Raw genomic sequence first — 105,827 nt, 5'->3', positions numbered from 1 at the left:
ACTTGGGAAACTGTAACAGAGGCAGCATTTGGACTGCAGAATAGCTTGGATAGCAGGGACTGAGTCTGCAGCACAGAGGATGACAGCAGCTGGAGGAGCTATGGGGCAGCTACACTACAATGCAAAACATGTAATGGGATCTTTAATTTTGGTGATAACTTATCATCCCTAAAGATAAGTGAGAGAGGGAGCCAGACCAACTAGAGAGTGCACCTGGAAGCACAGCAAGCCTTCAGGATCTCTGTTTTTCCCCCCCAAAGAACAGTGACCCACATTGATGTCACCTTAACCAGAGCCAAGTGTTTAATTGAGTGCAAGGGAGTGACAATGGCACAGTGGTTGTGCTGGGAGGGTGATTCCCACAGTGCAGGGGGACAGAATCTTCAGAACAGAAGTAAAGAAGTGAAGGCAGCTCCATCTTACAGTGGACAATGAAAACCAATTTATGCATCTGGGGGCAGCATTGGAAATAATGATGCCTCCTAAGGACTTGCAAACACCCAGGCCTGAGGCATCTCAGCATGACTGAGATGAGAGATTTGTCAGCACAACCAACTCCCCAGCATCAGTACTGAACATCAGGCAATGCAGCTAAGGTTTGCTTTTCAGATATATATATATACACACACATATACATATATATATATATATATATATATATATCACCTGTCACCATATTGATAAACATTCTTTGGAACCTCTCTGAGGGCAGAGGTAAGAACAGCAGTCAGCCTGTTGGCACCTCAGCACTTCTGTTTCCAGCCAATTAAAAAAAATTAGCAACCTTAACAAAAAAAAAAGCCACAAGACTGCTGCCAGCATGCCTGGCTGGTGTTTAATACTGCTACTCCATCAGGGTTGGAGGGAGACCTATTGTGAATGGCAACACTTTGCACTGTGACTCCTCCAGCTGTGCTGCAGAGAAGTGCAGGAGTCACAGGAGGGCAGTGGGATGAAAGGCTCAGACCTGTTACCAGTCAAAGTGTGTCAGCAGCAGGGAGCTCCCACGAGGAGAGAGTGAGCTAACTGTGCACAAAGCTCCCTCTCTCTTTCTCTCTCTCTGTGCTTAAGGCTGAGTCAGGGACCCTTTGGACTGTTCCCAGCCCACCAGACAGAAATATGTGTCAGTTATAAATACATCACATCAGCTGGGGGGGTGTGGAGTGTGCTTGGGATGGGAGAATTTAGAATGGGTGCAGGGAAGAGAGAAAGAAAAAAGACATCTTACATTTCCAGCACTGGAAAGAACAGTTTTGACCTCACGCAATAAGTCACTGGACCTTTTCAATAGTCTTATCTGGCTTATGCCCCATCATCCTTAACACATCAGAGGGAATGTTGGCTGGCCAAGGGTTAAACAATCCCACACAGTGGAGAGCAAATCTGCAGTCTGCTGAGAAGATCCCAGCCACATCACTGATGATCTCAGAGTCCAGCTTGGAGGAAGGAAGCAGCTCAGGGTCTCACACATCACTCAGGGCCTGCAGAGAGCCAAAGACAAATGTCAGGATGGACCTGCCCCAGCTCTGCCAGGCTGCAGGGGAAACATGAATCACCACCTCTGCAACACAGTTATGGCATTTGCCTTCATCCCTACCACACTCTAATTCTAATTCTAATGACTAAAATTCTAAGGAATTTTTTTCTGGAAGCTGCAGTTGCAGCCCAGTGGGCATATGATGGAATAATGTGGAAATACAGACCATCCTTCAAGAAGCAAGACTGATCTATGCTGCAGCATCCCTTCTTCACCCTCTCATTTGTGCTAGAAATCAAGCACATTTTATCTAGACTTTTGGAGCTTTCCAGTGGGAAACACCAGCTCTGCCTCTAATGCCAATCAGAAGAGCACAGAATAGTTGGGGTTGGAAACATCATCTTAAACCTTAAACATTATCTTAAACATCATCTAAAAACCATCTTAAAACACTGGACAGTTTCCTTGTCTAGCATGAAGCTGCATAAATCTGTCCTGTGGTCCCTGGCTTGTCCAGCTCCATCTTAGATATTATTTTCTTTGGCACTTGTTCCTTTCATGCAGCAGAATTATGATGCCAGGAGCATAGTGGTGACTTTGGTACTTTTATTTTCCCCTCTGTGAGCAGAGAAGAGAGTTCAGGGGAGGCATGGGCTTCCCTTCAGCGTGTCTGGGACTTTACAAGTGAGCAAGCCTCGTGCAGTCCACAGACCTGGCAGAGGCTGCTGGAAAGAGTTTGTGGCCCCAGACTGAAAGGTTCTGGTAAGCTTGCATGGACTATTCCCAGCTCTCTTTCAAAGGGGGATGTGAATAAGTGCCTGCCTCTGAATTGCTGGTAAAAACCATCTTGGACCTGGCTTTGGTAGGTGAAGTAGGAGTGATCTGTCATCAAGGCATGGCACATGAGCCCAAAGAACAGCTCCTAAATGAACTCTAGTCTTCCCTGACTGACTCATACTCTGCTCTGTCATACAAAATGCTGTCCTGCTCTGACTTGCCCACAGAAACCTTTGGGACTGCAAGAAATCCTCAGTCCTGTGTACTCCCACTCCTATCTCACCCTGGAGGGAGCAGTTGTGGCAGAGTCTGGCTTACCTTCCGTGCAAACTCTGGCAGGATGAATGCTGCCCTGTGAATGTCAGAGTTGTAGTACTTGAGACTCCTCTCCTCCACCTGCTGCTGTGAGAGCTGCTGCACAGGCTCCCGGAAATTTGTGTTCTGCAAAAAAAACAAACAAAAGTCAGTAGCTCTGACTATTTGGATAATGTAATATATGTTGTAAAATAATTAGCGCTAAAGGAAATTAAAACCGCAGCATTTTGTGAACAAAGGCGGTGTTGGGCAACAAGCAGTAATAGGCTACAAGATAAGGATGGAGATTCAAACACCAGGAAGATGATGTCTCCAGAGATGATATTTCAAGGGATTTTTTCATCTGACAAGACCCCAGCAGGAGGCATTTGATAGGCATTGTCAGAAGTCAATGCCAGGAAGTTTTCACCTGACGGGATTCCAGGAATTATCCACTGGTTCTGGGAAACGTGGCAGCAAGAAAGAAAAGCTACAATAATATGCTAAAATATGCTGAAGAAGGGCCCCTTCCAGAGCCCAAAAGACTGTATAAAACAAACCCCTTAGAAATGACATTTGGAGATCCACAGGGACTTTGGTGCAATAGAGACCAAATCCTGGGTTTCCCAACTCTGATGGCCTGGCTCAGAGTCAAATCGCTTGTGGCTTTTTCCAAATTTATATTTTTATTATTTAATAATATCCTTAATTATGAAATTAGAATATTCATTTATAACAAATAAGGAGCCAAAGGCTGTGTGACAGGCATCCTGATGCATGGCAGAGAACTGAGATGACTCACAGGAGAACAAATAACATTTTGTTCTAGTATGAGGTCAAAGGTTCTGCACAGCCCCAGTACCAAGGGCTGGGGTTTGTGCTCTGTAAACTCCTGTGACCAGCACTTGTGCACAGATGCCAGTGCATGAGGTCAGACTGCATGAGCCATGGGCCAGATGTGTGAGAGTGCCTGAGCATCCATGCAACAAGGCTTTGCTCTTCAAAGGAGAATCCATGGTGGGCACAGTGCATGCTGCCAGCAGCCCGGGTTAACCATGTGCAGCAGCAGCAATGCTGGCACCCCAAACCCATCTTAAACCTTAAACATTATCTTAAACATCATCTAAAAACCATCTTAAAACACTGGACAGTTTCCTTGTCTAGCATGATGCTGCATAAATCTGTCCTGTGGTCCCTGGCTTGTCCAGCTCCATCTCAGATATTATTTTCTTTGACACTTGTTCCTTTCAGCAGCAGAATTATGATGCCAGGTGCATAGTGGTGACTTTGGTACTTTTATTTTCCCCTCTGTGAGCAGAGAAGAGAGTTCTGGGGAGGCATGGGCTTCCCTTCAGCCACGTTGAAGAAGAATAGGAAAAGAGTAAACTTCAGTGGTGTGACAGAGTTACCAGCCCACATCCTAACACCAACTCTCACTTGGAGGCCTCTGTGAGGGTCTGTGTTTTTTTGGGGGGGGGAAAACAGAGATCCTGAAGGTTTGCTGTGCTTCCAGGTGCACTCTCTAGCTGGTCTGGCTTCCTCTCTCACTTATCTTTAGGGATGATAAGTTATCATCAAATCAGTCACAGGCTGATTCTCAGAAGGTGCCTGCTTTGTAACAGTCACTATCAAATAAACCAAAACCTTAAAAAAATTGGTAGTGACTTCCTCCATTCCAAGTTTGTTGTACTAGACAGAAAGTTATGACCATTTTTAAAGCAACTGGTCAATTCTGTACTTCATTCAGCACCGAGCAGGCTGCCCTGCAGCTCTGGAGCTCTGGGCTGGCAGAGCCAGGCCCCATCAAGAACCTTGAGGCCCCACAGCTGGGAGAATTCAATGCCATAGCTCAAGTTCTGCAAGGGACAGCCTCAGGCAGGTTTGTAGGGAAAGGAAAAGAGCCCTTGAGTGCCTGGAACTCACAGGGTTCAAGAATCAAGAATTCAAGAACCTTGAGGCCCCACAGCTGGGAGAACTCAGTGCCATAGCTCAAGTTCTGCAAGGGACAGCCTCAGGCTGGCTGGTAGGGAAAGGAAAAGAGCCCTTGAGGTGTGTGGAACTCACGGGGTTCAAGAATCGAGAATTAAAGAATCTTGAGGCCCCAGAGCTGGGAGAATTCAATGCCATAGCTCAAGTTCTGCAAGGGACAGCCTCAGGCAGGTTTGTAGGGAAAGGAAAAGGGCCCTTGAGGTGTGTGGAACTCACGGGGTTCTTGCTGCAGAGCATGAAGCCGATCTGGCCGCTGGGGTAGGTGGGGATGGTGCAGTAGGCGTACTCCACCACCGGGAACAGGGACTTGCAGAACTGCCGCATCTCCTTGATGAGATCCAGGTGCAGCCACTGGCACTCACCTGCAGGGAGAAAGGCAGGCAGTGGGTGAGAGCTGCCCCTCTTCTCTGCACAGAACTGTGCCAGGTTAGCAGTGTTTCCAAGTCTCAACCTGTCCAGCTCATGTAATTTCACAGACCCTGATGCCAGTTTTGCTAAGCACAGTCCAATAACCAGTGAGCTGACATGGATCAAAACCACTGCTTTACCTGACATGTTTCACTCCCTGCATCACATCTGCCCAAGAAGAGTCCCCTCTGTGCCTCACTCTTGGTATGTAAAGGTCTGGCATCAGCCTCTGCCCAGGGGCAGCATCCTCACCTTGGCAGCAGAGAATCCCATCTTCCCTCAGGGCTGTCTTCATCAGCTGGTAATAAGATTCTTTGAACAAACTTTCTGCAGGACCTGGGAGAAAGGTAAATAAAGAGAAGGTTTGAGCCTAGGTGAACCCCACACTGCACCTAGCAGGGCAAAACAGTCAGGATTTTAGCTTTGCTAAATAGCAGGCCCAGGTCCCCTATTAAACAAAGTCTTAGCAGCTGCCTCTTGCTTCACTGAGCATTTTTAAAGCAGAACTCCTGCTCCAAACTGCCTTTTAGAGATACCTCTCTCTGTCTTGACTAGGGCAAGATTGAAGGTGACTCAGACTTGTTGATAGGTTCCTAAAATGAGGTGCCATATCTACATTTGGTCCTTGTCTACCTCAGTTTCCCCCCTCAGAAATACAGCAGCCTCACCCCAGCTATCTTCAGGGCAGGGGCTGCACCAGCAGTGAGTGAGCCACTGCTTTATCAGCAGGCACATGTGCAAAGCTGCCCTTCCAGCATGGGATTGCTGCACTCAGGGAACAACTCTGCCAGAAGAAATAGTTGCTGGAGCTGAATTTTGAGGAGAGAAATGTAACAGCTGGCTTGAAGGCCTGCTGATACAATTTTATGGTTTCCATCCTTCCCTTTCCCTACTAAAAGAACCAAGTTGGCAACAGTCTTTTCACTTGAAAGGATCTCAGCAGGCTGGCAGAACTTCCAAGAGGTAGGCAGAATAAAAAAAAAATGAAGCAGGTGTGTGGAAAACAGTGCCCTTTTATGGCTGGAATTCTTACCCATGGGGTCAGACGAGTCCGTGATAATCACATCAAAGGCTTCTTGATTCTGCTTCATGAACTCAAAACCATCTCCCACGTGCAATGTCAGCTTAGCACTGGAATAGCCCACTGCCATCCCTGGGAGGTATTTTTTAGATACCTGGATCACATCCTGCAACACAGAGAGCACAAGTGGGTCAGAGGCTTACAAGAAGCTGCTTCTCAGGCTGCTGTGCAGCTGTGACTGGAAGAACAGCACAATGAGTCATTTCCTTCAGTACCTTCAGCTCAAGTCTGATTTGCCAGTGAAAGCCACAAAAGCTGCCAGCATCTTCAGCCAGCAAAGCTACTCTCAGCCTTTTCCTACAGCCTCAGGGTTCAGTGACACTGTTGTTCTGTCTATGCCAAACTCAACAAAAACCTGCAGCTTCAAAAGCTCCCTGAGGAACTGAGCAAATATGATTACAGGTCAGACTGCTCTGTGCTCCTTCTTCCTACAGAACATCACTTGCATAGGTGATCTCAGCTAAATCAAATTTTTCTTCCTAAGTAAAACCATGCCAGCAGGTTTCTGAATGCAAGATGAGAAATATCCCCATCTCTGCACTGTAGCCATGATATCAATCCTCTTGTAAGATAAAAGTTTTCTCTCTAAAATTGTTAGGCAGCCACTGCCCTGGGCCCAGCAGTTGTACTGAACACTAGCAGCTTCTCACAGCTGGCAAAACCAAAAAAAAATGCTGGTGTCAGGCAGTGTTTGTTAAAATCAGGGACGTTTGCCTACTTAGCTGGCAGGCAGAGCACACAATCTCATATAGCAGTATTTCCTGTTCTTAATAGAGCTTTACTCCGAGCAAAACTTTCTGAGAAAAGGCTGAGTAAAGTAAAATAAAACTGGCTGAGAGGAGGACTGGGAAAAGAGTAAACTTCAGGGGTGTGACAGAGTTAGCAGCCCACATCCTAACACCAACTGTGACTTGGAGGCCTCTGTGAGCAGACAGGTTACCAGGCACAGGCTGATTCTCAGCAGATACCCACTTCCTGACAGTCACTATCAATAAGGCAAAGCCTCAACATGCTCTAATTGGTAGTGACTTCCTCCCTTCCAAGTTTGTTGTACTAGACAGAAAATTACGACCATTTCTAAAGCAACTGGCCCATCTCTCACGGAAGCAAATCCCTGCTGCTTATTTCCTGATTTTGGTTGCAAGAGACTGCCTAACCAAGCAACCATCCTCCTCTGCCAGGAGCACTCTGTTCGGCAGTGAAGGAGAGGGAAAAGCAGCACCTCCACAGAGCCAGGGCACTCCTCCAGATCCCGTGCTTGGCCCACGTCTGCCTGGAAGGGCCTCAATCGTATGTGTGTGAAAGAAATCACACAGAAGAGGCAGCCAGCTGCCACGTAGATGACTCGTAAGGCAAAGAGAGGTGGCGCTGTCATTGTCACGCCAGCAGAACCGGCAGCAAACGCGCCTGGTGCTGACGAGAGACAGCAGGTGAAGGCGCAGCTCCCGTGGATGATGTGAAGCCGGGCTGGCTTTGCCGGGCAGCCCGCCCAGGAGCCCCGAGCTGCCGGGAGCCCAACGCACCTCATCGATCTCGCACTGCACCACGGACTCCACGGTCGGGTGTTTGACCACCTCTCGCAGCACTCCCCCGTCGCCGCCGCCGATGATCAGCACCTGGCAGGGAAGAGGGCACAGCGTGGGCTGTCAGCGGGCTCGGCCCGCGGCAACTTCGGCTCTACGGCCCAAGGAGAACGGCGTGCAAGCCGTGTGGGCCCGTGCCGCCCGGACACGAACCGCGGGGCCCAGAGCCCGCCGGCCCCTCCGGCCCAGGACAGGCCCCGGCAGCCCTGCAGGGGCTGGGGGAGCCCTGAGGTGCGGGCTGGGGAGCGCTCACCTTGCGGGGGTCGGGGTGGCTGCAGAGGGGCAGGTTGGCGATCATTTCCTGGTAGGAGAACTCGTCCCGCTCCGTGCACTGGATCACCCCATCCAGGACCAGGACGTTGCCGTAGGTGGTGCTGGGCAGAGCGGGGAAGCGGGGTTGGAGCCGGCCCGGGGCCGCGCTCCCCCGCCCCCTCTCCGCGCCGCCAGGCCCCACCGCGTGGCGCTGACCGGCCCCGCCATCCCCCCACCGCCCCGGGCGGCCCTCCCGCACCTGCGGAAGACGAGGATCTCCTGGTAACGGGAGCGCTGGTGGTGCAGGAGCTCCTCCACCTGCAGCGACATGGCCTGGCCGGGCCACAGCCGGCACGTCTCGCGGAACCAGCCCTCACGGATCAGCGCCGCCGCGCCGCGCTCCATCCCGCACCGCAGCGGAGCGGAGCGGCCGCCGCCGGGCCGGGCCACCTGCGCTCGGCTGCCGCCGCCGCCGCCCGACCGCACCGGCGCGGGAGCCGCGCGCAGGGCCCCGCGCCGCCCCCGCCTGCGCGGGCCGCCATTGGCGGGGCCGCCGTGACGGCCGGGCCGCGTCAGCGCCGGGCGGGCGGAGCGGGGCCGCCCCCGCCGCCACGGGGAAAGGGCGCGCCCGAGCCGCGCCGCGCCCCCACAGTCCCCTGCTCCGAGCCCTCGGCCACCGCATTGCTCCGCCACAGCCCCTGCTCCGAGCGCGCCGAGCTCTCAGCACCGCTCCGCCACAGCCCCTGCTCCGAGCGCGCCGAGCTCTCAGCACCGCTCCGAGCCCTCGGCACCGCTCCGCCACAGCCCCTGCTCCGAGCGCGCCGAGCTCTCAGCACCGCTCCGCCACAGCCCCTACTCCTGCTCCGAGCTTTCAGCACCGCTCCGAGCCCTCGGCACCGCTCCGCCCCAGCCCCTGCTCCGAGCTCTCAGCACCGCTCCGCCCCGCCTGCGGAATCGCCAGCGAAGAGTTTTCGGGAAGACGAAAAGTCTGTTTGGGGTGGTTGAAGTAATGAGCATGCATAGTGTTGGATTGCACGAGGACGGCTGGTGAAAGCATCTCTCAAGGAGAAAGGCTGAGGCAGTTGGGCCTGTTGAGCATCGAGAAGAGACGGTGAGAGGGCACTCGTGAATGTGTAAACGTCTAAAGGGAAATGCCAAGAAGGGGGAACTAAGGCTCTGCTTAGTGGTGCCAACCACTGGGACACAAGGCAACAGGCAGAAAGTGATGTACATGAAGTCCCAGCTGAACATTAGGCAGAACTTTCCTATGTGGGTGACCAAGGACATGAATGGATTGCCCACAGAGGGCGTGGAGACTTTTTCACTGGACATTTTCCATCTGGGCACAATCCTGTGCCCACAGAGGGCGTGGAGACTTTTTCACTGGACATTTTCCATCTGGGCACAATCCTGTGCCACGTGCTTGAGCAGGGAGATTGGAGCAGATGATTTGCTGTGGTGCCTACCAACTTCACCCATCCTATGGTTCTGTGGGTATTGCAAAAGCAGCTTCAGTTCTAGTGCTGGTGGGCCCAGCTGAGGGCTCAGGGGCCTTACAGAACGTGGTGTGTTCTATGAGAAGCAGATTTTGGGAGAAATGCACCAAGGTTCTACTGAGAGTAGTTCTCCAACTAGGTTACACACAGACCTCCAACAACTGCTGCACAAGAGTAAAACAACCTCATAGTAGGGGAGACTCCAGTGCTCCAGCTGCACAGGCACAACCAAGTGAATAAAGCATGGATGTAGTTGCTAGTCACTTCCATTAAAGACATTTTTAAAACCTTTTGCAATTCATAAAGGGAAAACAGAAAAAGACTAAAATTAGGATCATCCTTGAAATGACACTTTCCTTGGAATTTAAAGTAGAGGATTTAAACCACAGAGATGTTAATATCCCCTGGGCCAATGGGGCTTTTGCTGACACTTGTTCTTCAAGTTAAAGAAATAACAAGAACTGGTAAAGCTGACAAGGAGGGAATTGGCAGCCCTTGCAAATGCACTTGGAGACAATTTCTACTTAACTGCCTCTTTACAAAAACATTCTCCAATATTCAGCCCTGCAAGCAGATTTTACAAGAAAGAGACTCAGTTCTACCATTACAATGCTTAGTCAGCACTGTTCACACTAAGATACCTAAGGAGGAAAACCCCTCCTGTGCTCCTTCCACTCCCTATTATTTCCCAGAAACAGGGAAAAAGATTGAAAACAAACTAAATCTCAAGTCTCCTCATAGTCTTTGTAAAATAAAGCCCTGTTAAAATGTCAGGTCTTCATCAGAATAAACTCTCACTGACCCATCCAGTACTGATGATACTGTTTCTGATAGTCTTTCTACAAAGAATTAAAGATAACTCACTGTGGGTATTTAAAACTTGGCCATGTTAGTTTAGCTGTAGAGATTCAGCTGAAGCACAGAACCCTCCACCTTTTCCCTGCCACCACACTGCCAACCCCATGTTCTTCCCTTCTGCCTAATGCTCTTTGCTCTTACTTTCATTCTGGAACTTCATGGTGAAACCATTGGTCTCCTATACCTCTTTTTTTTCCTTAAAATACAATCTTTCCATTAAAATACACCAGCACTGTGAGATAAACAAGCTCTTTTTCTGTATTTTTACTGTATTTTTCTGTATTACCTTGTATTGTAAGAAATGAGCTGTGCAGTTCAATTTGTAAGCAAGGTCTATCATGAAAGACACTCTGGCCTCATTTCCTTCTCTGAACTGCTGGGGTTTGAGCTCCAAGAAGTGACAAGTTTAGCCTAATTGTGTTTGAGGACACAGGATAAATTTTCAAAATTATAAACAAAGCAACACTGTGAGTATAATTAGGGGAAAAAAAAAAGCAATGTGAATATAACAAAAGTGACATCAATTCAGATGTTTTTCCTTTTGGAAATAAAAGGATTTTAATGGTTTTAAAAACTTTCCTGTACAAAAACTGATCAATGACTGGCATTTGCTTTCCCATGGTGGCAACACTTTTAACGACTGTTTCATTCAGCAGCAACTCCCACAGGTCCTGTAACCAAGATTATCTCTTTGGCCAGTGGTGTGTCGAACCCCTGCAAAAGAGTTTTAAAAAAACCACTTTAACTTCACTCAAGATTGAAAACCAACCATGTTACAAGGATTCTATCAAGAAAGAGAGGGTCCTGAGGCAGAGAGCACCCTTCTCCCTCCAGTGCTGCCCTTATGACTAAGTAACACACAATAATCAAACCTGTATCTAAACACTAAGTATCTATTCAGAATAAGAATGTTCATACTTGGCAGTACTCTTATTCCTCCCAAGCTAGGCAGATGTTTTCCACTTCCACCTATCTCTGATGAAAGAAAGCAACTCCCACATCCTTTAACACAAACTTTTACCTCAGCATTTCAAACCTTCCACCCAGTCATCGCACTAATCTAAATTTTTCCATTAATTGTCTTGCATTAATCCTAAATTGTTGGAGTTTTTTTCTTTTTTTTGTCCTTTAAACTGATGTCAGGGTGTGATGCAAGCTCTTCCATTGAACATGCTAAAGCTCCCACAGCAGCAGAGGGCAATAGCTGTGGTCTGCCCATGGTTCTGGGGCAGGGGTGTGCAAACACCCCAGCTGGATGAGAGCAGGATAAATAAAACCACACCTTTCAGCTTTCCCCACCAGGTAGGACATGCTCCGGTTTCCAGACTGTTGAAGTTTGTTAGCTCCAGCAAATTTCTGCACACAGAAACAAACAAATAAAACATCACTACAGTGAGGTTCCTCCCAAGCATATTCCAGATCTTTCCAATTTCACAGAACTCTGCTCATTGACTTCCCTGTGCTGACTTCCCTAAATATGCATAAAAGGCAGCATAAAACATTGTGTCAGTTCATCATTAAGCCATGGTTTGATTGTTTATGGGGTTTTTTCTTCTTTTCAATCTCAATTAACAATAAGTTAAGTAAAAAGATCTCTGAGCTGAGACTGTTTCTAATAACAGTACTTGGAGGGGTACATGAGCAGCATGCAAAGCTGACATGTCCTGGAACCACTGGGATGCCTGTGATTTTTGAGAATTTAATTTAGAACTGGAATTCCTGGTGGTTTGCTGTGATCCAAATGTCATACTTGTGATGTACAGAGGCACAGGTGTGTGAGCAATGTATGAATAGGTGGGAAACAACAAGAGAGTCTGAGGGACTCCAAGCAATCTCCTAGTGAATGGAAAGAAATAAAGAATAATGAACCTGGGATTGGAAGCTGCCTCTCAGCAGCTCTAGGGAACATTCTGCAGATGCACAAAATATCATGTGCCCTCCCAGAGAGCCCCTGGCTGGGTACATACAGTCACCCCCATTTCTGTTCCTCCTTCCATGACAGGTCCATACCTTGCCTGTGTAAGCTTGCTTGGCAGGATCAAATTGAGGTGACTGTTTTGATTTGCTGCCTCCTAAGAGAGAGAGGAGAGAAGCTGTTACTAAAATTTCTATAAAGAACAATGCATTCCACAGTGCTCCTTTGATGATATGGAGGTTTCACTACAGTCTCCCACACAGTAAAATCCAGAACAATCTTTTAAGGGCAGATGTTTTTGAATAGTTCCTTTATTACAAAGGAGTCAAATCCCCTTTGCCTCTTAGTTCCTGGCTCCAATTAAACAGATAAGAAAAGAAACAAAATCCAAATCCACAACCCACTTGGCCAATTATTGCAGGATGTTGTTTCCAAATCAGAAAAGGAATACTAAAGTGTACATTCCTCAAGTCCATTTCTTGAACTATTTCCCCACTATAAGGTAAGCACATTGTAACAGTCTGGATCCACACTCACACAGCCCTCTCAAATCTCAGCTGGTGACATTTTCACAGTGTGCAGCACTCCAGCAAGGGATCAGATCTTACCTGCAAACACTTTGAAGCTGGAATTGCTGTAATCAAAGGGGGTAAACTGCCTCAGTGTTTCCAGCTCCTCTGGTTGCTGGGCTTTTTTCTGCCGTTTCTTTTCCTGTGTTGGCAGCTCTGCTCCTGTTTCTGCTCCTATTTCACTTGTGTCTCTCTCCTTCTTCCTATTAGCTTGCTCCTGCTATGAAAGCAACCCACAGAATAGAAAAAAGGATAAGTTGAAGAAAGGAGAATGAAACAACTCATTGTGCAAATGGACTGCCCCATGGAGCCAGGCTTCAGTGCCTGCTCTTGCCTTTGGCCATAATAGCATGGGGAGAAATCTCTGTGCTCTTCCTGGGGCCTAAACTGCTATTTTTTTTTTTTTACCTCACAGTAGGGACTTCTATAAAAAGCTAAATTGTCATTTTAGAGGATATGGGAAGCTGAGATCTGCTGTGGCCTCACTGGCATATTTGGGGGAACCTGTGCAGAACAACTGAAGAGCCTTAAGGGAAGTGAGGAGCAGTGGTGCAGCAGTGGAAAACATCCCCTACTGCACACATGGAGGGATAAGGGATGATGTGCACAGCACAATTAACAGGAGCCTGCTGTTACACCTGGGGCAGCACCACACAAAGATTACTATCAAAACACTCTCATTCAGGTATTTCAGCTACAGGGCTCAGAGTTTCATTCTGAATTATGTTATAGCAGTCCAGAGGAGCAATGGCTGGAAGGAGGAATTCTATGACATACCATGGCTTGCTGGCGAACAGACACAACATTCTGGGCTGGCTTTTTATTCAACTTCTGTGTCTGGACATGGGCAGCTAAGGAGGCAAACAAGCATTACTGTAAAAAGCAGGAGTGAGTTAGCCAGGGCTTAGAAAAAGCAAGCAGAGCAGCTTGTGTCAAGTCTCAAGACACACCAAGGAAGGGAAGAATGGCTGTACCTGACTGCTGGGCTGCTTTCTTATTGGTTTCATTCTTGGGCTTCTTCTGTCCTGGTGCCTGACTCATCAACTTCCATCGATTGCTGATCTGCAATGAAGAAAATATTACCTGGAAACACTTTCTTTAAGGTTTCATGGCAAGAAGTTGTTGATAAACTTGCTAACACATGCTGGTGCATGTAGAGTACAAGAGTACTCATTAGGAGTACAAAAGATCATTAAGAGTACAAAAGATCAAATTCATTAAGAGTACAAAAGATCAAATTCAGCTGTAAAAGAGATTAAGATCTGCTGCACCACGTGAAGTAAAACCAAATGCTTTAAAAGTTCAAAGCTACAAACAAGCCTCAAGAACAAATGCACATACTTTCAGTAGAGTTTTCAGCTTTGACAGACAGGGACTATACAGGAGAATGTCTCCAGTCCCTGGTTCTTCAAAGTATACAAATGTCACAGAAACATGCTAAGTTTCTCAAGAAGTATCCAAGGAGAAAAAAAAATATCTGTATTGCTGAGGCTTGCAATGGAAAATAAACTCCTTATTTGTTTCTTTTGTACTACTTGGCAGGAAATTTTAGCACTAGTCTTACTTCATAAATTTTTGATGATGGGTCAAACTTTGCAGATTGTGAGACATAGGCAGAATTCTCCTCTGGAGGTAGATACTGTAGAAAGGAAAAAAAAATTTGCTTTAAACAGCATGGAACATTTAGCTCATTGCTGAAATGCTACTTTGTTGTAAATCAGTGAGTTCATCTGAAGAAATATTCTACAGATAGAACACCTTGTGGGAAAAAAGAAGTCACCACAGCTACTGCCAAGAGAAATACTAAAGAAAAAGAACAACTAAAAACCCCTCCACACAAAACCAAAACACCTCAACAGACCAACCATCAACTGCACACCAGAAAAAAATTTGGTATTATTTTCTGGTAATTTATTACTCCAGATGTGTAACAGTATTCTATTGTTCTTCTGATTCATTACAAGAATAGAATCAGCTTACTAATCCTAGCCATAAAGGACAGATGAAAAACCTGAAAAACCTAAAACTAGCTTAAAAAAACCAATAGTGAATGGTCTGTTTACTATGTAGAAAGACTTGTATCCAAGAGGTATTTAAATGTCTTTTGAAAACAAGTCCACACAGGTGTCTTTGCAAGGACAATCCCTTAATTCCAGTCAGAGAGCAGCAGCTGATGCTCTGTCAAGCCCTTCTGATATGCCTGAAAAACAAGCTCAGGGCATCCTCTGCATTGGGGAATTTGAATCCCACTACTGGGCTCTTTTACCATTTTAAATGGATTTTCAAAGGACTCCATTATTAGCTGAGCTTTCCTCTGTGCAGTGGTCAAAGTCCTCTTATTTCCTTTGTTTTCATCACATTCCTTAAAAGAAAAGAAAAAAAAAGGAAGAAATATTAACACAAATATTCCTTTTGTTTGGCTCCTGCCATTTCATGCCATGCTGCTTCTCACTCTGAAATTCTACTGACAGCAGTGACCCTCCAGAGACATGGACCAACCTTGCTGGCTTCCTAAGCCAGGCCTGATGCTGTCAAAAGTCAGTACCACTGCCATGCATTCCCACCTTATTTCTTTCAACACTTCCACACACTTTTATCAGGTTATTAAATCTGTTTTCTAGTATTTCAATACTGACACTGTCACAAACATACTGCTTACACTGAATATGCTGACAGTGGTAGTAGCAACAAGACATGTTGACTCTGGTTGATTATCTTGAATATCCACCGTCCTCTCACTGTCTGAAAAGAGACAAACATCTTCCAAAACCAGTGCAGGGTCTGCATGAAAAGGAAAGAAAATTTTTATTAGAGTCTTTTTATTAGTGTATTTTACTGCTCTTTTGTGTCATGAGGTTTCCCTGAAGGTTTTTTCAGGACTGCTTATTTTCCCCATGTCAAAGCTCCATCATTGCATTATTAGCACAGCTTTTAGGTTAACTCTAAATTACCCAAGGCAGAGTTATTCTGAAAACCATCCATAGGAATCCGTGAGCTGTCATGTGGTCCAAAGAGGGCATTCTCCAGCTTCTGCAGAGAGATTCAAATTACAAACACCATTGATACACTACAAATGTATTATTTTCACATATTGCAGAGACACTTTAATGAAAATTCAAACAAAAGGGATGAATTTCAGAGATGGAATATTCTTAGTGTAGCTCATGTGCCAGAGCACACTGCACCTGGAATCAAATGCCACCTGTGCAAACACCATGAGCTCATGAGATGCTGTACTTGATGTACATGACAAGAGAGAAGAGTCAGCCTTAGAAACTTATCTGAAAGCTCTCTTCTTACAGCTCAGTCCATATATTCCAACACACATGAAACTGTCCAGCAGCCAGAGTGTTTGCTGATGAAACCTTAAGTGCTGCTTTATGGTGGTTTGTAAAATATCAGTTAACAACTGGTAATATTATGAATCTGGCACAGATAAGTACCATGAAGCTAAAGCAGATAAACTTGTAAAATGGATGGGAGAAGCAATTCACTAGCAGGTAGAATTTGGATACACTTGTTTCCAAGTTTAAGGCTTAAGACACTAGGTAAAAACACAATGCAAACAATACCTCAGGGTTGGGTAGAGGTGCTCTCTTCCTGACTGCTGAAGTCATCTCAGACTAGAATGGGAGAGAAAGCTCAGTCACTTAAAAGCCCTCTTTCTTCTAGGCTGGCCACCTTATCAATGTTTTCATCACATTTATCACAAGCTAGCAGGATAATAAAATGACTTTCTTCTTCTCCTGCAGTGTTTGCACTTGGCTATACATTCAAACACCTCACACAGAGAGGGCTCGTTCTTGCTCACATGTTCTTTTCACTGAGGATGAAAGCTGCATGAATATCAACATGCTGCTGATATATTTTAACTGATTAACTTCTTACACCTAGGTTGGTTCTTTTGCCTCACCAGAGCTGTACAATATTTATGAGTCCATTTACATGGCCAGCAAACTCCACAAGATGCAGTTCTTCCTCACACAGGCAAATGTGATGTACAGTATAAGACAAACTGCATTCTGTTCAAGAACTCTCTGCTCATTTACTGCTCCAGTTTTCCAGGAAACTACACCGTGTGTAAGCCACCACACAGCAGACAGGCAAGAAGTTACAACATATCTTTCTGTTCTACTACAAAATTCAGTGTTCAAAAAGTAAACTTCAGCATACACATCATCACAGGTCCCCATTCAGCTCCAGGGCCTGGCTTAGGGATGCCAGTGATTCATCTCCTGTGTGGTACAAGCTACCCCTACCTTGAGGAGAGGCATCTCTCGGGCCTGCTGAACGAGCAGGTGCAATTCATTAATCTGCTGGCGAACAAGTGGTGGGACAGGGTTACAGCAAGCAATGATCCCCTGGGATTCTCTGCAGAGAGAGCAGGAAAATTCAGTGGGCTGGATTTATGGCTGGTATGTTGGGCATTTGCATGCACAGGATGTACAATTCAAAGGATATAACCACTGTCCTGAGTGTGACAGAGCAAGGTAAGTCAGATTAATCTCTGTGATGAAATTCTGCACCAGGTTTGTGCAGATGAGGAGAAGCCATAGTCAGCTCTCCTCATCATCATTTCATTCAGTATTCACCTATGAAAGCTGAGCCAGGCAGCAGACCTGCCTTTAAAGATGTATTTTTTTTTATTCTCAAGTATGGTTGTTAGGTGATGAGTGCCAAATGTTTGAGGAAAATATTGCATAAATTGGGTGTTTTAAGGGATATGTCCCTTGCCCTCCCCACTCCTTTAGGAATTGCAATAAAAATCCAAATAAGTTTTGGGGGCACTCACCCCTCTCTTGCTCTGTAAAAGTGAAGGAATCTCAGAGGGAATGTGTAACACAGAGCAATGCAAAGGAAAGTGGTTTATTAGTGCAATACAATCCAAGTGATGTATCCCAGACATCTGAAGCCTTCTGAAGGAGTACTGCTATTTATTTCTCTTCCAAACTGAACAACTATAGAGAAAAGCAGTGCTGACAGCTGGAAAGAAGGGACCAACTGCAGAGATAATTACACACTTGGATGTGACTTGCTGGATATTAAGATCAAGTAAGACTCCTTCAGTGTGAACAAAACTTACTTGGGCAGCTCCTCTGCAATCTTCAACAGCATATGGTTTGGTAGCACATACCTACAACACAAAGAGGTGGCATAAATGTAACAGAATGCTCAAAACAATTAAAAACACCTTCAAAGTATACAACTCTGCCCCCATTACAAGGTCTGAGACGATGAAACAACTTAAAAATAAAAGAAACATAACAACCTCTGTGTAACAAGCAGCAGCCTGATGTAGCACAGTAATTTCTAGAGGTAACAAAGTTGTCCCATCTCAGGGGTGGAAGGGGAATAATCCAAAAGATTTACTAAAGCATTAAGTCAGTGTCCATAACAAAAGACTTCCTACCCTGTGCTCTCATCCTCTTGACGTGCTATCTTGTCTCTCCATGCAAACAGCAGCCTAAATGCTGCCAGCTGCTGGGTATCAAGGTGTTTTTTCTGCCTCCTGTAGAGATCAAGGTAGGATTCATCTGTAAAGAGGGGCTTGATGTATTTCTGGATAGGAAAAGAAGAAGCACTCATGAGCTTTCTGTTTTGCCTCTCTCAGACATAGAATCTCACACGGACATCAGGGGACTAAATTCACTCTGGTACAATGTGTCCTTGAGCTTTTTATCCTAAACTATTGGTAGGAGCCTATTCCTGAAAAACACACATCTCATCCATTGTTAGGGGAAATCCACCCTCATCAAATCCAGGAGCAGCTTTACTATCACCAAGCTTTACTCCATCCCACAAAGCCTACTTTCATAGACAGTGTTTTCCACAAGCACAATATATTGAATGCAACCCCAGTGAGGCTTTGAACTTCTAGGAACATCCAGCAGAACCAGAAATGTAACAACTCTCTTACAAAAAACACAAGCTGACTGCATTGTGAGGCCATGGAATACTAGCATTCAAAAAAGAGCAGGAAGGCATCTGAACCCAGGGACCATGGGTAGTGAAAGTGTCTGCACACGACTGAGTCAGAGTATCTACAGATGTTTTCAGACACACAAAAAGACATAGAAGAGGTCCAGGTAATCAAAGCAGGTGAAGCTTTACCTTCAGGCAGATGTCCCTGCTGCGCTGCCACACAACCTGCAGCTGTGTGGGCTGCTCCTTCCCTCTCTCCCACAGCAACTCCCTCACTTTATCATAGATGTAGAGCAAGTAGTGAGTGTCCTCACGGGCATACCGGACCATTTCTTCTGGCAAAGGGCTACAAAAAGAGCCAGAATTACACCAACATATTTCAGCTGCCCTGCCAAACTGTTACTTTTCTCTTAAAACTGTTACTTTTCTCTTAAAACTGTTACTTTTCTCTTAAAAGGCATATTAGGGCAAAATGCATATGAGACATACCAAGAACTAACATAGAAAATCCGTTTTTGCACTGAAGGATTGGTCAGGGAGCAGCAGTAAAATGCTGTGCACTCTCCAGTTCACATCCTTGTTTGTGTGCTGGAGAGCAGGACTGCTGTGTAGCTAAGTCATGTGGTAGAACTGCCTGCCATGGTATTTGTCAAGCCCTCCTCTCTCTGCAGAGCCTACAAAAGTAGACTTGAGATCTCTGTGGTGGGCAGGGTGCACCTGCATAGTCAAGATCACTGCTCCAACACCATCTGCTCTGCCTGGCACAGGTGATTAAATGTTTTTGTGGGGGCACTAGAGGAGCAAATACTGTCTCTGTAACACTGTAGTGATTAAGAACTGCTCCTAAGAAGTGGGCTTCCAGATTTTCATTACTTCATCTTTGCAGATCTTTCCAAAAAGAACTCATTTTCTAAAAAAAATGAGGGAAAAATGTAACACTCAAAAGCTTTGAGCACAGCCAGGTAAATGCTGTGCTCATTCACTTTGAGACTAAGCCATAACTATGGGTCCTGCAAGCAGAAGCTCTAGCAATGCAAACAAGGAGAAGTGCTACCTTGCAGCCCATTTGAGGGTCAGTTTTTACCGTATTCTCCAGTCAGCCAGCTGGTATTTCTTGTCAGCATCTACATTGCAATACAGCTTCAGCAGGTGATCCAAAGAATGTCTGCCAAGACTGAGGAGACGAGCAGCTTGGTGAGTATCAAACACATTCACCAAGTACAGACCAAAGTCTCTTTGCAGCCATTCCACGTCTGAATCAGCTCCATGAAGGACCTTGAAATGCATAAAAATTTGGGAATGATGCAAAGAACATTTCTACTCCAGGCTGGTAGTGCTGTGCTTTCCTACTCATGTGTCTAGATTTCTTTTCTCTGCTTTTTACTGTTAAGTACAGAACTACTAAATAAGTGCATCTGTACAAGTAATTCACTACTAACATCAAGGAAACAGCTCCTGAACAAATTATACTGAAAGCAGAATCAAGTGATCAAGACTGAGCACACAGTGTGATTTTAATGATAAGAGAGCTTAAACTAAAACAACAATAATATTAATTTTAAAAGAAATCTGGTGAATTTTGCAGCTGACCTTCACAATTGCAGGGTCTGTGAAGGTCTCATTGAGGATGTTCATGTCACTGCGCAGCTCCAGGGTATCAATGATGAAATCTTCTGTTCTGGTGGAAATCTGCATCAGACACGTCAAGCCAAGGAAGGTCCTGTAGGAGTGGTGCTGGAAACAGGGAAGAGAGATGTAAGCTAGGATTCATTACAGAAACAATGCTATAAAACAAATGGCATTCTAAGTGAGGGAAGAAAGAGCAACAAGGACTTATTTGAGACAAAGAGACACTGGATGAGCAAACTTTCTCTTTGCAGTGACTAAGATGACATTAAAACCACAGGATTAATTGAAAGAAGGATCAAATTCACTAAGAAGTGCACAGCCAGCCCTGCCATTGGAAAACTTCTAATACTGACACAGTTAATTCAACCTTATAGAGAATATCAGACAGATCAGGGGTCAGGAACTGTCTTTTCATGTCAGAGAGTACAGAAACCAGGAGAAAACCACCCCCCACCACCCCCATGAGAAGAATATAATTTTCTCCTATCTCCTAAAATACACATGTAACTTCTAAATATAAAATGCAACTGGATTACCTCTAAGTCCAAGGCAAATTCTTTACAAGTCATAAGCTTTTCATTTAGTTCTACCAGCTCATCCAGTGTGGTGATAAAATGACAGGGTGTTTCCTGAATGGGCCTGTACATCTGGCAGAGCAAATGAATTAGGCATGGTAAAATCACTGTCAACTCCCAATCCCAACCTCCACCCTCCAACCTGCAATTTGTCAAGTATGGCTTTAAATGTACTAAATCTGTAGTTTAAAATTAAAGTGGGCACCAACCTGGAGTTCAGGTTTCTTGAGAACTTCATCTGGTGGAGAAAAATGCTCCAGTTCATACTGGTAAGGGTGAGCAAACCTGTGGAAATCAGGAAGAGACAAGCACAGACTAAATTCCAGTCCTCTTTATGAGGACAGAGCACAGAGGCTTTGAGAGCTATGGTAGTTTCCCTATTCTGTCTCTTTTTAAGCAGAGGTTTAATGCAAATCACGTACAATGTAGTGTGGACACAAACACATGCAGAACTGTTTGTTATACATGATGAGCATCAGCACAATCTGAGCACACAGGTTCACCCAGGGGACTCCAAGCACCTTGCTGGCAGGTTAGTTTCTTACATGTCTTGCTCAGTTTTCTGCGTCCTCTGCTGATGTATGAAGTCTGCCAAAGCAGCTGGCACATCCAAGTCCTCAGGGCGCTCCTTTCTCTGCCGTCCACTTTTTGTGAGGGCTGAACAACCAATATGGAATAACTGGACTAGGTCCCCCACATAACATGTTCTCAGCCTACCACTATCTCCCCCTCCACCCACCACAAGAGTTTACAAAGTATCAAAAAGCTTAATTTAGTGCTGCTGCTTTTGCTGTCATTTTGTACCTGAAATAACGACTCAGTTACTTGGCTGTTTTTAGGAAGACACGAGGTGGTTTTGGCTCAAAAGCTTGGATGGAAATTGAAAAATCTTCAGAAAAACTTTTCAATCCTTCCCAGTTACTGAAAGTACAACTGCATCAGTGCAGAATACAGATGAACTGGGAGCAGCAGAATGTGTTCCTGAGACAGGGTGTTACCAGCAGCTTTGACAAAGCACCAAAACCAAAGGTAGGTCTCCCCATACACATACTGCAGCTGACCCATCTGAAAGAATATCTGTAAAGCCAACTAGACTAGGCAAGACTTCTCATGCAAACGTGACTCTCATGTATGTTCAAGGTGGTAAAAAGCAGCAGCAGATTATCTGTTTGGAACAGATTATTTGCTGTAGACCAGCAAGAAGATGCTGTTTGCTGACCTAGCCTGACATCACAGATATGGAAACAACAGTGTCACCAAGATCACTACACCCAAACGTTCAACATCTCCTGCTATTTGTTTTTACAGTCCGTGATTCCTCCTCTAGACTGTGAGGACAAGCTTGTGTCAAATACTTGCAACAAATTACACCCCCAAGAAATAAACCCCTTACCTTCAGGCAGAGGCTTCAAAGCATTTGGTTTGATAAAAATTTTAGGTACAAAGGGAGTGTTGGAATTGTCAATCTTTTCACGAAACTTCAGCTGTGGTCGAGAAATATTCTTGGCATGAAGCAGTCGGAATGTTTCAGACTGAGATCTTTTGTGGAATTCCCCTGCCTATTAAAAAAAAACAGAGATAAAACCAACATGATTTACCAGACACTGTTTTCCTCAGTCTGATCCAACATTCAGAGGAAGAGTTATACCCCACATTTAAAATTGAGTAACTTTTTTTCAGTAAGGAAAAAAGTTAGGACTCAAGATCCTGAATTCATAAGCACAGGAAAGGCTGTTGAGCATGTGAAACTGAAATGGCAATTGAAAGCACAAAGTTTCAGAACCAAGTTTGAATGAACAGGAAAAAGAGAAAAAGGAAGAGGTACTCAGAATGTGTGAAAAAACATGAGGGAACATTTAACTGCTCAACTCCACTGGAGAACTGGTAGTGCAGTGGCTGGGAGAACAGCTGAGCCAACACAGCCAAACTGAGCATGGGGGCCTCACCTTACGGTTCCAGCTGGAAACAATCATCTGTGGGGGCTGTGACCCAGCTGGCAGGACTGGCTGCTGGTTTCTGTTCACTCCTGATGCTTCATCCAATAAAATACTCTAAAATCCAGAAAAACAATGTGAAACACCTGTTAAATCACCACTCTCAGACACCCTAGTCAGACTGAGTAAAGAAAGTCATGTAGGTAGGTACCTCCATAGCCATCTCCCCCAGATTCTGTGCAACACAAGACAAACATGGGAGGACTATGTTGAAGATCAGGGGGAAGAGTTTCTTCAGAGAAGCACTCTCAAATGTACAGACATGTTCTCAGGCTGTGAGGATTTTATGTCAAGCTGCATTTCACTTCCTCACACATCCCATATTACCTTCCCTCCCCTTGGCCTACCTACTTTAGCTGCTGTGGTCTCTGACCTAGCATTTGGAAGGGGTTTTAAAATAAAAAGGGAATACATACAATTGAGGAAATAGTGACTAACTGTGGAAGCTGTGCCACTAATGTTCTTGCAACAAAAAAAAGAAAGCTTGTGGCAACAGAACACTTTTTAAGAACCACATGCAGAAATAATTTGCTTACCACTCTTTCAAGAATGACATCATTGGAGTCAACCAGCATATCGAATTTATCTTCCAGCCCTGTCACTTTGCTGGAATCTTTCATGAGGCTCCGGCAGCCATGGTACTGCATCACCTGGCTCATGCTTGCAAGAGAACAGCACAGCTGTCAGCAGTCTGAAAGCAGGCTATCTAAACACTAAAACATCCAATTCTCTTACACTTACTACACTTCAAAGTCTGAAATCAAATTATAGATATCATCACATGAGCAATAAATAGAAAAAGCATCTATACAGTATTAAAGTGCTAGAATTAGTTTCTCACAAACATGACTTTTAAAATGGACAGTATCAGGTGCTCCTCTCTGCACAGCTCCTCACGGCAATATAATGAAATGCCCTCTTCAAGCTTTGCCACTTCAGCTGCCAAGTGCTAGAGAAGCAGCTAAAACCAGCTGTGTGAAATAAAGCACCTTTTTACCTATGGCAAGTCTGAAGTTGCCAAAGAAGGGGCTAGGCTCTGGTTTGGAGTGCCAGGTGCAGAAGGGCCCTTACCAGCGGAGCAGGCGGTCGCTCTGCGTGCTGCAGTAGGCGCGGAAGCCGGGGAAGCTGCAGTAGAAATCGTACTCGTCTCCAGGCTGGGGGAGCCCATTGGATGCCTTTGTTGCAGCCACCACTGTGCCGAGAGCATACTGTGCAAGAAACAACGTTATCAGCTTTTTGTCAGTCTTTTGTTTCTGTTTACTCAGGATACTCTTTGATTGAAATGCACTTTGCCTGGCTGGTTGGAACCGCGTGGTTCTAATGAGTGGTAATGGTGGGGTTTTGCCACATAGTTATTTAGTGTGAAAAATGCATGTGTTTTATGAGTGGCTTTTTGCAAATATTCAAATGAATATTATATGTGTTGTGTTAGAAAGTTATGCTGTATTAATTCTCTTAAGTACTGTGTTAAATATAGTTTTAGGTTATAAAAAATGTTAAAATAGGAACGATGCTATGTAGGATATTTTTTTTAAAGAAAGGACTCGCAGTGAGATAGCAGCCACAGGACACCTGAATCTTTCAGAGAAAAAGAATTTATTGCTCCATTATCAGGAGAAACGAACTTCTTCCCACCTTGAAGGCACTGTCAGGATTCAGAGGAAGAAGCTGACACTGCCCAGACAGAATCCTGTGTTTGGATGGAGTTTATGCATCATGGATGAGGTGTATGAATATGCAACAGGCTGTTGCTTTTAAGGGTTAATTCTCTGTTAACGTGGGTCCTTTTTCGGGCTCGTGCTACCCAAAAAAAGGTACCCAGATGTCCATAACTCTTTGTTTTTATTGTCTCATATTGTCCTAATTCAAATTGTCCAAATTATTATTACTCTAATCGTATTACTATTTTTATAACCATTTTATTACTATGAAACTTTTAAAATTTTAAAACCAAGCGATTGGCGTTTTTCACATTTAGACAGCTTTAAATAATGAAAGTCCAAAAACTTCACTAAAGAGCTACTAAATGATTATAGAACTACTAGTGCTCATCCTCCAGCGATCAGGCACTGAACGGACTCCCCAGAGAATGGTCACGGCCACAAGGCTGCCAGAGCTCCAGGAGCTTTAGGACAATTCTCTCAGGCACAAGGTGGGATTGTAGGGCTGTCTGTGCAGGGCCAGGAGCTGGACTCCTGGATGATCCTTGTGGGAGCCTTACAACTCAGAATATTTTACAGTTCTAAATCAACAGGAACGCAGATAATTACTTTATTACTCTAACAAAACACCCCAAATCCCTGCAACGCTTCCTATTTGGGATCTGGCAGCCATTCCCTCTCGGGAATCAGCATCGTGCACGGGTAAAACACACAGGGGCTGCGATTTATAAGGCCGAGGACAATTCTCATCGCGACAAGCCCTCACGAGGGTCCCCATTCCTTGGCATTTCCAGGAATCCCCGGTGGCTGACAAGGCCAGGGCCCGACCCATGCCGGTAACAGGTCCCGATACACCTCTCTGGCCCCCGCACCCGCCGGCCGGGCCCACACCCTCCTTCTGGCACTGGGGACACCCTACGGGCGCCTCCCGCTCCGGCTGGGATCCCCACGCGGCCCCCGCGGGACAGGACTACAGCTCCCGGCATGGCCCGAGCGCACACGGCACGCCGGGAGCGGTAGTGCCCCGCCCGCCCTCCCTGTCCCTCTCCCACCGCACCTTGACGAAGGCGTCGGGGCTGTCGAGCCCGGGCAAGGCTGACATCGTGCTGCTTCCCTCCATGCCCGGGGGCGTCTTGGAGCTGCCCGGCTGCGCCTCCGGGCTCCCCTCACGGGCGGCTGCCGCCATGTTGACGCGCGGCGCTGTCGCGAGAATCGGGCGCTGTCGCGAGAGCGCAGCGCTGGCGGCCGGAAGGGGGGAGCGGAGAAGAGCGGGGAGCGCAGGCGCCTCCAGCGGCAGGACGGGGCAGGACAGGCCCGTGTGGGATGGGAGGAAGGCCCTGAGGGGAACCCTGAGGGGAGCCCTGAGGACCGCCCGGACCGGCCGGGCTGCTCTGCGGCACATTCGGCCTTTCCCCCCACAAACACCCACCGGTGGGACCCAGCAGCAGAAGGGACGCAGAGGGATCATCAGCTCTTGGACACCCCAACAATCCCACCTTGTACCTGAGAACGTTGTCCAAACGCTCCTGGAGCTCTGGCAGCCTTGGGCAGTGCCCATGCCCTGGGAAGCCTGGGCAGTGCCCCACCACCCTCCTTTTCCCGATATCCAGCCTAAAAGTCCCCTGACACAGCTCCAGCCGTTCCCTGGTCCTGTCCTGTCACCACAGAGCAAAGATCAGTGCATGCCCATCCTCTTCCCCTCACGAGGAAGATGTAGACTGCCATCAGTCTCCCCTCAGTCTCCTCCAGGCTGAACAGACCAAGGACCCTCCGTGGCTCCTTTTCCCCTCCAGGCTCTTCACATCCCTTCTTTGTACACTCTAGGGGCTTAATAATCTTTCTTATCTCGTGGTGCCCAGTGCCCTTGATAGCCACACTAATGCCCAGAAAGGAGCAAGGGCCAATACCCAAAAGGCAATACGCAAATTCGTGACTGCCACCTCCCCGTTTCCCATTTCTGGAGTGCAACATTTGCACAAGCAGCTGGGGAAGCCCAGGGAATCCTGTCCAACACTCCATGCTGTGCCCCTGAGCCCAATGAAGCTGATGTTCTTATCACACAGATAACAAAAATATAGGGGTGGCATGGTCACAGTTTGTTTATACAACTGACAGACTTCATTCAGCTGCTATCAGAAGGGAAATAAAGCCAATGACCCGAAGTGATGTACAAAAAGACAAATCAATGGCAACAGGAACCTTAAAAAAATTGTAATCTGCTTCCCTGTTCCCGCCTAAAACTGACTTAGGAATAAACAAGAACACAGCCAAAGTGTTTACATTTTGATGTAATTTATTGGCACAAAAATATGCAAATACAACATGGCATCTAAACATGGCTACTCTGTTGTATTTTGTGCATTGTTTTTAATATTTTTAATTCATAAATCATAACTTCACCTTCAACCTCATGTTTAATAACCATTATTTTCTGTTTCAAATTACAACCAGTTCTCCCCCATCTGCCTCCTGTGCCAAACCCTAACTTTCCCTAGTTATTTCCCAACACTGCTTTTTAACCCAGACACTGCAGGAGGCTCCTAAGTGGTATTTATTTGTACCCTGCATCCAATGTGCCACCGATCACTCCGCACAGAGGCACCCCGACTTTGCTCAGGCTCAAGGTTTTCAAATCTTGGATGTGCTCAAAACCCTGATCTAGTCAGAAACACAAATCCTGAACTAGTGTAATGAGCAGATAGACAATTTCCAATTTTGGGGCAAGAATCAAGTTTGAAAACAAGGTACAGGAGGAAACAATGGTAAAATTCTACTTAAAATTCTTTCTTTCCAGTTATGCAGCTGCCCCCAAACCTAAACGAAGCCTCCTGCACAAGCGCATTTAGCTCACTGCACCCACATCAACAGGAATGACCAGGGCAATAATTAATCTGCAAGTTACTTAGTTACATTGCAAAGTGAGTGAAAACCCGTATAGTTATTTTCAATGGATCTCCAGGTCCCCAAAGACAAAGTGGAACCATGGACATCTGTGGTACAATCAGTCTTCACTGTCCTGGAAACCCAAATCAAGTGTTTTGTTTCAGACAGCTTGTTTTTCCAACAGCAGCTATACATTGGCTTACACCAACTTTTAATATACAATAACTCTTTTCATTTACATTTAAAAATATTTGACAAAGGCTGTATTTCAGTCCAACGTTCAATTTGTGTTTGTAGAAGAGCAAGTTTGGAGTGAAAAAGCCTCCAGAATAAAAGGCTGTGCATACTCTGGAATCTCCTGTTACCAGAAAGGACACCTAAAGAAAATAAAGATATTGTAATAATGTTGACTTGCACGTGGTTTCACAAAGACAACACTGAGAAGGACTGAGGTTCCATACAAACTAGGCATCATTTGAGCACAGGCAAAGTTGCCAGGTGATCTTTATCACTTTTAAACATTAGCAGGAAAGAGACCTATTTCCTTAAGCATAGTTCTAAGTTATCTACCTCTCAAAATGACACTAAATCATCTTTGTTTTATCCTTCACTGTAGCTGAAAGCACTGACCACCACATTCCTTATTTCAAACATTTAAAATGTAAAATCCTTGTCACTATTTACAACAGCAAATTTCCTAGAGACTGTCTATGTCTATTGCCATGGGCTTGCAGAATCTACCAGATCAGGTGCAATATGTGCTGTGGCTCCTACAAATAAACTGCTCAAGTGAGGTTCTCTTTAGCAGTTCCCTGCTCAGACTATTCCAGAGGAGTTTTGCCAGGTTAGCTGAGTGACAAACTCACCATCCAATGTAGCACTGGCACAGGTTCTCATGGGAAGTTGCTTGTTTAATGAGCAGTTCTACTTGTGTGGGTACATCGAGAGTTTCGTCATGAGAGAAGTCTCGACCTTTGAAATTAAAGGGTGAAAAAAACCATGAAAGGAGTCACAAATCCTGGTCCTAATCCCTTCAAGTACATTACTTGGCAGGTGGGGTGTAGTTTCTTATAAACTTTAAAAGTGTAAAGTTTTGCAACTAAATGTTGCTAACTATGAAGCCAGGACAGTAGAAATTCAACTTCCACTAACAAGCTAATACATGTAGAATATTAAGTCTTTGTAGTTACAAACACCTCTGTACTTTTCAAATCAGAGTTATTTGTATCTAAATGCAGGCACAGTACTTGGGTTTTGGACAAAACCAGGAAAATGGCCTCATCCACTTAATCAGAATAGGTTAAATTAAAGGTTTAATACAAAATACAAACACTAAGGATAGTGCTGATCCATCAGATTTTAAGTTTCTTTTCTATAAACAAAACTAAACACTCACCAGTGAGCTTATCTCGAACCCTGTTGATGATCTGAATTGCCTTCTTATTTAGAGCTTCTGGCTTCACCAGACCATCTCCTACTAAAAGAGAGAGATAGGACACAGAATAAGCACTTCATCTGAACAATAAAAACATTTGTACTGCTGTTAGATGTGTCCTTTCCAAACAGTATTTTGAGAGCAAACCTAGATGCATTTTCTACAGATACAACTCTTTGTGGGAGTTGAGAACACGGATCATTTTTATGCTGACAAGAGACTTTATCCATCCCATCTCATATAATTGCATTTGGATCATGATAAAATTTTCTGATCTAAGAACAGTTTCTGGATCAGTATAGAAACAACAATGAAACTCACTGAAGGAATGGATGGATTCAGGCACTGTGGTTCCAGTTTTTTTATGGGATGTCTCGCCCAATTCCACACTGTCCAACATTTCTATTGAAAACAACATGAAAACACAAAAGCAGAAATATGAAGCTTAAAAGCAGCTGCAATATTCTTCTGGAAACATTAGCAAGACTGCTAATCAGCTAATTTGAAGAGCATATTTGTGACATCTTCCATCTTTTCTACTCACCTACTGACTGACTGGTTGAGTAGGAGTCTGTCCTTGTTCGTGAGCGCTTATTGCCTTTTGTATTTGCTGCAAGAAAACAAGGAGTTGGAAAGGATGAACTGCAGTTTCAGTGTTTCACAGCAAATTTGTCCACAAACAATACAGATTTGGTTGCCTTTCTCCTTCTCCAGATTTGATGTCACCTGAAAATAATTTCCATCTCCTAATCACTGCTGTAATTTCATATTAAAATCCCTAAAACTGTGTGCACGCAGAAATAGCACATGCAAACTAACAGTTAATCAGATTGTTTAAAAACACTCTGGATTTCAGGCTTCTGGATTTCTTGGATGCATATTCTCTTGCTGTCACTATTTTATCAGAATCACTTACTGTCCATCAATCTCCAGTTCAATAAGGGATCATACACAAAGGCTTCCAGCACAGCCATGACGCTGTCCTTGTGCTCACGCAGCACTTCCATCACTGTGTGACAGGTGATTCTATAGTTCCCATCGAGGCCTGTCACCTTTGGAAGAAAAAGAAGTGAATCAACACCTTTGTTCACTCTACAAGTACAACCCCAACACTCAGGGAGCGGGAAGTAGCTTGGAACTGGAGTTCTCTATGCTTTGTTCATTAAGAGAACAAGACATAGGTTAATTACAAACTAAGAAGCTCTCTTCTCCATGAGGATGATCTTTGTAAAGTACCATGCAACTGACTGTGTCTGCTTGATAGAAACAGCTATTTGAAATGGGGAAAAACTAAGGAAGGGCTAAGAAATTGGAGGAATTTCAGGGTAGTTTATTTTCTAACTAAAAAGTTGCTTTCCACTGTAATGTGCTGCAGATATCACAGGTGATGTTTTAACTCACAGAAAACCAAGCTGAAGTATTGACACCTCAGGTTCTTAAGGAGTGATAAAGTTTAGCCACAACAAAAAAAATACAGGAGAAACTGAGAAATGGTTGCCATTTTCCCTAGGAACAGTCCCCTCCAAGTCAGAGGGAATGCTTACCTCCATAGCATTTGTCAGCATCCTTGTTAATCTAAATGGAATCTTCTCAGGGAACTTCTCTCTTGTCATTGCCACCTAAACACATGATGATGGAGAACAAGTAAATTAATAGTTTACTTACTTTTTAAAAGGTATTAAGTACTGGGATCTTTTTGCTACAATCTTGAAGGTTTTATTCCAAATAGGAAATAAAGTCACAGCTTTATGTTCCTCAGTTTTCACAAATTGCTCGAGAAGCTGGATGATAAACTTGATAACCAAGGGAAAACTCAAGCATGTGCCCAGCAGCACAGACTGCCTATCAGCAGCTTAAATTGCTCCAAGAAATTTCATGGAAGTGAAATTTCGTGGACACTTCCATGAAACTTCCATTAACACTTCTTTGCTTGTTCCAGTGATCAGCTAATCCCCACGACATGCTTCTGAGATAAAGTGTCTATTATTTTATAGACAGATAAAGGCAGGCTCAAAAGAGAGCCAAAGGGTCTGCCAGGATCAGACTCAGGTAGTTGTCCTGGCTTATAGATTAATTTCTGCTCCACCAGAAAATGCGAAATGTTACTGAAAATGTCATGTCCAAATACAAGGACTTACCTCAAAACAGTCCCCAAAGTCGATATGCAGGATTTTTCCACTCAGTCTGTCTAACATCAGATTGGAAGGGTGTCTTTGGTGAAGGAGTGGAAGAAAAAACAGACCATCAGTGACAGACCATTAAAAAACCCAAAGTAAATCACAGCAGCCTCAATATATTTATCTCATGAACAAGAACAGCCAGTGGTAGCTTGCTTGTCTGAGATCTTCAATCTCAGCATGAACAGGAAACCTTCCTGACTGTATTTTGTAATTACCTCTCACAAGTAAGAGATCTTCTCACCTTGGAAGATAAATAACCTCCTGGACAAGAATGATCAGTGCATGTCTTGGATATGGATGTTTATGAATGTTTATTTTTCAGTTAGGATAAATTTTTCCACTTGTTTTATGATTTTTCTTTTTTTTTTAGTGTAGAAAAATGTAATACATTATGCTGCACTTGAAGTAACACAAACTGTTTTACTACCAACAGAGAAGAAAATCAATCCAGACTAGCAAAACTACAGTGCTGAATTCATGCTTACATCTTCCAATTTTGTCTTAATTCAATTTTCAAAGGTTTAAAACTTCATGTTAGAGACTTTAAAGTTCAGAAATAAGAGCTCCTGCTATTAAAACATTTAAGGGTTTAGCTGGTTTTGCATTACAGATTTTAAATCAAATATACATTGTCTTCCAAAAGTATTTTGGAAGCTACATTGTTAATAAAATGGATGGAGAAAGATTTCCCATTCTGTGAAATGGCAAAATTAGAACTTGTGGTCCATAATGTAGTTCCATGTGTATTCATTTCAAAAAGGAAGAAGTTCTTACTTGTACTCAAGATACACAAACTGAATCTCATACCTGTAGTGCTGAAAATAACAGCATATATATATATATATATAAAATACAGACCTAAAAGATGGCATCACTACAACTCAGCAGTAACCACAATGGAAGACATTATCACAAGAACAGATTCAGGAATGAACTGACAGGCTTTCACAATCTGTGCTTTTAAAGAAAAGAAACCTTTACAGCTTTACTTACCTGTCCCCAAGGCCCAGAATGTACCCAACCATTGACATCACAGCCAGTGACCGGGTGTAATTTGTTCTTCTGTCAAACCATACCTACAAGTGGGCACAAAATAAACAAAGCCAGGCAGGAATGTTGCATGCTTCAGTTTGGATTATAATTGATGCATTAACCATTTGTGTTTGGCACAAAGCAGAACTGTGATATGCTTGGATACTCTGTAATTTCAGGGGGTTCAAACACTCTGTGCCCTTGAATTAGATGTCTGAGTTATTAAGAGAATATATTCTGGGGCTTCTGCTTTGCTCTCCCCTGCAGAGTATATGGAGACTAAAATCTCCAGCCTTGTGCTTTGCACTTCACTTGTGCTCTGAGCCTTGTAAGGCCCCTGGTGTGGGGATACATGTGTGGATCCATGTTCTGCAGTGATTCTGCTGGGCTTTAGGAGAAATAATCTCCATCTCTCACTCATTCTGCAGAGAAGATAATTACACACTCTGCTGTTTGCCAGTTCTTGTGTGTTGCACTCACCTCTGAGCTTGGACTTTTCAACCACAGCAGTTTGGCAAGGTCATCCCCAGCTGTGTTATTGACAGCATGCTCAAATACTTCTACTTTCTGCATCAGAGTCAGGTGGTCATAGTCTGGAGCCATCTATAATTCAGAAGTGACATTCAGCAAATTAAAAAGCCACTTCCAGTAGCTTCTGGTTGTACTGTGAGAAACACAGTAATCATAAATAATTTCATATCAAGTTTATACTTCAATTATTTGTAGACTGACCAGTATGTTTCAAACACAGTGAGATAATCACACAACAGTGAAGAATTGTTTTTAAATGAGATAGCAATGATTTAGTATCCACAAAGTCAGTAGCCCACAGCCCCATTTAACTAAAAATCTGCACAGGTAAGTATTTTTCAAAAAACCATTATCCAAATAAGTCTTCAGGGCTGGCAAACGCTTTCCTTTCTGGCAGGAAATTTCAAATTTTCTGGTCCTGTTCAGTTTCTCCAATCTGTCCAAATTTGGTCCTGCTGCTTAGCCACAATGTTTGGAATGCCAGCAGCACAGCACCTTGTATGAGCACTTCACAGCCGTGCAAATTTCCAAACACACCTCACTTACCAAATGGCAACAACTTGTGATCGCGAACTCTTATCTAAACATTTCTTATTTATTGTCACAACCAGAAAAGAGGCAGAGGAAGAAGCCTTGCACCATTTTCCTTCACTAAAACACTGGTGTGCTAAAAGAATGGACCAAACCCTGTGCCAGCTTTGCCCCTTACCCTGAGCATGATGCGATGCTCGATGTTGAGCAGGATCTTTTTCTTCTCTCTGTAGTCTCGGATGAGTGCGTGCAGGGTGTCACAGTGGGGCACCCAGCCAATTAAGCCTGAATTTGTAGACAGTGGAATAACAGCATATCTCTGGATGCTATGGGAAAAATGGAGAATCACAGCTCAGATTGTTGTATATTGTGACTTAATATTTGAGATGCTTAAAACAACTACTGTTAAATCTGATTCTGGTCCAAATTGTCAATAGTTGCTCTGCTTGTCTTATCAAACAGACTTCAAACATCCATTTTGCACAGATTGTTGCCAGGTAATCTGCAGACAAGCTCAAAGTTTATGTGGTTTTCACTGAAAGGCTGCTTTCAGAAGTACATGTTATGTCACCCACAATGATCTGTTATTTGAACATGATATTTGATGTGTTCTTGCTTGAAAGACACTGCAGAATTGCACTCAGTGACTCTTCACCAAGCTATTTAGTGACTATAATAAAAATCTTTGGCAAAACCCCATTCTCAGGCTCCTAAGGCAGTGCTCAAGGTGTCTCGAAATAGGCATTGCTTCAAAGACCATAACAATTTACAAGATAGCACTTCAATTAAATAAAACAAACAACCCCCTCTGATACATTTCCTCCATGTTTGAATTCTATGAGCGCTGGTTTTCTTTTTAATTAGCTTAGTTCCAAGATTTGCCATCTCTTCCCAAAACCACTGCTTGTGCCAAGGTTTACTTGCAAAGCTGCACCTGTGTAAGGAGTCACATATGCACAAGCATTTTCAGTGATTATGCAGAGCACACACCTGAGGTTTTTACGAAGAGAAGTTGGGTCATTTGCTAACAGAGTGTTGACCAACCCAAAAAGCTGCATCACTCTTTCATCTTGGCGAAGGTCTTCGTGGCCTTTCAGAAGGAATACAAACTCATGCCCATTGCTTCCTGCAAAAGAATTAGGGCACAAAAGTTTATTCTCATTGAATAAACTGACAGGAATAAACATATATGCACCCAAAACTGGAAAATCATGGCAGTCAGAATGTGACAGTGTTCACAGGGGTCTTAGGATGAGGCAAGAGATGAGGATCTGACTCCATGTTTCAGAAGGCTTGATTTATTATTTTATGATATATATTCTATTAAAACTATACTAAAAGACTAGAAGAAAGGATTTCGTCAGAAGGCTGGCTAAGGATAGAAAAAGAAAGAATGAATAACAAAGGCTTGTGACTGACTGAGACAGTCCAGACAGCTGGACTGTGATTGGCCATTAATTAGAAACAACCAACATGGGCTAATCCCAGATGCACCTGTTGCATTCCACAGCAGCAGATAACCATTGGTTACATTTTGTTCCTGAGGCCTCTCAGCTTCTCAGGAAAAAGAAATCCTAAGGAAAGGATTTTTCAGAAAATATCACGGCTACATCAGACAGATTAAGAAAAACTTCATCTGAAAGGAAAGGTTGTACAGGTTTTACCAGGTAAATATATAATTGGACCTAAGAGCAACAACTGTTGAAATACTGGAATAACAAAGTGGAACCTGCTCTCTCTTACCCATTAGTGTCAGCTTCCTGGGTCGCTGCTTGGAGGTGATGACCTGCAGTGAAGGAGCGATGGACTGGATCCGTATGATGGGCTGGTTGGGGTCGTACGTTCCTGGCACTGCCAATTCCAGATCCCGGCACATTAAGAGTTTTGGTGACACGTACTGTAGCTCCAAAGAAGTGAGCTACCAAAACCAAAAGAAATACAACCCCTTTGAATTTCAGTTCAAATTTCACAGAAGCACCTGAAGAGCTCATGCTGTCAAGAGACCTAAAACAGTTCAGGTCGTGACCAAAATACTTCAGGTACTTGCAGGAAGTGCTACATAAACACCAAATTTGCAGCAAACCCTATGCAGTTATTTCCAGAATACCTAATTAGAATGTTTTGAATAACCAGCAAACATAAAGCAAAGGTTGGTATTGACAGCTTGCACTGTATGACCCACAAAAGATCTGAATCTGCCCCCTCACCTGCGGCAGCTGCTTTGAGATACGTCGGAACACGTGGTAATAGAGATCCCAAGCCTGAGTTAGGTCTTTGACATTTCCTGATTTCATATACTTCCTGCACCACTCCTGAGCTTCCATGAGATCTCTGCCATAGGCCTAGGGATTCAAACAACAGAAAAATGAATTTCAACAGACTGTAGTGTAACAGGTGGGGACCACTTAACACCTACAAAGATCATCAGAGTCTCTTTTCAAATTGCACTACAAATACTTGATCTCACATTTTTATAGCAGATCAGAAATTTATAGCATTTTTTATAGCAGAAGTGAAATTCCTGATCCAAGATCTGCATTGAATTTATCAAACAACATTGCTCACAAGTAGACTTCATTATAGGAGAATTGAATGCTCAGAATCACCCTTTAACAGCAGGCTTACAAGCTCAGTGAATTCTGTTATCTGTGCTAGTGCTTACTGTGATCAAAGCAGAATAATTAACAGCAGAGCAGTCATCCTTTTTTAGTCCCTATCAGACACCCTGCCAATACAAGACTCCAGGGCAATCTGGCATCTTATAGTCACCAGAAGTGACACAGATCTGAAGACAAACATCAATAATGAAATCTGCAGCTAACATAATGAGTCCCAAGAGATTCACTTTTTGTGTTAAATGGCAAAGGTTCTTGTAACACATCTGGGGCAGGTGGCTGTCCTGAAGAACAGCTCTGGGCCATTTGCTGATACCTGATTGAAGGATGTCTCCTTTAAAGTCTGAGGCCCTCGCTCCATCATTGCATGAAGTGGTTCCAGCACCTCAAACATTCCCTTTACATTTCTTTCTCCAAAATACAGACGAGATGCTTCTTCCAACCCTTCATGCCACATCTCATGCCATAGGATGGCCACACGAATTAGCTCTTCACTCACCTGTTTTAGACAGAAAAAAAGATTAAATGTCCAAAGAAATCCCTGGGACTGGCTGCTGACTTAAAATTGCAAAACTCCTCTCTTCTCTAATGTTATGAAATATTTGTTCCTGAAAGCCAGAGGGAGCCACAAGAACTAACATAGTGATGGCACATTTTTTCTGTAAGAAGCTGACCAGGCTTTTCTGACCTTATTTGTTACCTTTGAAATTTTCTATAACCATAATGATGGCACATTTTTTCAGTAAGAAGCTGACCAGGCTTTTCTCACCTTATTTGTTACCTTTGAAATTTTCTACATGCTTATGCAGCTTGGCCTGAAAGCATTATTTTTCATTTATTCATAAAAATCTTTATCAAATTAATTATAATACTCTTTCTATGCTATGCTCAGTAAGTTTTGTTTCTACTTCCCATTAAGCAAAACCACCTCTTTATGGAGCAAAGGTTTTTCATGTATTTCTTCTCTAAATTTATTCATAAGGGAACACAAAAACTCAGTGTGTGAATTATTGTAAAATGGAAGCATTCTCTGGAAATTACACTAATACTGTAATTTCTACCAGTTGCAAATACCTCAAATTAATTACACTTGAAGAGAATTGACAATGAATAGTCATTTTGTGTTACTAGAACTGACATCCATCCATCCAACATAACACACTTAATGCTACACTGAGCACTCACCATCATTGCCTGCTGCACCAGGGTGTTGCTATGCTCACACATGTTTTTCAGATCTTATTTGCAGCATTGTGTCGAGCAGTGGTGGTAGATTTAGAAGCCACAGTCAAAGGATAGATCAAAGCCTGCAAGGGACAGCAACCAATAATACTTTAGAACCCCAAGAAGAGCTACATAAACTTAAATAATTAGCAAAGCATTAACAAACAGCAGCCTTAGGAATCAACAGGAGGAAGCAAGCTTGCTTGTGAAAAGCAGTGATAGGAATTTACTACTGAAAGTCTTGTGATCCAACAACAGGCTGTCAAGACTTTAATTCACTGAATAGCAGAACGACATTGAGAGCCTCTTTCAAACTGGAAGAACAAAAACAGGTCATAGGATTTTGTGATATTCCACACTATGGAAAGAAATTTCCATAAAACCTGTGAGGAAGGTTCTTAGACATTTAAGGTGATTTGCACTGCCCAGCAGACATTAAATCACATTAGACAAAGAGTTCTTCCCAGGCTGCATGGCTCATTCACCTCCCTCCCTTTTTATAAGAAGTGCTGAGGTGGCAGCAGCAATGGAAACTGTCCCCACCCTCGCTGCCATCACTGCTGTGACTCCTGTGCGGGCACTGAGAGCTCCTGCTCTGAGCCCAGGCTCACCTGCGGGTGGTAGCGCCCGATGTCCGTGAGCAGCTGGTGGATGAGGCGCCCCACCAGCGGCCGAGGGGTGTCAATCCTGGCGATCAGCTGGGGGATGACCTGCAGCAGGGAGAGGGACAATAAACACTCCTGATACTCCTGCCTGGAGCACCTGCAGGCAGCCCCAGCGAGGGGGAGAGAATGATGAGGAGATGACTCCACTGATAGCAGAAGGCTAATTAATTACTTTATTCTACTATATTATTCTATACTATATTACACTGTATACTTTATTCTACTATATTATTCTATATTACACTATATACTGTATTCTACTATATTATTCTATACAATACACAGTATAGAATAATGTAGTATAATAAAGGAATTATATATTATATAAATATAATATATAATATTATATTTATTATAAAAATAATATAAATATATTATATATATAATATATAAATATTATATATTTATATACATAATATATATATAAATATATCACTATATATATAAATACATAAAAATATATAAATATATATAAATATATAAATATATTATGTGTTATTTACCTGCAGCCAAGTGTCTATTTGGATTGCCTTGACTCCTTCTACCAAAGCCTCATTCACATCAGGCCAATGACCATAGTCAAACCACAGAGTAAGGACTCTGAAAAGGAGAAATTCTTTTGTTAGGAACAAGCAAACAAACACACCACCAAAACAAAACAAAAACCACCAACTAACCAACAAATAAAACCCCACCACAAAACCCCCAAACAAATAAAAAAAACCCCAAACCTATTTACAAGGAACTTTTCTTCCCAGAACCCTCAGAAAAAAGGGATAATCCATCCAACAAAAATTAGCCTGGACCAAAGCATTCACTTAATTCAACCATAACAAAAAAGAGCAGAAATAATGTTCTACCTAATCTAAAATCATGTGCTCTTATCAGCTGGATTTCATTTACTGTGTGCTTTATTATGTACCTTAGAGTGTCTTGGAGGTTGTTTCCTCGAGACAGAGAAATGGATCGGAAGAAACCTTGGACAGCAGGGACTGTGTACATCAAGAGGGTCTTGGATAAATCCTTTGGGAATGAAATTGCTGCATTAGTTCTATGCAAGAACATCAGCCCACATGAATCCTTAACTCAAGAAGGGGAAAGAGGAAAAAATATGTGGAAATATAGACCTAATCCCCACTGTAGCTGACTTCTGCTCCTACTCTTCACAGGACATGGTGCTCCTAGGATTTTATGTTTTGCTTGACTACAGAAAGGTCTTTCAGCATGGCAGGGAAAATGCTGTGAAGGGGTTTTACACTTCAGTTTGTTCAGCCTAAAAACTACCTTACTATAACTGGTAAATGAAAGAGATTCCTCAGAGTCTTCCATGAAGGGCCTAACCAGAAGAATTTGTTAATGCCCTGTACCCTATGACAGCCCCTTCAGGTCACAGCTAATAATAATTTGCGTTAATTTAGCCAATGATTTTTTTTTCCTGTGTCTAAGCAGAAAGTACCAATGTCTCAAGAAGAAGGGGGAGGAAGGAGGGTACCTCAGTGACTTTTTTCTGCACTGGGGATGGGATGGGACTGTTCTCAGTGCTCTCTGCATCACTCTCACTGTTGCTGCCCTCCGTGTTGGCGCTGGTGATGCTGGCTCCGCTCGCGTGACGGAGTTTCTTCTTCTCATCTCTGGCCTGGTTTTGATGTTTATAGTGAAGCACTGCTTCAAAGTTCATCACTGCCCAGGCATGCCAGGCCTGCCAACAGGACAGAACACAAGTCAGACTCCTTTCTGCAACTGGCACTTCCTAATTGTTAGATATAATCCAACCTTTCTGTGTCTGCAAAGTAAGTAATGTTCTGCAGACAACACAATGCTTTGATTTCTCTAACTGCTTGTAATTTGAACTGTCTTATTATCTTAAATAATATCATGTTATGTTCTTGACCTGGAGCTGCCTATTGAATATTAAAGTGAATGAGCTCTGTACCAAAAATTTAATTATATTTGCATATAGCTTAATTTTTCAAAGGCTAAAAGGAAAATTAGTATGTTAAGACTAGGGGATGTGTAATGAGAAAAATACAGGAGATGGCTGCCCCAGAGAAGATCTGGCACCAAATATTAATTGAAATATCACAACCACAAAATCAAAGGCTCTTTGGAGAATTAACAACAGGGCTACTTTCCTTGTTCAAGTATACTGACTGAGAACAAGTTAAATTTTTCCATTTTCTTTCTCCTTCATTGCTAACTAACAACAGGAGAGAGTCTCAAAAGCAAGAAGAGAAACTGAATTGTGGCCTAGTTTTACCAACCAGATAAAATTCTAAACAAAAATCTCATGTTTACCTTGAGCCACTTTCTCTGTTTTTTTGATTCTGTTTTGGTTTTTTTTTTTTTTAAATCCTATTGGCAGTAACAAGGCAGACAGTTATGGGAGGTCTTCCAATGAACACCTTCCTTTCCTGTACTGTGGGATTTGATAAAATTGATCTGGAAATTTTCTGTAATGACCTTGTACCAGTTGCGATCGTGCTCCGTTGCAGCACTGTAGTATTGCAAGACTTTGGGGATGGTGCTCTCATTGATGCCTTGCAGGTTCAGCTGCCACTCACCCAGTTTCAGGAAACACCTAGGTAAGCAAAGGGATTATTGATTCAAAACCTAAAATGAAAACAAATCCTCTGGATTAAAAGGCGAACTTGGTGTCTGGAGTCTAAAAGACATTCCATGTGGTGAATTCAGTCAGGTAGCCTCTCCTACAGGGTGGATGCAAGATTCAAAATATCTCCATCTTGCTTGTAGTGTGGAACTAACTAGCTGAAGGTTTAATTTAAGAGGAAAAGTGGGGATCAAACATTTTTTCCTCATCTGTATAAGTTATAAAATAAATGTAAGAAGTAAGTAGCAGCCACATTGAAAGACTTCATCAGTGTGTGGTGATAAAATCATCCACATGAGCTGCTGAGCTGTCCTGAGCACCATATGAATGAGCCTTCTGGGGAGAACACTGACAAACAAACAATGCAAACACAGAGGAACTGTTCTTCCCCCAGCCAGAACCCCATGAAGTCATTCCCTCCTAGAGGAAAGGAAAAACAACATATTTTTACTGCAGCAGGGTGGGGATGTCAAGGTTTGCCCAAAACTTAATACTTTGCTCCCTCAGCAGGCTTTAAATGCCACAGTTAGGACACGGCTGTCCTTTCTGTATTTTGAGTTTTCCAGAAAGCATTGTGCAAGACAAATACTGTATGCAAATCATTACAAATTTGTTTTTCATTATAGTCACTGAAAAAAATAAGAGAATGGTTTTACCAAGGGTTCCCATCCTCATAAAAGCAAATTGAGTGCATACCTCCCTTCAAAAAAAAGCAAACCTTCAATAGAAAGCACTATGCAATCTTCAATTTAAACTGAAAAAAAATAGATCTGGCACCTACAGATCCACAGAGAAAAATGAAGAAAGGGTTTTTATGCAACAGGATTGTAAGAGACCATCACATGCTAGGCACCTACTGCCCAAAGCACTGCTGTTGTGCTTGGCAGCCTGTGCATTAACACAGATGTGCCAGGCTTGTGTGGGGAGTGTTTCTTTCCTAGTGACCAAATCTCCTGAAAAGCAGAGAAACAGACATGCTGAGAGCTCTGCTTCTGCCAACGAGCCCAGGGCTGGAAAAATACAACCAGGCACCAGCAAGAAATATAAGCTTGTTCAGGCTGATGTGTTCCAGTAACATTTACTGAACATTACACGGTAGATAAGAATGTAATACTGTCACAGGATTTTATGGAAAATCCTTTCTTTAGGATTTACATTCCTGAGAAGCTGAGAGGCCTCAGAAACAAAATGTAAACAATGATTATCTGCTGCTGTGGAATGCAACAGGTGGCATCTGTGATTGGTCTCATGTGGTTGTTTCTAATCAATGGCCAATCACAGCCCAGCTGTTTCAGACTGGTCAGTCACAAGATTTTGTTATTCCATTCTTTCCTTTCAAGCCTTCTGATGAAATCCTTTCTTCTATTCTTTTAGTATAGTTTTAATATAATATATATCATAAAATAATAAACCAGCCTTCTGAAACATGGAGTCAGATCCTCGTCTCTTCCCTCTTCCTGGGACCCCTGTGAACACCACCACATAACACCAAAGCAGCTAAATGAGAAACCCTTTCTTTTAATCAAAGCATCAGCTTTGTCTGAAATGTGTCACCCCCAGGGACCCTGCACTTCAGGAGAGGCTTCAGTTTGAGTTTAGAGCTAAAGGGTGCCCCGTGCTGACCGTGCCATGAGTTTGTGGAGCTCCTGTTTGTGCTGCTGGTCCTCAGTGGCGATGGCGTGCTGGGCCTGCTGCTGCATGGTCTGCACAAAGTGCTGCATGTGCTGGAACGCATCAATCTGCAAAGGGATGGAGGCAGTCAGCACCACAGGCCTTAAACACCATTTCTCAAGGGAGAAAAACAATGTAGAAGTGATTTTCACAGAAATAAAAATATATGGTTTTGTTTTCTTTCAAAGCTTTTCAGCCGTTAATATCCCTCTAAAGTCACTTTATATTTTAAATATGTCTAAATGAATTAAGAGGTTAGAGATTCTTATTGTCTCTGAAACTGCTAAAGTGAGGAACAAATAACTGCATCCTTGCAATGCCAGGCACACCTTCACTGTCATACAGAGAACCAAAGGGATGACTGACCATAACACACGATGTGCAAGAACTGCACTCTGCCAAAGCAACAAGGTCACCTGCACAGGGAGAAGCTTCAACAGCACAGAATGTCCTGTTACTGCCCACACAGTGTGAGATACAGAGATACCTCCTTTTCAGCTGAGCATGCACTTAGCCTGGCAATTGTGACAATCAAATGTTTACAGCTTACAAACTGTATCTGAGCAGGACAGTCCTGAACAGACAGGATCACAAATCCAGAGAAGCCTACCTATAATATGCTATGGGCAGACAAAAAACCCCCAAAAAACAACAAAAAAACCCCAAAAATCCAACCCTAAACTACAATAGAAAAACTCCCCAAACAACCCCCCACAAACAAAAAAAAACCAAATCAAATAACAAAAAACCAAACAAAAAATCAAACCCATGACAATTTGAGAAAATAATGCCTGAAGGAAAACTTGCAGCTTTCTGATCTTCTCTCTCCTAACCTTTCAGCTTTGTCTGGGCTTGAAGTACACACCATGAGTTGTTTCAACAAATTAAAGTCTGGATTTCTCCTCAAGTTATTGAAGAAGTTCAAATGTGTATTACGCCTTGACAGAATATTATACAGGGCAGTCGTGGTAAAGCAACTTTCACTACCAAATTCTGAGGGAAAATATATTTTTAAAATTCCTTGGAAAGTATTCTGGGGTAGGAGAACCCAAGAATAAAGATTTCAGAAAAACACATGCACGCTTCACTGGAAAGAATTAAGAGTAAAGCTCCTGCAATCTGCAAGGTCATTTCAGGTTAGGAACTGCAGAATGTGCAGTTAGAAACCTAATTTACCTCTGTGTATCTATAGGAATGAGCTATGTTAGAGACAAAAACCACTTGAGCTCAAATGCCTCATCTATCCTGTTCAAATATCAGCATGCACAACTCAGTGGTGAGGAAAAAGAGTATTACCCAGGGTGAAATAAAAGAAAAGAAAGGATCATACTCATAACATTAATATGGTGCATTCAGCCCAGGGTGAAATAAAAGAAAGGATCATACTCATAACATGAATATTGTGCATTCCATAGCTGTAACCCAGACAGAAGGGACTGGGGTGTGGTGTAAATAATGGTCTTACAAATAGTTATGCTAGACATCCATTAAAAATAGACAAAATATATTGCCAAACAGAATTATTACAGAATCTTTTTATGTGCCCCTTTCCTATCTAGATACACCCAACATTCTGGTCTTCAGTTTCCATTAATATTGAAAACTGATGGCCATAAACTGACAGATGGAGCACTTAAGACTGAAAGCTGCAAGTTTTCCAGAACAACCAAATTCCTAAGTTTGTATGCATCCTTTCTGTGGGATATGGCTTAGAATGCAGCTGCTGGCAAAGATCTGTGTTGGAAGAAATGTAATAGGGTTGACATATAAATTTTGATCTGTTGTTTAAGAAGACTGTTGTGGAGCTCTGCAAGTGCCATGTGGCTGGTTTCCTTCTAGATGCCAGCTTTTTTCCTGCTGGATTTGACAAGTACTGAAAACTGCCATTTTAGGCCAACAAAGGAACCCTGAACTGCTGAGTAGAAAAAATGGTCATTTCCCACCATCCCAGCCTACATCAGCAGCTTCTTACTTAGGATACCAAATGAAGTGAACACACACAGTTACATAAAACTACACACATCACCAGGTGTAACTATGTATTATTTATCATCTATTTTGGTATCAGTTTTCCCTCATCTTCAAGGGGTCCATTTATTCTCCCAACCGTTAATTTTAGACACGTTCTCCTACCCCCTTAATCTTTGTGCCTTGTCTCATTCTGCTTTCCACCACTGCACCAGGTCCATCAACTTCCTGAGCACAAGTCAAACACCACAAAACACAGTTCCCCTCACAGAGACAGGCAGAGACCCCACATACTTCTGGGGTCATTTACTGAAGAGGGTAAGAGGAATTTCACTGTTTTATAGAGCCAACAGAACAGGGCCTTAGCAGCAGCTCCTTTTGCCTTTTTAATTCAAATAAAGAATAGTTAGTTGTGGCAACGTTCCCACAGCAATGGCTCTGCTCCAGTGCTGGCAATCCCAAGGCAGAAAAAATAAAGATGTGGCAGAATATGAGGATAAATGGAGGCTTTAATGTATATTAAAAAAAAAAGATAACTTATCCAGTCTGAAGCTTACTGGATTTGATTACGTAAATTCTCTCTGTGTTGCAATGTCAAAAACATTCACCCTGGGCTCTCTGGTGCCAAAGTGCTCCCATGACAAACTCTATGTGCTTTTCAGCTGTCTTTCAGTTAGAAATTTCCAATAATCTCTTTAGTAACAATCAGTTCTGCTCAGCAAACTGTTCAGGACACTTCTAAAACTGGTTATAAACCCCCCTTTACTTCCCTCTTTCTGCATGTGACCCTGAGCACAGGTACAGTGTAGAGACCCAGCAATCAAAACAGTGGATGAAAAGTCAAGCAGAAAACCTACACAGCACCAAAGAGCTGCTACTGACCATTAATCCTGGCTGCAATCCTGTTTGGGTACCAGCTACTGGCTTAGCAAAAAGAATCTTTCCATAGATGAAAGAAAATTAGGGCCAGGTTTTCTGTGCATTACAGAGTTTTAGTGGAAATAAAAAGCTTATGATCTGAGTAACAATAAGGAAAAGAATTAGTTCCTCTATTTCAGGGGAACAAAAGGACAACATCCAGCTTTGCCTTTGTTCTGTTGGGAACATGAAGAGCTACCAGTGCACAAAGCCTGAGCAAAAACAAAGCAGTGTGCTCTGTACCTTCCGGGCACTCTTCCACATGTGCTTCATGTATGCATAGGTCACTTGGGGATGCACTGTGGGCAGGGGGTGATCCAGCTGCCGAGAGGGATCCACTCCCAGGAGCAGGACAAGGGTCTTGTGGGCCAAAGCCTGGAGAAGTGGCAAAGACAAAAAGCAGGTTATAACATAATTGTCATTGTTACCTCTGGCTCATATTGCCTCAGAATTGTCCTACACTGAAAAAGTACATCTGACCCTCCAGATACAACACAGACACAGCAGACTCCCTGGACTCACAGAATACCACGTGATAAACCATGTCTTCCTTTGGATCAGAGCATTAGATTCTCATTTCAGAAGACAGTAGAAAGTCTCTGTTTCAAGTATTTGGTGATAAATTTTGTGATGAATGTTAAAATAGGACTGTAATGTTCAACAGTAACAGCACATTCTAGATTTGACTCTCTGCTCTAGCAGAGAGAGCTATTATTAATAATCTCCAGTAGTGCATAAAAACTTCCAGTTACAGCATGCAATGAAAAATTGGCCCAGGGGCTCTCAGGTACAATATCAATCCCACAAAAATAACCTTGGCTACAAGCATGAACTTTATGCTGGTTACAATTTCAGCATTTCAACAATTTCTGACTAGTTTCTTCCTCACAGGAGAGCCCATCCCACCTGGGCAATGGAAGCATTTAGGAATGCTCAAGGCTGAAGCAGCACAGCAAAGCCAATCATCCCAAAACCTGCAGAAGAGGACAGAGCCTGACAATGCTCACCAGCCTCCCACTCTTGCCACACAAGCTGGCATACTTGAGCCAAGTTCTCATGTCCTCATGAGGATTCACAACCAGAGATCGGACCATCAATATTCTTTGCCAGTCTTCCACGATTCGCTGACAGCCCTGAGAGGAAAAAAAGAGAATTTGTTATTGTTTGGTCTCCAGTGTACTGCACAGAACCTTGGTTTAGAATCTGAAGGGACTTCCATCAAGATAGAGACTTCTCTGCCATAATTCACAGCAGACTGACATTAGGAACTGCCTATTGTGGCATTCACATTCCCTGAACATGATTCCTTCACACAGGGTTCTTCTCCTGGGAAGCTGAAAGGCAGGGAGAGGCCTCAGAGAAAGGAAAACAATTCTTATCTCATTTGCTTCTCCTGTGTTGTGCTCATGTGGGATGTGTTTGGAGATTGTTTACCCACAGGTGATTGTTCCATTGCATTCTGCTGGGAGTTGTTTGCACTCTTTGGCCAATTGGGGCCAAGCTGTGTCAGGACTCTAGAAAGAGTCAAGAGTTTTCATTATTATCTTTCTAGCATTCTGTAAGTATCCTTTCTGTATTCTTTAGTCTAGTATAGTATTCTTTAATAAAGTAATAAATTAGCCTTCTGACAACCTGGAGTCAGATGCATCTTTCTTCCCTGCCACAGGGCTCACCATGGATTTACAGGAGTCTATTTCTTTAACACTGCAGTGTGTGAGGAAGGTTCAGTCCCTGACTCTCACAATCTGCAGGCAGCTCAGTGCTTGCAGTCTAATGATATCCTCTAATGGAAAGAGGAGGAAAGTTCCTGAAGCTGAAACACATCCAAGAATCAGACAAACTCTTCAAAACACAATTCCAAAGTGAGTCAAAGCGCCTTCCAAAGCGCCTTCTCCACCTATTCTTGGTTTAAATCTCAACGTGGAGATGGTAGAAAACCAAATGGTTGCAAAGATATTTTTGTCATTGCCCTTTTTCTTTGCCTTGCATGCATTCCTTTTGGAGGCTGGCACCTCTGAACTGGTTTTTTGCCAGAAACTGCAGCTCCAACTGCTGTGCTGCTTGTGCAAGCATTGTCTGGTTCTTGTCTGTCTGATGGGAGAGGCACAACACTGAGAGAGGAGGATGAGTCTGTATTTCAAACATTCAAGGATATTACAGAGAAGTAGAACTGTGGAAGGGATGTAACAACTAAATCCATGGTGCTTGATGTAGTGGCCAAGTACAGGGTAACAGTGTATCAAAGTTTCTATTCAGCCAGAAACTTTGAAACTTTTTGATTTTGAGGTAAACAAAAGATTTTGCCAATGACAAGAAGGACCTTAGCACCAAAGAAGTTATTCTTTCCCTTTTTCTTTTCTCCCAAATTAAGGACTGGGAAGTTAGGCAAAGCTTGTTCCCTAACACCCAAATAAACTTCTTCCAATAGGCATTTAAAAACTATTAAAAAACATCTATAAACCATTCAAGAACTGTTTGTACTGCTTTCAGGACTATAAAAAGCTATATTCAGACATTACACTTCCTGCCACTCCAGCTTCTCTACCCCAGTGGAATGGCCCTGAGCTTTTCCAGACTGGAATGCAGATGGGAGACTAAAAGCTTTGTCACAGTTTCCCAAACAGCTAAAAAATATACAGCAGGCTTTCACAAGGTGGCAGATTATAGCACTGCCAGTGAAGAACTCTGCTCAGGGATCAGTTCCTCCTTCAGGCAGCATTTTACCTTAGTTATACCCTTTTTTTCTTTTATCCCCTTCTCTAGCAGGAATCACCCACCTCTGTTTAAACAGTAATCTTGGATGTCCTACTGCATCTGAGGATATTCACTTTCACTGTAGGGATGCCTCTTGGAGGAAATAAGTGTCAAATATTTCTCTGATTTAAATTTTCAGAGGTACTTTGGATTTTTGATGTTTAGAAAGGCACAAAGAAAGGCACAAACTTTTCTTTCAATACTGGAAAAATCAACATTGCTAAAAGTCTCTTCTGAAAGGTCAAGGTTAATCACAGCATCATTTAGGTTGGAAAAGACCTTTATGATTATCAAGACCAACCATAAACCTAACACTGCCAATTCCACCACTAAGTAATGACCCTAAATATTACCAATCAGCTGGAAATGTTCTTGTAAGAGGTCCAAAAGGAACAGGATAATCTTTTATTTTATGAGCATGTGAATTCTCTGACCAGTTTTCCAACATTTGGAGAGAATTCACTTCTTAAAATCCAGCCAGCCAGGTAAGAAGTTCAAACTAGCTTGATCTAAACCAGTACTTCCAGATATCATCCAATATTGAGATAAGCAGCCTTGGGGATGTTACTGGTGTCTCTCCTCTGTACACATCTATCTCAAGGCTTAGTTCACCCTTTTAAAGTATCATATGAGGAACATTAATTTGGAAAAAAAAAAGAAGCCCAAATGAACAACCCAGGCAATGAGGAGAAGCAGAAAGGAGATGGAGCACACAGCCATGTGAGCATGGATGGAAAGAGCCATGCAAAGATTTGCTGAGCCACCACCCTGACTCAGAAGGAAGCTGCTCATGCCAGCCCATCAGCATCTCCATCCTGGACCTTTCAGGGATGTACCTGCAGCCTTTCCCACCAGATCTGGCGGATGATCTCACGGCGCTCCGGGACAAGTTTGTACTGGATAACCTCTTCCAGCTCTGACAGCATCTGGCAGGATACCATGGCCTGAAGGAAAAAAATCACATTCCATCCCAATCACTGCAGAACAAATCTATCATTAAGGAGCAGTATTTTGGCATCAAAATTTTAAGTACATTGGCTACCCAACAGATAAAGGGCCAACTGTGATATACTGGTACCTAGATGAGCTGCTGATTCAAACTCACACTACATGTCAATTCTTACTGACATTCCTAAGTGTCAATTCTTATTTCTTTGGAGGTGGTGGACCTCACTTCACTCACTTTTAGTTTGTCCCAAAGCTGCTCCTGCACAGCTGTATTTTTTATCTGACAAAAGCCATTTAGCTTGTGGGCCTACATAGGTCTTATGTTGGAGACAAGCATTGCTCTGAAGTTTCATGCAACTTTTAGAGATAGTCTGAGGCAGCAATGAAGGAAGGGAATGAAGGCTGAGTCTTGTGTTTTGTGTTGCTGAAATGGCTCCTGAGGTATTAGAAAGTCTCTTTTTTCCCAGCCCTGCAACTGAAGAAGAAGTCAAGATTTGTTGGTTCTGCTTTTCAAGGTTGTTTATTTTCTCTTATCTGTTCCATTCTTTCTCTGACCTGCTGAGATCTGTCCAGCAGGTCAGTTTGTGGCACAGTCCCTGCCCTTGGGGTGGTGTCAGCTTTTTATACTCAGAACTACCTGTACTTTATTTACAATAATTTTCCAATACCTATCACCTATGTTAGACAGTCTGTCTCTATCCTAAACCAATCAAACAGTGCCACCATCACAGCAGAAGATGGACGACAAGAAGAAGAGGAAAGACAGGACACACTCAGATTCCTCCATCTTGCCTCTTGAACCCCCATTCTAAATCCCAAAATTCTACTTTTCCACCCTGTGACAAATTAACTCTCATCCTACTCAAACTCTTGTGGCTTGTACATCCTCACACAAAGTTGCTAGTTGTTTCCAAGGGCTAAAATCCAAGGCACAGGGGTCTTTGACTCCATGCCAAGGTCTCTGAGCCCCTTGCAGGGTCCCAAGTCCCCCAGGGCAGCCAGAGCAATGTCCTGGGTTCTGACAGCTGGGAGCTCCACTCACCCCATAGGCTCGACTGTAGCTCTCTCCTGCCATGGCAGTCAGCTCAGCATCCAGCAGGTCTCTGGCTTTGTCAATGCACTGAAAGAGAAGAAGATATTGCTCAAAGGTGGGGGGCTTTATCTAGAGTCAACTGCTGAAGCTGCTGTTCAGCTGCTCCATCTCATGAACAAAGCTGGCATTGTTGTCACTTTGCTCTCTCTGAGAAAAGGATCCTATTAATAGAAAGATTGGACAGGAAAACAGTGGCCAGGGCATATATAAGGAAAGTCAAGGACCTTCATTCATCACCTGCACAGTTTGAAATTTGTCTTCCTAGAAAATCAAAGTTTGCAGTATTTCTAATCCTACTGTGATTGTAGAGACCATCATTAACAACATTTGTAGAGGAAAGGTTCACATTTTAGTGCAGAAGAGTTGGTTACAAAAAAGAGCCTAAAGAAATGTCTCTTGATACCACACAATGAAAGAAAATAGCTTTACTGTTTTACATAACCCAACAGGATTTTATGAATTTTACAGGACAGCAAATTTCATTTCTCATCCTCAAACTAAGACAGACTCTTCAAGCATGAAATAAATCCTGCTCTAGTTCTAGTCATTATATAATCTCTCACCTATAGCTTTTCCTGTTCAAAATGTTAAAGGTTAATCACAAACTTTACCTTTTTGAATGCCTGGTTAAGTTTACTGTGCACATCATCCAAAAATCTATTTATGGATTTTGACAGCACAGATTGAATTACTCCTTTATCTAAGCTGGCAAGCCAGCACAGAATTTTGAGAAATGGGACCTGAGCTTCCTTGGAAAGTAAACAACACATTTCACATCTACAGAGTCACTCTGCAAATCTCCTCTGTGACAAACAAGCATTACAAATACAATCATTACAAATACAAATTACTCTGTTTAATAGACTCATTCCTTGCCTTGGTACCTCGATTTAAGATTTGAGATTTATCAGTGCTAGCAGAAAAATGAAGATTATTGTACATGATATATCTGAGCACTTGACTGAAAAAGCTGTAAGAGACAGAAGTGCACAAAAATCCATTAGGAATCTTACAGGTGTCTCAGGCATTCCTGGAAATTTACAGTCAGTGCCTTGTAGAACAGAACCTCTGCTGAGATAATCCTTGTGTCCTGCCTGTCTAGAAAAGAGGCACAGAAGTAAAAGAAGCCAAAAAATGGCAGAGGAATTCTAATGTTCTACAGCACTGGACCACTCCTATTTGTCAATACATTCACTGCTATGTTTCTGGAAATACAAGGTCTAAGATATCCATGGAAAACACATTATTGGGAATTCATAGGTTACAGCCAACTGCTTTACTACAGCCTGTTTTTCCATGAAACTCTGTAGCCTAGAACATCTTCAACCAAATGTTGGGATACCAATGAAGAGGATAATTACTTGCTGAGCCAGTGAGAAAAGGTCTTGATGCAGTGCCAGTACAGCCCTGTAGAAAGCACCATCATGGGTGTCCCTGGGGATCATGCAGGTGTATTCTTCCATGCTGTCCCACTGACCTGCAGAGACACAGATATCCTCAGCAACACAACATCCTTCTCTGCCATGGGGGAACAGAACATGAGTGGCCTTTTGCATTTAAATGTGGTACTTTTGCATTTAAGTCAGCTCTCCAACAGCTTGTCTTTGGTAGGGACACTGTTATATACATAAACATAGCTACAGACAAGAAAAAAAACAATTTTTATTTTTCTTCTAGACAAATTGTTATCCTGGTGGAAAAGGTTCTTTCATTCTTTGTGATGAAACAATTAAAATTCTGACACTTCCAGAACATTTGAATGGATGAATGCCCTGCAAAGCAAAAGATGAATTTTTCTCAGCAAAGGCTGGCAGAGAGCAAGTGATCCATCAGCCTCTCTAGAAAATATCTTGCTAACAACACAAATGGACATTTGGACCACTATAGATTTATTCACTTAAGATTGTCTACTCTGCAGACACAACCTCTAAAATGTTCAGCAGATGCTGTTCTTGTTCTAAATAAGAGTCTGCCACAAATATGAGAAAGTCCTTTTATCTTATTTCCAGCCTGAGTTCAGTGTAAAGCCAAGCAAAAACAAGCATTTAAGCAACCACTCATCTGCTCAGATCACTGTTACTGGAGACCACAATGGGAGACTTGATGTAAATGCAGGTTTTCCAAAGGACTTCAATATGGAATGACACTTGTCACATTCATATTTTCTGAAAAATCTCTACACACAGGATTTTTCTCCTGGCAAGCTGAGAAGCCTCAGTGAAAAGGAAAACAATAATTATCTCATTGCTCCTGCTGTGTTTTGCTCCTTTGGAATGTGTTTGGAGATTGTTTGATTGGATTCTGCTGTGAGCTGTTTTCACTCTTTGGCCAATCATTGCCAAGCTGTGTTGGGACTCAGGAGAAAGAGTTTTTATTATTGTCCTTTTAGCCTGCTGTAAGTATCCCTTCTGTATTCTTTAGTATAGTATAGTTTAGCATTCTTTAACATAATATAGTATCTTAAAATAATAAATTAGCCTTCTGAGAACATGGAGTCAGACTCATCATTCCTTCCTGCCACGAGAGTCCCTGCACATACAACAGACACTCACTTCATTTCCCAATGTAAATAATGGGGTTACTTGATGTAGCTGTTTCTTGTGCTCTGTAGTTCTGGAATAAGTTAAAACTATCTGGGCCTGCACCTCATGGGCTGCTGCAGGCCAGCACAGGAGGATACATTACCTAAGCCCCAAGCAGCAGCAGCAGCCATCCTGGCCATCTTAGCTTGAGTCTCATCATTCACCTGGGTCCACTTTTCACAGCATTGCTGGTGGAGTTGCCCCCTAAGAAGAATCCACAATTTCTGATCAGGAAAAAAGCTTCTTTCAAGAATTCTGCCTCATTGAACAATCATTTCCCACTGATAAGACAACAACCAGCCTCACTGTTCTTTTTATACTTTATATTTGACTCCTCTGGCCAACTCAACCATGCTCGTTTGATGACAAATATCCTAGCATCAGAAAATAATTTTAAGGTACACCTATGTTTTGAAAATACACATCCAAAGAGAAGTTTGCATTTGTTCCTCAGGGGCTGTTAATGCCTGCTTTAAAATTGGACTGAAAATGCCAATTTATAAATACAGAAAAAAAAATTCTCAAGAAAACGAACAAACCACCACCAAAAAAAGGATGCTTAAAATTTTTGCAAGTGTCAGTAGAAGAAACATAGATCTGGATAGCCTGGGCATGGCTCCTACTAGCAAACATTCTGAATGAACACATCAAGTCTGACGACAAAGACTGAAGAATGAATGTTGCTGTAACCTCAAATGAAGACTTGTCATGGCAGGATCTCAGAGGGCATCTGAGTCTTTCATCTCCAGTGGAGAGGAAGCATCAGGATTTTTTATATTATTTCTTTCAAATCAACTGTGAATGCTGCACTAATAGAACCAATTACCCTGGGTGTTGCAGTTCCAGGATTTCTCAGGCTGGATACTCTGTAGCAGTGAAACAGCTGCCAACTGTGAGGGAGCACAACTTGCTCTCCCTGGTGTTATCCTCTCCCCTCCCAAAAAGAAAGGTGACTTAGTCAAACAGAACCAATGGGCTGCCACAGGCAAGACAGTAATTCTGACAGCTTAATGGCCCAGGAGGGGAAAAAAACCCAAAGCAAATGTAAAGCCAAGCCAAACCTAGCAACAGCAGTAAATCAGGACCTCCTAGATGCTGATAAACACTATGGGTCCTACAGGAATAACTGTATGAGGCTAAGAATGTTTTGGCTGTACTCTAAAAATATCCCAGCAGAGGACTGAAATGGTGATGCTGCACAAAATAATTCTAGATTATCTGCCTTATCCTGTGAAGCAGACTCCAGCAGCACAGTCAGTCAAGCTGAATGCTACTGAAGAGTATCAGCAGCCAAACTGTGGAATCCTCAGGCTCAGGATGACATCTCTGGAGTCAGCTGCAGGGCAGCAGACAGCACTTTGCAAAAGCATTTCTGAATTGCAAAAACACCTGCACAGAGTTGGAGTCCAGTCCCACAAGAGAACTTGGAGACTCTGATTGCTCTCATCACTACAGATTACCAATATATTCATGATATCTAGCTCCAACAGAAGAAAATTGTCCTTTTGTTGTTCCACAGATTTGTTGCTGATACATGAATAAGTAGGAGGTTCAGAAAGGACACTTAACACAAATAAACATCCTGCAGGGGGGAAAAATTCTTCAAATCCCTGGTGAGAACAGCCCAGTTGTATAAAAGCTGACTGAGGAATGCCCAGTTAAGAGGACCTATTTTCCCTCCTAGAAAAGCTACACCCTCTATGTCTCACCCTTGTTTAGAAACAAAAAGAGCAGAAAAATTCTGCCAGAATCAGGTTTCTCAAGCAGTTCTGTTTCCAGCAGTAAAATGACTTTAGTGAAGAGGAATCTCCTCACTGTGGTGCCATCCCCTGGGTTCATGTCAGGACCCATCAGGAGACAGCTTGTCATATGCAAAGTTCAGGAGAAAGGCGGAACCTGGATGAACCCACACCTGCCCCTGGCTAGAACTGCATGCCACAGTGAGCAGGGTGCCTTCTCCAATTATCTTCTTTTAATTAAATAGCCAGAAAAACCAGAAGCCCCCAGTTAAGTAGTAAGCTGTAAGTCACCAGCAGCTACCCCTGTCACAAACACTGACTGGAATCAGTTATGTGTTGACAACAGATGTTGGACACAAAACTTGAAATACTAAATGTCCACAAAGACAAGGCTTAAGAAATGCTAGAAAGAACAAGACTAGTAAGGAAAACCTCATCCTTCTACAAGGCATAGGTCTGACACTGAATAAACACAGAAATCTCTCATGTTTTAATCAGAGTTTAAAAAGAAGGGTCACAATGAGCTCCTTTTATGATTCTTTCTGACAAGTTCTGCTCAGTTAATGTTTCCTCTATCTACAATGACTTTCTCTGTTATAAATGGGGTTGACCTGATGATAAGACTGCAGATTCTCTTCCAGAGAGACCTTAACTCACCAGATGACCAATCCCAAAAGGCTTAGAGATGTCATTACCAGTTCTGACTTCAATGAACAAAGTGAGAGGCTACACAAATACTCAAAGTAAGTGGGAGTAAATAGGAATTCAGGCAAGAATTTTGTACCTGAATGACAGCATCCAGAGAACACAAAGACACCATTTTCCTTAGTCCTCAGGCATTCCCCTCTTACCATTCACCAAGTGCTTCCAAGCAACGCATCCGTCCCAGCATCAGCTCAGGATCATCTTTGTTTGTGTCCATCTTCTTGTCATAGGCCACCAGAGCATCTTCCCATTCATGAAGCTTTTCATACCAGGTAGCTTGAATTTCCTAAGGGAAGGGAAAAAAAAAAAAAGTAAAAATAAACAGCAGGATTAATGTTGATCATTCTGTATTAACTACCACAGCTTTTCCTAGGAAATTCTGTGTCTGTGCTGGTCCCTTCACCCTTTTATCATTAGAAATAACCTCATGGACTTCTGTGACACAGAGAAGAGCCTTGAGCTAATGTGGAAACTGGAATCCTGGCACTGCTCCACCTGCCCAGAAATGAACTCAGGTTTACCAGAGGGATTAATCCAACATCACCCCCTGACTCAGTGCCACTGAAACACCACATCAGCAGCTGGTGCTTTTCTTTTTGGAGAGGTAGAGTGAGTGGAACAGGAGAAAGGGTAAATCTGTAACATATTCCACTTCCTATTGTTGCACATACCTGCATTCAAACAAGAAAAACAGCCTTGTGTTCAGGAATGGAATGACCAACTAGAAAAAAAGGCCAAACTTTGCATCTGGCTACTGCTAGGCAATTAGTTCATATAGCAGGCACAGTATTGAAGTTATCACATCCTTCACAAGGGAAGGCAATGGTTTGTAACAAAGCCATTAAAAGTTAGCCAAGCAGTGATCCATACCAGCTAAACCCTTCTCTTCAGTCTTTCTTTCTGGGTTTTGTTTCTCATTTTCAAGAAATAAAATGCCTTAATATATTTCCACATTTTTCTCTGCCAGTGTTTTTCTGCTCAGTCTTTGGCAGCTCATGTCTTGACATAGGCTGCAGAGCAGATTATTTTCCCAGACCTGTGGGCAGGGTCACTATAAACCACAATTTGCATGCCAGGTCTTCCACTTAGCTCTTTAACTTCTCAGCTAAGTCATATTTCAATTACATCCCTGAAAGTAGAGCTCACAGCTCCTCTTAATTGCTTTTCATTTAATTTCAATTCTGGCAAGCTCTGTGCTTTGAACTACATTCACTGCTAGACTGTTGCTGCTAAAGAGTGAAGTCAGAATTAGGTAATGCAGAACTTTGCTCAATCCACCCAAGAATTATAAGAAGTTGCAAAGATGTTTTGAAGTCTGTACTTGTCCCAGAAAGGACTTATTTTCCAGTCTAGGTCAAAACCACACATAATCCTACACCAGAGCATTTCCACCATTTTGTGCTTACACCTGGTTCCCACTTTCTAGTGGTTACTGCTTAGAGAGGCTGGTCTACTGTGCTTCCAGGGCTGCCTTCCTTTTCCAAATTATCCTAAACCAATTACCACTGAAAAATTATCTTTTTTACCAGTAGAACTATCAGGAGAGCATAAGTGGTTTGGTCTTTGAACACAAATTCAATGACTCATAAAATGAGAAGAAATAATAAAAGGTACATCATTCTGAGAAAGACACAACAAATATAAAAAGGGGTTATTTGATTTTGGTGAGGGACTGGTTAACTTGCTATTCTAAATAATACTTGAACACTTTTGACAGAGACTAGAGGTTAACTTCCATTAAATCCTTATCTTGAGGGTGTTGATGCAGTTTCTCAAATCCTTTAAGCTTAGAACAAGAACCACTCTCTCCTTCCCAGCTTTTCCTAACTAAAAGTACTTAGATCTTCAATAAAAGGACTTAGATCTTCAATAAAAGGACTTAGATCTTCAATGAAAGGACTTATATCTTCAATAAAAGGACTCATATCTTCAAGTTGCTGGTTGCTCACAGCTGCATTTAGCACCAACAGCAGCTGCAAAATTCTCCTCCAAATCAGCTTCTTGCAGCCCTCCCTGCACCCAGCATTTACTGCAGTGCCCACTGACCATCCCTGTAAGCAGCTTTCTTTAGAACAGAAAAGAACTAAAAAAAAAAGAAGAAAGACTAAAAAGAAAGACTTAAAAAAACCTATAAAGGCCTTTCTTTATGAACAATGAAATATTATAAGAAGGGATAGAACCTCAATGTGATTGATTAAGGAAACACATCTCCACCCACCAAAAAACCAAGTCCAGAAACCATAAAAACACAGGACAGGAAGAAGTGGATTATCCAGTAGGACTCACCAGCTCCCCAAAGTGCTTCATGGCATATTCCAGCACACCAGCAGCTGCCTCTGGCTGTTGGAGTTTATTGTTAATGCTGGAAAGGGAGGAAAAGAAAGATGATTTAACACAATTGGGGTTGGTAGAAGCTTCTACTTGATAACATCAAGGTCTATCATTCAGAATGACCAATGGACACTCTTTTTGTTTAGATTTCCACATGAACAATTAAACTACATAAGGCACACAGTGACCATATATTTTCAAAACAATAGGTGCACACATTCTCTGCACGTAGTCTGAAGACACAAAAGACACAAAATAGAGATGGTACATATCTGATTATCAATTCTATGTAACAGCCTGCACAGAGAGAAGAATAGCTGCCAATAATTTTAAAGGCATGATTTTTCAAACAGCTCTACTGCAGTTTTACAGTAGTAACTTTCTTCCTCCCTATTCTCTTAAACAGACTACTAACTCCTCTAAAAGCAGAGTCAAAGTCAAAGCAGAGAATTTAATGATGCAGGAAACAGCCTGTATCATTAAAATAGCTGACAAATGTCACCAGGAAATTACATAAAGTGTGCAACCCTAATTTCAGTTTCACATTTCATACAAAGCCTCTACACTGGCACTTTTCTTTTGCTGGTTTTCAAGAAGAACATGCCAGAAACTGCTGCCATCACAACCAATCCTCAGTCTGTACCAGGGAATCACTTGTGTTGCAAGGCCTGCTGAATTTTATGAAGCACAAGGAAATAGGTTGCTCTTGAACCTGATTCTCTAGTTCCTGATGTACAGCTATTCTCTGAAATCATTTCTATTTCACATTTGTTTCCTCATTTTACTATCAGAAATGGGGTACTCAGTGAGTAGCACTGCTCCTAAACCCCAATTTAATGAGGAAAATAACTTTTTATTAAGCTTCTGCTATTTTATAAAGGTTGTTTATGAACAGCCTCTGGTTCATTGCCTTCCTCTTTCCCTACTGACTCGGAGAACCAGAAGTGCAAATTGTCCAAAACAACATCACAACACCTGAGCACCTACAACACATCCTACAGCCCAATATTAACATCAGCAAAGGTTTGGAATGGTGTGGGGGTCCCAGTTGTGGGTTCCTCTGGGTCTGCATTGAAGGCACTGAGACAGGAGTTCATGTTCACACTCAGGTGTTTATCATTTCTTATCAGTGAAACAGTCTCACTGCTGGGAGTTCTGCAGCTTTTCATTAGAAGGCACAAAATGGCCACAATCTCTTGGTACAAGGGCTTTTCAGACTAAACTGTCCAATTAAGAGCTGACCCCTGGATTATTTCCCTTTTAACCCAGTAACTGATCCCACAGAGCTGCAATGCAGACTTTTCTGCCCAATTACAAAATGCCCCCCAAACCCATGGAGAAGGAGGAAGAAGCAGCACGAAGAAGAAACCCAGGACAACACCCTGTGCCCTCCATCTTGCTGCCATCCACAACACACTAAAAACCCCAAAACCTCAATTTCTCACCCAGTGACACACCTGCACTGATCTCTATAATCTATTTCACACTTTTGTGGGTTCCAGTCTATCTTGAGTCTGGGAAACTTTCTCCATGAATGAGGGCCAGAGTCAGTGCTCCCTGGGGGTCAGGGCAGCCCAGAGCAGACACAGAAATATTCCCAGAGCCCTGGGTTTGCACAGAATGGAAACAGCATAATTAACAAAACAAAACATGGCAACAGAGAGCAGTGCAAAGAGACTTTCAATGGTCTCTGAATAGGACCACAGACACAGGCAGCTCTCAGAAATGCTCTTTCCTGCCTGCCAGCATCAGAATGGCTCCAGGACTTCCCCCTTATAAGAGGGCAGGAGATCAGTAAAGAGAAGCAAATCTGATGTAATGAAGGGAGTAACACACAGACAAAAAAAAAGGGATTTTTTTCAAATGAGTGCTGCATTTCTTCTGTCTCTGGAAGCCTCCTTTCCTGACAAGTAAAGAAGCAAGATCCCAGACATACTCAGGGACCTGTGAAGGTTAAGGAAAATACTCCTGGATATTGGGCATTCAGATGGGTTGAACTAAAATCAGATTTAGCCAGACTAAGAATATACCATAATCACAGCTCAAGATGACAGGCACCCCACCACAATAGGAAGCACTTACAACAGAGCCATGTCATTTTTTAAACAAAGTAGCCCACACTAACTGCAGCTGCTCTCCCAAGGGAAAGCTTGGCAGCAGCCTCATCAAAGTGATAAATGGCTGCCACATTTCATGACCTGATGACTTAAAGAGCCATTGGCAGACACATTCCAGCAGGTCAGACTGTTAATTACTTCCAAGTTATCTTTCTTGACAACACTTCCTGGCAAAATTGACCATTTTCTTTTATTATCTGACAATTAGCAATGCTCTCCTGCCATTTCCTGGTGCAATTACTCCTTTTGTTTCTTATTTTCTTGACTGTCCAAAGCAGAATTAACTGTCTCAAATCTATTTAGGGTTAGGTTTAAGCAAAGGGAAAGAAAAGATGGGGAGGGAAAGGAGAAAGACTTTGATTTACAAGAATACACAGCAGTAGTTGTTAATAATCATAAATTACTCTCCTGTAACAAATTATCTACACCACAGTGAGCAGTGACAGGTAATTTTGTGGACTAGGATAAGCCTCTGTGAAAAATGTGTATTTTATAATTGGCTTTTTACAAATATTAAAATGAATATGATATGTGTTATGTTAGAAAGTTATGCTGTATTAATTTTCTTAAGTAGTGTGTTAAATATAGCTTAAGGTTATAACAAAATGTTAAAATAGAAACTGTGCTATGTAGGATATTTTTTTTAAAGAAAGGACTCACACCAAGGTAGCAGCCACAGGACACCTGAATCTCTCAGAGAAAGAGAATTTATTGCTCCATTATCAGAAGAAACAAACTTCTTCCTGCCTCCCTCAGCCCTGAAGACACAGTCAGGATTCAGAGGAAGAAGCTGACACTGCCCAGACAGAATCCTGTGTTTGAATGGAATTTATGCATCATGGATGAGGTGCATGAATATGCAACAGGCTGTTGCTTTTAAGGGTTAATCCTCTGTTAATGTGGGTCCCTTTTCGGGCTTATTTTGCCCAGAAAGAGGTACCCAGACTGTCCATAACTCTTTGTTTTTATTGTCTCATATTGTCCTAATCCAAATTGTCCAAATTATTATTACTCTGATTATACTATTATTTTTCTAACCATTTTATTACTAAAATTTTAAAAACAAGTGGCATTTTTCACAGCCTCTGACTGGGATGAGCCTCTCCCAGCAGCTGCTTTTCCCTGTGCTTAGGACCATTTCTGGAAAAGCAGTAAATGCTGGGACTCCCCACTCCTGTCTCATTCACGTTCTCTGGAAAAATCCCTTTGCCCAGGATTTTCTCCTGGGAAGCTGAGAAGCCTCAGAGAAAAGGGAAACAATTCTTCTCTCATTTGCTTCTCCTGTGTTGTGCTCACGTGTGGAATGTGTTTGGAGATTGTTCACCCACAGGTGATTGTTCCATTGCATTCTGCTGGGAGTTGTTTTCACTCTTTGGCCAATCAGGGCCAAGCTGTGTCAGGACTCTGGAAAGAGTCACAAGTTTTCATTATTATCTTTTTAGCCTTCTGTAAGTATCGTTTCTGTATTCTTTAGTATAGTTTAGTATAGTATTCTTTAATATAATATAGTATAATAAAATAATAAATCAGCCTTCGAGAACATGGAGTCAGATTCATCATTCCTGCCTTCACTGGGGCACCCCACAAACACAATATGCTCCCAGCCTATTTTGTACACACACTATTTTAATCTGGTACATTCAAGACACACATTAAGAAAATAAAACATTCTGTACTTTCCTTCTCTTCCACCTTCCTTCCATGAAGGCACTGCTCCTGTCCCTGCAGACCTGAGCACTCTGTGCTCAGACAGAATCTTCCTAAATGTCAGAACATTCTTCAAAGCACTACAGAGCTGTTTTCTAGCCACCATGCTGGAGACTGAACAGAAACAAAAACACTGCAGAAAAGCATCCAGACATTCAGAAAAGGCCCTGAGGGCTCATATTCCAGCCAGGCAGAGTTGCCAGGGGTTTTTAGCCACAGTGTTGCTGCTGGAAATCAGGGCAGTTTACTGGATTAGAATCGAGGGGATGGATTTCTCCTTCTATCAGGAAAAAGATAATTACAAAATCTCTCTGGATTAAAGGAGAAGGTGGGAAAACATCTCTCAAGATATGAGAGCCAATGCTGTTGGCTAAGCTGCTGGACAGTAACTTAAATATTTGTTTACTCACAGATGTCCTTGCAATTATTCCCAGTTCAGAATAATGTTAATATGAAAGGAAAAGTTCAGTTGTTCTCCATATGCACTGAGGGAAGAACATATTCATCAGTTAATGTTTGTTAAAAAGCTAGAAAAAACTCCATCCCCATCTCCTACTTGAAGGCTTGGCAGGAGGGTGTCAAAGAACCTTTTTAGGGCATTTTAGAAGTTTTTAGGTATAGGTTTGCTAGGTCACTGGTAATAGCTCCCAGGAAACACCCAAGTATTCAGCTCTACTGCCTGCTAGGGGCCAGCAGAGCCTTCTAGTACTAATGCTCAAGGAAAAGATTTTAAAATTACGTGTTTTCAATGCTTACTAAAATATACTGAAGCTATTTCAAGACAGAGCTGTCCCATGCTTGCAAGTGGGAGACCACAGCAATAACAAGACTTCCTACGTAATTTCAACTAGACTTTTATAGACTTTGAACTAATGCACTAATTTCAGTGCTTAATACCATTCCATTTCACATTTTATTCAATGAACAAAGTGATTAGCAAAACCAACAAAACAACAGAAGATCCTTATACTTTCCCTCTAAATGAGCATAAATCAGTTGCAAAACTAATTCTTATTACTAAAGTTTGGTATGAGTTCAGCTCACTGCATAATTAGATTACACAGAACAATACAATTTAAATTTCCCCCCTGTTTATTAAACAGTATCTGTACTGTAGTCAGAATCATGTCCAGCCCTGACCTGTTTGGAGCACTTGATCCTGATGAGTGGGATATTAAAATGAGTGGGATATTAAAATGTAAACAAGCCTTCTGATGAAAAACATTTTCCAATTGTTATATATGTCAGTCTATCCCTACAAAAAGTGACTACCCTTGAGAAACTTCCTAATATATAAAAATCTTGGTCAAAAAATTTTAAATCTTCAAATTTTATTAATAGTGAAAAGCTACATAAACCTACTGCTTGATTATTAAGATATCAAAACTGTAGGGGTTACATGTACACTGAGCTGGAATCCCAAAAAAGAACAATACTCCAGAGAAATATATTCCTTTTGCTTGTATGTTTTAAAGGTTATTTAAACAGAAAGCAGAGATGAACTGGGAATCAAAATCCAACCTCACAGCAATGATTAACCTGCATTGGTGATTAACCAGCACCCAACCTGCCACACTCATCAGCACTGGTTGGCAAATCTTAAAATTGGAGAAATCTGCAATTGGCAAACCAAAACCACTACACCAACTTTATTGTGTTCAGTGGGAAGAGAATGCAAATAATGAGCTTTTCTCCCCTACAAAGCCAAGGCATAAATGTGTAATATTTACTAGAAATGTTCTCTTTTATACAGTCCTGGGAGAGTCCCAGTCTTCCATTATCCTTGATATTGACAATATTCTCTGTCACTCAAAATATATTAAATTTTCAAGAACTCAGAAGTAACCAGACTTTCCTCATCTTCCCATAAAAATTAGAAGAAGAAACCCTTTATTTTAATAGAACCTTTTCAAGCAATCCCAAACTTATCCATGAGGGAGCACACACATTTCCTCTTGCCAGAATGTGTCCCAAACATAATAAAGAAACTTTATTTTTGCAATAAAGCAGCTTGTATGCAGAATCCAGACAAGTAGATAACATCTTATTTTTTTCAGTCTCCTCAAGTTTGCTTAGAAAGATTCTCTAATATGGCAGATTTGAGCAGCCTCAGCCAAGCTTGTTTTTCCTTCTGAAGAATTGCTGAGAGCTGCTTCTAGGATTGGAAGGCACTGCTGCTTTGTGAGACTTGGGGGAACAGATAATCCTCTGGCAAAAGGAGCTGCCTTGGATGGCCATTTTCCTCAGTTCTGTGATTTATTTGTCTTGAGGCATCCCCCAAGCCCTTGACTCAAGAAATCTCAGAAAACCAATGCAGGTCCATCATGCCACTGAAAAGTATTACCATTCTGGCAACAAATATGTTTGAGCAACTGATAGCAGGAAAGAAATGTTTTTAATAAAGAGTTGTGGTGATTGAGTGCTGCCAGGCCAGAGCAGCCCCTTTGGCTTCCAACAAGGAGACACCACATTGCTCACAGGCATCCAAATTGCCAATCTTCATATATAAATGCTTGCAAATCAAATAAAAACATTCATCAGTTTTGAAAGAAAAAAAAAAATCGGTGAAAAATGTTACAATAAATTTCTTAGCTAACCCTGCTGCTTAGGCTGCAGCAAAAGGAATCACCTATTATATCACCTATTTTTTATTAGCCAGAAAGCTAATATTTAAGAGTATTAGAGTATTAGAATATTTATTTAAGAGTATTAGAGTATTAGAATATTTAGAGTAAATTTAAGATTTACTCTAAAATCTACTGTTTATGTAACTATGGATAATTAGAAAGCAGAGAAGAAAAAATTGCTAAGTAGGATATTTAGCAAAAAAAGGTGAAACACAGAGCCAGTCTTTGTGTATTGGTTATGCAAAGAGGGGATGCCTTAAATAAAAAAGAAATCACAAATCCCAAAAGAAAGCAGAAATAGCAGTGTTTTGTTTCTTATCAAGCCCTCTCTCCTGTTCCACCTGTCCCATATAATTTCATAGATTTACAACACAATCCTTGTTTAAAATAAAACCACAAATGGTTTTATTTGACCATAAAACTATGCTAGAGTAAATGTTGGAGCATTTACGAGCATCTCCAAAGCCAAAGGTGAACAGTTTCACACTTCTGGGAGGGAAAAGCAGCATTTCAGAGCTCCAGCACAGTGTGGACTCCATCATGGGCCAGCTGAGAGCTGATGAGAGCCTTTGCCACCTCAGCAAGCAGCAGGAATTCCAGATTTAAGCATTTGCCAGATGCATATTAAAGGTTTGCAAGGAATGGCTACCAAATAAACAGCCACAGGGCACTGAGCTTTTCTTCTTGTCTCAGCTTTGCATCCACCTGCCAGAACAGCTTCCCAGAGGAGGCAATCATTTAAACTCACCTCTCATTTAATCTGGCCCTCCAGGGACAGGAGCAAACTGGTTCTAATCAAGTAATAATGATATATTTGAATTTAGTAACATCAATCAACATTATAAACACATGGCATATACAAATTGAAACCATGATCAGCCTCAGTTCTCCCAAGCACTTCAGAAGGACATCATGAATGAAGTCAAAAAGGATTTGTCTCATGTTCTTGACTTTATGAGCTTGTGTTTTTAAGCTATCATGTACCACAGTATTTCCACATACAAAATAGAATGGAGGAAAGCTAGGGTGATGGATTTCAGGCCAAATGATGCTCAATTTTTCCATCACTATTGGGGAAAGGGAAGAACAGGACCCACTCAGTAATCATGGAACTGATTTCTCCCCAGCTATGCCCCAAACTTTACCTCTTTACAAAATGTACCAGGATCCTGAATTTCAATCATAAGTAGAACAGTACAGAACTGCAAATCAGCTTTTGGCAGCTCCAACTACTGACCTAACCTGAGAATTCCTACCATGCATCTGTAGCTATTGCTACCTCAGTGACCATATTCAGCTCTCCATGAAACTGGGAAAGACCCATCTTTCAAATATTCATAAAGAAGTCAAATTCCACTAAAGCTGATATCTCTGCCAAGGGATGTCTCTGCCCAAATCTCTTTGAATGTTTGCTCTAAAATAATGACAGATGGGAAGGTTTGTGCTTTTCCATTCCTGCACAGTATGTCTGTTGTCACCCTCTTACACAGAACAAAGTATTCTCTTTTAAAACAGGTAAACCAAAGTACCTGGAAGAAAGATGGTTTGCATTTGGATATACAAATTAGAAGCTGAATCCAAAATAAAACCCTGGCTGTCTTATTTTCAATTAAATATTCCAATTTAGAGGAGGGATTTGGAGGCCTTTTTGTGGTGTTTTGTAACATGTGTGTTGAATTGAATCTTGGATTCTATCAAAATTTCTATAAAGAGGGAATGCATGGACCTACAAGTGGCTCCCCTCTTCCACATCTGTCCAAGACAGGAGAGTCATGGGAGCAGCAGCAGAATGGATTGAAGTCCTGTGTAACACAATGGGGGTGTTAGCAGGGTGGCCTTTTGGGGCAGAGAAGCAGAGTCTGGCCTGTCCTATTTTCTGTTCCAACTTTGACAAAAACATGTTTCTCATCTCAGGAAGCCAGTGAAGAATTTGCCTCTGGGAATCACAGAAGCTCCAGCTGGAAGAGGGCTCAGACAGGATTAGAGGCAGAACAAAAAGGTCAGGCTTTCATCTGTGCGCAGTGGCACTTTCTGGTCTGAAGTAGAAAAAGCAATTTTGCTATGGAAGGTTTCTGGAATGTCCATGACAAAAATGGACTGAAGCCTGTGGTCTGCTCTGGAGGTGCCCTGTGTGCTTTAAACAAATTGTACTTGCATATCTCTGGCAATATCTCAGCTGACAGTGGCCTCACTGGCTGACACAACAGACTCAGCTGTTTTCTCTGGGGCACAGCACACGGGCAGGCAGTCACCCACAAGACAACTGCTTGTTTGGAGAGCTCTCATTCTGACCTCCTCATAAAGATTCCCTCTTCCTCCTCTAGGAAAATTCAGGTTTACAAGACACCTGGATTCATATTGCACTCCTGCAGTGCTTTGATGACTTCATCTCCCAACATCTTCACACTCTTGTGGGTTTGTTTTGGAGAAGAACTATCAGGCAGCCCCAGTGAAAATCAGAGGCAATAAGAAAGCATCAAGCAACAAGTGCATCAGAGCTGAGGAGGGAGAGAAACTGCATCAACAAGCAGTTGTGCTTTCTATTTCTCTAAAAGCAAATGTCAGGTCAGCAAGGCTTTTCTAATGGTTCCTAATCAAGCAGAAATCCTGCAGCCACTTTGGATCAGCAAAAGAAGCCAAGATGGGATAGTTTGTGTCAGTTGGGTTTGTGCTAATGTCCTTTGTAAGAAGTGCAAGATTTCTTTTGTTTCCTTGGACATCAAGAAAGCATTCACAGCATTTATGCAAGCAGCAGATATATGAGGCATTTAATCCTTTATTTCATCTTATTTCTGCCCACTATCATAATCAGAAATTTTACAGGAAGATGCAAGAACCCTCATGGTGGGCAATTACAGAGCAGCTGGCCTGAGGAGCAGAAACTGATCCAGAAGGATCTAGAAGTATCTAGAAGTATCAGAAGGATCTAGAAGTAAGGCTGCAGACCTTCTGGAAAAGGCTGCACCTTTGCTGAAATGGTTTTATTTGGACATCAAGCTCCTATACTAAAATTCTGGACTGTTAAAAGATATAAAAGAGGAGGGGAAGTTGCTATCTCAGCCAGCTGAGACTGGACTAATACTCTGAACATCTAAAAATTTAAGATTTACTCTAAAATCTACTGTTTATGTAACTATGGATATATTAATTAACCTTAGATTTTCCTCTCAAAATCCTATTAATAAACTGGCCTCCCTAACACTGGAGTTAGATCACATTGCCTGTAAAAACAACCACCCTGTGTCAATTTTACATAGACCCTCACCATTACTTAATGTCCTTCACTTGCCCACTATGAATAAACAGAGGAGTGAGTTTTTACTTACACATTCTGCAATTTCATTTCATCCCACCCTCAGATATCCCATTTCTAAAAGAACAGCAGTGGATTTTACAACATTAACAGTGCAGAGACCCCAGTATCCAGAGAAAGAGGATTAGATGCTTAACTAATTAATTTGCTAAAATACTGCCTGAATTAAGGAATGCAATGATAGAGTTACCCCCTACAACTTCTGGGGTTGTAATAGGACTTGCAGCAGCCAGGGCTTCTTTGTAGGGAGTTACCTTCCTTGAGCTTCTATAAACTCACCCATTTTGAACAGCCTTTTCACATTCTGGATCTCTAATGCTCTCATGTTATTTAAATGCCAGAACTAGTCACCAAGAGGGCTCCAATCCAACAGGCAATAATTGCTGGAAATTCTTCTCATTTCCTAGCCCTCTCCTACACCCCTTCAAGACAGAACTGAGGGAAGTCTCTCCTGCTCTCCCCAACCTTTCCTGGCTGAAACCTGTTCCAATTTCACCCTGTAAATACCTGATATGAACAGATGAACTGGGAGGGGCCAGTAAGCTCTTCATAGTTTCAGGGGGGTGGAGGTAAACAGAAAAATAGTATATAAGATGCTTAGAGACAGACTTCCAAAGTGCATAGACTCTGACAGGAGGTGTCTGAAAAAAAGCCACTTCCTCAGGCTCCACCTTCAGAGACTTCATTGGAAGCAAGGAAGGTACCAGGCTGCTGCAGGAAATTTTATACCTAGCCCAGCTGCATTCAGCCTCCTGCAGTCAGCTGGAAGGTTTCTGTTGCTGTAAGCAAAAATGCCAGCAAGACCCAGGGTTCAGCTGGCCTGGCTCTGCATTGTCACTGTGTCTGTGGTGATTTACCCAGCTCTGCTGCACAAACCTCCCAAGAGGAGAATGAGCAATGGGAATGCACAGCTGAAGATGCCAGGCTGCTGTGAGGAGATCAAGGAGCTCAAGCTGCAGGTAGCCAACCTGAGCAGAATGCTGCAGGAGCTGAGCAAGAAGCAGGAAGGGGACTGGGTGAACGTGGTGATGCAGGTGATGGAGCTGGAAGGCAGCACCAAGCAGATGGAGTCGCGCCTCATCGACGCCGAGAGCAAATACTCCCAAATGAACAACCAGATAGACATCATGCAGCTGCAGGCAGCTCAGATGGTCACACAGACATCAGCTGGTAAGGAGGGAGTCACCAAGCTCCCAGATGCACCTCTCAATGCACAATTGATGGCTGGTTCCTAGGGCTAGCATGTCCTGCTAACGTGGTTAGCAAGCGTGCACACTGAGAACTGCTGCTCAGGCAGTGATCCTGAGGAAACCAGCTTGGATTTCTTCATCTGTATTTTTATATCTATGTCTGTTTTTAAGCAGTGCAGAAACTGAACAGGTGTTGCATTTCTACAGTGAAGAATTCAATCTAATATTTCATTTTCTGAGCACTACACTATAGCAATCCTAAAAGAAAGGGAGCTGGCTTGGTAAGGGAATGGCTTTGGCAGTAATAACTTCTGAGCTCACAGTGCTGACAGGAGACTAGAAATTGTTAAAACAATTAGAAATGCTCTCCAGGAATTACTCAAGATTTGTAATTGTATCTTTATGACTATCTCTGAAACAGAGTAAAACAAAAGAGCGATCCATTATTTTTGAATGATAATTCTTAAAAATTCAAGGGTGTAGATTGAGTACAAACTGTGATATAGAATACAAACTGTGATTTATACCTAGCCAGACCACAGTTAAATTCTTCAAAATTCTCTTCCCTGAGGGAAAATGTCACTGCACACAGTGATTGCACAGGCCTGGACTCAATGTGGAATGCAGGTGCATTTTTAGGTCAGCTACCTGTAAAGGCACTTCTAGAAAAAAGCATCCTCTTTGCTGACTTTTCTCTTCAAATGAAATTCACTGCAAAGAGCTTCAATTGTTTCAGTCTCAACTGGATTTGCCAAAAGACTTCATTTGGATTGTTTTAAACATTAAGGAAGAACTTCTAAATCTATTTACTTAATTCTTCCTCTAAAATAGTTCCAGCTGGTTAGTTTTGACGCATCACTATTTACAGTAGGTCTTAAAAAAGTTACATAAAGTTACATTATAACAAGTCTCTTTGAAGCTGGAGAAAAAACAGTTACACACAGCAGAAACTGGCCCAGAAGGAATTTCAGACAGATGTTTCTCACCTCAGCAGGTAAGAGACATTTTTGAAAGCTGTCAGACATTATAAAGCCTTGCTTCAGCTCCTTTATCCTCCTCAGAATAGCTTTGCATTTTACCACCTTCAAGTCAGCTCCTGCACCAGGAGGAAAAGAGGCTTTCACAGACTCAGTGACTGCAGTTAAAAAGCACTTTCTCTGTCACAGATGCCAGTGCAGAAAGGGCTGAACAAACATCCCTCAACCACAAACCTGGCCAAGCTGTTCACACACTCAAACCAGGCACCTCACAGCAGCCTTGGCTTGGATTGGATCATTGGATCAGTCTTTATTATTTACTAGAGGGTCAGCAAATATATTTTCCAGCACAGACACACAGCGGCAATGTGATGAGAAAGCAGAGATGTCTTTTTGCAGAGCAGAGGTTAAAAAAATTAAAATAAGTAAATTAATAAAAATCACAAAATCCCAGCGTTACACCACCTTTTGCCAATGCACACACCCCTCACAACAAAGCCATTTCAGGAAAACTTTAGACTTGTGGAAAGCCCTCTTCATTACTCCTTGTACCACAAACTAAACTTTGCAGACAGCACCTTCACAGCAGAGGAGTTCTTGCTGCTCAGATTCTCACTTTCTGGTTCTGATTCAAGTAGATGCTGTTTATGACTGCTCATCACTTTACCAGAGGAACTACCGAATTTCTGGTGTTTACAAGTTACCTCCTGATGAATTCCTGGGAATTCCAGATCTGGAGGTAAGGCTATTCAGTACACAATGTATATGACATGTCTTTTAAAATATAATCAGGAAATACCTCTCTACAGAGATTTAAAAAGCATACACTAAGATTTGGTACCCTGCACTTGCCATCAGCATCTTTATGTAAGCAAACTTAAAAGGATGGAAAGAGTGTATGTACATTTAAGAGAGAAAATAGAAAAAGGGTTTATCTAATAATTTTTTGCCATAGAAGTTTCTTCAGGTTGTAAAATCTGTAACAATGCCTTGTGTCAAGAGAACTGAACCTTCCTAAGTCCACTGACAAGTAACCACTGCCTTTTTTTCCTGTTCCAGGTGTTCTGTGACATGGAGACAGATGGAGGTGGCTGGACTGTCATCCAAAGACGTAAAGTTGGTTTGACATCATTCAATAGGGACTGGAAACAATACAAGGAAGGATTTGGCAATATTAAGGGAGATTTTTGGCTGGGAAATGAAAATATCTACAGACTTTCAAGACGCCCCACTGTTCTGCGAGTAGAGTTGGAGGTAATTCATAAACTCCTGATTTCAGCAGCAAAAGGCTTTTTTATTCCCCAGTACCAGATACCACCTCCCATCTTTTTAGGAGGCCCAAAGAATCTGCATGCTTTAATTACAGGAGAAGGAAGCAGGATCAAGCTAGGAATGCATTCAAACCCAAGCCAGAAGGATGTTCTGCCCTGAGCCAAGTCAGTGGCACAACCTTCTGTCTGCACCCACATTGTGTCTCCAGAACATGTGGGGCTCTTTGCAGAAGCCACTGCAGACAGAGACCAAACTGCTGATCAGCTCAGATTTAAAAATTCAAAAAGAGATGTCCCATTAAGTTTCCAAGCCTCTGAGTCTTTTCATTTTGCAGCCTGGGTACAAGAGTTTGCATTGTGTTACCCTCAATTTCTTCAGTCTGTTAAAGGCTTGGATTTGACCTAGACTAGTTTATAGTTGGTACAACAGCTTTGAGGGATGGGATTTGTATAAACTGAAAGGCTTAATTGTTGAGTTTGTGAGGTCCCCAGGACGAGGGGAGAGATGAGGAATCTGACTCCATGTTCTCAGAGGGCTGATATATTTATATTATACTATATTATATTATACTATATTATATTATACCATATTACACTATACTATATCATACTATATTATATTATACTATACTATATTATATTATATTATACTATACTATATCATATTATATCATATTTATATTATATTATATCATATCATGTTATATCATATCATATTATATTATCTACACTAAAACTATACTAAAAAATAGAGAAAGATACAGACAGAAGGCTTAACAAGAGTGATCATGAAAAACTCATGGACTGACTCCTGAGAGTCCAACACAGCTGATGGTGATTGGTCATTAATTTAAAACAATTCACATGAAACCAATCAAACATGCTCCTGTTGGTAAACAATCTCCAGCCATATTCCAAAGCAGCAAAACAGGGAGAAGCAAATGAGATAATATTGTTTTTTTTTTTCTCTGAGGTTTCTCATCCTCCCAGGAGAAGAAATCCTGGTGAAGGGATTTTTCAGAAAATTTGACAGTGACACTTAATATCTAAAAGTCATTGTTTCAGAGAGGAAAAAAATTACTTGAGGCAGCATGCTGACACAAGGATACTGAATGCAAGAGCTGCACATCAGGTTTCCAACAGACTGTACAACACCAGCACAGATAAAACTTGGAAGTTTCATGCTTTGCTCTGGAAAGTTCCTTGGCCTTAACAGAGCAGTTTCTGCAGTCTGAGACATGTATGTAATCATGGATGTTGGAGTCTCTTTCATAGGTGTTCTAAAAGCACTGATTTCTTCTCCCCTCCTGTGTGCAGGACTGGGAAGGTAACACAGGCTACAATAGCAGCAGTTCACCCTGAGCAATGAATTAAACAGCTACAGGCTGTTTGTGGGGAACTACACCAGAACTACACAATTTATTTCCTACAGATTGTACAGTACCAGTGCAGATAAAACTTGGAAGTGTCATGCCTTGCTCTGAGAAGTTCCTTTCCCTTAACAGAGCAGTTTCTGCAGTCTGAGACAGTAACAATACATGTATATAACCAGGGATGTTGGGTCTTTGTCATAACTGCTCTAACAGCACTGATTTCTTCTCCCATGGTGTGGGCAGGATTGGGAAGGTAACAGAGGCTATGCCCAGTACCAACAGTTCACCCTGAGCAATGAAATCAACAGCTCCCACTGTAGGGAACTACACTGGAACTATACAATCTGTTTCCTACAGATTGTACAATACCAGTGCAGATAAAACTTGGAAGTTTCATGCCTTGCTCTGAGAAGTTCTTTTCCCTTAACAGAGCAGTTTCTGCAGTCTGAGACAGTCAACATATCTGTATATAATAATGGATTTTAGAATCTTTTTCATAACTTCTCTAACAGCACTGATTTCTTCTCCCCTGTTTTGGGCAGGACTGGGAAGGTAACACACGCTATGCCCAGTATGGGCAGTTCACCCTGAGCAATGAAATCAACAGCTACAGGCTGTTTGTGGGCAACTACAGCGGCAACACCGGGCGGGACTCGCTGCGCTACCACAACAACACGGCCTTCAGCACGAAGGACAAGGACAACGACAAGTGTGTGGATGACTGTGCCCAGTTCCGCAAAGGTAAAGCACACAAAATGTCACTCTTAGGTTGGATGTGACATACACACATGATTAGGTGTTGTTCAGGATCCAAACCCTCCATCAGAACACACTCCTTTCCTTCACCATCGCGCCCTGAAGCTTCTCCAGCAGAGAAAAACCTGAGGAGCAGCCCCTCCTAAGAGAGAAGGCTCCATCCCACAACCACCAGAGCTCCTGCAGGCCTGGACTTGTCCCCACGTGCCAACTGCAGCACCCAGCCAGCAAAAGTGTCTGTGGGGTGAAACACCACACACCCAGGCAGCCAAAAGTGTCTCCAAGGGTGAAACACCACACACCCAGCCAGCCAAAAGTGTCTGTGGGGTGAAACACCACACACCCAGCAGCCAAGAGTGTCTGTGAGGTGAAACACCACACACCCAGCAGCCAAAAGTGTCTGTGGGTGAAACACCACGCACCCAGGCAGCCAAAAGTGTCTGTGGGGTGAAACACCACACACCCAGGCAGCCAAAAGTGTCTGTGGGTGAAACACCACACACCCAGCCAGCCAAAAGTGTCTCTAGGGTGAAACACCACACACCCAGCCAGCCAAAAGTGTCTGTGGGGTGAAACACCACACACCCAGGCAGCCAAAAGTGTCTCTAGGGTGAAAACACCACAGTTGCCACTATTTGGCTCAGCATCAAGGGCCAGACAAGCTCAGGCACACCCCATCTGGCTATATTGGTAATTATTCCAATAATTAGGGTCTAAAAGAAAAAAGGTTTTTGTTTTGCTGTTGTGGTTTGAAAAGGAGGTGAGTTTTTTGGGAGGCTGTAGTCAAACCAATAGGTGCTCAGATTTGAATATTAGCACCTGGGGTAGTCACCATGACATCCAGCTTATATACTTTTAACAAAGTGTGATCTTAAGTCATTCATTAGATCACAATAACTTATTATATTCATTGGTGCAAAGCAATTAACCTCAATGTATTTGGCAAAAGTTTTACAGAAATTTAATAAGGCACCTATACACATCTCCTTATGCATGTAGTCTAGCTTACAAAAATTTTCATGTATCTTTTCTAACCTGTTTCCATGCTGACAGCCTTGTCTTCTTCCTTGCTATGGATACACTCAAAAACCATCAATTGTTATTTCTTCTATTAACCCAGCTCTGTTTACAAGCCAGCTGTCAATCCCCTCCATACCTCCCCCTTTTTGTATTTGAGTGACAAACACAGCTGACAAGGATTTCTGCAGGGCCCAATGCAAAAATCCAAGCAGACAAGGGAGAACACAGGGCAATAATTACAATCACCAATACAAAATTAACAATCCAGTCTTCAACAAGGCCTTAAGCCACCCAGTGATGCCCAAACTCTTGAAAAATCTATTCAGCCATCCCCATCCATCCTCCACTTGTAACTGCTTGGTGCAATTGTGCCTAAGAAGGTTCTCCCTACATCTCCCTTCCTGTCCTGAGAGAGCTGCTTGGGTGAGGTGCAGAGAGCCCAACACTCCCTCTTTCCATGCAATTAGTAACATCTGAATGGCAACTCAAGGGAGAGGTGAACAATTCTGGAAAATACACTTATGTGGGAAATCTGGCAGTTAGAGCTGATTTACAGAGCCAGACTGTCACCATTATATTTTCTGAAAAATCCCTTTGCCAGGATTTCTTCTCCTGGGAAGTGGAGAAGCCTCAGAGAAAAATGAAAACAATAATTATCTGATTGCTTCTCCTGTGTTTTATTGCTTTGGAATGTGGTTTGGAGATTGTTTAACCAACTGGTTTCATGTGAATTGTTTTAACTTAATGACCAATCACAGTCCAGCTGTGTCAAGGCTCTGGCGAGTGACAAATTTTAAATTAGTATCTTGTTAAGCCTTCTGTAAGTATTTTTTAGTATAGTTTTAGTATAGCATTCTTTAATATAATATAATACATAAATTAATGAATTAGCCTTCTAAGAACATGGAGTCAGATTCATCATTTCCTTCCTGCCACAGGGGACCCAGAAAATACCACACCAGACTGTGTATTACTGTGTATTATATATTATTTTTATATATATTTTTATATTATTATAGAATTATATATTATTATTATTATATTACTGTATATACTGTGGACTGGGTAACAGTCCACTATAGTATCTGCTGATAAAATACAGTGAGACAGGAAGTTATTCCTTAATATCTATCAGGTTCTTATTTTTTCTTATATTTCTGTAAGGTTTCAAATCCTAGTATTAGGGACCTGTAATTCTTCTCCTGTGTTCACCTCCATATTCACTTGACTTGTGATCTTTATTATAACCCTATTATTGTGATCTTTATTACAACCCTATTACAAGCCTCTAATTTCAGAGGTTATTCTCTTAATTTTCTGGAGTATCTTTGAGTTCTGTCAAAGATAATTACTTCATTACATCTTGCTCTTTAATTTCCCCATTGTGTCCCACACAACATGCAGATAAAACTGTTGATCTCAGTCTCAATAAATACTCAGGGAGTTCAGGAACTTTTTAAACACTTTTTTTAAACACTTTCAGATGCTCTGGTGAATTACCCAGATTCATTTCCTATGCTAATTCACTGAGTCAGAAACACCTCACAGAAATATTCTAAGAGGAATGAGCAAATAAATTAAAAGCTACTAGACTAATTTGACTATAGAGCTGTAATGCCTTTCAGTTCCTAAATATCTATTTTAACTTTTAAATTGACCTGCAACCTCAACTATCAGAGCCCTCTGCTCACTGTCCCTGGAACAAGAAGTAATTATTAATAGAAATTAATGATATAAATATAATTAACGTAAATTAATGTCAGGAATCTCTTATGTTTCCTGCCAAGGTGGATATTGGTACAACTGCTGCACAGATTCCAATCTGAATGGGGTCTACTACCGCCGAGGAGAGCACACCAAGAGCATGGATGGCATCACCTGGTACGGATGGCACGGCTCCACCTACTCCCTCAAGAGAGTGGAGATGAAGATCAGGCCAGAGGATTTCAAACCATAGAAGAAATCAATGGTTGATTGTACAGCTACATGACTTCACCATGCAAAAGGTGGGCAATAAACAGCCAAATAATGTTTCATTTCATCCAATACATGCAACAGCTCTGTACTGGTGATGTACACAAACACTGCGGCACCAGTCACAGGCACCAGTATTATCAGGACTCAGCCTTGTTTCCTCCTCTTCAGGCTCTTTCCAAAGGGAAAAATATTGTGTTAGAGTAGCTTAGGACTGAATGCACTTATAGCACCTTCAGAAAACCTATGGGTGTGTTTTCACTAGCAGTGTGATTACTGGGTTGCCTTAGTACTATTAACCAGATAGGCAGGGACTGAAAAGCAAAAGCCCCTGGGCTTCCTTTCCTCCAGTGTCTGGAGCAAGCACTGCTAAGCAACTTCTTTCAAGAAGCACTCAAACCACAAAAGTTATAGACTTATTTCAAGCCAGAGGAATCCATCAGAAGTGCCCCTGATGCACTTTTCTTTAGCGTATAGTAAGAGGCTTATTTTCGCACAGAAGGAAGAAAAAAGCTCAAAAATTTAATTTGCATTGTCCAGATTCTCCCCTGACCTTTTACTGCCACCTCCTGCTGCTGCCTCAAATAATCCCCACTGAAGGCTGCCCTAACAAACAGTAACACTGGAGAAGGATTTGTCCCATGGGCCCTCCAATGTTTATTTCTATCCACACAGATCACCTAAATGCTGATAAACTAGACAAACAACTTTCTGGGCTGTTCCCAAACTGTGTTAAGGTTAGAACACAAACATGCTGGATGTCAGTAAGGCTGAGAGTGAGCAGCAGCTTAGCAAGTCAAAAAACTCAACTCCAACACTTAAAAACCACTGTATTCATGAGCAGAACACTAGAACACACCAGAGAATCCCCAAGTGCCAAAAGTTATTTCACTGTAAGGGAATGTTTGCCAACACAGCAGACTGAGGAGTATCAAAATCTGTTCCAACTTCCCAGGTGGAAGTTACCTAGAGATAGTCTGTCAAAAATAGGAAACTTCTCCCTCACATAACACAGAGTTAAAGCTAACAGTTAAAAAAGAATGAGACTCCTCCTATAGCCCTAGCATTGTTTGAATATGTTGGAAAATGATCATTATAATGAATAGATCTATTTTTATTCACCTTGAAGAGAGTTTGAATCTAGATTAGGTTGTTTTCAGTCCTGTGTGAAATGGAAGATAAAGGTGTCTTGGGAATTTACAGATGTTCAAATATTCATAATGCAATTTTCAACTGTGTGGAACTATAATTGGAACTATTTTAACTGTGGTCTATAATGGATTTTTAAAGGTTTCTAAAACTTTTTCATTTCTAATAAATTGTTTCATTTTTAAGTGTGCTTTATGTCAATTCTTTGCTCCTTAACTTGCATTTTGTAAACAAAAAAAACAACTGCATAAGCAACTGAGACCAAGAAAAAAATACACTGAATTCTGTATTTTTCTTAATAACATGAGGCAGAATGAAGGGTGAAAAAATAATAGAGGAGAAAAAAATTGGAAAACACAATTCCAAAGAAGTAGGAGGGTTGAAAAATTCACTGCATAAAGACAAAGTTAAGTTTTTGCTCAACCAAAATCAATTTGTTCATCTCAAACAGCTGAGCTAACATTTCTGTGATATGGAATAGAGATTCACATTTTAAAACATGTAGTTCAGCATCAAATCCTGTGCAGGTTATTTCAGGCTAATATCTGTGTCACTGACCAAGCTCAGAAACAACACAATTTATAATATCTTCTATTTGACATAAGAGCAATGAGACCCATCTAAACTAAATCCACAGAATGTGATGAGAAATTTTAATTAAGAGCTTCAACTTTTCTGACTTATTTATATGCAGGTATAGAAATCTGTCTCATTTAACCTGCAGCCATTTCATGCAACTCCACAGTGAACTGGAAGGGTGAGAGAGGGGAATCAGAACATTTTCCTGCACTTCTTCCTGCAAAACTTCCCTGGGCTTCTATCATAGTTTTAACCACACAGTAGAAGGACAGAACTCAGCAGCTAAAATTGCACATTTGCAAGTAGTTTAACAACATCTTGTGACAGAGTGGAGTCCAAAGAACTGCCTAGATTAATCCTAGTGGTATCTTAAATTGTAGCTACTGCAAGAGCAGAAATCTCACCAGTTGTGGTCCTACCTGATTAGAGACTCCAGAATAGCTGGGGTGGGACCCTTTTGAAATTCCAGCTCTTTGTAGTGAAGGGCCTTAGCATATGCTCGACATTTGGCAGCTCTTTCCCCCAGAAGGACAATGCCATTGTCATCCCTCAAAGGCAGGGGGCCCTGGGCAGGAGCACACACATCAGAAACAGGGTGAGTATTACAAAGCAGTCATGAATTCCACACAGAATAACCACCAAAACAGCAACAGGAGGGGCTGCCCAACAGCATCTCTACCTTGTCACTGTGCTCCATGAATTCTGCCAAGTTCAGGAGAGTCTGAGTGACTTCTGCAATGTCCTGAGAAGTCAAGGCCAACTCAATGCTTCGGATCAGCTCATCCTGCTGGTCCTCGTTCAGTTCAGACCAGCAAGAAACAAAAGCAGCATTGAAGAGGTCTCTGGGGAGGAACACAAAAGACAGTGTGAGGTGGGGATTCATGAGAAAAAGTCTGTTTGACAGTGGGCTCACCTGCTTACCCAGAGAAAGAGAGCTAAAAAATACACTTACATGTCTGCCTGCTTTGATTAGCTTTGATAAAGCTAATTTCTGTGAAACCTTCATTTGAAAAAAATAGAATAAGCTGGTATACTACAATAACAGAAATATTGTGTTATCATATGCTATCAAAGTTTCTCCAAACATGCTGGTTGTAAAAAACCACTGCAGTTTATTCCACTCAGATGCATTTTTATTCCCCACAGTAAATACTCAATACAAATATTTCATACTCTGCTGTTATTCCAGCTTCACTTATGTGCATTACCTTCTTTCTGGACTAACATGCAGAATTTCAGTGAAAGATTTTGTGCACATCATGGAGCAGCCAACTAGGAAGGGTGGAAATGAAATCAAGCTGTTGGCTCTTTGATTTATGCCAAAGCAGGAACTGTCTCTATTTATGAAACCTAAGAGACTCTAAATAACCTTCTTTTTTCCTTATAATATCCAGCTTCCATCTGCCATTGCAAGTGAGATAAAAACCCAGAAATTCTGTACCGAGCCATGGGATTATAGGCCTGAGCCAGGGCCCAACATGAGCGCAGGGAGGGTGAGGAAGAATCTTTCAGCAGCTCCAAACTCAGCCTCCTTAACCATTCCAACCAGTCATCCTTGGAAACTCTTCTTGCTGCTCCCCAGGCCTGCAGCACAAAGGAAGACAAGTCACCAAACAAAGCATTAATTATCCAAGAGCACAAGAAATCCATCAGCAGGCAGCATTACTTCCTTACAGCTCCAAACCCCATGCTGAGAATTCCTTTTCAATTTCCTGAAATCCATGACCTTTACTAGATAATCTGCAGGACTTAAGTCTCATGGCTAAGAAATCTTCCCTAAATGTATTCCTGCCATGACATGGCAAGTATTTAACATGAACAATCTGCAAAAATACATGTTGAGCTGAAGACACTGTTGAAACATTAGCTTAAATGCATTTAGAATTACATTTTTAAGTCCAGCATTTTCAAACCAATCCATCCCATTACTGAACTGTGTGCTGCATGCATGCACTGTTCAAACTTAGCTATTAAGTTCTGCCTTCAAGAAAATATAGAACTAGGATGTAAGAAGAGCAAAAGCAAAAATACAAAGAACGGCAGAGGCTCTGAAAAAGATTACTCTATTGGCAAGAGATTATTCATTGTGATCTAGAAAGTCTTGTTCATACCTAACAAGCAAGTGTCAGGTTACTTCACAGCCATTCACTCCTATCTTAAAAGTTGCTCAGCACCTTCTGATTTTAAAGAGTCTCAGACACTACTTTGACTTCAGTTTTGTACAGAAGAGAAAAGCAACATAAAAACAATATAAATAAATGTAGTTCAGATGCATCAGACAAAGCTCTTTCATTTCATTAGCTCCCTCCAGTAGCAAATTCACACTATGAAGGCTCTGGTCTTACCTTCTGCAGGTTGATGGTGCTCACATGTAATTTCTTCATGGGACCTGTTTCCACAGGACCAGTGGCTGAAGTTTCTCCCTGGTTGCTCCTCAACATTCGATGCTGATAAATCAGGGGATCCTCCTCTTCATCAGCAAGAGTGTAACCCTACAATAATTGGTTTACAGTGAAGATCACACCCACACATACAGAAGCAATTCTTGACAAGCCAAAAAAAAAAGAGCAAAATCTTGCAGCAAAATCTGTGAAGCAAATAACCATGTTTTGTGATAAAGATTACACCTTATAAACCAGAGAACTCTAAATGATAAATCTTTGCTATTCAAGGTAACTGTCAAGAACTCTCAGCTCCTAGTATAAAAAGCCAAAATAAAGTACATTGAAACAAGCACTATTGCCCATTTGACTTGCTAGTTGCTTGTTCCACACAAATTGTAAACCAGTTAGTAATTTTTTAAAATGTAAGACATTCCAGAGAAAATAATGAGATAACAAGGTCTCCTCAAGTCCTGAAACCATGGGAAAAATAGGATAAATCCACATTTAAGAGAAGAATAATAATGACACTGGCTACAAGTCTAAGTTCTTCCCTAGAACTTGCCATGATTTTTCTGTAGGAAATATTTAATATCAGTTTCAATTTTACAATTTCCCACTGTAACCTCAAAGTTGCATTAAAAAGCTGCACCTAAAACAGAAACAGAGCAACAACCACTCCTCATTTTATGAGTAAATCCAAGTGAAGGTTCCAGCTACATCTGTTTGAACATGACAATATCCCAAAAGTGCAAACAACTGTACACCTGTCAGCTTACCTTTACAATTCTGCAGATGAGAACATCATAGCGTTGATGGTTAATTCTGTGTCGCACCAGGACTTTGTTCACCATCGGGATAAAAATTTGGTACTGTCAAAGGGAATGCATCATAAACTTGTTACTCAGTGGCACCAAGAGCAGTAAAATTCCTTTACATTGTTTCATTGATGAGAAACCAATTCTGACAGTTTGATTTCAGTAACTCTCAATTCCAGAAACAATTAAGAGAAGAAAAATCAGCTCTCTTGGAAATCCGTGGGTACGTTACAAAACTCAACTTTAAAGCCTTGATCTCTGGAACAGTCCCACCTTTAGTGAGCTTTCAAACCAAAGAATAATTACCTTCTTTCCCAGCTGGAACACCAGAGAGGAGAGGGTGTCCATTGCAGTTGTTCTTAGCTCAGGGCTCTGATCTAGTGTTCGTACAATGGGGTGAATAATCCGTGATGCGTAATCCGTGAAATCCAGGGACTCTGTCAAGCGGTCCACTGTTTCTAGAGCAGCTCTTAAGTCAGAGCAAAAAGAGGGAAGAACTTATCTCTCAGAGTGTTAAGAAATGAATAAGAAAAATTATTAAAGTGCTCAGTCCTCCTAGGATTAATAACAATAGGAAAAAGAGGCCACCAGAACTCTGTTAAAGCAGTGAGTACTTGCAGGACAGTTTGCAAGTGACTAAAATACTGGCAGGTGAGAATCAGAAAATTTAAAAAACCCCAAAGAAATAACAACAACAAAGAAACTCAAACCAACCAACAACAACCAAAACCCACCAATAAATCAAAAGAATTAGTAACACTGCTGTAATGTCCAAACAAAAATAACCTTCCACAGAGATTTAACACAGAAAAGCTCAGGAAGGGACTAAGTGGTATTTAATTGTAAATGTTCAGCCACTGCAGAACTTGGATATCAGAGGTAAAACTACAAAGAGAGAGACTGCAAAGCCAGCAGCACTTACTTGCGAGCCACCACAGGGACATCTGGGGCATCAAATAGCTTTACAATGGGAGGTAGTAACAAGTGAAGGTAATCATCCAGGTTAGCTCCAAAGAGCTGGATCGCATTAAGGAGCTGCAGAGAAAAATCACAGAACACCAGAATGTCAAAGGGTTTGAAGAGATCTTAAAGATCATCTAGTCACAACCCCCTGCCATGGGGAGAGACACCTTCTACTAGACCAGGCTGCTCAAGGCCATATCCAGCCTGACTCTGATCCCTGCCAGTGTTGGGGCATCCACAACTTCCGTGCACGACCTGTTCCAGGGTCTCAGCGCCCATGCAGTAAAGAATATCGTAATAGCTAACCTAAACTTCCTCTCTTTCAGTTTGTACCTGTTACTCCTTGTGCTGTCACTACAGTTCCTGACAAAGGGTCTCTCTCTGCCTGCCCTATAGCTCCTTTCAGATAGTGGGTCTCCATACAACCTTTTCCTCTCCAGGCTGAAGAACCCCAACTTTCTCAGCCCATCTTCATAGGGGAGGTGCTCTAGTCCCCTTGTCAACTTCGTGGCTTCTCCTGGACCTGCTCCAACAGTTTCATGTCCTTCTAACATTGATGACACCAGAACTGAATGCTCCAAGTGGGGTCTCACAAGAGTAGAACAGAAGGGGAGAATCAAATCCTTCAACCAAAAGGACCCATATGACTCAAAATCATGGATGAGATCCATTTTAAACAAGTCAGTATCTGTTGCCACATTTCTCTTCACAGAGAAAAGCAAGGCACACTTCTTCCCAAAAATATTTCTGGGTTTCACATTCTCTGAACCTCAGAGAAAGGAAAAACGATTCTTATCATTTGCTGTGTCTGTGTTTGTGCCAAAGTAGAATGCAATATGGAGATTGTGATAGTGACAGTGAAGTGATAGTGTTTTGTTTCCTTGGCCTATCGGGGCCAAGCGTGTGTTTGCATCAGGACTGTTGGCTGGCAGTCACAAAATTCTGTACAGTTGTGTGCAGAGTTAAGTGCTTAGAAAATTCAGTTGAGATGTAATATAATATATATCATATATAACATATAACATATTATATATTATAATACGTAACATAATAGCTGAGCATGGCAGGCTAGTGTCACAGACATCTTTTATGAACAATCCTTTCTTTAGGATTTTTTCCTCCTGAGAAGCTGAGACACCTCAGGAACCAAATGTAACCAATGGTTATCTGCTGCTGTGGAATGCAACAGGTGCATCGGGGATTGGTCTCATGTGGTTGTTTCTAATTAATGGCCAATCACAGTCAGCTGGCTCAGACTCTCTGAGCCACAAGCCTTTGTTATCATTCTTTCTTTGTCTATCCTTAGCCTGCCTTCTGATGAAATCCTTTCTCCTATTCCTTTAGTATAGTTTTAATACAATATATATCATAAAATACTAAATCAAGCCTCCTGAAACATGGAGTCAGATCCTTCTCTTCCCTCATCCTCAGACCCCTGTGACCACTGTCACAGGCTGGGAACACACCCACCTGCCTGGGCAGTGCCCAAGCACAGCAGTCACTGCAGCCCCACTCACCTTCACAGAAACAATGCGACCCTGGCTGTTGTCATGCATGAAGACCCGTAACATGTGAGGGATGAGCTGAGGCAGGTAAAGCTTGAATTCACCTCCCAGAGCTACCACAATCTGCTCAATAAGTAGGATGATTGTGCTCTGTATGGAGTTGTTCATAACCCAGAAGTCCTACAGAAGAAAGGAAAAAAAGGGAAAAAAAAAATTCCAGCAGTTCTTCAGCTGAGCTGTACCAGTTACAGGAAAAGCAAGCTGTAGGAGTCAGTCTGTAGATAAATTCAAGATTGCAAGGAAGGACTGTACTTCCTGTTTTTAAACACTCTGCATTTCCAGTACATTCATAGTTGTTAAAAACAACCTCTGGAAAACTGATTTTTTCCCAATCCTTCTACAAGTTTGCAAACATTTAGTGAAAATTATGTGAAATGACACCTATTTATGAACTCCAGATATCTCCTGCTAAAACTGTGTTTCTGAAAGTAGTAAGTGCACAAAATCCAAGTGCTGAAAAGAGCTCAGCCACTATCAGAACCTGAAGCTACACTTACTTCAGTTACCACCAATAACGTATTTTGTAATTTGTATTTTGTATATTGTATATTGTATTTTGAAATACATTTATTACTTCAAATATATGTAACTCTGCACTTCATATGAACTTCTGAAGTACTTTTGAGAAGTTATTTGAAAAAGACTGAGCACCTTTCTGTGACAGTAAAGTACTGGCATAAAGATTGCACTCACTCTCATCAGGGTGACAATTTCATCCATGTAGGGCCGAATATGACTTCTGACAAAGGACACCAACATTCCCAGCTGCTGGAACAGGAACTGGAAGGAAGAAATGTGTAATAATCACTGTAGCTTATCCAAATATCAAAGCCACTGGGTGAAGAGTTTCACAGGCAATTGCAAGCTCATTTATCAAACAAATAGCATGCATAGCTCCCATTTGCTGAAAATCTGGGGCTAAATTCTTGGGCAGCTTCAGCTCAGCAGTTTGGGTTTTGATGGGTTTTGGGTTAATTTTTATTGTTGTTGGTTTTTAAGAGGGCAGTGGGAAGAAAAGTGATTTTGGGTTTATTGGTTGGGTTTCCCCCCAACCTGCATAAAAAAAAAATTGCAAGCTCAAAGCCTCAGACCCTCAAGCACACAAACAGGGGTTTATATAAAGTCCCAGCAAATCTATAGTGTCAGAACAGACTTGCAAGCACAGCCACCTCAATCACAGTGTATTGTAATCAATGTTTGAAGGATGCTTCCAAAAATTTAGCCCCCAGGCTTTTCCCCCTGCCTGAAAACCAAACTGACACACATTTTAAGATCCTCCTTCTGTGCTTTTTCCCATCCCCCACAAGATAAATTGGTGAAAAGTTACTGGGGAACACAGTCAGGTCCTTGCCAGAAACACTGCATTTTTTTAAAAGATGGTTGATTACACCATTCATTCTTCACTACCAAGAAGAATTTTGACTTAGACAATTTTATTTGGCTACACTATGACAGTTTTGCAATTCCTTCCACCACAATACAATTTTAAACATCCAATTGTGACAATGAATTTACTCTTTAAATTGGTATGAAATCATGTGTAAAATTGATGTAGTCTATTTTCTCTCTACAAAAAAATAGGAAAATGTAAGTTATTGTCTACTAAATTTCATTTCTTCATGCAGTTTTGGAAGACTACAGTCACAAAATATAACATGGAGCTCATAAAAAGAGATAACACTTTCATGAGAACTAAATAAGAAATAATCTCAGCTTCTTTAGTGAGAACAGTACACATACATTTGCCAAAGATGAACTCTGAGCTCCTGTACTGTGCCTAAGTTTTGGTGTAGTGAGAGGATGCTTACATACAGGACAAGGACCTTCCTCTTTTAGGCTTTATGTCACGCATACCCACCTCAGCTCTTCTCCCCAGTACACTTTCACCATCTTCTTTTACCTGAAAATTTTTAAACAGAGTGTGCACAAGGGCATAGCTTTCAAGCAAGTTAGATCAGTCAGGTGTAAAACCTCAGACAACCCAGACATGAGGTGTTTTCCTTACAATCTGAGTAGTAGTTCAGGCTGGGAGAAAACAGCAGTTCTATAGCAGAGCTGGGATTCTGCTAAGGGAGCACCTAAAAAGCACAGCAGCAATAACAAGTGCAAACTGCCCTTCACAGCCCAGAGCTGCCTGAAGAAGAGCCTTGGCAAACAGCAGCCATCCCTGGTTAGGTGAGCCTTAAGCCCATCATCATCTTCACACAGTTTTAATTTCTTTCTATAACTGTAAGTTAAGTGTGAAGGAAGAGAAAGCACTGCTGTGGAATCAGCACCCATGTTGCTCTCAATGTTAGCAGATTGCATCAAATTGATTTTTCCTTCTCAGAGATGAGCCAAAGTAAATGACTGCACCAGAAATTTGAAGAATCTGCCCCTATAATTTAATAATACTGTTTTGCCACAGAATATTAACCCAGATCACTGAAAGATCTGGAAGCTGCACAGATGTTTTTCTGAACAAGAACAGCTTGGTGAAAACACAAAATCAAATACTGACCTACCCAGGATTATGCTCAGAAGCAGCCGCTTCAATAAAAAGCAGAGAAATTGTTTGCACTGGGCACTCCAGTAATTGCTCACAGAAGGGAAAAAGCAAAGCTGAACCTCACTTCTGCAGTGTGCTTGGCATCAACACATAGCACAGCAGTGCCCAAAGCCAGCCACAGTCTCTCCACGGAAATGGATTTTTATTTTCCCAGAGTGGAACAGGCAGGAGGGGTCCCTGGCACACTCACCTCTCGAATGGCACCGTCACACACCCGGATCACGTTAAGGAATGTTGGCATCACCTGGGGCAGGAACTGCACACACTTCAGTCCAAGAGATTTGAAAATAAAGGTGATGGCCTGAACTACCATAGTGTGGTGCTGGGACAAGGACTGGTCTCGGAAAATTCTCATCAGTGCCACCATAGAGACAGCTGGATAGAACTCATCCAGAGGCAGGTTGCCCATGTTCACCAACATCTCACTGGTGCTGTAGTCAGCTAGGAGAAAGAAGGCAGTGTCATGAGCTAGGTATTAAAAGATCTTGAATATGGGTTCAGGAACACCTAGGTGTAAGTTGAAAACATGTACACAAACAGTTGGTTAAGAAGAAGAGCCAAACTTGTAACAAAACAGTTAAGATCTGTTTGTAAATGATAAAGCTATCTATCTGAAAGAAATGGAGATGCTTACAGGAATCCTGGCTGGATTTGGACTCTGAGAGGCTCACAGCTGAAGCATCTCGTGACTGATCGATCATGCCAATGTTCACTTTGTGTTTGTAAGGGTCCAAAGCACCCAGCAGCCCTAACACACGAATAGCCTGAAAAGACACAAAGAAAATCCACCAGAACTTCATCACTAAGGCCAAAGACAACACTCAAAGCCCCATACTTGAAAAGATCCTGATGATTTAAGAGGGAAGATCTGGAATGAAAGTGACTGCCTGGAAAAAACAGTGCTTTCCATCCAGCTTCTGGAAGCCATTTCATTAACTTAACACATGCACTCTTTTATTTCTGCTTCTTGCATTTTGCTCAGTCACAACAACATTCTCTCCCTCCCTGCCTCAAATCTATGCAGGCACATTTATTTGGCACCTCTCTCTTCCCAAACAGCTTTGCTAAGTGGTTGTGTGGTATGTGCTAAGTGGTTCATTTTCATACCTCTCTGCGGGTGCCCTGGTTTTGCTCAGTCTTCAGGAAGTTCAGAAGCACCTCCAGCAAAGTTGGGTACTTCCTGTATGGTTCTACAACATAACCAGTGCTAGCCACAAGCTGCCCCAGTGTCCAAAGAGCCACCTACAAAGATGAAGCCCAAAGAAGATTAGTTTTGACCAGGGAATTTATTATGCCTTCTGATACATCAGTCATTCAAGTTCTGTAAAGTTTCTTTGAGCATTTAAGGATCACACTGCAAATCAGGGTCCATGGTTGGAAAGCTATAAGCAATAGTAAAGAAAGTAATAATCTACAATATCTCAGGCTGTCACAATTGCTCTCACTCAGAGGTACAATTCAAATAAACATTCAATTCAGTGAGTCCAAGCCTTTCAATAAAAACAGCTTTCTTTTCCTTTTTTTTTCCTCTGAATTATGCCACAACAGGCACTGTAAACCCTCACCTGTGTACCATGTACCATGACTATAACTCCACTAGAGACTTGAGTGATTTAAAGTTTCATCTCAGCAGCTATGATGGAATGTGTGGATATTTTGTTGCAGCTATGGTCACAGCAGCTATCGAGTTTAGCACAGATGTAAACACTCACTTGTCTTTTAGCCAGCAGGGAGGAGTCCTGTAGCATATCCATAATTATAATGAAGAGCTCATCCACCCACTTCCTCATCTCCAGCCCACTGACCTATTGAAAGACAAAAATTCATCCTTCATATAGCATTCCCAAAACCTTAGCAAGCATGGCAAAGAGGTATCTGCAGCATATCCCTACCTGGGCAAGCTCCCCTATCGTAGCCAGGACATTGTTAATCACACCTGGATTGGGATCTGGATCAGGATCTTTCAGTTTCACAATCAGTGCCTGGTGGATGACAGTGGGACAAATCAGAATGTGTTTAAAGAGTACACAAAATTATCATTCCTTTTGTTACACCTGACCCCACAATCACAGTAAGAATTTCAACAGTAAAAGAAACTTGGGTGTCATAAACACGATGCAAATCTGGAATTAATTTGGGCCAAACTGCCACCCACGTGCATTCCTGTGAGTAACATCTAGACCATTTGTAGATGTAGATTTGTAGATGTACATTTGTTTTCTTTCCTGCTATGATGAAGCAAAAGAACTGTAGCTCCTGAGGGTCATGAAAGCACTTGCTGTGTCACTTCAATCCAAAGTCACCAGGAGATGTGGAGACTCTACCTTCAGGATAGGCTCCATGTAGGGACGGATGAGGCGTGGAGCGTTGGAAACCAGGTGACCCAACATCCTGGCACTCTGCTCTTTGATTCTGCCAACACCACTGTGCTCCAGCTCTGTCAGAATCTGCACAAGACACAAGGCAAGCAAGCAAACCGGAAAAATAAAGACAGGTAAAAATTCTTGGCATTTCTTCCTGTCACAACTCAGTACTTGTAAAGGCTGTTCTACGTTTCACGCTGTTATAATTTATCCTAAATTAAGCTAAAATTAATTAGCATAAAAGCGATGGCTCCAAAATCTCTGTTTACCAAGAGGTACCATGCATTCACCCAAAAGCATCACACAACATTACTCCTCAACAGAGATGGAAAGCACTCTGGTCTGATGACTAGGGGTGAAATAACAACTGCTATCCTTCCTTTCCCTTTTAATACATCCACAGAGCTTCAGTCCAACCACTGATCATGAGAAAGATCTGCTGAAACCCACTAAGCTGGGCAATAACTGCTTTCCAAAATAGACTGATTCCCCTCACTCTCCATGCATTTACAGCCAGATAGCCCAGTTCTTTAACACCACCTTAGTCTCAGTATCAATTACTCTGTTTTCCCTGCAGGAATCCCTCCTCCTTACCTGGATTAACATCTTTCGAAGGAAAGGCATGACAAAGGCAGGGTTCATGCTGCTCAGGCGCCCCACGGTGCAGATGGCCAGCTCTCGGATTTCAAACACTTGATCATTCAGGGCCACAAAAAGAGCTTGCAAGTTTTCAGCCTGGGCAAGGTGAGCATCAAAGCGCTCATCCAGAGAAGCCAACACGCAGAAACGTATATCAGGGTCTGCAAGAACACATTTATTTCTCTTTAAATGCACTAAATTCCTGTTACTTTTTTTGCCTTTCCTCAAAGATTCTTCGCAACAGCTTCCCAAGAGCAAGACACTGTATCAGTGTTTCACACACAAAAACCACGACAGGTCAGCCCAGAAATCTCTGTGCTGCTCAAGGTGCCCCAATAACCAAGTCAGTACAGTGCCAATCTATTGCCCCTGCAAGTGCTACTTTTGGATGCTACGTGGCAACCTGAGATGAGTTCAACTGAAAGAACAAAAAAAATCAAGTACAAAGTTTCAACAAGAAGGATCAATTCCTTCCCAAACTACAAAATTTAAGGCTGTGACCCAGAACAGCAGCAAAAGGAGTCTTAGTGTTCTGCTTGGTTCAAAGGATTACCAAGGGCACATCTGGAGAATTTTTCACTAGTGTTCTATTAATACCTCAAAAATCAAGATGTGGAAAAAGAAATTGGGAGACTTGTTTTTCTAATTTACCAAGAGTGACAGATTAAATTTAGTGGCAAATATGTTCAAATTCTATTACAAATTCTACTTCTATTCACAACATCATCACCTGCTCACATGACAAAATTAACACGTGGTAGGAGAGCCCTTTCCTGTGAATCCCACACTAACCTGGGTCAGTTATTCCAACCACAAGCAGTTTGCTGAGGACATCAGCCACCACCTGCACTGCTGTCTGACTGACCACGTGGGCATGGCCACTGATGAGGTGGATGGAGGGGGTGAGCAGGCGAGAGCAGGTGCGGGCGGCCTCCATGCGGATCTCCTTGTGCTCGCTGTTCAGGAAGTGATCTGCACAATGCCGGACGAACTGAGTCAGGGAATGGCCTAAAAAGAGGAAGATGGGTGGTTAAAACACAGGTTTACACCTCAGTTACCAGTTTTACCAGAGAAGAGGAGTTTAAAGAACATGCTCCCAGAATTTTTCTGCTATTTGTACTCTACTCCAATGCCCCAGTTGTTTCTATCCCGTATGCTCTTGCTCCCTGCTTCCTTATTTCATCTTGTGGGAATCCATAAAATCAGAGGGTTTTGGGAAAGCTGCAAAAGGCAGCCTTCAGAGACAGCAGAACTGTAATTAGAGGTAAGTAGTAGCCATAAGATGGGTCAGCAGAAAAATTATGTAAGAAGTAGAAAAGTAAGAACAAATAGAACAATAGTCTGTGTATTAACGTTTGTCTAGAATAACTCCCTAAGCTGCAGAAAAGTTTATCTAGGGAGATATTAGAAGTTTTAAGCTTAATAATGGAGCTCTGTGCATTGTGTTTTAAGGCTTACAAGCAGGTATTGTATTTGAAATAAGCAAACATTGTTTTAACCAAAGGTACGTGTGCTTATAGTGGTTGGATGGAACTATTGTCAATGTGCTTTTGCTTTGTGTGATTGGTCAAAAAACTTTTAAAGTAAGTTGTAACATTAAATTCTTGGTCTGCTGCCTTGGATGTGAGCTGCTGGCATCCTCCCATTGTCACAGCCATGTAATGAGACTGATGCTGGAAAATCAAACAGCTCAAGGCAGTTCCCAGCAGTCCCATCCCACTGGTGGTTTGCACAGCCTGCTGTTGGCGATCCATCTCACCTTCAAACTCAAAGCTACCGAGTGTGCGCAGGGCGAGGGTGATGCTTCCCACATCACTGGCCTCAGGGATGTTGGTGAGACTGGGGGAGGCCAGCTGGTGGGCAAGGCCCTTGGGCATGCCTGGATGTCGTAGAGGCTTGTGCATCAGAACAAGAGAGAGCATTTTCAGCAGCCCATCCTGGATATCCTTCTTCAGCTGCGGGATCTGACGGCTCAAGTCGTACAGCACAGCTGTTAGAGCAGGGCTGAGGGCAAGAAGCAAGCAAAAGTCATTAGAAAAGAAACAATGATGTGCAAATTTCATCTTTTTGTTTATTTATGCCTTTGCCAATCAGAATATAATTTCCACATGAGAGCAACACCTGCAAGTAGAGCACAGGGTGCTTGTGTGAGTGAGGCATGAGGTGATCTTCCTGAATAAACTGGGTGAGCAAAGCCCCAGGACTGCTGCACACATCACTACATTAGCCAGTGTTGCTGGAAAACTGTTACAAATCTAAATGACTTCTTACACTTATGTTTTTTAAACAAAAAAGCAACTAAATTCAATTCCAGATGACAATATAATTTAAACAGCTTTGTGGTACCTGAAAGCTTTCTCCACACCTTTCCATACTAACAACTTAATTAATTCCTCCAGTAAGAACTGTCAGCTACAAAGGTGAAAGAAGCCAGGAGCAAATATTCAGCACTTCAGCTCTCCTTCTCTGCCAGTTTGATATGGCACAAGTCTGCTGGCTGTCAGATGCTGTCAAAAATTTCACAGGTTGCTGCCAAATGAGTTTGAATAGTGGAAAATAAAGGAGAATACTTTTGGACTAGCTGTTCTACAACAAGACTTCTTTACTGAGATATCAATTCTCTTAAATAACAGAGATATGAATTCTCTTAAATAACAGACACATTAACAGTTAAAATACACCATTCTTCTGAAACAGCTTTAGTGATCTTCTGAAAGATCACTTATGTCAATTTAAAAGCAATAATCTTCCTTATCAATCTGAAAACTTTAAGACCTCACTCTGTATGGCTGACAGTGCCATCCTGCAGCCAACAGCAGAACAGATTTATGCTTACCTCAGGCCCACAGCCAGCATAGGTTCCAAAAGCTCTTTGATGTCCTGCTGGATACTGGGTCCCATGGCTCGTGCCAGCATACTAATGCAGGTGAAGACTGTGGCATCAACCTGCACAGACTTCTGTCTCCTGGAAACAAACCACAAAAGGAGCTGCTATTTTTCAAACATCTTTCCTCATCTTCCTTCTCTGTTATCAGTCTTACAGAAACACTTCTGATTTTAATTCAAGATTTTGATGCCACATTACAAAAATTATATAAAGAGCAAGTGTTTCCACTTCTTCCTCTAACTTTCACATACTTACTTGTGGGCAAAGTCCTTTGGGGGAAGAGCTGCTTTTATGATTTCAAGGACTTTTGGTAGGTAAGCTTGAAACTCAGACCTCACTGCCACAGAAAGCAAACCCAAGGCCTGGAAGGCTGCTGTTCGCTCCTTCTCCTTCTTCACACAGCTGAGAACATGATTCATGGTGTCTGGAAGATACTGATCAGCTGCCCACAAGAGAAAACAATACAGATATTCCAATTCATTTAGGTTTATACAGCTGTGTAACATTTCCAACTAAATCTTTACAAGTGTAAAACTAGAAAACAGACACAGTAATATTAAATTTGCTGATATGATCAGTGGCAAAGGTGTCACCATATAATAAACATTTCAAACTACAGAAGGCTTTGTTTTTAAAAGGAAAAATCACCAGAATAAAAGAGCTATAAAACACCCCCACTGCAACAGGTTTTATACACATATAAGATCCAAGCATGTTGGTTTCATAGTGATTGATTGGAAATTTGGAATAATTAAGGCAAAAATTGTTCCAACCCACTAAGAGCAGCTTGGTGACTTGCCTCCAACTCTGATACTCTCCTAAACTTGCTTGATAAATCAACTAAACTGCTTTAAAGCTGGCAGGTATTTCCTAGCACATGCAACAGAGAAAAAGGAAGAGAACTCTAATAATATTTGGCATATACTGAGTCAGAGCATGAGAGAATTCTCCTCTGACATATTGAGGAGAAAACAGAAAAAGGAAGATTTTATGTCTTATGGTATTGATCACCAAATTCTGAAAATAGATTTCAATCTATTTTCTTCATCAGAGCAACATTTTGGCATCAGCTATCAAGTCACACTTATTCAGAACAAAAGACTGTCTTTCCCACAGAGGAATGTGCTCATCAGACAAGCACCACATTTGGTGTGCTGCACAAGTTCACGTGGACCAAAGAGATCTGGATAACTTCCAGCCCAAACTCAGCAACATTTCTAACATCCAAGCATTTGTCTTGTCACCTGTGAACGCCGAAGGACGGAAAGCGGCCAGTCGTGGGAGCAGATTGAGAACTGTCATCTGGATCAAAGAATTTTTGCTGGTTCTGCACTTGAGAACCCACTGGCAGACCTGGAAGGAAATAGATTTAGGCTTTAAAGGATGGCCATTGGCAGGAACACACAAATGTTTTATTACCTGTGTGCTTTTAGGCATTCTACTGACATTTGGCTTCAGAGTCCCTCAAAGAAAAGGATAATCAAGACTGCTTCCAAAGGAAATAAATCATTTGCCCCAAGACAGACAGTGACAAAGCCACAATACATTAAATATTGAGTTTTGAAGGCTCAGTTCAATACTAGCTGGTATTGCCTGCTAAGTAAAAACACAGAGTACAATTCCTCTGCAAGAACAGATGTTGAAAATGTTGGGAGACAAGAACAAATACATACTTGATCAAATTTCTCTTCCATTAGATCCCTGCAGCATCGACTTTCTACCAGAGTAGATTTTACTGGGACAGGTGAGGTTGCAAAACCCATAATTCCTTGGTGAGCACTGTACCCCAGGAGCCCAGCCAAAGCATTTGACTGAGAGGGCTGAAGAGACTGAAAGCTTGTGAAGGGAGTGATGTGGCGAGGCTTGGTACTGAAGCCCATGAGGTCTTTGCAGTACTTGTCATGCACAAGCTGCTGCTGAGTGATCTCTTCCATCTCCTCTCTAAGGCGCTGGACAAAGTAGAGAAACATTAAAAAATAAAAAGTTAACTAAGATACTCTCAGTACAGTATTACCCAAATCTCCTGAATAGCATCCTGTATAATCAGTGTTCAAATGGATGTAAAATATCAACTGAGTAAAATCCAGCAAAAATATTTGAGTATCTAACATGCAAGAGAGTCCTCATTCCATTGAAAAAAAAATCATTGTATTTAATCAAGTTAATAGATTTTCTGTTGGAGCTTATTACCTCCTCAGCCCAAACTTGTCCCTTTTATTTCTCTAACACACTTTAATGCTCGACTCCATGCTCAGATGAGTTTTCCACCCAACAACCCCACTGCAACACTATGGGTTATTTCCACAGACTGCAGAGTTGCTATAGCCTCTCAATCAATGCCCATAATCAGCCCCTGCTCACCTCTCCCTCCATACTGCTGATTCTCACTAGCTCATTGAGGATCAGTAAGGCACCATGGATTCGGTCATCACGATTCATTCCTTTCTCTTTGGCCAAAGTCTCATCAAAGCCCTTCTCAGCCTCTTCATATGTATGCTTGGGGGAAAAGAAAAAAAATGTCAGTGACAATGCAGAAACAAAGTCTGTGGAAATGAAGTAGTACTGCCAGTGAGGAGTTACTGACATTCTGAATTTTCCAAGAGTAGCCACAAACCTCAACTGAGTCATAAAAGAAGTATAATCCAATAAAATTCTGATTCACCCAAAAGTTGTGGACTCTGCTGCAGGGCATTTTCAGCAGCACTAATGAAACACCATGGTATCAGCTTCATCACTATTTGCAGCACTTATTTGATCACAAGAAATCCAAATTCATAACATTTGACTGCACTGCCCGAAACTTACTTGATATCACCAAGCTTGAATTCATGTGACAATGGCAGCAAAGCAAAGATTCAGACAAAAGAATTCTTATCTTTCTCACTTAAGTTTTATCTACACTAATAAAACCCTCTACTAGTAAGAGATGACACTAGATAATTGCATGGCTATAAAACTAGGTCAAGTTCAACAGCTGAAGATGAGGCGCAGATAGAACAATGTAATCTTGAAGGTGTTAAATCTTGCTTACTTTTGCAACAGTAGGCTAAAGGAGCTACTCACTTTGGAAGCCATTATATTTCCAACCCTTTCAAGGAGAGGCAGTTTTTTAACTGACAAAGGTGACAGGTTCTTAGCTCAGCCAGCTCTTCTGAAAACTGGCACTTCAACATCTGTATTGCATTATAAGGGGCTGCTTCAAAACAAAGTTATTTTCTTACTCTGTACCACTGGGGCTTCTGCATCTCTTTCGGCTCCCGTTGTGTGGTGAGGATAAGGCAGGCTCTTAAGGCAGAGACAGCTCCCTCTCGGATGGCCTGCTTGGGATCCCACACAGCCACAAATATATTGTCAAAGAATGGCTGCACTTGTTGGAAGAAGAAGGTAGGCACGCTGATTGCCAGCTCCCTCAGGACAAGGACCTGCAGGTGGGGAGGGAAACAGTAACAACCTGAAAGATGAGCACACAGACACAAACCTCATAACTTTTACAGTGCAGCACCATTTGTTTACACTGTGGATGTCTGTGAGCTGTTTCCATCCCCACACTCTGATAATTCCTAGCATAGCAGTGTCTTGGTCTTCATTAGTCACTGGGTTAATGGAGAAGCAATGAAGCAGCATGCTGTCTGCCATGAGAGCATGACAGATTCTCAGACATGGACTGGCAACCATTCCCACCCTGACCAAAGCTCTTCTGCAGATTTCTGTGCATATTTCCTACCACTGTTCACTAATCCCAACTATTTCATGACAACAAAAAAGGCATCACTTACAGCTGCATGTCTACGACCTTCATTCCTGTCAGCTCCCAGCCACTCCAGAGCTCGTTTCACCTCAAACTCCACATACTCAGCTGTGAAGGTGTCACCAGCCATTGCAAGCCTCCCAATAGCCTTGGAAGCCATCTCCATTACAACAGGGTCATTGGATGGCAAGAGGTTCCTCAGGTAGTTGGCAAACCTGCCGATACGGGTGGCATTACCTCCTTCAACACCGATAAGACTTGCTGCAGAGAAAGGGAGCAACGCTGCAGTTTTCATGTGCTGCAGTTCTCCCCAAGAGTCAGTGAGGCAGACAGTAGGTAATCCCTGGATGACTGCTAGTATTCCCTACACATTCCTTAAAGATTCCCATTAAGCCCCCCCCACTAAACTACAAATCCACAGGAAAAAAAAATCAAGCACAGGGAAGGGCCACCATTCTTTTAAACCTGAACTTTTTAAGTGAGTGGAAAAATGTGTCGGGTAGCCTCATAAATTTTCCCCATTTTTAGTTTTAGAAGAGGAAAAAAATCATTCACCCTGGGACCACAGACCTGTTCCTAATAGAAAGACATCCACCTGCATGCAACTACTGTAGCTAGTCCTCCTCACAAGAAAAGCCAAAGACTGAACAGCCCAAGGAAATGCTCTCCTCCTCACTCCTAGACAGTCTCTCCAGGCAAGGGTGGAGGCAATTCAACAGACACCAGCATGGCAGAAGCTTTCATTGCCAGTGCCTGGGCTGTACTTGTTTTATAGATAAAGTGTCCAGGGTTGTCAAGCTGGCACCTTTCAACATCACTAAATTCACAAAACAACTTGAATGTGATGCTGTCAGCTTAAGAACTGATGTTATCAATAAAGATTTCTCTAAGGGATTTACGCTGCCTTCAAACACATTGGGACTGGATGATTATGTCTATGAGCCTAAACCATAAACATCTCTTTGGCTGTTTAAGAAGTAACTGCTACAATACAGGCTACTTGCCTGGAAGGCAAAGTATTTATGCAAGCTGACTTCCCCAAGAGTGGAGATTCAGGCAGCTCTGCAATCTCTGGGAGCACACAGCCAGAGCCACTAATGGAGAGGCTGACCAGAATGAAAGCAGAAGCTCTGTGAGCCCCTCTTGGGGATGGAAGTTGCTGTTATGGAGCCAGGTAAATTTTAATAACAAGAATCTCTCCAGATGGAAGAGAGTTGAGAAAGTCAGCCTACCCTGAAACATATAAAGGGGCAGCACAAAGTGTTCTCAGCTGAGCTCCAGAACAGCATTTTCATGTGCTCAGCATTCACATTTGATGCTCAACTCCCAGAAGAGCTCAGGGCCCATTAAGTACCAGGTTCTCAGCCACTCTCAGTAGCTCCCATGCTGACACTTCACACAGATTTTCAGAGCCAGCAAGCAGAACACACCCAGTATCCTGAGCTGTCAGACATCAGGCCCCAAGTATAAAAGCTCATTCCTTTTGAAAATCTGTCCCTAAAGGTAGTTGCATGAAGAGCAAACTCAGCAGAAGCATTATGCACTTTCACTTACCTATAGCCAGAATGCCACCCTTCCTTTCATTTGCATCAGAGCTAGAGACCAGCTCAAATATGTGATGGTTCAGCTGATCATAAAACCTGGTAGATTCTTCCTGACTCATCTGTAAAAGCAAAAAGTTCAAATCAGCTTTCAGCATTCTCTCTCTCCCTCCTGCTCCAAAACCTCTATAAAGACAATGCTTCTTGTGCCATTTAAACAGAAAGAAATTAAATCAATCATACATTACAAGCTCAAAATAGTTTCTCTTATTTGTGAGCTATATGCAGCAAGTTTACTTATTCTGGTACTTGACTGCCTTTTGTGCCACCAACTTGCTCACCTCTCCTACATGCCAGGGGGCAAAGACAAGCTCTCTGCTGCGCCCCATCTCATCCCTAAGACCAGCTTCCATATTCCAAAAATCTCCACTGCCAAGGCACCCAGACCATTCCTCTACACAAGGAGAATATTTCCATTTGTAGCACTCACCTCACGCAGCTCCATGGTGACATAATGCTGCAAGTCCTTGGCAGCTTTGGCCCTTGTCTCTTCGCTGCGACTCTTCAAGCCATTGGCAAATTGTTGGAGAATGGACACAGTACCCGACATGGTGGCACTGTGCTAGGGCTCAGGGGCATCAAGTCCTGTAAATTCTTCAGAGACACATTTTTTACTGCTTGAGTTGAAATCTCCGAGCTTCTTTCTTAAGGCTGTCCCTCCTGGCTGTTCCCAAAATACCCATAAAGATGCTGTGTTGGTAGACCGTAAAATTACAAGTAATGACTATATTCCTTAGGCATTACACTCCATGATAAAACTGTATCATCCCATATCAGGACCCCCAACCTATTTGTTCTCTAGCTCCTTAAATACCAAAATACATCACAGTAGGCCAAGTCCCCTAGGGTGATCTAATCCTAAATCAAGGGTAATGCAACAGCTGAAAACCAGCAGGGTGAAACTAGGGTTTGTAATTACCTAAAATAAGTAAGCACAACCGTTCCCAGGATTATATCACTATCATATGCCCTCCCTGAACACTTTCATCCAAGTTTCTTCACAGAAATCTCAGCGTTACACCAACACAAGGAAGACTCAGCACTGGCAAGTGTAACATCCTCCAGGAGATATTTAGAGATGGGAAGTCCAGTTATAGCAACGCCAATCATTGCAACACGGGGGTTCCTAGCATAACACATAAACAAACTTTCTCAGCACCCTTTCTTTATATCAAAAACATTTCAGATGCTTGACTCTCCCCCCCCCCCCCCCCCCCCAATATTCAGATTATATAAGACCAAACCAAGCACTAACACCAGAACTTCAACTGCTTCTCCCCAAAGACTCCACACGCAGTCACAGACATCCAGCGGGACCATAGGCGAGCTGGCTGCTGGCAGGAGCCCAGCAGAGGCTCCTCGGATCAAAAAGCAGCGGAGGGATTGCTGCTACCCATCAACCCAGCCCGGGGGCAGTTCCTGGGGTTCCCTCAGGGCCACAGAGCGCAGCGGGCAGGACGCGGCAGGCCCGAGTGCGGGGGGAGCCCCGCAGGCCGAGAGTGAGGGAGGGGTGAGGCGGGGCAAGGCGGGCACGACCGGCGGGGCCGCGGGGCCGGGAGCTCGGGCAGGGCGGCCCGGGCAGAAGCAGGAGGTGAGGGGAAGGGGAGCAGAAGATGATGAGAGGCACCGACGCTCTCACTCACCCGCCGCCGCCTCCCCTACTCCGGGCCCCGGGCCCCGTGCCTGCCCCGCCGCCGCGCCTGCAGCGCCGGCGAGCCGCGGCTAGCCAATAGGATCCCGGGAACGCCGTGATGGGCATCACATCTGACCAATAGAAAAAGGGAAAGGGGGAAGAAGCGCTCGAAGCTCCGCCCCTTCCCCAAGGAACCGCAAGGACAGTCGGGTTTTGACCAATCATCAAGGCAGTAGTGGCTGAGTGGCAGTGTCTCTAACCAATAGAATAGCTGGGCTTACTTAGTAGGCCCACCCTCCCGATGCCGGCTTCCGCCCTTCCGTGAGGTGCCGGCTATGGCCGGGCTGCAGCATGGGTATAGGGCAGAACAAGCGGCATCATCTGCTTGGGCTTGTGTGACGCGTTTGATGGATAGAACACTCGTTGGATAAAGAACTGGCTGGATAGCCGCACGTAAAGAGTTGCGGTCAGCGGCGCATTGTCCGCATCGAGACCAGGGACGAGCGGTGTCCCTCAGGGGTGGTACTGGGGCTGATAGTATTCACCAACTTCGTCAGCGACAATGGGATTGAGGCACCCTCAGCAAGTGACACCGGGCTGTATGGTGCTGTTGTGGAAGAAGAGACGGTTTTGTGGAGATCTCAGAGCAGCCTTTCAGTATCTGGAGGGGCATACAAGGAGGAACTCTTAACCAGGAACAAGGGGGAATGGGTTCAGGCTAGAAGAGAAAAATGCCGGAAAATGTTTGGGGAGGTCCTGGCATAAGTTGCCTAGAGAAGCTGGGGCTGCGCCACCTATGGAAGTGTCCAAGGCCGTGTTGGATGGGGTCTGGGCCAGCAGGAGGTGTTCCTGCTATGGCAGGGGCTGAAGCGAGATGAACTTTAAGGCTTTAAGGTCCTTCCCAGCAGAAGCCGCGCTGCGGGTGTGAGCCCTGAGCGCGCCCTGCGCATGCGCAAAGGGAGTGGGGCGCTGCCGTGCCCGGTGTGCTCCGCTGAAAAGTGTCCGGCCGTGCCCGTGACAGCAGCAAAGGCAGCTGTGTCTGCGGCAGGCTTCGGGCGCTCCGTGGCGGCTCTGACATTAATCGTGGTGCTGCCGCGTGCTGCGGGGTGAGCCCCTCGCCGCCGCGCATGACGCCATGGGCCGCTTAATTTTCCTTTTAATTTGTCCACCGGGAGGTGCCGGCAGGTGCGGAACTCTTCGCACACGGCCGCGGGGGTGGCGAGGCCGGGCGGGCTGGCGGTCGCGCAGGGCGGGTAATGGCGGCGCCCTGGCATCTCCCTCGGGCCGCCATAGCGGCGGCGCCTCTCGCTCCCCCCGGGCCCCGCTAACGCGCGGCCCTGCCCCTCCTAGGTGCTGCTGCTTCGAGACGGCGGGGCGAGCATGGGACCAGCAGAGCTGGTGCAGAAGATCAGTATCAGCGCCGAGAGCCCCCGCGGGAGCGAGAGCGGCGGCGCGGCCTTGGCGGGCGCTGACGGGGCCAGCGGCGGCAGCTGGAGACACAAGTGCGCGGCCTATGTGCTGGCGCTCCGGCCCTGGAGCTTCAGCGCCTCGCTCACCCCTGTGGCGCTGGGCAGCGCTCTGGCGTACCGGGCCGAGGGAACGCTGGACCCGGGGCTGCTGCTGGGAAGCGCCGTGACCGTCCTGGCTGTGCACGGGGCCGGTAACTTGGTGAATACCTATTACGACTTTTCCAAAGGCATCGATCACAAGAAGAGTGATGACAGGACATTGGTGGACCAGATTTTGGAGCCGCAGGATGTAGTCCGGTTTGGAGTCTTTCTCTACACCGTGGGCTGTATCTGCGCTGCTGGGCTCTACGCGGTCTCGACGCTGAAGCTGGAGCACCTGGCCCTGATTTACTTTGGAGGACTTTCTAGCTCCTTCCTTTATACCGGAGGTGAGTGCTGCATCCCGTTTCTTGTGAATGTGAATGTAGAAGTGATAGAATCAGCTGAATTGTCAAGAGGTTTCTAAAAGGCACACCTGATCTATCTAGTGCACTGCAATAAAATATTTGTGGTATTTCCTGAAGCACTGGTATGTAAACTTGTATTCTTTGAATTGAGTGTTATGGGAAGAGTTATACCAAGATCTTCAGTTGGATAATGGTGTTGCAGCATTATTGTTTACATATATGGCTTTCGATGCTTATCAGAACTGTTGCTGAATCTTTTTGTGAAGTTTATCTCATATCCTTTAGCAGTGTAGCTAATGGCATATTTTCTTTCCTTTGGTGGGAATGTTACTTTGTTTTGGAATGTTTCATTGTTATTCTTTAGATGGAGCTTCACTGCGAATGCTTTATAGTACAGTTTGTGATTCTTCTTAATAAGAACAAGAATATTTTATTGTCTTCCTGTGTTGGATAGATACAAACATCATTAGTAGGAGAAGAAAAAGCAACTTAGTTTCTAACTGTCAGACTTTCAGTTATGTACGTTTCCCTGAAAGGGTCTTGTCAGTTTTGCATTTTGTTCTGAGCATTTTCTGTATTTCTTCAGGATCAGGTTCTAGTATGCATGACCACACTAAGAAGTACCTTATTTCTATAGGTTTCTTCAGAGACAGGTATTTCTAGGTGGGTATTAAAACCTGGCCTATTGTATTTGCTGGGAAGCCCCAACGAAGGCAGGAATGATGCATCTCACTCCATGTTCTCAGAAGGCTAATTTATTATTTTATAATACTATATTATATTAAAGAATACTATACTAAACTATACTAAGTAAAGAATACAGAAAGGATACTTACAGAATGCTAAAAAGATAATAATGAAAGCTTGTGACTCTTTCCAGAGTCTCTACACAGCTTGGCCCTGATTGGCCAAAGAGTGAAAACAACTCACAGCAAAATCCAAAGAAACCTGTGGGTAAACAATCTTCAAACACATTCCACACAGGAGAAGCAAATGAAATAAAAATTATTTTCTTTTTTCTCTGAGGCCTCTCAGCTTCCCAGGAGAAAAATCCTGGGCGAAGGAAGTTTTTCAGAGAATGTGAATGCCACATTGGCCCTTAGTTTTTGTTACATTATTTGTCTGGAGAAATTCTTATCTCAAAAAAGAAGAAAGAAATAACATGTTTCTTGTCCATAGCTGCATGTGTTTTGGTTGTTTTGTAGTATTCCTATGGGAAAGGCTGAACTGTTATGTCATCCGTTCTCTTTTGCCATTTGAATTCTTTAATAATGCTTGATTTTATTCTTGTGTCTTGCCACAGGAATTGGATTTAAATACGTTGCCCTTGGCGATGTGGTGATCCTGATCACCTTTGGGCCCCTGGCTGTGGTGTTTGCCCATGCAGTGCAGGTTGGTTACCTGTCCCTGACCCCCCTGCTCTACGCCGTCCCTCTGGCCCTCAGCACCGAGGCCATCCTGCACAGCAACAACACCCGGGACATGGAGTCAGACCAGCAGGCTGGGATTGTCACCTTGGCCATCCTCATTGGCCCCACCTTCTCCTACATGCTCTACACTGTGCTGCTCTTCCTGCCCTACCTGATTTTCTGTGTGCTGGCCACACGTTACACCATCAGCATGGCACTGCCCCTGCTCACCATCCCCATGGCATTTTCACTGGAGAGACAGTTCCGGAGTCAGAACTTCAACAAAATTCCTCAGAGGACAGCCAAACTCAATCTGCTGCTGGGGCTTTTCTATGTTTTTGGCATTACATTGGCACCAGCTGGTGCTCTGCCCAAACTGTGAAAAGAGCTGTAGGGTCAGGCCTCATAATTCACTATTCATGCCAATTAACATTGGGTGTTATGAATAAATGGCCCATTATGGACAGTGAGAAGAATGGAAAGACCACCTTGCACTGTTAATAGTGAATGTTATGATTTCTGGTCTTGGATAGCTTATACAACACAGCTTATACTTTAAAAAAGTGATTTATCAGTTCTTCAGAAGGGGAGAACTGTGTGGCTTTGCTGTGAGGAGCAAGGTGACATAAGGTCAAGGAAATGTTTAAAGAACCTCATCCTTCTGCCACCTAAGTCAGTTCAATGAAAGACAGAGCCTCAAATCACCCTCTCCATTCACTTCACAAGCACAATGATTCCTCTTATCACTTCTTTTCTTATAGTGGTGAAGGAGTCCAGTGGCTCCCATATGGGAATCAGAAAACACTGCCAAATGTTTAGTATCACAATGTAGGTGCCATTAATTCACTCTCTTGTAAGTGTATTTCATCTTCATCTGTAGTATGTTTTAATTTTTGTTTTGCTTTTCCTAGCCAAATTTTGAGCTTTTATTTCCAAGCCACTTGAAATGCACTAGATACTGATTCATGAACTATTGCTTCTGCTTGCCCATATAGTCTAGAAATATCAAAATTACAAATCTCTGTGGGTTGTAGTGCTGAAATGGAGCACGAATAGCCCACTGCCCAAACTTTAGGCCAAAACCAGTAAATCTGTATTCTGCTACAAAAGCTGAAGCTGTAAATGCAAACCATGCAACTGGAAAGCCCTTAATGGGTAGAAAAACAAACGGTTTCCATTTTTGTATTTGCATAGAATTCACTTTCTGAAATGACAGTTTTTGAGTTAGGGGGAGCTGACAGAGTGCCAAATTTCTCTGAACAGCTGTGGATTAATGGATACATAGGTGGAAAACAAATTCTTGATGTTAAAATAGCTTTTTTTTTTCAATTTAATTTTCTCTGTTTATTTAGAGTATTATTCACAATATTATAGTGAAATATGTTATTGTAAGAAGTCCAGTTCACCAAAGAAGAAAGATACAGTGTTAGAAAAAACAAATCTGGATTATTGCATTGGCTCTGCATAAAAATTAGGACTGGAAATTGGAATAAACCAATTTTGTTAACAAGATTTTTCCTAATGGAGTCCAGAGTTTGTGTCAATGAATCACAATTAAGTGATCTCTGAAGGGAAGTTCCCCACTCTATACCTTACAGAGTAGCTTTGTTTTCTCCTGCAGATCTTGCCACTTGCTGTTCATGTGGCCCTTTGAAGAGTTGATTGTTTCAGCAGCTATGCAGCTGTGTGAAAAACATGCCAAACATCATGGGGAAAATATGTGCCTTCCAGTGCAAAGCTGGATTTGATCCACACCATATTACTTAGTGGCAACTGAATTCTCTTCTGTGTTATTCAGTACCTGTACACAGGTTTTCCTGAAAAGCTTCTTTGCAGGAGCTGTGATAAGCTGAGAGGAATTGAGGTGTTGAACTGGAGCTCCTAGTGCCAGGTCACAGCCTTGCAATTGAACAAGAGTGTGTGTGTGAACCTTTTACACACCAGCAATAAAGCAGCCATAAACTCACATGGTGTTACCCTGCTTCTGTCACAGGTGAGTTGTGCCCTCGTGGTGTAAATCTGAAAGAGCCAAGTGTCCCTGCCAGGTTGTACTGGCAGCAGTAAAGCTGAGTTGATGGTACCGGATTACATGGTACAGCTATTTAGAGATTATTTTATGGCTTCATGTTATCCAGTGTTACCCAGCAGTTACACCTGAGCTGAAGTTAATGGGGAGGAGTCTTTGCAGGTCTATTTAACGAGCCACAGTTTCATCTTTTATTTATTAAAATGGGCAAATGATCTCTCTAATCTGGCTAAGCATTCTGGACAAGAAGAGATGCACTTCAGCAGCTGCTTTCTACAGCAAAATACTTGTTAGGATTAAAAACACAAGGAGAAAATGCAAAAGTTCAGCTTGGATGGAGGGGGATATGCAGAAGGTTTTGGAAACTATTCAATGCAGATATGCACAACAGAGTTTCTACTGTTGCTTCTTTGTGGACCTACATAATGAAGAAGAGCCTAGCTCCAGTATCCATTTCACATTTCTGCAAACCAAAAGCTTTTGTAGGGATAAGTAAGGGCTGAGCTGACAAATCTGTTAACCTTGCAATTGGGGATATTCAAGTTGATTGGGTTAATCCTACCCTTTGTAGCAGCTGTGTGCTTCATTTTAGGATAGCTTGGTTTTTAATAACTTTCCATTTCAAAGAATGGTTAGTTATCCTCTCTCTACTTTTTTTACAAAAACAAGAGTACTCCAGCTAAATTCCTTAAAGTAACTTGGCTTGTATCTTTGATAACTGTAATTGTAATAATGGGAAGATCATTGGAGTATGTAACTCTTACTGTATCTTGACTACCCTTTCTTGGGTAGGATGTCTGCTTAGGGCTGGAAAGGACCAGTGCTTTTTGTTGCTAAGATGAAACAGCTCATTATTACAAAAATACATGTGTGGAACACTTTCTGAGATAGGGGGAATTAAAAGTATTTTAATAGTAAAACTGAGATGAAAATTTGGTAATTTCTTACTAGCAGATGCTGGTTGCCTCCAATTCCCTCTCTTTGAAAAACGGTATCATTCCAGGTTCTTGAGGATATTAGTATAACTAACACATTCTTCATCATGGTTTTGATGAAGTCATTTAACTTCTCTGTGTCTCAGAAAACAGCTAATTTTTGCCTAACTTACAGGGTTGCTGAGCTGACATCGTTGTCATAAAGAGCTTTGAAAGTAAAAGGTGTTTTATCTCTGTGCTTTCCAAAAAAATTTGTTAGTACTAGAAAACATTTTAGATACAAACTAACATGAAGGGTGACTTAACCAATGTAATTAGGCCAAAATAATCTTCATATATAATCAGTGAGTGGTAAGAGAGGTTCATTTCTTGGTTTGCTTTGTGATGAAGATGCTGGGTCTCTTCCCCTACCCCACTTTTCCCTGTCCCATGCTACTTTCCCTGAATATAAACTTTAGAAACTTCTTTCAGGTCACTCTTGATGAGCTGTATTGCAGTGTGATGAATGTGCACTGGTAGATGAACTGATCTGTAGCCCATCTGTTAATGTGTTCTAAAGCACCTCCTGGCCTTTCTTCTTACCCAATAAACTATCTGAATGTTACTCAGTAATTATGCTATGTTTGATTCTTTTATATTGTCAATATATCAAGTTGTATTTTTACACATGGATTAAAACATGGTCACAAAAGAAAGGAGGTCTTCATCTGTGTCTTGGTTTGAAAAGACAGGTGTGTGCTGAGGAAGGCAGGAGCCTTCCCTAAAATGGAAAATGTAAGCCCTCTCCCTCCAAATTGTTATAAATTTGAAATTAAAGGGGGCTCTCAGGCAAAGATATGGGAGCAGAAATAACAGTTCCTTATTAGGGAAGAAAATAAAAATAAAATAAACAATGCAGTAAAACAAAACAACACTGACAGAGTCAGAACCCAGCCTGACACCCTGTGGGTCAGGCTGTTGGCAGCAGTGCCATTGGAATTGTGGCTCAGCCCTCCTGCAGTGCCAGGGCTGGTTCTGCTGGAGCAGGGATCCTGGAGAAAGGTGCAGTCTCTGCCTCTGAAGATCCAGGGCAAGAGGCAGCTGCTGTTCCTCTGGGCAATCCAGTGCAGAAGCTGTGCTGGTGTTCCAGAACCTCCAGATTCTATCCAGGTAGGAATGCTTGGCTGGTGTTCCAGAATCTCCAGATTATATCCAGGTAGGAATGCTTGGCTCTCCTCTCTGAGCAGAGCATCTCCCAGTGGGTTGCTGTAATTTTTATCAGCCATGCAGGGACATTCAATGGCTGTTATCAGCAGGTGTCTCCTGGAGGGAGGATTGGAAGAGATAAAACTGCCCACTTAACAGAAAATAACTGCCCCACCTCTAACAGATGGCAAATAGAATACACATGGCCCTGCAATCCAGGACAATCTGCCATGTTTATAGTGTAAGTGCCTGAAAAAACATACTT

General features: G+C 42.5%; 5 protein-coding genes across 6 annotated transcripts; 2 read left to right on the top strand and 3 right to left on the bottom strand.

Moving 5' to 3' along the window:
- Positions 1 to 280: 280 nt before the first annotated feature.
- Positions 281 to 8,328, bottom strand: SRM (spermidine synthase). The gene is made up of 8 exons (XM_036396331.2): positions 8,121 to 8,328; positions 7,863 to 7,983; positions 7,550 to 7,642; positions 5,979 to 6,132; positions 5,198 to 5,281; positions 4,754 to 4,899; positions 2,573 to 2,695; positions 281 to 1,481 (listed from the first exon to the last, which is right to left on the bottom strand). The coding sequence occupies exons 1-8, from the start codon at positions 8,264 to 8,266 to the stop codon at positions 1,464 to 1,466; spliced, it is 885 nt and encodes a 294-aa protein (XP_036252224.1). The 5' UTR covers positions 8,267 to 8,328; the 3' UTR covers positions 281 to 1,463.
- A 2,411-nt stretch (positions 8,329 to 10,739) lies between these two features.
- On the bottom strand, positions 10,740 to 25,677 carry EXOSC10 (exosome component 10). The gene is made up of 25 exons (XM_036396377.1): positions 25,538 to 25,677; positions 23,891 to 24,027; positions 23,356 to 23,479; positions 22,772 to 22,876; positions 22,219 to 22,384; positions 21,371 to 21,482; positions 21,035 to 21,110; positions 20,787 to 20,897; positions 20,212 to 20,355; positions 19,706 to 19,896; positions 18,811 to 18,967; positions 18,110 to 18,258; positions 17,783 to 17,833; positions 16,959 to 17,070; positions 16,272 to 16,322; positions 15,651 to 15,729; positions 15,359 to 15,480; positions 14,966 to 15,061; positions 14,264 to 14,338; positions 13,674 to 13,761; positions 13,477 to 13,550; positions 12,739 to 12,919; positions 12,226 to 12,287; positions 11,498 to 11,571; positions 10,740 to 10,929 (listed from the first exon to the last, which is right to left on the bottom strand). The coding sequence occupies exons 1-25, from the start codon at positions 25,664 to 25,666 to the stop codon at positions 10,899 to 10,901; spliced, it is 2,697 nt and encodes an 898-aa protein (XP_036252270.1). The 5' UTR covers positions 25,667 to 25,677; the 3' UTR covers positions 10,740 to 10,898.
- A 1,078-nt stretch (positions 25,678 to 26,755) lies between these two features.
- Positions 26,756 to 97,215, bottom strand: MTOR (mechanistic target of rapamycin kinase). The gene is given in 58 exon segments (XM_036396175.2): positions 26,756 to 27,740; positions 28,230 to 28,335; positions 28,760 to 28,840; positions 29,120 to 29,200; positions 29,343 to 29,408; positions 29,715 to 29,850; positions 30,343 to 30,417; positions 30,937 to 31,009; positions 31,972 to 32,054; positions 32,491 to 32,613; positions 33,251 to 33,398; positions 34,063 to 34,198; positions 34,816 to 34,990; positions 35,280 to 35,414; positions 36,004 to 36,186; positions 36,873 to 36,925; positions 36,928 to 36,994; positions 37,523 to 37,621; positions 38,080 to 38,176; positions 38,499 to 38,599; positions 39,069 to 39,275; positions 40,037 to 40,154; positions 41,808 to 41,923; positions 44,985 to 45,116; positions 45,749 to 45,874; positions 48,332 to 48,439; positions 49,486 to 49,563; positions 50,898 to 51,013; positions 52,222 to 52,322; positions 54,709 to 54,848; positions 56,849 to 56,924; positions 77,366 to 77,511; positions 77,626 to 77,788; positions 78,388 to 78,530; positions 79,292 to 79,438; positions 80,107 to 80,199; positions 80,452 to 80,614; positions 81,068 to 81,180; positions 82,626 to 82,793; positions 83,367 to 83,453; positions 85,412 to 85,662; positions 85,856 to 85,985; positions 86,329 to 86,463; positions 86,934 to 87,026; positions 87,114 to 87,203; positions 87,546 to 87,668; positions 88,179 to 88,384; positions 89,016 to 89,231; positions 89,983 to 90,227; positions 91,060 to 91,188; positions 91,366 to 91,552; positions 92,355 to 92,463; positions 92,784 to 93,059; positions 93,472 to 93,606; positions 94,332 to 94,532; positions 94,887 to 95,119; positions 96,413 to 96,521; positions 96,890 to 97,215. Coding segments are annotated over 58 exon segments (7,563 nt in total). The 5' UTR covers positions 97,010 to 97,215; the 3' UTR covers positions 26,756 to 27,724.
- On the top strand, positions 67,449 to 75,379 carry ANGPTL7 (angiopoietin like 7). Its single transcript, XM_036396176.1, has 5 exons — positions 67,449 to 67,827; positions 69,460 to 69,563; positions 69,884 to 70,078; positions 72,011 to 72,209; positions 75,032 to 75,379. Exons 1-5 carry the CDS (start codon positions 67,449 to 67,451, stop codon positions 75,199 to 75,201), a joined length of 1,047 nt encoding a protein of 348 aa, XP_036252069.1. The 3' UTR covers positions 75,202 to 75,379.
- Positions 97,216 to 99,164: 1,949 nt separating the features above from the next.
- Positions 99,165 to 105,073, top strand: UBIAD1 (UbiA prenyltransferase domain containing 1). 2 transcript variants are annotated; one of them, XM_036396382.1, is made up of 3 exons: positions 99,165 to 99,277; positions 99,443 to 99,989; positions 101,311 to 105,073. In XM_036396382.1, the coding sequence occupies exons 2-3, from the start codon at positions 99,473 to 99,475 to the stop codon at positions 101,796 to 101,798; spliced, it is 1,005 nt and encodes a 334-aa protein (XP_036252275.1). In that variant the 5' UTR covers positions 99,165 to 99,277; positions 99,443 to 99,472; the 3' UTR covers positions 101,799 to 105,073. The 2 variants fall into 2 exon arrangements, with proteins under 2 accessions (XP_036252275.1, XP_054373142.1); XM_054517167.1 differs by lacking the exon at positions 99,165 to 99,277 and having other exon boundaries at positions 99,343 to 99,989.
- Positions 105,074 to 105,827: the final 754 nt, after the last annotated feature.

This window comes from Molothrus ater, chromosome 23, assembly GCF_012460135.2.
Source record: "Molothrus ater isolate BHLD 08-10-18 breed brown headed cowbird chromosome 23, BPBGC_Mater_1.1, whole genome shotgun sequence".
Taxonomy (NCBI): domain Eukaryota; kingdom Metazoa; phylum Chordata; class Aves; order Passeriformes; family Icteridae; genus Molothrus; species Molothrus ater.
This window is presented reverse-complemented; position numbering and strand designations above follow the sequence as displayed.

What these genes read in the sequence shown, in the direction of transcription:
- SRM (XM_036396331.2), bottom strand. Translation starts at nt 8,266, where the DNA reads ATGGAGCGCGGCGCGGCGGCGCTGATCCGTGAGGGCTGGTTCCGCGAG. An exon ending in TGCAGTGCGAGATCGATGAG is followed by an intron (nt 6,133 to 7,549) that starts GTGCGTTGGGCT and finishes TCTGTGTTGCAG; the next exon opens with GATGTGATCCAGGTATCTAA. An exon ending in TGGGATTCTCTGCTGCCAAG is followed by an intron (nt 4,900 to 5,197) that starts GTGAGGATGCTG and finishes TTCTCCCTGCAG; the next exon opens with GTGAGTGCCAGTGGCTGCAC.
- UBIAD1 (XM_036396382.1), top strand. Translation starts at nt 99,473, where the DNA reads ATGGGACCAGCAGAGCTGGTGCAGAAGATCAGTATCAGCGCCGAGAGC. An exon ending in CTCCTTCCTTTATACCGGAG is followed by an intron (nt 99,990 to 101,310) that starts GTGAGTGCTGCA and finishes GTCTTGCCACAG; the next exon opens with GAATTGGATTTAAATACGTT.
- ANGPTL7 (XM_036396176.1), top strand. Translation starts at nt 67,449, where the DNA reads ATGCCAGCAAGACCCAGGGTTCAGCTGGCCTGGCTCTGCATTGTCACT. An exon ending in GGTCACACAGACATCAGCTG is followed by an intron (nt 67,828 to 69,459) that starts GTAAGGAGGGAG and finishes TTCTGATTCAAG; the next exon opens with TAGATGCTGTTTATGACTGC. An exon ending in CTGTGCCCAGTTCCGCAAAG is followed by an intron (nt 72,210 to 75,031) that starts GTAAAGCACACA and finishes TTTCCTGCCAAG; the next exon opens with GTGGATATTGGTACAACTGC.
- EXOSC10 (XM_036396377.1), bottom strand. Translation starts at nt 25,666, where the DNA reads ATGGCGGCAGCCGCCCGTGAGGGGAGCCCGGAGGCGCAGCCGGGCAGC. An exon ending in GCCCCGACGCCTTCGTCAAG is followed by an intron (nt 24,028 to 25,537) that starts GTGCGGTGGGAG and finishes TTTCTTGCACAG; the next exon opens with TATGCTCTCGGCACAGTGGT. An exon ending in GCAGGGACATCTGCCTGAAG is followed by an intron (nt 18,259 to 18,810) that starts GTAAAGCTTCAC and finishes TTTCCTATCCAG; the next exon opens with AAATACATCAAGCCCCTCTT.